This window comes from Sebastes umbrosus, chromosome 17 (genome assembly GCF_015220745.1).
Source record: "Sebastes umbrosus isolate fSebUmb1 chromosome 17, fSebUmb1.pri, whole genome shotgun sequence".
NCBI classification, from domain to species: Eukaryota; Metazoa; Chordata; class Actinopteri; order Perciformes; family Sebastidae; genus Sebastes; species Sebastes umbrosus.
In genome coordinates, this window is record NC_051285.1 from 14,814,022 (window position 1) to 14,925,724 (window position 111,703).

Here is a 111,703-nt window from a genome sequence, read left to right on the forward strand (position 1 = left end):
CACTGCAGAAGAGTTAGTTTAGCTCTGAGAATATCTAGTGAATGCACAGTGGACGTTTGTGCAGAAATAAATGCTGCAGCTCCTCCAGACCAACAGAGGTTTCCCGTGTGTTGTGAAATGACGGAGCTCCGCAGCGAGACACGTTATCGTCTCCGACTGGGTGCCGGTGTCTCCCTGCGGGCGCAGTCGGGAGACGCCGGAACCTGGTCCGGGAGGCGATGACGTGTCTCGCTGCGGAGCTCCGTCACCGACCCGCTTTTCCTGCTCAGCCTGAGGCTGAGCAGGAAAAGCCAGCAGTGATTCAAGGAGAGACGTCGGTCTGGTCAGCTTACATTACTGCCAAGCAGGTGAAATATAGAGTGATATTGTGGTTTTAGCTGACGTGTGCCGCCTCATTGTTTTGAGCGATGCTCGTTCATGTCTATTTAGAGCGAGCACAAGCGTGAGCCTGTTGTCCTCCCGGATGTTTTTAAATCCACCAGCTTCAAGGGCTTGAGGGAGGATTCCTGCTCTTAACTGTGAAACTAAAGACCTTTGACTCCTTGATAAGTTTGCTAGAACATAAGATTCAGTGCCATAATTGTGCTTGATTTGAATATATGTTCGTAATTTTGGTTTTAACAGTATATCTTTCACCCATTTTTTTTCAAATCTAGCTAGTAACTTTCTTCCAATTGTGTTCATGCTGCATGATGAATTATTACTATACATACAGTATATTGCAATTCAAGTTCTGTAGCAAATGAAGCATTATGAGATTTACTCCAAAGAAAAACCTTATTGATCGTGTATTGTGACATATTAAGCAAAACGATTCCACAGTCTTATCATGACATGTATAAGCATGATGAGAAGTATGTACACAGAGGTGTAAACAGGAATGCAGTATGTATAGAGAAGTAGTAAATATGTATATATATATATATATACACAGAGGTGTACGCATGCAAAGAGTTCCATAAATCATTAGACTAAAGGTTAAAAGGTCAGGGCGCGTCTCAGGTGGGGAGAACCATGTGAGACAGCAGTACGGAGAAATCTTAAACGTCACAAAGTTTTCCTGTGAGAAATGCAAACATCACTGTGTCTTGCCTAAGGCAATGGCTTGCTTTTATCAAGCTCTGCATCAGCTTGTTCTCAGTGAATCCTTTGTTTTAAGTCCCCACATGAGTTTACACTGTAGGTAGTAACTTATAATATCGTGGGGTCGTATGACCACACATTCAGAAAAGACAAATTCCACTAATGTGTTTATTAAAGGAATCTTTGACAACACTTTACAAAACACCAAAAGATGAGTTTTATTTTCATTAAATGTGCAATTAAAACCATCTCTTTCATATACATACTTTAAAAAAAGCATTTAAAAATGTCTTTAAATTCGGTGCTTATTATGCTTATTATTCATTACTTTATTCCCGACTGTAGTGTGTAAATATGTTGGCCGTTAGAAGTTTAAAGGGACAGCGTGTATAGGATTTGGGGACATCTAGTGGTGTGGTTGCATATTGTGACCAACTGAGTACCCCTCTGCTCCCTCCTCCCTTTCCAAGACTGCGGTAACGTGAACCGCAGAGTGCAAAACCGTGGTAACGCAGAGGCCATCCTTACCATAATAACACTACTTTAGGAGCAACGGAAGTCAGACGGCGGCTGTATATACCACGGTTTGCACTCGGCGCCTCACGTTACCGTAGTTACACAAGCTGCAACATGGCGGACTCCGTGAAGAGGACCCGCTCCCTATGTGTATTTTATTTCTCTCCTCATCCTCTATGTCTCTCTCTCACTCTGTGGTCCCAGTATTGTCACGAGACCCACTTTTTGAATCAAAGTCATGTAAACTTAAAAAAACATTCAGTGTTACCAAACCACAAGCTCTTTGATCTAGCATGCCCGGCGGGTGAGAATAGTGATCTGATAAAGACGTGAATTATGAATAGGTGAGACACAAAGTAGTATCTCAAACAAATTAAATTATAACGTGTTGTTTAGTGATGCTTGGCTTCATCTGTAGTGGAAAACTAGGAAAGAAAGTGAACATAACAAAGCATACAATCAACATGTCACTTAAATATGGCCACAACAGTGAGTGAAATACACAGTATCTTGATTTGATACCACTAACTATTGATTTTAGCATGTGTATGATCAGGTTAGGTTCACACCCATATAGGAACAAGAGCAAACAACAGTGTATTTTATGTCTCTCCTCATCCTCTATGTCTCTCTCACTCTGTGGTCCCAATATTGTCATGGTGGTTTTCATCCCTTAAAGCCAGGAATAACAGTTTACTTTATTTGAGGCATTATGTGTGTGTGTGTGTGTAGTCATCATGAGTTATTATGACTCAATTAGAAAGCAGAAAATCACTGTAAAATCACTTCAAAATAAGGGCTTATGGGCTTGTCCTTAGTTCTCCTCATACAGGCCTTCAAATGTCTCTATATGACAGTTTTTTTTTCAGTTTCAGTGCACTGTAAACAATTGCTGTTAATTTACAGCAGGATTTCAACAGTATTAACCTGTTATTGCTAAAAACAGTGCTTTACTGTTAAAACAAAAGAAAAACCTATTAAATTACGCTCATAGGTCGTTTTTTAACTGAACTATAATGCATTCTTAAAAAACACACTTTACTGCTGATCAACTTTCTAAAGTATCATCAGTTACAGTTTCATGCAGTATCTTTTTAATTCTGGGACCTGATCTGTGAGGCTTGTACATTGTACATGATGGTAAAATCAGTGAATTAGCTCTGTTCTTCACTCACATGTTGTTATGGTTTGCATTCTGTGCTTGTAGCCAACTATAGACATACATTTTGGGAAACGTGTCAAGAAGTATAGACTATATTCTTTTTCCTAACAAGTGTCTTTAATTGTATTTAGTGTGACTATTCCTATGTCTGTAACCTGCTAAATCTATTCATCTAGGCAAAAAATAATGTTTATTAAAATGTATGTACAAAATACAACCTAAATAGTGCATTAAAACAAATCAGTAAGATAATGTAAAAGAAAGAAAGAAAAACAGCTTTATATAATGTATCTTTAAACAGTAAATTAACTGTAAAAAACTGTGAAATTAATAAAAAAACAAAAAAACAGTTCAAACTGTATTTTTCATGAAGAGTACAAAGCTGTAAATTTCAGCAATAGTATAATAATGTTAATTTTACAGTTACATAAAGGCAACCCTGCTGCCAGTTCTTTAATGTTATTTTACTGGGAAATTCTTAACACTGTGGGCATTTAACTTCCATTAGGCTCACAAATAGCTTAGGCTACTAAAAATCCCATTATTGAAATGCTTCATTGAATTTTCAATAGAGTAATTCCTTTTTTTTTTTTCTCTGAAAGGAGTTTGGCTGCAGTCTTGGGATGTGTTTTGTACTTAATTGCCCTCCTCCTCCTGAAGTAAAGCTTCACCCTGAGGGTTAAGCAGCATGTGACTGGCTCAGCAGAGAGGAAGGAGGGGTACTTTGGAGAAAACTCCCAAAGAATTTAAGTCTGTGAAACTCTTGGGCCTTACCCACTTTATGTATTCGACTTGTGAAGTGAAACCTTTGCGTAATGTGGCCACTTACATTCATTAGTTTCCTGTTGTGTTTCGTACCCACCTATCAACAGTTCCCTCGTCTGTGTGCCACCCAGGAGGCCTTGCGAGCGAAGGAGTGCTGCCCGGCCTGGGAGGGCGACGGCTCGGCTTGCGGAGCCAGCTCGGGTCGGGGTTTCTGCCAGGATGTGGAGGTGTCTGACCAGCCCGACGGGCCGCAGTACCCTTTCTCCGGGTTGGACGACAGGGAGAAGTGGCCCCTTGTTTTCTACAACCGGACTTGCCAGTGCGCAGGCAACTTCATGGGGTTCAACTGCGCCGACTGTAAGTTCGGCTACTTCGGAGTGAACTGCAATGAGAGGAGAGAGTCCCTCAGGAGGAATATCTTCCACCTGTCCAGGGCCGAGAGGATCCGCTTCGTGTCCTACCTGAACTTGGCCAAGCAGACGACCAGCAGGGACTACGTGGTGGCCACCGGGACCTACCGGGAGATGGAGAACGGCTCCAACCCGATGTTCGCCGACGTGTCTTCGTATGATGTGTTTGTGTGGTTGCATTACTACGTGTCCAGGAACGCGCTGCTGCTGCTAGGCGACGGGTTGCCTGGGAACGTGTGGACGGATGTGGACTTCGCGCACTGGGCGCCCGCGTTCCTGCCGTGGCACCGCGCGTACCTGCTGCACTGGGAGCACGAGATCAGGAAGCTGAGTGGAGATATGAGCTTCAGCATCCCGTACTGGGACTGGAGGGATGCGCAGGGGTGTGACGTGTGCACGGACGAGCTGATGGGAGACCGGAGTCCACAGGATCCGAGTCTGCTCAGTCCAGGATCCGTCTTCTCTTCTTGGAGGGTATAAACACACTCAAAGCAAAACTTAAATGTGTTCATCCCTTCCCTTCACTTTTCTTTTCCTTTTTTCCTTTAGTTGAAATATTGATTCAGTTCTGAAGTGTCAATCTTTACTTTATCTGTTCAAAATGTATCTTAAAGGGAGATTTGTCAAGTATTTAATACTCTTATCAACATGGGAGTGGGCAAATATGATTGCTTTATGCAAATGTATGCATCATTTTATTTTTGGAAATACATTAACAACACAAAACATTGATAAATATTGTAAGGAAAACCCTCACAGGTACTGCATTTAGCATAATAAATATGCTCAAATCCAAACATGGCAAACTCAAAGCCAACAGCTGTCAGTGTGCTGACTTGACTATGACTTGCCCCAAACTGCATGTGATTATCATAAAGCTGGCATGTCTGTAAAGGGGAGAATTGTGGGTACCCATGGAACCCATTTTCATTCACATATCTTGAGGTCAGAGGTCAAGGGACCTCTTTGAAAATGGCCATGACAGTTTTTCCTCTCCAAAAGTTAGCGTAAGTTTGGAGCATCACTGGAGTTTCACTCTAGCTTTAAAACTGAACCTCGCTGAAACCTCCGAAAGATCGATTACGTTAATGTGTTAAAGAAATTAGTGGCGGAAAATGAATTTGCGTTTTCTTATCATGTTAACTTTGACAGCCCTAATCTTTACACATTCAGATATTTTACTTTAAAGGGGACATATCATGCTCATTTTCAGGCTCCTAACTTGCATTTTGGGTTTCTACTAGGACATGTTTTGTTGCTTTAATGTTAAAAAACACATCATTTTTTCTCATACTGTCTGTCTGAATATACCTGTATTCACCCTCTGTCTGAAACGCTCCGTTTTAGCAAGACCCCCTCCCGAAAAAGCCCACTCTGCCTTGATTAGCTTGCGAGAAAAATATGGTGCACCTTTACAAAGGTAGTTCTCAAGCCGTAATGAGCCTGCATGTGACATAGGATGGGGAGCCAAATCGGAATGGCTTGTTGAAGCCCACAAAAAAGCTGACTGGGTTGTATTATTTTTCAGCATTAAAGGTGAAATGTGTGTCAAAATACCATTTTAAATTAAATATGTCGTGCTGCAGAGATGTCCTGGCCTACACATCATATTCTACAGACTTATGTAAACATCTTTGTTTGGTACAGATCCCCACAAAAATCACACCATAATCATTGTAATGTTTTTCAATGAAAATTACAATAATGATGTAAAAATGATCATACCTTCTAATATTGCAAATCATATCGCAATTGTAACATCAGTCAAAAATAATCTCAATTAGATCTTTTTTCAAAATCGTTCAGCCATAATGCACAAGCACTGAAAAGTTAAGTTTTTCCTGATATGTCCCCTTTAAATATCATAAAATTCAGGAAAATTGAAATTAATATCAATGCTCACTCATACACCGTACGGCCTAATTTTAAATGATGAATGGATAAATTACAAAGGCATTATGCACCCTTAGCTACTCTAGTCTTTTGATCAAGAGGATTGTGATTAATTAACCTAACACAGCAAACCTAATGGAAGAGTAATTTTCAGTCGCAGTGTAACAAGAATTAATTTGCAACAACCAACTGACTTTACTTGTGGGATTTGTGCTGGTGCTTTCATGCGCTGTATTGCAATATGTTCCTGTGTGCCTCCATCAACAGATACTGTGCTCCCGAGCAGAGGACTACAATGACAGAGGTGTGTTGTGTGATGCCGGGCCAGAAGGCCCATTGCGTCGTAACCCTGGAAACCAAAATCGGAACGTGGTTCAACGCTTACCAACTTCAGCAGAGGTGGAGTTCACTCTCAGTCTGACCAACTATGACACCGGAGCCATGGACCGCGGCGCCAACATGAGCTTCAGGAACACTCTGGAAGGTCAGATAAGTGTGAACACACACACACACACACGCACATAGTCCTGCTCTACCAGTGATATCACTTGCTGGGCTGCTCCATCTTAAATTATATGCAGCTCTGCACTGCTGCTCTTCACTCTCACTGCGTTAATGCTCTGTCTGTTGTCCTTGTAATGTGCTGGGTATGTGGAGGCTACTCTGTATGTTGTTAAAGATTACTTGCACTTTAATTTGTGGCCTTTACATTTCCTCTCATTACATAAATTAAGTTTATTTGCATTGTATGAACAGATGAAGGGAGACTCACCACTTTCAATATGACTCATAATCTGACAACTCAAGTTGGTTTTAATAATGCGTCATGTTATTTACTGTAAGAAGGTACCATCGATGAGCTGAAAATTAGCATAATAGGTCCTCTTTAATATCTGGGTTGGCATTAACACATGGGTTTAGTCTGCACAATTCCAGCTATTGTATGAGACAACATGCCAAATATCTATTTTCTCTTGATAGTAGGTTGGATTTCAACGCAGAACTATCTCTTAGAGGCTTGTGGTGGTTTCCTAGGATACGTATATCAGAACTAAACATAGTCACATATATCAGACTTCCTGGAAAAGAAAGACAGTGTAGGAGAGCTTCATGGAGATTGCCATTAAGGCTGTCTTCGACCAAAGAAATTCTTAGGTGACTCATACAATTTTGTTGACTTATTGATTAGTTAATTTAATCGACAGATCTGTGAAACTGAGTTTCTCCACAAAGAATCACACAAAAGCGCCACTTTAAATCCTGTGTTTACCAGAGATCATAAGTTTCTTAGAAATAAGTCATTCAGCATGAAAAAAAGCATAAAAAACAACTAACCTACTAAAGAAATATATACAAGGCTTGTCTGTTTGAAAGGTTAAATTCCAAAATGCACTGTTCTGTTTCCATTTCGGATCTTATTTTTTCATACAGTCAGTGAAGGACTCTGGGGTCTTCTTTTAAAAAAGCCATTATTGTTTTGATTTTGTTAGGCAATAAATAGGCTACCTAATTTTACAAACAAAAGTTTTTGTTTCCCTAACCACGACAGACTGCTGCAACCTTTGTCAATGCTTATTAAATACCTCTCGCAGGATTCGGGGATCCTCAGACTGGGTTAGGAAACAGCGCTCGTATGGGCATGCATGCTGCTCTCCACGTGTTCATGAACGGATCCATGTCGTCAGTGCAGGGCTCAGCAAATGACCCCATATTCCTTCTCCACCACGCTTTTATTGACAGGTGAGACACACAGAGACACATTTTATCATTTGAGTACACTCTTGCACTTACAGTAACATTGTTTTTATTCTCTGTAAAAAGCATTTATGAGCAGTGGCTCAGGAGGCACAGACCGTCTCCATCACAGTATCCAGACTCTGATGCTCCTATAGGGCACAACAGTGAATACCACATGGTGCCCTTCCTGCCCCTCCACAGAAACAGAGACTTCTTCATCTCCAGCAAGGACCTGGGATACGAATATTCCTATCTACTAGGTGCTAGTAAGTTCTATCAAAATGGAGCTTTTCTATTTTCCACATTAATTGGCATTTGAGGAAATAAATAAACTGTTTTCCACAAGTTCATTCATATCTCAAAAGGATATCCCTTCTGTAAACAAATGATAATTTAGCCCACTCAGATTGAGTTTATGTACCATCCTTGTTTTACTTGAGTCAACTCAAACATTTTGTCTACTCTCCCATGACTACTTTCATCTTTTTTTTTCCAGACCAGAGGCTAGCAGAGTCCATGCGTCCCTACCTGGAGGAACTGCAGGATGTGTGGCCCTGGCTGCTGCTTGCAGGGCTCTGTGGAGGTATTGTGGCAGTGACCATAGCTGCTGCCGTCCTAATCGCAAAACGGCGGTACGGCGGGACGCCATGGCTGCATGTGAGCAAGTGGAAAAACGTATTTGCTCTCCCAGAAAGGCAGCCACTTCTCTTGGGCAGTGACAAGAAGGAAACCAAACAGCATAACTACCAAACAGCTATCTGAAGGCACAGCCAGGATACATTATATTGACTAATTGTAATCACTGTTAATGGCAATGTATTTAAACTGTATTAAAAGAGTAAAAGAACTGTGCATGTAGTACGTTTTGAAATGGGTTAAAGATGCAGCGTGTAGAATTTGGTGGCATCTAGTGGTGTGGTTGCATATTGCAACCAACTGAATAGCCCTCTGCTCACTCCTCCCTTTCCAAGACTGCAGTAACGTGAGCCGCCGGGTGCAAAATCGTGGTAACACTGTTCGCCTCGCTCAGAGGTCATCCTTACCATAATAACACTACTTTAGGAGCAACAGAAGTCAGACGGCGGCTGGCGCTTTCACGGTTTTGCACTCTGCGGCTCACGTTACCTCAGTTTCACAAGCATGTCAGAGAACTACGGTGGCCTTCAGGTAACGTAAAAACATGAAAGGCTCTCTGAAGAGCCAGTGTTTGGTTTGTCCGTTCTGGGCTACTGTAAAAACATGGCGGAGCTATAGATATGAAGGACTCATTCTAAGGTAACGGAAACACATGGATTCTTAGTTTCAGGTGATTACACACTAATGAAATCATAGTTATGAATATTATATTCCATTTCTGATAATGAATCCCCAGAAATGTTGCACACTGCTCCTTTAAGAGGCATGTTAAACTTCGATCATGTTCCACCCACAACTTGTAACTTCTAGCTTAATTCAGACACGATCTGTCCAACATTTAAGGTTTCTGTCATGGATATGTTCCATTATGACTTTACACATTTATTCTCCAACATGGTTTAAGCTGATTACTTTCAAAATAAGGCTCCGTAGTATGTTGCATCAGACATGTATGCTATGAAGAAAATGATCTTACATGGATCCAACTGCCATTCAGAGTATGAAACACAAACTCTTCAGATCATTTACAAAAGCCTTGGGGGACTTTCTTTTATTATCTTTGTGTGGGAGTCAACTGAGCCACATTTTAATTAACATTTAAATTGATTCCTGTTTGCGGTGTGATGTCTGCATAGATGTCAAGGTCTGAGACATCTCCACAGCTCAATATTCTAACCTTAAACTTTATGACATTTTGTAAAAGTCACTGCAATTCCCAAAGTTGTACGTGGATCAAAATGTCCACTTGAAAGGTCACACCTAAATTAATTCAAGAGGAGTGTTTCGTTTTACGAGGTCACAACACAAGATCACCCCCAGTTTTAAAAGTTCAAAACAAAAGTTTATTTTTGGTAAGAGAAATTGGTTCCTTAATCTTTTTACCGTTGCGACAATGGTGTCATTCATCCAAATCGTATTAATACATTCTAAGCCTTGAGACATGTCGTATTAGCGTAGCATTTTTACAATACAGTACTTTGCTGAAAAATACTTGGTATTCAAGTGGCATTCTCAGACATTACAGTACATTCTCATTATTAAAACTGCGCTTGGTTGCTTTGACAAGAAATGAGGAGATAAATACAGCATTGACCATTTAGAAGCAAAACTTGTACAAAATATACATTGGGTATAATTGGAGCAATTTGAACTACAAAAAAGGTGGGGTAGTCAGAGCGCATCTTAATTTCTGAGTTTAAGAGTCCCAAGGAACTGTTGCATTTCTTTTTACACAATTTATTCAGAATAAACTCCATATTATACAAGTGTCTTAGAGATTCAAATTTCCTACTCAAACTACATAGAGCAGCTTCATTGTCGCACATACATGGAATATATATATATATATATATATTTATATGAAGGCAACATACAGTCTGATGTGATAACGGTGGACAAAACAACGCAATAATTTAAACAAATTTTGAAACTAAAGGATGGAATGAATCTTTTAACCAAACATGGTGGAAATAGAGGATGGTCACAACTGTGGTCCATTACGATGACTGGATGTGAGCAGTCCACGTGAAAGGCTTTATAAGCGTGGTCACACGAGACTCCGATCATATTTGTGTGGTGTCGTTTTCAAGGGGGATTTCAGTGCAATTAAGTGTGTCATCGTCCGATTTGATTGAAAATCTGCTGAAAGTCAGTGTTCCCCCTGTTATCATTCAGTACTTGAGTGAAAAAACTGTTGTAAAAAAAGTACTTGCAGAGTCTCGAGCATTCAACCATGACCAATAAAAGGACCACAAACCCGAGAAAAACGAGCAAAATCAAGTACAACTAAGAATGAAAGGGGGGAAACACTGTAATGTTGAAGAGGCCAAAGTTCCATGACAGCAAAAGAGGCGACTCTTTAAAGAGGTAAGGAACGGCATGTGTGGCCTTGGACTAAAAATACACTCTAGGTTTGTATTTTAATTGCTCATCATTCATCTTCATCCTCGCTATCGGTCTCCTCTTCTTCCTTCTCCTTCTCCTCCTTGGGCGGGGGCGGGGGAGGAAGGTCCAGACGAGCCCACGACATGGGCTCAGACTTCTTCATGGCTATCTCGATCTTGGCGGCCAGCATGTTCATCATGCTTTTACTCACGTCTATCACCTACGAGGGGAAGAAGGGAGTGTGACAAATGCGGTCTTAGTTCTTTTGGTATGAGGTGATCACAGATGAACCGGTCTGAGTTATGAGCAATTTCAAATCATGTTTTAACCAGTGGTATATATTGAGGTGGAAATTTACAGTACAATTACTGCCATTCTGAATCCTGACTGCAAAGACCCCTAGTGTAGATCAGTAGCATATCAAATAATAAAACTTAGTATCGTTCATGAAAGTATGTTATATTGAGGTATCTGGATTGCTGTACAAAAAAGTACATGCATTAAGGCGAGATGCTACAGGCAAAAATGGTGTTTTTTCATACACTGGTCAATTTTAAGATTTTGGGCTTTTTTGCTTCATTAACATGTCTTCTTTCAGACTAGTGGATAGAAAACATCCAAAATACACATTTAAGTGTTTATTTTACTACTCTGTCTATTTGCATCTGTAGATTTCTCCTAAATTCACCAAAAGTTAGCTTTAGATAATGCCTCATTTGCATTTTTAAACATAACATTTCAGAAAACTAATGTAAGAAATCAACTGGGGATGTTTCATGGTGATATCTATTAGTTAAAATGTTTACCATATTCACCTGTAGTGTCTTCAAAATGTGTGGAATTTTACAATCCATATCTCTAAAAGGCTGTTTTCTCAAATAAAAAGTTCTCACTCTGAGCCAGAAATCTCCAGTTTATAGGCACTTACATACACCAGACTTTGCAGTTTCATTCCTATCTATATTCTGAAGGCTTTTACTGAGGGGGTTTGTTTATATATCATTCACAGCCTGATTTATACAACATTTTATTCCTAAAAACATGGCGAAAATTGATTTTTTTTATGGCTGTTGACAGTATTTTCTGATTTATGGAGTGATAAAAAGAGATATCCAAAATCCCTTCTGTAAAAACTTTTAACTCTAATATGTCAACAAAATGAGACAAGAATTTTGAACCAGGCTTTATCCAATGATCAGATTTCTGTTCTGGAAATGTATGCACATTAGCACATATCTGATAAGATAATCTCTTATTTGCATATATAAACACACATTTGCAGAAAACTCGTAATACAAAGAGTAATCGTCTTAACATCAGTAGTCAACTGGGGAAGTTTCATGGTGATATCTATTAGTTAATTCTTTTTTACCCTACTCACCCTTAAAACCAGCATATAGCAAAGGTCACAAGACTTTTTACATGAGGTTGAAAGTGATGCTGTACTTACTCCCCACAAGCTGATTTTCTGCACAAACTCCTTCTCTCCCTCAAATATAACATGGATGTCGACCTGAAGGTGAAAAGAGAAATAAACATTAGGTTGAGAAGAACACAATCAAAAGCTAAGAAGTTTAACTATGGACAGAAATTATCTGCCAGACTAATAGCATCCCCTCACCGTGGTGCTGTTTGCATCCACATAGCAGAGCTCCGGGACGGCATTCTTGGCGTAGATAGAGATGATGACCTGCGCCCCCGTCTGGTGCCAGTCAAACCGACATGGAACCACTTTCTTACCCTGTTTGGAGATTTCACATAAACGACATTTGCGTTTGATTATTTGAAAAACAAAATCAAAATCCAGCCATTCAGTCTCTACCAGTCTCCTCTGTGCTTGTGTTTACCAGACACCACTAGATGGAGTCACAGCTGAGGCTCTCTCATAAAACAATCAGTTGCTGTCAAACCTACCGCATCTTTTTTCCTCCATAGATGTGTTCCCCTGGTGCAGCCCTCTTGAGAGAGGAAGGTGTTAAAGTCGGAGGTTTTCCTCTTACAGCAGGTCCAGTATTTCATCCTGCAGATGCAGGAAAAAGACAAACACCCGCTGGAGTTTTAGCAGTCAATAACAACTTGTCAGTCAAGAGAACCAGTGAACAAGACTAACAGGAAAAATACTAGTGTTGCTCTTCACGCTTCTTTTACAGTTCCCAGAGAATATCTACTATTTCATGTCAATACAGTGAGAGTGTTTTGAGTAATACTAACCCTTCATGGAAGATAGGAAATCCAGCATGGTATAAGCACACATCCGAATCGCTTGCAGGTCCATCAAAACTCTGAAGAAAACAACAAAAGCAGGTCGTTTTTGTTGTGAAAAATACAAATAAAGTGTATTTTACACATCTATGAGAATGGCTAATATCTCGTTCTCTAATAAGGACTTTGGAAAAAGTTAAAATGTACCAATTTAGACTCCACCAAGAGCCCAACTGATTAATCAACTAAACAGCAGGCAGCCCTTGAGAGATTATCTCATGGCTTTCAATCACATCAGTTAAATTACAATTTATGTAAATCATTAAAGTCCCACTCCAAGCCTCTACAAAACCCGTCAATGCATATTTTTCCTTAAAATTTATGTTCTAATCTTTGGGTTTCTGCTCTGACAGGCCAGATTAGTTTGAGCAAAAAAAAATGTAGCATTGCATCCGTCTCAGAAATAAACATGAAGGAGGAGGAAAAAGGAACTGGATCTATTTCGCCTTACCCAGAGCGGTGAGTTCTTTTGGGGGCATTATCATGATTTGTTTATGTTGTCCTTTAATGACATCTGTCATAGATTTCTTCAAATGTGTGAAGAAGTGGAAACTTATTTGGCAAAATTCACAATTTCTTTCAGCATGAATTTAAAGCAAAATAAACTGTTGCCAAAGCCCTACAGAGGTATGGATAAAGATAGACATTTTGTACTCATTTCAACACCATGATAAATTATTCCAGAGTGTTTTCCTCAGTGTACAGTAATCACCTACTTTAGTACATCCTCCATTCTTACAGGATGTTCCAATCTTGATCTCGTCGTTATCTTCCTCTAGAAAAAAAACACACAGACAGAAAGAGAGACAAAGAATTGACTCAGACGCTTCGAGGAGCATCTAAAAAAAACAAAAAACACATCCAGTTATGATGTGTTGTCCCGTCCCTGCCAGCTTTAACTCAAACGGCAGGAGTTCCCAGAGGCCATCCATTAACTTCCCCTGTCAACATGACCTTCCTGTCAACTGTAACAAGAAGACGATGGTAATGGATGGTAGTCTGTGATAAAGAAGACAGAAAAACAACGGCAACATGGAAGAGATAAGGAGGAGAAGGAAGGTGAAGATAAAGTTCTGCTCTCACCTTTCTTCTCAGCCACGTTTTCCGTAAGCTTCAGCCTCTCCAGAGCCTGCTTCAGAGAGGTAGAGACTTTATGCTGCAATCTCACCATCGGCTCATCAGCACTGTAACGGAAAGGAATCTATTAGGCACGAAGCATTAACAAAGGGTATCTGTTTTTAATTCATTTGTTAATTGAAAACTATTTGGAAGGGTGTAGTGGTTTTCCCTTTAAGTAAGGAATACATTATCAGCACTTCAAAATGAGGTCCAAGACCGATACACCACTTGAAAGGATTTTCACTATTAAGAAGTAATCGTTTCATCAGTCGCTTGGCCATGTTCTTTTGAACTCCACTGGGAAGCATCCAGGGTAAAAGAATAGAAAACGCCTCAGACTATCCTGTGGATCCTCAGTATTCAGGCTGCTTTATCACATCTGGTACGGCACCGATCCTTTTATCCATTTGATACTAAAGCAGAATAACTGGAATGTAGTATGTGGGGATAATAAGGATGTATAGTTTTAAATTGAAAGCCCTTTGAAAAATGCGTTCTTCTTGGCTTGTTTCTTTCCTTTAAATGGGATTTGGCATAGGGGTTCACTGCACAAATAATAAGAGCTTAGGGTATTCCTATGGTATTGATTAAAATGTAAAAAACTATATAAGAGTCAAACTGTGCAACCTTGGTCTGCGTATCGCCTCCTGAGGCATTGGTGCGGAGATGATGTACTCGTTAAACTTTGGTTTTTGGTCATCCGCGTCTCCCGACGCTGTCACATCTGGTTTCACCGGCTCAGGCGGCTTCTCCTTGTTGTGGGGACCTTTCGTGCAGCCCTGTGGCGGAAAGAAAGTCACTGAGTTGGACTCACAAACAATTGAGCGTTCAGACCACGGCAAAAGGTGGCAGTCAATGCCTATGAAAACAATAGACAATGGAAACATGACCGTGGAGGATTCAAAGTATGGATTAAAAACAGAAACTAAAAACTCACAACAATGCTGAGGAAGTCGGAGAAGTCAGTGGTTCTTCTCTTGCAGCAGGACCATCCCTGGGGGGGAAGTCAGACAGACGTTAGCTTTGACCACATAACAAGACACAAGCCAACTGTGCATTTTCAGGCGTTTTTACCTTCAAAGCATCGTGGAACACTGGGACTCCTGGATGATAGGTGCAGCCATCTGTGAAAATGGAAACACAACTTTGAGTCATTTAGAATAAATATATGTGACGATATAGGAAACAGTGTTACCTACACCGGCATCGAATAACATGCAAACTTGACTGTTTATGCAGCTCCTCTGGCCTTCTTTTAATGAATTCTATTTTCATAAAAGACACAAAACTTTCAGCTTTGGAGGAACACCCTTAATTTCTCAGTGGAAAACTTCTCATTTCTTTTACAGAATGATGAGTAGAATTGTAGAGAAGTAGTTTCTGAATGAGGAAAGGCATTTTTGAGAATCAACAACTACAAATAATCTGTAGTCATTTTTCAACTGTTGGACGGGCATCAACCCTTTTCTTGGTGAAGCACTAAAACATCAGTGGTCTTGTCTGCATTTGCTCCTCCTTTCATGTGTGGTACACCGAACAAAAGATCAGCAATGTCTGATGCTGCCTTCATGTATTCTCTGTCAAAATGACTTGAGGTGCTCACAGCTGGACAGAACTCTGTATTATTTTCAGCACTATTTGATGGCTGTAGGAGTTATGTCTGTTCCTTATCATATTGTACTCAAGCAAGTGCGAAAACGTTTTAAAACTTTATTAAAATGACCTAATATGCTGACATGAATTAATGTAAATGTGTGTAGATTGTAGTAGGGGTGTAACACATCGATTCAGTGATCAATGATCTGATATCAATCGATACAAAGTGAACACATTGACACATATCATCATCTTTATGATACAGATTTATTTTGAAATTCCCATGGCACGTCTGCGTCAGACGGAGCAGATCTCCTTCCTAACGTAATACAATTGTCAAATCTTATTTTAATTGCTTTTTGTGAGTTTCTATAAATGTAACTGATTGTGTTAAATAAGCATATGATATTGCCTCATACCGATCGCAGCATCGTTGTGCAAAGAATCAATCTAATTTTGTATTGTGATGAAACTTGTGATTTATACCTCTAGATTGCAGGTTAAAATACAAAATAAAAATTAATTCAATTTATTATAAATATTTAATGTCTCTCTGAAGTCAACTCAGTAGCTGACTGGAAACTAGTAAGTAATAAAAAGTGATATAATCCTCGGTGTTTCGAACAAGAACTGATCACCAGTCCAGAAGTGACATCGATACGGAATAATTTGTGGATCAAACAGACGTAGCAAACTAAAAACACAAAGGATAAAGATAATTTAAAGCTTTAGTAGATAATGATATGTTTTTGTTACTCAGTATTAAACTTTTTTAAATTTATTTAATTTCCACTACCTCTTACATAAAACTTAAACTATTCGCATTTGCCCTTGTGAAGTGCAGCGCACAAAACACATACTGTAGATAAAGTATTAACTTGGGCATTAGGAAATTAATTGTAAATGTTTATATTGAACTTTCCTTTCAAATAGAACCAATTTCTGTGACGAAAAAAAGTTTTTCAAAACTGAAACAAAATTGAAATATGAGCAACATACAAGCAAAACAAGACAATATATGAAACTGATACAAGACCTTTAGCCATATGAATGAATATTAATGGTCTGGATTGATGATATATTTGAGATGTCATCAGAAAGTTTGAGATTAGCCTCGTATGAAAAGTAGAGCATGACTGTTTAAATGTCCTCTTTTTGGAACTGCCCTACAAGATAAATCACTGCTGAATGAATAAAAAAAAGTTGGCTGGGTGACAGCATAAATCAAGCATTTTCCACTGATCTATGTCCCTTCCATGCTGTTGCCTTAGATACATCTCTTACATACCCCCTATAGGTAATGATAATACACTCTATTGTTATGAAAAGAGGCAGCCTATTATTACTTGAAGACAGGAGAGGACATTTCTAACGAAAGGAATTAAGGGGCTCACTGAGGTTTTGTCGTGGGAGCTGAAGACAACAATGCCACCTTGAACGTTCAATTACATTTAGATCAGTGGCTTCATATAAAAATGGTTTCATGAGCAAACTTTATCTTTAAGTATGGACACACAAGATCATGAAGTGAATTACAAGGATCTTACACAACCTTGTGTAAGTGAATTTCCTAGTGGTTTTGTTGGGGTACTGCACTCCTGGAGGTACACTGGGTTTTCATTAAGAGAAGTTCATAAATTGCATATGCTATGAGGTAAATGTGAGAGGAATTAAGATTTACAAAATCTATATCTAACATAAAACAGGATGATATATGCCATAAACTGTGTGCCAAACGTGTAAACAACAACTCAGCCATTGCCTCGAACATGACAAAAAGGCAATGAGATGGGAATAATTAGTTTTGCTCATGATGATGGATGGAGTTTAAAATGTCTTTGTCTCCCGAGGCATCTTTTGTTGCATTTAATCACGGATTTGGCCACTGCTTCAATGAGGAATACGCACTGTAAACATATCATGGCTCGGCTACATTTGTCAAATGTCCTGATTTCTAAATGAGGCCCCTGGTTATTGGGGACACAGCTCTCACCTTCACATATTGTTATTTAACTGCTGGCAGCAGACAGTGTGGGTTCAAAATACACTTTGACTTTCCTCAGGCATAAGCCTGCTTGTTACTGTCCTAAGGAAAATGAATCTTATCTCATGAATATATCTTAGTCTACATCTCCCCATCTCTTATGGGGTTTAGAGATGTTAGGGATGCACCAATCCCATTTTTTCAGTCCTGATGATAGCGATACCTAAGCTTTGGGTATCGGCTGATACAGAGTACTGATCCGATACCAGTGTTTAATTAATAAATCTGTATGCCTCACTGTGTGGACGTGACTGGGATCATCATTTTATGCAACATCAGGCTAGGGTTTTACATTGCTTTGCTAACTTTGTAAAACAAAATGTAACAAATAAATACATAGATATAAATGTACTGAATTTATTTATTATTAAAATAATAAATGGTACTCCAGCAACTTTATAACAATGAACAGAAGTTACAATTCAAGTGTGAACCTTTTTAATGCAGAAACAAATTGGTCAAAACTTAATGGTGCAGTGTGTAGGATTGGGCGGCATCTAGCGGTGATGCCGCCTGAAACTTCTCTTATGTGCCAAGCGTGCATGAGAACTACGGTGGTCGACATGAAAACGTGAAAACCTCTATCTAGAGCCAGTGTTTGGTTTGTACGTTCTAGGCTACTGTAGAAACATGGCGGCCGGCTCCATAAAAAGAGGACCCCCTCCGTATGAAGATATTAAGGGCTCATTCTAAGGTAACGATAACATAATGATTCTTATTTTCAGGTGGTTATACACTAAAGAAAACATACTTATTAATATGATATTCCATTTCTGCCAATATATCCTCCTAAATGCCACACAGTTCCTTTCAACAGGAATTAAAATCCCAGTATATAATGTATGATATATAAACCATACTTGCCAACCCTCCCGGTTTTCCCTGGAGATTCATGTTCCCTGGAGACTCTACTTCTTCCGTATTTCTCCCGATTTATGGCAATTTTTCACACCTTTTTTTCCTTTTCGTTATCTCAACCTGTTACTGGCGCTGTACAGTGTGTATAAGCCCTACTGTTTCCACCCGGTCAACAATACAGCTAAACCAAATGTCTTTTCCCGGTGGAGGAGAGCTGCTTGCGACACCGCTGCAGGGTTTGAGCTGCGCTCGCCACAAATCACAGCAACACAACACCTTCATGTCATTGTTAATAACGGGTTTCAGAGTGCAATTGTCTCATTTGGAGTGGCAGTAGCTCAGTCCATAGGGACTTGGCTTGGGAACCGGAGAGTCGCCGGTTCATGTCCCTGCATGAACCAAGTACTGAGTGTGAACTGGTGGCTGGAGAGATGCCAGTTTGCCTCTTGGGCACTGCTGAGATGCCCTTGAGCAAGGCACCAACCTCCACAACTGCTCAGGGCGCCTGTCAGAGGCAGCCCCATCACTCTGACATCTCTCTCATTAACGGATGTATATAAGTCCTGTTAGTGCATGTGTGTGTGTGTGTGTGTGTGTCCTGTATATAACAGAGTGAACATTTCTTATTTCCCCTCTGGGATTAATAAAGTGCCTTTCTTCTTTCCTGCTTCATTGTGTCTGAGAGGGTCTTCAGTGAGTGATAGAAGGAGAGACAAATTTAGAGTAATAAGAGAAAGAAATACTCAAGCAGGAGCAAAAAAAATAATGATGACTATTATTTTATGCCAGAGATTCACATAAATTCATGCCAGAGGGGCAAAAAATGTTTTGGAGTGTCAAGGTTGGCAAGTATAATGTAAACGTAGAATTGAATTTAATAGACCGGCCCCATTGTCATCGATATCCGATCCAGCTATTTGAGTCAGTATCGCCCCGATATATATCGTCGCATCCCTACTCCTAGTTTTGCATATTTGTATACTCTGCCATGAATATAAGGTTTGCAATTACAAAACCTCTTTTGCCGACATTAGGAGATTAACATTTCGTTATGCATGTACATTGTAACATATAGGAGGCTGTGGTGATTATTTTAGCATCTATATCCAGTTAACTGGCAACCTAAGTTAACTGGCAACCTATCGCATAACTGGCAACCTATCGCATAACTGGCAACCTATCGCATAACTGGCAACCTATCGCATTGGTTATAGTGTCAAGTGTTATCTCTTTTGTGTTGTTATTTAATGTAGAAATGAAGGCTGCTTGACAAACCATATGAAAATATGTCAGACAGCTCTAAAAAGCTGTTGAAAAAACAATCAATTTGATGAATACACATAGAGAATAACACAGATATAACATCCTTTTAAAAGCTGAACCTGACTTTTGACCGGTTATTTAACAGCTCTTCGCTGTCTTTCTACTTGTGGTGGCATAGTTATGTTATAGTTATGGGTGTTTCTTTAACTTTAACCCGACATACTGTATACGTCCTGTCCTGGGACAATGCTTCTGCCAAGTCTCACGTCACCCTCTAACTAACTTAACGTGCTAATCACAGGAGCTAACAACATGCTAACAACACCGTGAGAAGTCAACACGTGTTATTAGCTTCCCTGGCTCATCAGCTAGAGCAGTGTTAATGAATTAAAGTTGTCACTATGTCAGTAATATGAGGTTATAGCTTCATGGGGCCCAGCAGCAGCAGGCCTGTAGAGAACCTTCCAGATCATCATCATCATCAGAGGTTATCACGTTAGCAGCGATAGTTAGCTTCAAACATTACTCACCGTCCGGGTTGTTTTCTGGATCAAATCGTTGTCCACAGCCTTTATTATAACACAACACGGACATGACGGCGGGTGGACGAAGTTGAACTGGTGGCCAGATGTGTAACTAAGCACTAAAAAAGCTCCTGTGTGTGTGAGAGAGAGAAATATCCTGCTGCTGCCACTGCTGCTGCTGCACGTTACACTTCCGGGTGTTTTCGGCAACACTCGGCAAACATCGGAGCTAGCCCAACCCGCCGCCTCCTCCTCCTCCTCCTCCATCCATCCTGTGTGTGAGCGCACCGTGGTCCCACTCAAGCGACAAACTGATGCTGACCGCTTCCCACAACTTAAAAGCGACATGTTCTTTGATACCACATTTATCTCGGATCTTAACCTCAACCAGCAAATGACACCTAACTGTCCATTTGTGTGTCAACTATTGCAGATATAAAGCCGAAGTATAGCCCAGCTGCACTCAGGGTTATCATCAGTCAGGTGCATGAAACTGGGGCAATAGCTATTTAGTTTTACGAGGATGGCTGCAGCCGAGTAGACAAACTGCCTGTCGGGATATGATGTGCACATGATTTTTTTTTCCCGAGCATCACCACCGACTTCTGTGCGATTGTTTCGTGCCTTTCTTTTTTTCCTGTCTGGACAGAGGATGGGGAAGGATTTACTTTCACTGATTCCAGCTGTTTCGTGTAAAGGTAGGACACGCTCTGATGTGTTGAGTGAAGTCTGTGTACAAGATGTTTAATTGAGATGGAGCTGCAGACTGTGGCTTCATAAAACTCGTGGATTTTGCACGGAGGCGAGCTCCATATCTGCATCAACATCATGGGAGACGAGAAATGCACCCCAAAATCTCCCGGGACAGTCTCCCCCCTGGTCATTTGATTCTGACAGCCTATTTGGTGCAGTTATGCATCTATATACTATGTCCTACATACATTATAAGCGTGAAAATGTCATATAATCAGTTTAATAATACAGCCTGTATGTTTTAGTGTGTGTTAAAGTTCATAAATGCTATGGATATGGATACACCATTTAGTAATAGCCCATGCAGTATAGGTCTATTTCAAATAATTTGCAATGAAAAGAGAAAAGAAAATGTTTTTAATTAGGTCACCTCATTTTGCATTTCCTTTACTTTTCTGGCAGTTACTAATGAGTTTAAACTTTGGCTGTGCTTTGGAGTTAACCTGATGATAACCAGTGGTGGAAAGTAAAAATACTACAGTTTAGAAATACACAAGTATAGCCTAAAATAATACAAATACAAGTAAAAGTCCTGTATTCCAAATCTTACACAAGTGAAAGAAGGTGACATAAGTATTCAGAATATACTTATAAACCAAAAGTAAATGTACAAGTATAGTGCATAATGGCCCACTGGATTATAATTAGTGATGCATTCATGTGTAAGGATCACTAATGTTGCAGCTGGTAAAGGTGGGCCTGATTTCAGCCATTTTATTTACTACCGAGTAATCCATAATAATACATCAGAATTTATTAGCTGATATATATTTGGTAAAAGTTAATGGATACAACATTTATACACTAGCTCATACAGTATAGGCCTATTTAAAATAATGAAAAGGAAAAAGAGAAAAGAAAATGTTTTTAATTAGGTCACCTCATTTTGCATTTCCTTTACTTTTCTGGCAGTTACTAATAAGTTTAAACTTTGGCTGTGCGTTGGAGTTAACTTGATGATAACCAGTGGTGGAAAAAGCACTCAGATCAAAAGTAACACAGTGTAGAAATACACAAGTAAAATAATACAAATACAAGTCCTGCATTCAAAGTCTTAGCATCAGGATATACTCATAAACCAAAAGTAAAAGTACAAGTATTGTGCAAAATGGCCCACTGGATTATAATGAGTGATTCATTCATGTGTAAGTATCACTAATGTTGCAGCTAAAGTGGGCCTAATTTCAGCTATTTTAATTACTGCCAGGTAATAGTCCAAGTAGCATAAAATGGAAATACTCCAGTAAAGTACAAGTACTTCAAAATTTTACTGAAGTACAGTACTTGAGTGAATGGTAAATGTACTTAGTTACATCCCACCACTGATGATAACTCATTGAAACCAGGCTGTTTCAGAAAGTGTTTGTGCACAATGATGTTTCTCTGACCGTGGCTATTTTTTGTCCTATACATTTTCTAATGTGTGTCTTTTAGGCACTCTAGTCTGCATTATAGTAACTGTGATTGTTCCTGATCCCTGTTATTTTACTTGGTGACATGATGTGTTTCACTGAGGCTGTAAGTGCGCTGTGCTTTGATGTGGTTTGTTTCAAGATATGTCAGTCTTTGCTTCTGAGCCTTTTGGGGTGCAATATTCAGCGTTTGAATACAAACTGTTGGAGTATGCAACATTGAATATGCTATCATATCTCTGTAGTGATAAGCAGTACCCCTGAAATGTCTTTGTAACTTTTGTCTCACAGTTCTCTGTCACATTTTTAGCATGCATTGCAGAGTGCATGTCTTCAACAACTCACCAACTGAATCAGATCTGTTTTTCTTTGCTTTCCAAATATAGGGTGACTGGGTGATGGAATAGTGATGAAGCCTAATCGGTGGGGAAATATGCTTCCTCTACCCAGCTTCTTTCTTCTTTTTTTCCATTTTATTTGCTTCTTCCTCCTCCTCTGTTTCCCCCAAACCCGTGCCCAGTTCCTGACAGAACCGAGGGCTGGACAAGGCCTGCTGCTCTTCACCCAGCCGGCCTATAATGCCTCCATCTTCGAGAACTCTGCGGCAAGAACCTATACCAGAAGTGAGGTCAAAATGGGCATCATTCTTGGCCCACCTCGGTCTTTAGACATAAAATATTCCATTGCGTCTGGAGACAGCGAGGGAATCTTCCAGGCTGAGGAGTTTGTGATGGGGGATTTTTGTTTCCTCCGTATACGCACAAACGGAGGCAGCGGTGCCACATTGAATCGAGAAGTACAGGACAATTATACACTGACAATTAAGGCATCTGCCCAGAGAGGCCTAGAGGCCTTAGCCACTGTTTATATCAAGGTATTGGATACCAATGATCTCCGACCTCTCTTCTCCCCCACCTCCTATTCATTCATTGTGTCTGAGAGTGCCCCACTGGGTGCCAGCATAGGACGCGTAACAGCCACGGATGCTGATGTGGGCTCCAACGGGGAGTTCTACTACTTCTTCAAGAACAGAATTGAACTCTTTGCTGTTCATCCGACCAGCGGGGTCATCACGCTGACAGGTCGGCCAAGGATGGACAGACAAGGCCGGTATGAACTGGAGGTGCAGGTGGTCGACAGAGGGATGAAGCTTTACGGGAACAATGGTATCAGCAGCACTGCTAGGCTGGTCCTAACTGTGGAGCGGGTTAATGAGTTTGCTCCTGTTCTCGATGCAGTCGCTGTCGTTCCATCGTGGGAGGACAAGGACCCAGTCTACGTTGTAATGACTGTGGAGGACAAAGACGAGGGGGTAGCTGGGGATATAGAGTGGGTGTCCATTATGGAGGGTGACCCCCTTGAACAATTTGTAATTGATCGATCGCCTGTCGGTAATGAGTATCGTGTGAAAACATCAGAATTGTTCGACTGGGATACATTCCCCTATGGCTGCAACTTAACCTTCCAAGCCAAAGACAGGGGCATACCGCCTAAGTTTTCTAACACTCAAGTTGTTCAGTTGTTGGTTACAAAGCCAGACCTAGTGTTGGCGAATTTCGAGAAAGATGTTTATGTAGTCACGCTGAGTGAAATAGCTCCCCCAGGCACTATTGTGGAGGTGGTGAAAATCTCCCCAGCTCCTCTGAGTGTCAATTACAGCTTCAGCGGCCCCTCAGATCTGACGTACTTTGATATAAACCCTTTGACTGGAGTTATTATGACCACAAGGCAGCTGACAAGGATATCACAGGATTTCATGGAGATGGAGGTAGTTGATATTATCAGTCAGCAGCGAGCAAGGGTCCAAATCACCATAGAGGATGCTAATGATAACTCTCCAGTGTTCAACAGGCCATTCTACGATGTTGCAATCAACGAGAGCTTACCTGTAGGCACCGTCGCTCTCGTGGTGTCCGCCGTGGATGCCGATAAAAGAGAGAATGGGTGTGTAACCCACACAATAAGTGGCCAACACTATCTTCCGTTTACAATAGACCAGGACTCTGGGGAGGTGAGGATCACAAGAGACCTAGACTTTGAGTCGTCAGATGATATCTATACTTTTGCAGTGCGGGCGTCTGATTGGGGTTCGCCCTACAGACGGGAGAGTGAAGTCAATGTCACCGTTCGTCTGATAAATATAAATGACAACCAGCCTCTTTTTGAGAGGGTTTCTTGCAGGGGGATGATAAGCCGTGATTTCCCCATCAGTCAGACTATCATCACCTTGTCAGCTGTGGACATGGACGAGCTGGGAATGGTGACGTACAAGATACTGTCTGGGAACGAGTTAGACTATTTTAACTTAAATCCAGACTCGGGGGCTTTGTCGTTGAAAAGATCATTAGGATCGGCTAATTTAAAAAATGGGATATTCAACCTGAAAATAGTTGCAACAGATGGCGAGATGTTCTCCGAGCCTACATTTGTGAATGTGTCTGTGGTGAGGGGTAGGATGCCACCCATGGGGTTCACCTGTAAGGAGACCAGGGTGGCCCAGCTATTGGCAGAAAATATGGTCTCAAAAGCATCTGCCATGGCGAGACAAAGACCAGATGAGAGATATACGGACATTTTCTCTGTGAACAAACATGCTCCACAGTTTGAGGCCTTGCCTACTAGTATTCTAGTGAGAGAAGACCTCGGTGCTGGTGCCAGCGTCTTTCAGGTGCGAGCACGAGATGGCGACACAGGCTTCAATGGCCGTGTTCTCTTTTCCATATCTGACGGTAACAAAGAAAACTGCTTCAATATCAACATGGAGAACGGGTTGATAACTGCGTTGCAGCCGCTTGACCGCGAGCGATTGGATCGTTATTTCCTTAATATCACTGTCTACGATCAGGGCGTTCCCCAAATGTGCAATTGGAGACTACTGACTGTGATCATTGAGGACGCAAATGACAACGACCCCCAGTTTTATCAGGACAGCTTCTCTGCTCTTGTTGCAGAAAACTCAGCTATTGGCGTTGAGGTTATTACCTTGACTGCATTTGACAGAGACATTGGTCAAAATGGACAGCTCTCCTACGTAATGCTGACCAGTGTCCCTCAGTTTGGTATCGACAGCGAAACTGGAAGTGTGTTTGTTTCGAGCCACTTGGACAGAGAAAGCATCCCAATGTTCACGTTGAAGATTGAAGTGAGAGACAAGGCTGAAAGAGGCACTCGAAGGTCGTCAGTGACTACTCTTAGTGTAATAGTAGAGGACGTCAATGATTGCGCCCCGGCTTTCATCCCTAGCAGCTATAGTGCTCGAGTACTGGAGGACCTCCCGCCAGGGGCCGTGATTACCTGGGTGCAGGCTCAGGACCCAGACATGGGCCCCAGCGGACAGGTCCGATACTCCTTGATTAATGACTTCAACGGCACTTTTGAGGTAGGTGATGTCACTATTTGTATCGTCTACACTGTTGCATATGCTGATCCTCTTTTTATTGACAGCTTATGATGCATGGGATTGTAATGCTTTGAACAGATCGATGCCGGGAGCGGAGTGGTGAGGATTAGGAAGGAGCTGGACTTTGAGAAACAACAGTTTTACAACCTGACATTAGTCGCCGAGGACAGAGGAGTGCCCGTCCTCATCAGTCAGACATTTGTGGAGGTGGAGGTTTGTATCAGAACAAATGCTAAATCAAAATCTGTTTCATCAATTAAGTGTTGACATTTATGGTTTTGTTGGATCATTACAAGCTTCAAATTGTTGATATGACTTGCCAGTATCTACAGGTTTTCTTTAATGCTCCCCCCATTTCTAGGCTCAGGAAGAAAATACCTATATAAGAATTTAGATCGTGGTACACTAAAGCTCCCCAGACCAACCCACAACAATGAAATAAAATTAGAGTTTAAAGATAAGTTGCAGGATGCCCCGCAATTCAATCCAGTTCAATTGAAGAGACCATATAGGGTACACTAACAAAGTCAGGGTTTGACATTAACCATGGCCCAATGGCCTGTGGCCACAACAGTTACTCTGTGGCCACCAAATATCCTGTCTTTTATCAGGTCTCTCTTGAGATTGAGACTCCATGTCTCAATGAGAATACCTGTTTAAATAAAGGTTGAATAAAATAAAAAAAAATCCCCATACTGTGAGCTTTCGCCAATGCCGACTAGCAACCTATTTGTTGGGGCTACTTAAGTATGTGTTTACTAAGCCTACTCTACTAACAACAGCTAACAAAATCCTTACAGAAGAACCAAACACACAGAAGGCGGACTATGAAAAAACGAAACGGCAACAAAAATATAGGAGGGAATGGAAGCAGGAGTTTAAGTTTTCTGTTATGGTCTTTTCATTTAGTAAAGTGTCACAGTTAAGGAAGGCTGTGTGAAGCTGAGTTAAATTGCCTTTTCTGTATTGTTTTTATATACGTTTACATTTGGGCCACCAAATGTGCACTTTGGCCACCAAATTTAGGGGCTTGGTGGCTCGTTGGGGCAGTGCTTAAAAATATTAGCGTCTCTTCCTGAAAGTAAACAATTTATTTACCAAAAATTACTTATTAGGAAATCATGAATAGGGGTTAGCCGTAATGTAATTGAAGGCAATATTGGTGTATTGATCTAGTGCTATATTGTACATGCATACTGTATGATACAACACATATCTTCACTCAATTTGTCAGTCAATATTAAAGTGAACCATTCAATTTTTTTCAGGTGGTGGATGTCAATGAGAATCTGTATGCACCCTACTTCTCCGACTTTGCTGTGAGAGGCTCAGTGAAGGAGAACTCTCGTGCGGGCACAAGCGTCCTGACAGTCAGCGCTAAGGATGATGACAAGGGGCGAGATGGTGCGTTGAGGTACTCTGTCAGAGGAGGCAGCGGACTGGGCACTTTCACCATTGACGAAGACACAGGTGCGACACAAGATCAATTCTGAAGCCCATTTATGTAAAGTGGAAATCCAATAACTTACAGGGCCATGCGTGGAATATCAACACCCTAATGTGTTGCTAATCATAGCGTATTATGGGGGAATCTTACTATTTCTGTGCCATTGCTGATGAATATGTCATTGTGGTTTGCATTGCAAGTGAGACAGCATCACCACTTGATGCTGTGCATGTGTGTATATGAGGGAGAGAGGTGAGGAGAGTGTGAGGTACAGTCAAAGTCAGGGTGTTGATGGGGCCTCACGTGGGAGCTGTGCACTGGGAGATCATTACTGTAATGAGGGCAGCATGGCAGCTACACTGGCTGCTGGGCCTCAGGCCGCTCTGTACAACTGATCCAGCGCTGTGTGGATAACATTGATCAAGGCTGTCCTGCGCGGCACCACCATCCTTTTCCAAGAGCACTGAAATCACTGTGACTTATTAAAGGAGGTCTGACCCTAAAAAAAGGAAGGCATGCAGTTGTCTCTGAACTTTCCCGCAGTGTCAAACCGCAGCTGAAATCATGTTGATCCAAACAAGAGGCTGTGACTCACTCACCCAGGGATAAAATGAATCAAATATCCAGTATGAAAATAGGACAGTTCATATTAGTTCACATTGGCGCATGTACAGAATGAGAGGCCAACTCTCCCTCTCTCTCTCTCTCTCTCTCTCTCTTTTTCTTTTTTTCTCTCTCTTTCTCTCTCAATTCAATTCAAACAAGCTTTATTGGCATGGATGTTCAAGTTACATTATTGCCAAAGTTAAATGACACATTATTGAATGATTATGTTTTACATAAGAAAACCAAATAGATAATCACAAGATAACAAATGCACTTTAAACACACACTCTTTCATAGATGTAATCAATCAGAAACATTTACAGAGCTTGTAGCACCTCTTAATGTAACAGTCAGCATATTTTGCAGTTAATGTTGCACATTGATTTTTCTCCCCACATAAATATGTCAGTTTGAGGATCAGGGAGATGGATAAAGTCAGGATGTGTGTTTTTCTTATTTTCTCTCTCTCTCTTTCTTAGTCGACTAACACTCATACGATTTTGTCGACTAATCGATTAGTTGATGTAACCGACAGATCTGTAAAACTATGTGTCTCCACAAAGAATTACACAAAAGCAGCACTTTAAATCTGGTGTTTACCAGAGGTGTGCTCATAAGTTTCTTGGAAATAAGTCATTCAGCATGAAAAAAGCATTCAAAAACGACTAAACAACGAAAGAAATCTTAGTCGACTAAGATCAAACCGACCGATTAGTCGACTAATCAACTAAGAGGGGGCAGCCCTAGACATTAAAGCTTCAGTAGTCAGAATGTTTTTGGCATCATTGGGCAAAAAATTCCCAATAACCTTTTCAGCATATTGTAATGCTGTCGGGCCACAAACTTTCTTATTTTACAGCTAAACGGCACACTACAAGATGTTTCTGAAAACATTTTACGCGAGAAATAGGCATTACAGTAACAGAATATTGATCATATTTGATCAGCGCTGCCTAGTTTAACTGTTTCATTTGAGTTTGCGAGTGATTGACAGCTGCTCAGAGATGGCAGGCTCCAGCTCGGCTCTGATTGGTTGTTTTCCTCCGGTCTGTGAAATCTTGCAGATGCCATTAGGAGCACCGGAGGACACCAGAGGAACATGATTTTTGTCAGATTACCTGTCTTATGCACTACTTCAATCATATTTGATCCACCTCTACCTAGTTCTGCTTTAAAGAATGCAACTTAAATGTCACCCTTGACACTGAACATTATTAGAAGAACTTCGTTTGAAAATGGAAAGGGTAGTTTTTAGGATATATTTTATTAAAGTCATCTTAGAAAGTCCAATGGATATTGCTAACATATGTGCGGACCTTGCAGGGTACCTCAATGAAGTTAAATTTCACCAAATTCAAAAGGTGCTCATGCAACATGAGGACATGAACAGCCGGATACAATTTTGGCATTTGCTACATTTCCATCCGAGAAATAGGACTCATGGATGCATATTTGATATTTCCATGGGAACCAAAGTAGGCGTAAGTGAGAACTCCTGCTTTCCCATCAAGGCTTATTGTTGCCGTCTCTGTCTCTATCCATGGTGCTGAAGCTTTGAACCTATCTGTAATCTTTCTCTCCATCTCTCTCCGTGGTGTTGAAACATTCAAATGCTAAGCTCCGAAATCAGTCCCTCATTCACTCATTCTCCAGGGTACTCCGTAGTGAGTAGTGCCTCATCATAGTTACCCCTGACGCCAAGTCTTACCACTGACAGGTCCTGTATTGCGTATGAGCATGCAACTTGTGGGAATTTCGAAGGCTTAAAGTGGAAGTCACTATTTTACTGTTTAAAAGAAACTAGTCTCTAGTATGACACCGCTCTGCCTGCAGTCTCTACTTTAATGTAGCAATGTAATTGAATCAACTCTTCATAATACTTCATAAGTTATTTAAAATTTTCCCCCACTCATACCCACTAATTTAAATACCACATATCTAATCCAGTTTCACTCCTTTGTATTAGTTAGTTACTAGAGAATATGTTTTAAAATTTATGAACTGCGTTTCCGGTAATACATTTTTGTTGCATTTGATACCACTCATATTTTCATTTTGCTTTGTAAAACCTATTTTCTTACAGTCAACATTACTAGTCTTAATATTTGAAAAAATAATTTTGTTTGCATGAATACATGTTTAATAAAACCTAAAACCTTAAATTCTACCAATTAATAGCAGCAGAATAATAAGACATAGTCACAGTAGAAACAGGTGATAATATGTTCTTATTAACCAATGCTTTCTAACTCATAGGTGGGGAATTGAGACTACCTAGTGAAAAACTATGTAGATCCCCAAAAATTAAGTAAAAAAACTATGTACATTGGACTAGTTAAAGGAACAGTATGTAACATATCAGGGGATCTATTATCAGAAATGGAATATAGTATTCATAACTATGTTTTCATTAGCGTATAATCACCTGAAACTAAGAACCGTTATGTTTTCATTAGCTTAGAATGAGTCCTTCATATCTACATAGGGAGCAGGTCCTCTTCACGGAGTCCACCATGTTGCTCCGCCATGTTTCTACAGTAGCCCAGAACGGACAAACCCATCACTGGCTCTGGAGAGAGCTTTTTGCATTTTTAATTTACCTGAAGGCCACCTTAGTTCTCCGATATGCTTGTGAAACTGCGGTAACATGAGCTGCTGAGTGCAAAACAGCCGCTGTCTGACTTCCATTTCCCCTAAAGTAGTGTTATTATGGTAAGGATGGCCTCTGAGCGAGGTGAACGCTGTTACCACGGTTTTGCGCTCGGCAGCTCACTTTACCGAAGTCTTGGAAAGGGAGGAGTGAGCGGAGGGGCACTCAGTTGGTTGCAATTTGCAACCACACCACTAGATGTCGCCAAAACCTCCTTTAATATTTTTTAAATTACGACTTGTGAAAAGTGTAAAATTAGTATCTAAACCCAAATTTGTCACTAGTAGTTATATAATTACAACAATATCATATAGTACAGCAACTTTTAAAATCAATTTTCACCAGTAATTGCTGGCTAAAAAGAAATAAGTGGTTAATTATAGCCAGTAGAGTTTATTTTTGGCTCTTATTTTTAGGGAACAAATGACAGCAATCCTCTTTTGGCCTCTTCCTTCACCTCTTGTCACACTGGTCCCTACTGTACATGACTTGCACTGGAGGTCTGTATTGAACTTTAACTAGGCTAATTAGTATTGACTGTATTGGAGAGAGAAACAGATGGACACATGGAGAGAATGTCCCTCACTCTCTATCTCTCACTATGTATACATAATTACGTATGTATAGTGTACACACTGTACTCATAGACTAGTATTACAGTACACAGATCCCTACAGTGTTCTGTCATAGTACTTGGAGCTGTTATTTACTTTAGTATTAAAACCCCAGTGAGGCGCATCACAGCCAGTGAGAAAGTTTGAGTGCAGATTTTCCAGGGGAAATCAGAGTGCTTGTTAGAGCAGAAAGTGGAGGGAGAAGGGGAGTGGAAGTGAAGCGAAGAGAGGAAGGAAGAGGATGCAGGGGGAGTCTGGAGTACATAAAAAGTGTCAGGAAAAAAATACTGCTTTCTTCCTCCCAGGCCTTTTTATATATTTATTTTTCTCTTTCTGGAAGTTTGTTTTTTAAGTTGCAGCTTTTGTTATTTTCTTCCCCTCTAATATCAAAAGTCTCTGACCCTTTTTGGTATCAGATGAGAAGAGACAGTAAGCGCATGCCAAGCCTTCCGTCATCAAGTGTTTCATTTTTATCGCGTAGAAGTCAGCGTTGTCAGGCGCGGACAGAGTGGCACCACTCTGTCCTCCCACCACGCATTTAGCTGCCATGTTGAGTGGCTCAGCTCTGACTGCTTGTCAATCTGCGGCTCTTAGCGCTAAAACTGAGTGAAGAGACAGACAGTGAGAGTAAGTGAAAGGGACAGAGAGAATTAGATATTGTGTGATAAATCCATTTTGTTGAGCCTGTGTGACGTTTTGCATCCCCTCCCTCCTATAGTAAATTGGCTCTACGATGCATCTTGTGCAGCCCGTAACACCCCCATTGTCTGTCTTATTTTATTTGACCGTTTATGATTTTCCCACGTTTGATATTTAGATGCTTAAGATGACTCACTCCTATATGGGTGGAAAGCTATCTATCAGAAAAAAGAAGTAGGATCTTCTCTGGCTTAAATACTTAGCACTCCTGTACTTTGAACAAAAAAATTGGTATTCTTGTCATTGGATAGGGGGAAAGCAAGCTTTGCGATTTCTCATTGGGCAGCTGTCAGAAGCCACCGCTCCTCTATTAGTGTGTTTGCAAGTGCCAGGATTTGTCACAGTCAGGATGAAGCAGTCCTTTAGTTACGGGCAAACACACTTTTAAAAAGTAATCTATCTTGCATTTGTTAAAAATTAACAGGCGGTACTTTTTGACGTCTTCTTTTCTGCCACACACAGAGCTATTTAGTTGTGCCTCAGAGAAATACACACAGTATTTTCTCATCAATCTTGGCATTGATTATTTGATAGTGGCATTAATTAGATTGTGGGAGTCAAAAGTTGAATAAACATAACAAATGGATGTAAACCCCAGAATACTGTGAACTTCTAGATTAGAAAACATGCCACGACCCCTCAATGTTTTTTTTCACTCTTTGAAGTGTGTTACTTGGTAAAAATGGAAGCTGTCAAGTCAGATTTATATTGAAATCACTGAATAGCGCCTGTCGGTCTAAAAGTTCAAAGAGCTTTTGAAACAGCCAGCTCTGTTTTGCTTGCCCCTTCTCTCCGTCGAGTTATCTGACAGAGATGAGATATGGTTTGAAAAGGACATGGTCAAGGACGACAGAGCAAGGATGTGTTTCAGCAAACACTTTTACTATGCGTTGTGCATGCTTCGGGGGCTGCTGCTTAGTCATAATCCGACATATATACACACACTTTCTGGTAAGAAGGTAACACCTTCGCCATGCGGCTGAGGAGGCTGCAACAAACGCAAAAAAAGGCCACACAGTCACACGTCTAGTCGCTGATTTGTATGCTTGTGTGACTGTAACCTGGGCATGTAGAGTTGGTGGATGAGTGGAAGGCCAAGTCAGGGGACAGCAGACATCTACTGTGGGAGAATAGTAATGTCAGATTTTAATAATCTATTCAGACAGGATCACTGACATGGAACTTGTGCTCAAGTTCTCTGGCTAGAGGATTTTTTCTGAACAACATATCTTTTATGATTGTGGTTCTCAACCTTTTTTCATGTCAAGGACCCCTAAATTGATAGACATTAGGTCACGGACCCCCATTTGATAAGAGTTCGCTTCAGGGACTTCCATCTGAAAAGATTTTTGTTATGATTAAGACCAAAGTTCTATAGTTGTCAACTACAGTTGATCACTTTCTTCTCCCTTCTAGGCTCACTTCTATAGAGTGCTGCAGAAATTAGCTCACATTTTAGCAATTCCTGTTCCCTCATCTGAAAGTCAATGTTCTTTAGAATGGGTTTTTAGTTAGATGCCTGAAATAAGGTCTTTGGTTAAGACAAGCTTAAAGTAGCAGTCAGCAGTATATTTTTGGCATCATTGGGCAAAAAGTCCATAATAACCTTTCAGCATATTGTAATTCAAGTGTTCTGAGAGAAAACCAGACTTCTGCACCTCATCATGGCTCTGTTTTCAGGCTTTATAAAATCTAGCCTCTGACGGGAGACTTTGACCAATCACAGATCATTTCATTGAGAGAGAGAGCGTTCCTATTGGTTGTGCTCTTCTCTGGTCATGGCACCAGAACTTGGCGTTCCTTCACCAGATTTCACAATGGCGGTGGCGTCACAAACTTTCTCATTTTACAGCTAAACAGTACACTCGAAGATGATTCTGAAAACATTTGAGGCGAGAAATAGGCATTAACGTTACATAACATTGATTCATATTTGATCAGCGCTGCCTAGTTTGACCGTTTGGTCAGAGTTCACGAGTGATTGACAGCCGGCTCTCATGGACGGCAGATGGACAGCAGACATCAGATCAGCTCTGACTGCTTGTTTTCCTCCAGTCTGTGAAATCTTGCAGATGCCGTTAGGAGCACCGGAGGACACAGAGGCACATGGTTTTTTTCAGGTTACCTATTTCATGTACTACTGTCACGATATAGCGACCGTTTTATAGAAATAACTTTTTTTAATCATATTTGCTCCAATCTCGCCTACTTCAGCTTTAAGAGAATTTAACATATTGTTCTACGATATAAAATATGTCAGTAAATATCCCATTCAAGAATTTTTAGAAGCCTTTATGTGTCTTAAAAAAGGCGGTTGCTAACAAGTGTCTAAATGAGACTTCTACACGTCATCACGCCGACTTGTTCGCCTTTACAGCGACGTTGTTTATACTTGCGCTCATGCAACCGTGGTGTAGTTCGTTTATAGCCTAATGTGTGCTTCAAAATTCATTCACACTTCAAAAATCAAGAAAGTGGTGTTGATTTGTGCAGATTATTTTACGGAATAAAACGTGTAAGTATCATAAACGTTTTTTTGCCACAGAGCTTATTTTCTGCAATAATCCAAAACCCAATGGAAAAATCTTAATAGCTTTTTGTCGAGGGAACCTTAGCCTACAAAAATACGTCATCCCTGCGCCACTGTATATGGGTCGCCAAATAAATTTGCAGAACTTCTTCCCTCTTTTATTTAACATATGCCACATGAGGCAGCCTGAAATTTTGTATTGTTCTGATAACTGTAGCCTATTTATAACATTGAGACTAATATGAAAGACTAGCGTACATTGTGTTTGTTTAACTGATGAGAGGAAACAAATTAGAGCCATTTAACTTCAGGCCTAAATGCATTTATTTGGTCACATTTATACATGCATAAAAAAATCTTTTTTAACAATATTTTTATATAAGAAAAAGACGATTATTCACAGATATTTAACATAGAGCATTTTCACTTTCTCCCACTCCCCCAACCCCCACTGTCTAGACAAAATAACGTATAACATATCTAAACAGGGAATGATTGTTCAAAATTGAGTATTAAGAAATAAATAAATACTGTAAATAACAAAAAAATAAAATAAATAATAATAAAAATAATAAATAAAAAAGCCAGCAAACACAAAATTAATAAAATAAAACATACATACAGATGAATTAATTTAACATTTCACACAGGAAAAGATACCTACAGTATACATTCTTCTTCTTGCATAAAACAATCTTGTGATTTATCAAACGTATATCTCTTCAAAATGGCTGGTTTACCTCTTCAAGATAATATAAGGTCATGTGGAAATGGCAGTAAAAATGGTCAGGAACGTTTACGCACAAATTTGCTCTTCTCACGATTTACAGATAAGGCCTGTTGTGAATTGGGTCATTTTTAAAAAGTAGGTCCCCGGAAAAAAAAGATTGGGAAACACTGGTTTAGAGGATACATTTTTAACTGGATGTTCAAGGTTAGGCACTGAATCAAGCAAGAGTGCCACTGAGCGTGGTTATCTCAAGGGTGTGGAGTCTGGGCTGGACCGTCTTCACTCTCTCTGCCTCCCTGGAGTCATAGACCTTCATGATTTATATTGGTAAAATTCAAGGAATCCCCGATTTGGTCTTCTCTTTGCACTACTCGGCTTTTGATAGAAATGTGTTGTCTATCTAGCTCTCACTTGTCAAGTGGACCAGGGTAAAAACACTCTAACTACCCTTATACTAACACACTGTAAGTCTTTGCATGCAACAGCATAAACTCACTAACATCCAGCCTTCAATGATAATAGTGAAGTAGCAGCGTTGAGGTATAGGTAAGCATAAAAGTGCCAAAGTAAACACACACTCTGTCACATGTCCAGCCTCAGCTCTGCCTCGCATCTTGTCGGGGTTAATTGCTTGTGAACTGAAGCACAGACTCTGCAAGCGCTGACAAACGCATGCTGCACGTCTTCCTGAGTTTCTTTAAGTTAGTCAAATTAATAGACTCATGCTGGTTTATGAAAGTTTGTGTGCACCGAGCAGAAACGTGTGCTATTTTTTCGAGTGTTTACATGGAAAATCCTGCATGACTGATTTTACAAAAGCGCCCGTGTGTCATCTATTGTGAACGCTCTCTTTGTCCCTCAAGAGGTCACCAAGCTGTCAGCCGCTCGTCTTCCTTAAGGCCACTAAACACACGCCAGTCAATGTGCGTGAGTGTCTGGATGTCTGCGTGTGTTTGTCTGTATTGGTGTAGGGCAGTTCAGGGTACGTTTAGCACTAAGCAAATTGCAGCTGGGAGCAGTTTGGTCAGCTGTGATTAGCTTTAGAGAAGCTGAAACATTGAAGGTGACTACAGCGGCGCCGCTAATGCCTGTGAATGTCACTGAAGCCGGGACACAAAGTTTGCTCTAAATTTGTGTCTTTGTCTCCGGAAAAAGTTGGTACTCAAAGACTTTCCCCCGTGAGATATTTTAGGGATGTATTCTGCGGATGACACCCACACTGTCCCTTCACACACACACGTACACACACCTAATAGATATGCATTCTCAAGCCAGCTGCAAGAACTGCATTAATCTTTTTCTCTGCTTCAACAGGGGTGATTTACACTGCTGGTATCCTGGACTGTGAGACCAAAGACTCCTACTGGCTCACAGTCTATGCAACAGACAGAGGGGTTACACCGCTGTCAGCGTCTATTGAAGTCTTCATTCAGGTACCCACACTCTGCTGCCAATATTCACATTGTGCTATGAATGCATAAGAGGCTTTATACAGAGGAAATGACCTTTGTTTTTTTTTTCACTGAGAGATAAGCATAAAGATGAAGTGCCCAAACTAGAACTTCAGCATCAGTGGAACCTTAATTGATCCCAGAAATACAACAACTTCATGCTTTAGATATTTAGATATTTTTTTAACTCTGTAAATTACAGGCAGGATATTTGTCCCAAATTAAAATAATAATTTACCTTTGTACACCAAGTCACACCTGTTCATACAGCAGCTTCTCATCCATCACACTCATAATGCAAAGCACATACCAAATTTAACCCCTAACCAAGTTGTGGCAGCAATTTTTGGGTTGATACCATTTGTTTCACAGATTTGGTATTAAATTTAAAACATTTTTACGACTCCAGAATTGATAAAAAATGATCCAAAATTTATACAGCATGCAAAAAACTGCATGGACAAAGCGTTTCAGACAGAGGGTGAAAAGAGGTGCTGCAGCACAGCCGGTATGAGAAAAGTAAAGCATTTTTTTTTAATATTAAAGAATGTAAACATGTTCTAATAGAAACCCAAAATACAAGTATGCACCTGAAAATGAGCATAATAGGTCTTCTTAAATGTCACCCTTTTTTTTACATCATATCCAGCCACCCAAATGATTCCGTTTTATGTCCTCTTGGCTTTGACTCTATGCCAGGGGTCTGCAACCTGCGGCTCCGGAGCCACATGCGGCTCTTCAGCCCCTCTCCAGTGGCTCCCTGTGGATTTTTAAAAAAGGAAATTAATATTTGTTTTTTGTTTACATTTTCATTTTTATTTATCATTGTTGTAGGTCTATGGTACGACAGTACAACGGAGTATTAGGGCCACATTGAGGAAAAAAAAATAAATCTGAGATTTCAAGAATAAAGTCATAATATTACGAGAATAAAGTCATAGGTTTACGAGAATAAAGTCGTAATATTATGAGAATAAAGTCATAATATTATAAAGTAGTAATTTTACGTGTTATTTTCTTTTTTTTCTCCTAATATTATGACTTTATTCTGGAAATCTCAGATGTTTTTTCCCTCAATGTGGCCCTAATACACCGTAGTACATTTGCTCTTTGGCCCTCACTCCATTAGATTTATACACTATGTACTTAAACTATAAACTGTGTTACCTTCATCGCAATGCTCAAATGTTTTGCAGCTCCAGACAGATTTCTTTTTTTTTTTTTTGCCTAAAATGGCTCTTTTGATAGTAAAGGTTGCTGACCCCTGCTCTACACCATATTTGGTTATACGTCCGGCAGTCCTGATGTTATGCAATTTTCAAACATATACCTTCTGACAACGTTCTACCCCAAAATCATGACATTATATGAAAGAGTGCTGCGAACAAATTAGCTCCTTTGTCTGTCTTTGTCGTTGGTAAAGTCTTACAACCTGCAAACATGTAACTGCAGGCTGGTTTTGATGCTTTTACTGCAAATTCTGGTGGAGTTTGGTCTCCAGAGTAACAAAAATGAAGCTAAACAAACAATCAGTGTGCTTGCCTCTTAAAATGCTAATGGTGCTCAGTGCAGTGGATAACTATAGCAATGCTCAGTCTGTGAGCAAGAGATACCCACCGGAGGGAAGTCTCTGCTTCAGCTTCTATTTCATTTGGCACTACTGTAAGTAATCCACTGTCTAAACACTCAAATGCACACAACTGCTCCAACACTGCTCACCCTTTGGGGAGGAGATCAGCGGTGTATAAAAAAACAAACTGTGTTTTTTTTGGCTTCTGGATATTCAGGTGCGGCGGTGTGATCGGGCGCTTCGCTCGCGGCCTCTTCATCACAGACAAAACTAGGGAGATTAATCAGGCACAGGTGCTCCTCATTCAGCGGCTGAACCATCTTGGCTCTCGGTGCCTCGCAGCAAACACTCAATCAACGCTCTGTTTGCCATAAATATTCTAGATCTATGCCGTAAGAAGGGGAAATTAATTTGCAGTGCATTTAAAGGGTGACATCCATGACATTTTCTGGTAAATGAATTTCCATTTTGTGATTGATAACGGATCAAGTCCAGACCAAGTCCATGCTGCATTTCACGAGCTGTTGATTAGCAAAGATACCAAATGCAATATTACCATACAGGCGGATTTACTGTAGAGGGTTATGTTTTATTAACACATCTTTGGCCAGTTCAGATCCAACTCAGATAAAGAAGACAGTTAAAGTAGAAACAATCTCCACTTTCTCTCTCTTTCTCTCTTTGTCTTCTTTATCCTCTCCCCTCTTTGTCTCTCAGGTAGAAGATGTGAACGATAACGCTCCCCTCACCTCAGATCCTATCTACCATCCTGTTGTCATGGAGAACTCTCCAAAGGATGTGCCAGTAATCCGCATCCAGGCACAGGACCCTGACCTCACCGCCACTCCCAGTCGTCTGAGTTACCGCATCACCGCTGGCAACCCGCAGAATTTCTTCTCCATCAACCCCAAAACAGGTGATTTTTAAATAATTAAAATATCTTAGTGACATAATTGACAGCATAATGTGGTAGACTTTATATGGCACAATTAGTGATATATCCTTAAAAATAACAAATAATTACACCCATCTTTTGTGTTTGTATGTTTACGTGCCTCTGAAATGACTGAAATTACTTCTTTCATCATGCACCTCCTACTCACAAGTTCATCCGATAAAAGGCTTTGGTTCCCACACAACAAATTAAAAAGACTTTTGTGCCCACACAGTCAAAACATCTAGGACACTGATGAGCCGCCCGCCCAGACAATCTCCACTACGCTCTTTACTGAATATTGCTTCCAGAAGCTCTTTGCAATGTACTCGAGGAAATTAGTGTATCTCGTTTTTTTTTTTATTAAGCCAGTGTGTGGGTGAATATCTTCTAGTCATAAAGGAGTTTATAGTCAAAGCAATTTCCTTTCCTATTTGTTCTCTGAAGGAGTGCCAAATCGTATATTTCTATGCATTGTGTGATCTACTGTTTAGCAACTTGAATAAAAACAGGCTTTTCTCAGGAAGATGTAAAAAGTCTAAAGGGAAAGGCCAACGTTGGCAAAAGGTTTCAGGAGTATTATCTTGGGTTTGGAGTTTCTTTTTTTTTTTAAACATACTGCCAACCACAATAATGGGTTCACCATGAGCCCTCTATCATGGGATCTTAAAGAGTCTGAGCTTGTGAGATGATACTCAGACAGCCCATGGTTATAGAATACTCTTTTGAGGCTGTGGGAAAATACTGCATGAGAAATTAAAGTCTGTGTAAAAAGCTAAATGTTGCACCCTGTCCCTGTTCTGACCACTTTTACTTTAATGTGCACATGCAAACATACCCGTCTGTTTCTGTGAATGTTGCCTAATTGGGTGGTAAAACCTGCCTTCTGATTTGCATAATATTCAATAAGTAGATCTATTTTTATCTCGTTGGAGTGGGCTGTAAAGATGGGATCAGAAATTGTGAGTGTATTTTTAAGTACTCCCCCAATTTAGCATCACACTGCTATAACATTGTCAGACTCAAGATGGAGAGTTTAAAGGTCCCATATTGTAAAAGTGAGATTTTTATGTCTTTTTTATTCTAAAGCAGGTTTAAGTGCGATGTAAATACTGCATATAAATACTCAATCCATGGAGAAATACATAGAGCCCGGAACTCAGAAACTGAGCCTTTGAAACAAGCTGTCAGGATTTCGGTACATTTGTGATGTCACAAATCTACAATATTTATACCATTTCACAGTTTTAAACGTAAACTTTCTACTTGCATCCCAGTTTATCGGTCTCGTCTAGAAGGCAACCCGCAAATTGATAAATCTGATCGGAGATCTGCAAAAACTCTCGCTGCCCGACGACCTATCCCAACCTTAACTATTCAAGATCAATGCCTAACCATAACCATCTTGCGAAAGGTTCCTAACTCGCTGGTTACCTTCTAGACACGACCCAGTTTATTTCCGGTTGCAGTGTATATGAATGACATCAGCTGACAGGAAGTAAACATGGACCCAAGCTGTTGCCTAGCGACGCAATTCCACTGAAATGCACTAAAACTGAGTGTTTCTGACAGAGGGTAAACACAGGCATATTAAGGCAGACAGTATGTGGAAAATAAAGTTGTTTTTTTTAACATTACAGCATGTAAACATGTTCTAGTAGAAACATAAAATACAAATATGAACCTGAAAATGAGTATAATATGGGACCACATGTACAGTAATACTCCCCAAAACCTATAAGCACACTTTGATGTGTAAAATAGGCGCAATTACAGTACCCTTTAAATTTCAGACACAACATTGGAACTTTGCGTTTTAATTTTACACACAGTTTCCTGATTTTAATTAGCACTCAGATATTCACAAAAATGAATAGAATGTTTGTGTAACCTTACTGTTGAGATACTATGTGCACATATTTTATTTGTACATTCTCAAAATGTCGAATCTTTTCTACACATCTGGGAATTTTATGTGCTTGCAACCTTTTTTTTTTGACATTCACACACTTGAACTCCTCATACGTTTGAACAGGCTCACAAAAGATGATTTACAACTGCAGCCTGTGAACTGAATATCAAAACATTATGCCTGAACATCATTTCAAAACTCAGGATCTTTTAGACCCTGTGTGTAAAAGACAGGAACCCCGTCGGGGCCTGTATTGATCCCATATTTCTCACAGTATTTGTGCACTATAAAAAGAATATTTTTTAAGTAATTCAGATGTATTAACATATCTATACAGAGTAACAACATTGTTAGAGCAAATATATTCGGACATGTTTCAGGCTTGGCTGGCAAGTTTGAAGTCTTGGCAGGTCCCTACGCATTCTCAGTACAAGCTTTGCTTGTAGCCGCCATTAAAGAATTATTGAAGAGGTGAAATGTTTTATTCAAATCTCAAGATAAAAATCTGAAATTGTGAAGTCTTTGCTGTCTCTGACCTAGATTAAGTTACGTGTGTTTCAGTAAACAGCAAAAGGCACATTTCAGCTGTTACAGGGACCTGTATTCTGATTCAAAGAAATGATGTGGCCTATACGAAACTTGTCAGTTTTCAAAAGTTATAGTAGGAGGAATTCCCTCATGGTGTGCTGTTGCATGTTTGCTCTGTTTTCAAATCAAAGTGGGTATTTCCATTTAACTTCCTCTATTCCTTAATGAACATGCTAGGGCTGTCAATTGATTAAAATATTTAATCGCGAATAATCGCATGATTGTCCATAGTTAATTGTGATTAATTTCAAATTAATTGCACATTTTTTATCTGTTCAAAATGTACCTTAAAGTGGCAGTAGGCAGTATACTCTTGGCATCATTGGGCAAAACTTCCATAATAACCTTTAAGCATATTGTAATTCAAGTATTCTGAGAGATAACTAGACTTCTGCACCTCATCATGGCTCTGTTTTCAGGCTATAAAAAATCTAGCGCGTGACGGGAGACTTTGACCAATCACAGGTCATTGAGAGGGCGTTTCTATTGGCTGTGCTCCGGTCATGTGACGGGAACTTGGCGTTCCTTCAACAGATTTCGCAATGGCAGAGGTCAAGGGACCCCTCTGAAAATTGCCATGCCAGTTTTTCCTCGCCAAAATTTAGCGCAAATTTGGAGCGTTATTTAACCTCCTTCACGACAAACTAGTATGCCATGGTTGGTACTAATGGACTCCTTAGGTTTTCAAATTTTATATGATGCCAGTGTCTTCACTCTAGCTTTAAAACTGAGCCCACTACAACCTAAAAATCGCAATTTGAATTAATGCGTTAAAGAAATTAGTGACGTTAAATTAATTTGCATTAATTTGCTATTATCGTGTTAACGTTGACAGCCCTAATCTTTACATATTCAGATATTTTACTTTAAAGGGGACATATCATGCTCATTTTCAGGTTCATACTTGTATTTTGGGTTTCTACTAGGACATGTTTTGTTGCTTTAATGTTCAAAAAACACATAATTTTTCTCATACTGTCAGTCTGAATATATCTGTATTCACCCTCTGTTTGAAACGCTCCGTTTTAGCAAGACCCCCTCCAGAAAAAGCCCACTCTGCTCTGAAAGTTTGGAGCGTTATTTAGCCTCCTTTACGACAAGCTAGTATGACATGGTTGGTACCAATGGTTTAAACTGAGCCCGCAACAGCCTAAAAATGGAAAGTTTCGTTAATGCGTTAAAAAAATTTGTAGCGTTAAAACCAATTTGTGTTAACACGTTATTATCATTATAACTTTAACAGCCCTAGAATATGCTTTATGCATTACAGCATCAAGGATATACAGTTTAACATTGGCAGTATGTAGGGGAGCAGTCATGAACAGAGTGAAAAGGCTAATATTGATCCCAATAGAGACCTACTGGTCCTCACACACTCATCAATATGCAAACTGTAGCTAACACACAGACACACGTTGCTCTTGACCCTTTCGAATCCTTGAGAATAAAATATGATTCAGGTCATTATATCTCTGAATCGTGTTAATGAGTTACTGTCCCTGTGCTGATGCATCCATCAGATGTGACCGTCATTAATACGGTTGATTTGTTTTCCAGCAGATTACATGTACTGTTCACACGTCCGACTGATGTGTGTTATTTATGGAGGAAGAGCTTGTGCGGCGAAGGAATCTACTGATTAATTGGTTACAGCAGTATGTTAGAGAAGGCAGTTCCTCATACAGTATGAAAGTCACACGAGAGAGTGCGTCCACATGTGTTCATGTCTCTGTGTGAACCACAACAGCTGTATAAAGATAACGTGCGTGCCACGGGGGAGAGTTTTTAGCCATCTGAGCCCTGTCTGTATGCCACAGTATTTTGTTATCTGCTACTCATTAATTTCGTACGAGAGGATCTCGTATTGATGACTCTCTTGTTCACCCAGTGATAAATGGACTCTCACTGCAATACTGAGCAATTGGTTTTTAATGTTTCATGCAGTCTTTTCTCTCACTTCTGGTTGGCTTCCACCAGCTTATCGAAGCCCAATAAATAACTTATGACTATTGTGAATGGGGTTTTATGTGTTTGTGTGTGGATATACCATTCTGCAGTTTTAGAAATCATTAATTTGAATACATCATTACCATAATTTTCACAATAATGTGACTGACAGTTCCGGTCTATTAGTTTGGTAATGAGACAGGCATGAGCGAGAGCTGCATTCAATATGAATCACTGTTTACCCAGTCAAAAAGTTTCCATGTACCGGAGTGATTTCATTGGATAGATGAATAAACAAAGCTGATTGATTTGCTTCCATGAAGTAGCTGTCAGCTGCACTACTGTATGACCTGACGCTGCTACTGCAACAACCCCCTTCAAGTTTCAAATTGTTTTTCCAAACTAGTTTTGGGGTGTTTCAAAGTAATACATTTTTCAAGTTCACTCTGAATGTGTCAAACTGATGGGTTTGAGGTACCGCAGCAATTCCCAAAATGTATTGAAGCCGAACTTTGAATGAGTGCAAAGTGTGTAAATGTGCTGTGACAGCTTCCAGTGCTGTCTGTTTGTCTCTGGGTGTGTGAGTGAAGCCCGCCTCCTTTGGGGAGTGAAGACAGAACAGATACGTGTTGACACAGGGTGTTAGAAGAAGGAAGGAAGGCTTCTTTTAAAAGCATGCATGTTTGCAGAGAGCTGTCATGGTGGCCGCGTGACCTTTTCACTATTGGATTGTATTGTTTTTTGCTGCACTAGGATATTATTAACAAATCAATTGTACACGTTTGAACCAATATTCATGAACAACAATGAACAAAGCTGAATTTTGAAATCTCAACTTTAATGATGCTCTAGTTTAGAAAACGTATGACAGCTATTCCCCTTTCTTGGTGAAGAAGTAGGCTATAAAGTGACGTCACTGACAGTATTTTTTAGGGAACAGATCCTTATTTGCTACTGAGAGTATTTTATAGGAAGGAGGAGTTTAAAGATTTGTAACAGGCCACTGGACCGTTACATAAATTTTGTGTGAAAGTGTGGGTGGGGATTTTTTAAATTATCTTTACTTGCATCCAATTAAAACGGAGGGTAGTCCTGCTGCACGCTGTAGATCATCGATTTTTATCAGCGTTGGTCCTCGCTGTGCGTTCTGCTGAACAAGCCCCCCTCTCCCCCTCTCCAGTCTCTCTCTCCTACAGCTTGTGACCGCTGCTCTAGATTTACTCCTAATTTGCTTAATTGAAGTTAGCCTGCATAGCAAGCTCAAGGTGACACTGTGGTATATATGCAAACACCAGAGTGTGTGTGTGTGCGCGCCATGGTTTTAGTCCATCCATTGACTGCACAGATATTTTAAGCATCCAAAAATAATCCCACTTCACTGCAACGCTTCATTACACCGAGACAAACACGTTATAGCCATTCAAGCCCATTCAATGTTAAAATCCACACATTTCAGTATATATACGTATGTGTGTGGTTATTTGTGCATGTGCATGTGTGTGTCTGGATGTGTTTATTTGCACGTGCATGCAGCTGCTCTGTCATCCTTCTGCACATACTGGGAATGGAAATAACAACAGACAGATGGGTTCTTTTTCTAAAACAGAAATATCAGGGGTTTTTTTTTCTGTGTATATGTGTGTTAGGATAAAATTAGGGCTGTTAATCGATTACGATATTTAATTGCGATTAATCGCGTGATTCTCCATCGTTAATCTTGATTAATCACAAATTAATCGCACATTTTTTATCTGTTCAAAATGTACCTTAAAGGGAAATATGTCAAGTATTAAATACTCTTTATCAACATGGGAGTTGGCAAATATGCTTTCTTTATGCAAATGTATGTATATATTTATTATTAGAAATCAATTAACAACACAAAACAATGACAAATATTGTTCAGAAACCCTCACAGGTACTGCATTTAGTATACAAATTATGCTCAAATCATAACATGGCAAACTCAAGCCCAACAGGCAACAACAGCTGTCACTATGTCAGTGTGCTGATTTGACTATGACTTGCCCCAAACTGCATGTGATTATCACAAAGTGGGCATGTCTGTAAAGGAGAGACTCGTGGGTACCCATAGAACCCATTTTCATTCACATATCTTGAGGTCAGAAGTCAAGGGACCCCTTTGAAAATGGCCATGCCAGTTTTTCCTCACCAAGATTTAGCGTAAATTTGGAGCGTTATTTAGCCTGCTTTGCGACAAGTTAGTATTACATGGTTGGTACCAATGGATTCCTTAAGTTTTTCTAGTTTCATATGATGCCAGTATTTGCGTTATAACACGTTATTATCGTGTTAACTTTGACAGCCCTAGATAAAATAGATCCAGGTTGTGACAAATGTGTCCATTTCACTGTGTTTGGATGCTCTCATTAGATTGAATAGAAATCAAGGATTGTCATCAACAATATTTATTTATTCTGGAAATCAAAAGTCGGTTTACGATATTGTAAAACTGTCATATAATGGGACTGAAAATGCCTGCATTTTTAATGTGTGTGTAAAAAGTATAATGACAGTGAGCTTGAAAATAAATGACAAAATAAGAAAAGAATGCAATAAAAAGGAGAACAAAAGACGTCAGAGGAAGAATAGAGCTGTTGCTGTCTGTGATCTGCAGTGCAGCCTGCTAGCGTTTGTCAAACCGTCTAACCGTCATCGGAATAATCCGGTTCGATCAAAGCTATTATTAGTAGCCTCGCTCCTTTGCCTCTGTCCTGGTGGCATGCGGGACAACCGAATGACCCTCGGCTACAGAGTATACAGTGACATATGAACTTGTACCAAGTGCTGTCGTCGTCTCTGCCAGGGCTGCAGGCTATATAGTTTTTATGCATGTATGTATACATGCGCGTTCATTTTTAAGTGGAAGACTTCCTAATTGGAGATGAATCTTTTTGACGACACCTCCTACTGTATCTTTATCATCCATCTGTGTTTGTGTAATCTAAAGTTGCTCTTTTACGATTTCCAGGGCTGATCACGACAACGGCGAGGAAACTGGACAGAGAACAACAGGCAGAGCACTTCCTAGAGGTAACCTGAACATTGGTTTATAGTATTATTATTTATCTGGCCCCGCCACCTGCCACAGCCCGCTATTAGCAGAGACCGGGTGGAGGACAACCCTGGCAGGCCCTCAAGGCTCCATAAACTGTGATGAATGGCTGTAGTTTTGGGCCCCGGGTTTAGGAATTTCTTTATGTAATCATTCATCATTGGTTATCTTCTCTACTCAGGACGGGGGATAGGGAGGAGAGGAGAGGAGTCGGCCTGCCCGGCGTTTGATAAGCGCAGACACTGGGCATACAGATAGCTCCGTGATTACCATTTCTGTTGCTCCTGCTGCTCTGCATGCAGATGAACCTGATAATCACAGATTCTCGACTTCAGAGCAAACTTCCACTTCCCCAGACTTCTCTTACAACTTATTAAATGCTGCTGAATCTACAAGCACTTTACCCCTCTGCGAAATGGAATGAAATAACCCACAGTTGACCCACTGTGTTGCAGCTCGGTGTTTTGTTTTTGTATTGCCAATTGACTTGTCTAGACTCTTTGTGTTCAGCTATAGTGTGTAATAAGAGCCCAGCGTATGACAAACAGCAAAAGTTGTAGAAGGACACTCGCATCTAACAGCATCATATACTTGAACATGAACAACCTAAAAAGGAGTTTGAAATTGGGGGCAGAGAAGTCTTTGTTGTTACATATCGTCCTGTCCTGAGGTTTCAATAGGGATGCCAGTCCATGCATGCCACCCACCGCTCCGCCTGCCAGTCTGCGCTGCCTCTTTGTAATTAATAGTCTAGTGAGTCAGTCACGCTGGCAGCAATGGTGTTCACCCTCATCGGATCCAATTGATCAGTGATCAGACCTCTGCCTCTGCCTCCAGGGGGGATCAATAAGACAAAGAGCTCAGCCACACAGTGGGAGATTTAAGATGTTAATAAATGTATGCAAATCTCGCACAATGTTCAAAAGACTGATGCATCTCTATGACTACCCGATATTGCACACTTCCTCAGGTGACAGTCATAGACGGCCCCGTTACCATCCGGCAGTCTACCGTGTGGGTCATGGTCCACATCGAGGACGAGAACGACAACCCGCCCACCTTCCCGGAGGTCACCTACCGCATCAGCTTGACCGAGCGAGACCGCAACAAACGTGGCGAGCAGGTGTACCGCGTCTTTGCTTACGACCGTGACCTCGGAGCCAACGGCAACATCACCTACAGCATCGTCGACGGCAACGAGGACGAGAAGTTCAGCATTGACCCCAGGACTGCCATGGTATCATCAAAGAAGATGGTGACTGCGGGAAGCTATGATATCCTCACTGTGAGTTTCATATTTTAGTTTTTTAGAATTGATTTTTATTAGGGCTGTCAATCGATTCAAATATTTCATTGCGATTAATTGCATGATTGTCCAAAATGTTAATCATGATTAATCACAAATGAATCACACTTTTTTTTATCTGTTCAAAATGTACCTTAGGGAGGGAGATTTGTAAATGATTTAATACTCTTATCAACATGAGAGTGGGCAAATATGCTTGCTTTATGCAAATTGATGCATATATTTATTTTTGTAAATCAGTTAACAACACTAAACAATGACAAATATTGTCCAGAAACCCTCACAGGTACTGCATTTAGCATAATAAATATGCTCAAATCACAACATGGCAAACTCAAGCCCAACAGGCAGCAACAGCTGTCAGTGTGTCAGTGTGCTGACTTGACTATGACTTGCCCCAAACTGCATGTGATTATCATAAAGTGGGCATGTCTGTAAAGGGCAGACTCGTGGGTACCCATAGAACCCATTTTCATTCACATATCTTAAGGTCAGAGGTCAAGGGACCCCAGTTTTTCCTTGCCACAATTTAGCATAGGTTTGGAGCGTTATTTAGCCTCCCCTCCAACAAACTAGTATGACATGGTTGGTAACAATGGATCCCTCAGGTTTTGTAGTTTCATATGACACCAGTATCTTCACTCTACCTACCCATGTTGTTGTTAATGCATTAAAGAAATTAGTGGGTTTAAATAAAATTTGTGTTGACGCATTATTATTGCGTTAACTTTGACAGCCCTACTTTTTATTTAAGTGCTGTTCGGTTTAAACTGGGCCAATGGCAGATTGTCTTACTAGGGACAAGACTGTGGCCCAATCCCAATGTCCCCCCTAAGGCCTTAAGCTCTGACCCTGCTGTCGTCACCTGGTAAATGGTTGAGTGTGAGAGGCTGCAAGGGCTTGAAATGGTATACATAGAAATGGGACAGCACTTTGTGGTGACATATCACGTTACCTTGATGATGTCAATTGTGGGGTTTTATTTAACATTTTTTCCTGCCTATTTGGACGTCTTCCAGGCTCTTTCCTTACGAGACTAGAGGTAACCATCCTCTGTATGTACCATCTTAAATCCTTAATATTAATGTTTCTGTGCAAATTGAAATATGCCAGGCTGAACTACCATGTGCTGTCGTCTTCGTTTACCTTTTTTTTTTGTACCCCTCCAGGCTTCCCCTGGTAACCATGGTAACCCTGTGTTTAACGTCACAGCGCTATGAATTGTGGGTAATTCCCTCAGGCAAAGTCTGCAGAAATGCGGACTTACGGAAAGTGTTCATAAAGGGCTCAAATTGTCTGCGAGAGAGCCCTAAAGGACTTGATGATTTGACAGTGGGACAGCCCTAAACTGTCTCAAAGTCTATGAGTCTGCGAGTGTGGACTTTGGGATTGGGTCCATAACCTCTTTCAGGCACAATGCTTCTCTCTTTCCACTTCCTGAGTGCTGCTTTTCCAATTCCTATGACTAAATTCATTCGCCATTTGGGTTTCCATTAGTTTATACAGCTCTGCTTTCATGCAGTTTCAAAGTTGGCAGGAGCAAACGCAGTCACATTGTTCATTTTTCATCAGGCACAATCCCAGGTATTTGAGCTTGTTGTTTGGTATTTTCATGGCCAATGAACTCAAAAGTGTCAAGGTGGGTGGAGTGGCACAGCTGCAGTTGTGTTTATGCACATGAGGTGGAACAGAGCATTTATGATGCTCCTCAAACACAAGCACAAATTGCATTTTTTTGTGGCTTTATGTGACATAGACAACAAACAAGACACCAACTTTTTCAAACATGTTTCTTTATTTGCAAGATAACTCTTTCCTCTAAGCAATTACTAATTTAAATAATGTATTTGGCTCACACGCTTCGGTCTTAAATGAGCACCACTTATAACGGCATATTTTACAATTACCTCTCATATAGGCTCCTCCGAAGAGTGCGTTGATTTATTGTGGTTAATGCTTTTTCCTATTTAATGTGTGGAAGGCAGAGCAGGCTATTTGAAGTCAGGCAGGGACAGCCATCCCATTAAACTGTAATTGCTGGAATCAATTTTGAGGTTAGAAAAAATATTATTTATGGATGGGAGGTTGCTGCTGAGGTGTAGGTGTAAGTAAATGTAGGTGCTGTGTCTGAAGATGAGCATCGCGCTCATCCGTATAGTTTTGACATTCACGGTGTTTGCTCGTCCTGAATACATACATACTAACACAATACCAGATCCAGTGAAGTGGGAAATCCAACTTACAGTAAATTCACTCCTTTTTCGCTTGTGAAATCTTCTGTTTTCCAGGCTGGTTTATCGTTGTTTCAGCATTAAATGTTTCCCAAATGCATGATTAATTTGCTCCTGCAGGTGTCAGCTGGTTTCTCAGTGTTGTTCCCTTCTCTTAGATAAAAGCGGAGGACAGCGGTGATCCCCCATTATGGTCTACTGTCAGACTCCACGTAGAGTGGATTCGCAAACCTGTCCCCTCGCCGGTACCTCTGCTATTCACCCAGAGGTACTACAACTTCTCTATCTCGGAGACAGCTGCCGTAGCTCAGCCAGTGGGAGTCGTCGCCGTCAGCCACTCGAGCACACCTGTCTGGTTCAATATCATCGGTAAGAAAACTTTATGTGTGATACTAAAGAGAATAATCCATATTCCGAATTTTCTTGTGCTGTCAAGATTTATATAAATGCATGTGTTCAGGGTTTATCCCCAGGTCACACTATCAAAAATGAACTAAATGATTCAAATTGATTTTAATTGATTTATTAAAAAGGGAAATTTGGTTTTATTCCAGAAGCTATCAGATTTGTGAGCACTAGTTAACCTCGAATTGCCCCTTGAGGGATGAATAAAGTATTTTTAATTGAACTGATATATCATCAGCATGGTGGAGTACCATGATAATCCTTTTGAGAGATGTTATGTGGCTTTTTACATTATTTTTTAAAATAATTTTTAATACAAACAATGGCCGTGACCGCAATGATACAACATAAACAAACAGACAGAGCAAAGAAATACAAAAAAAACAGGACAAATGCAAAACAAAAGACGGGATATAATAAAGTTCCACGGATCATCAAATCCATCAAGCGTATCATCATCTCGGAGAATTAGAGCAGCCTGTTCCATTGATAGCAAGTTCATAAAGTCATTGGGCCAGTTCTCCATGCTAAAACAATTTGGTTTACGTTGTTTCCAGTTCATTAAATTAATCCCCCTGGCTGCTAGGAAGGCCGGGGCTATAATACTGTATACAATTTTGGTTTTCCAATGGCCATTTTCACACCTAGTTATGTGGCTTTTTGTGTCAGACTTGTACTGGATGAGCCAGAACCAACACACTGGAAGCGATGCATTTCACACCATGCAATCATAAACGTTTGCAAATGTTACATTTCTTGATTCTAACCGCAGGCTTCCTCACAGACCTCCATAACTTAGCTTTGCACACATTACAGTTGATCTCTATTACCTCTCGCTGCCGGAGAGGTCCTGCTGACAGTTTTTATGAAAGTTACCTGTGGTGGATATTTCTCACGATCCAGATTAGCTTGTTAAATTCAACACATTGTGGAGTTGAGATTAATTGCACACAGGCAAAAGTGAATTGTCGATATAAAACAATTCACTTCTTTATAGTTTGTTTTTGCCAAAAGCACGCTGGCAAACAAAGGACAATAAAAGAATGACTTCTGCTGCTGCTCTGGCTCTGTGGGAAACAATGAATCTTCTCAGGAGCATACTGGTTGTATACCTGTCTGCCCATTTAAAACTGGGGAGCTCTGTCTCTACCTTTGATTCAAATCTAGGAAAGGATAATCAGTGAATCGCTTATTATTGATTGCTACTCAACACTGATTAAAAGTAGAGACCTTGTTTAATATGAAAATGAGTTGATGATTAGTTGATTATTCAGTCACAAGTCATTCAGGCATCAAAGATACAGAAAATGTAGTGTTTTATTCCTATTCCACTCTCACTGCTGATATCATTGGAGTAATCGTATATCATTAATATTTAACTTTTTTTTTTTTTTCAAAAAGTGAAAGCTTGGTGATTATATTTCCTCTCAAACTTCAAGAACTGGACTCGAATATCATCCCTGATTGAATCACATCTCCCAGGTCGACTTTGCAGAGTGCTGTATATACTGTAGATGATGCAGACCTTTGATCACAAGAATATCCTCCTTGACTCCCTAAATATTCATAATCTCTTTTTTCTCTCTCTCTCCGTCAAGGCGGACGGCTCGCCAGAGAAACCTTCTACATTCCTCAGAACGCATGTGGGAGAAACTGCTCACTTGACACAGGTCTGGGCAAAACTAATCTTGTCATACGACTTCCTCAAATGCCCCACACGTCTTCAAATTCAGGAAATCTATGACCTTGTTTAACCAAAGACAGTATCGATTGATCTGAGTTTGAAAAACACTCCACACAAATAGCACTAGTTTCTTATCTCTGCCCAGGCAGGAGAGGTTCATATCATTAGTTCTGCCACTATGCTGCTACTTTGGGAAGGAAATTGGAAAGGGGTGTGACGCAGTCGGCCTCTAATACTAACATGCTATTTAGTACGCTAAAACAGTATGTGAGATTTTTTAGTATGTCCGAAACCTTAGAATGAAACCAATAGTACACTACAGGGTCGTGTCTAGAAGGTAAGACACAAATTGCGAAACTCTCGCGAGATGGTTAAGGTTAGGCACTGACCTCGAATAGTAAGGTTAGGATAGGTTGTCGGGCAGCAAGTCTTGTGAGAGTTTTTGCAAGTTTTTGCATGTTTTTGCATGTTTTTGCATGTGTTGCGCAATTTGCGGGTTACCTTCTAGACATGATCACACTACGGCAGCATAAATATCCCACAATGCAAAGCGGTAGTGATGACAACGTTCATAACGGACGTTGACCGACAGCTCTGTAACGTCAATAACGTTTCAATTTAATTATAAGTATAGCCTAACATTTCACTTTGCTAGACCTTTGGTAACATGAGATTGGCAGGAGTTACCATGGTAACACGTCTCCAACCGGCAAGGAGGCTATCAGGAAGTGACGACGTAAATTACAGTTCAGTGCATTCGAAAACACACATACTATTGTTTATTTACACAAAAGTATGTATGATAGTACGCATATTGGATATACATTGTATGTGATTTTGGACGCAGCCATATTGAAATAATACCAGAATATGTTGTGATGTTAAGGCCTTTAATTAACCACTTTAGTTTCAGTACGAGTCCGCCTGATGATCTTTCTGCAGTTACAGACAAACCCAACCTATTTTGTTACAATAGGGGGGAAGCAAGTGTGGTACTCTACGTCACTGATGTTATTGCAATAATTGTCTCACTTCTACGATCCATTTCAGTTTGTATGTATTGTGTGGGTTGACGTTCGTAGCATTACAGCCGCTGTCCGATGTCTGACCTCTGTTACTCTTAAAGTAGTGCTATTATGGTAAGAATGGCCTCTGAGCGAAGCGAACGGCGTTACCACGGATTTGCACTCGGCGGCTCATGAGTGGAGGAGTAAACGGAGGGGTACTCGGTTGGTTGCAATCTGCAACCACAGCACTAGATGCCGCCAAATCCTACACACTTTACCTTTAAACAAATATACTCAAAATAATTGAGTATTTGTCTAGGGTTTGCTCCAATATTAAGTCTATTAACTTGACCGTGTTTGCATTTGGGTCAATAATTAACCCTTTAAATCTTGTCTAAAACAACATTTTCTCAACCACACCACTAGATGTTGCCAAATCCTACACAGGGTACTTAAAAATAAGACAAAAACTATAGGTGAGTAATTAAAATAATGTGCCAAATTAAAACATTTATGTCCACACATGTTTTAGAACTATGTCATAATTTATTGACTACTACACAATTCTCTCTGCAGACTGTATATATAACTACCCGTTCAGACTTTGTATCGCTGTCTGTTTGTAAAAGATGCTACCAAAAATGTAAAACTAACTCTGAAGAGCCCCTAGAGGTGCCTCTAACACACAGGAAAGAAACACTATCCTTTTTGTTATTCAGACACTACAGACTGTGATTTCTGTTTTTCTTAATGCTGTGAGATCGTAGTGTAATATTGACCAACCTCACAAAAAAAAAGAATCGAATCCCTGTGGTTTGCTACGACTCAACACGCATCGGTGCCTCTGTGAAAAATGCCCAATCAGTATTCATATACTGAGGAGAGCTCGAGCTCCCAGATATCTCAGGAGAGAAGCTGGATTGAGACGAAGGATGGTGCTGAATACCTAACGCGTATCAATCCGCTCCCTTGCTCTAATCAAACATTAAGCCTCTAAACTGTACACTCACCGCCTGTGGAAAAAGACCCGGCTGCAGGTTTTTGATCCCTGAGATGGGTTGTGTTTTGGAGTGATAAGACAGATGTTTGTGTGGCTGTTAACAGCTCTTCCAGTTGCCAAGTGGGTTCGCTGCTACGTTGCATTGCATTTCAGTTCATTTTATTTCACGGACCCTCCAGCTCCAGACGCAGGCACCTGGCCAAAACAATTACACAGTAATAACTTAGAGCACCTGAGTTTAGCACGCAGCGTGAATACTAAACGACTGAATCTCTCTCTGTGTGTGTGTGTGTGTGTGTGTGTTTGATTCCAGGGAGCTTTGACATGCAGTTTGACCTTCAAGTGGGAGTGGGAACTCTAGTCGTGGCCAAGCCCCTGGATGCAGAGGTGCAATCTGTGTACAACATGACTATACAGGTGACAGATGGGACCAACTTTGCCACGGCACAGGTGCGCACACTTTGTGATTTGTTATGCGCTGCCTCTTACACGCTCGAGATCCACATCGAATTAAATTATTGTCATCTCTTCCTGGGGGAGCTGTTTACTCTCAGCTTTCGTCCTTCCTACGCTTGCACTCCCCTTTTTTCCTGAAATTATCTCTTGCCGACTGTGAAATGTGCTTTTTGTTGCTCTGTCTTTGACATTTCCTGTGCTCCCGCTGTCTTTGGCTGGCCTTCTAGGTCTGCCTTGTAAGGGAAATCCTTGATATCACTGGATTAATGGGATTAGCCTGTGCAACTAAAGGTCAAGTGTTTGTATGCATACAGAAAATGCAGCACAATTACATCCCTCGGCCCAGCTAGAAAATAAATACCACAGCTGTTGCTTTGACTATAGAGATTTAGTGTAAATACTGCTGGTATCTCCACCTTGCACATGAAAAAAAACACCCTACGATTGTGTCAAATATTATCAGATACCAGAGCTCACCCTACACCAGCGCTCTTATCTTTAAGAATAATATACAGTGCACACTCTCTACCTCCCTCAATGACTTTTCAAACTCTGTCTCTTTGCCTCTCAGGTGTTCATCCGAATACAAGACAGCAACGACAACCCTCCGGTCTTCTCACAGCCAGCCTACGATGTCAGCGTCTCAGAGGACGCACCCCTTGACATGGAGCTGCTGCGGGTCAGAGCGTCCGACATGGACGAGCGTGCCCGTTTGAGCTTCTCCATCTACGGAAGCGTGGACCCAGTCAGCATGAGGCTGTTCAGGGTCAATCCTGGTACGGGGGTCGTCTACACTGCGGACAGACTGGACTACGAGGCCAGAACGCAACACATACTCACTATTATGGTGAGAAAGGAGACGTGGAATACATTTCTGTGTGTGTTTAGTCGGCTGTTGCCATAAGCCTGTGTGTGTGTACTTGTGCTCTCTCCCAAATGATTCCCCTCTTGGCAACTGCGCCCACATTTTGGCTGATTTCTGTCATTTATCGCCTCCCACAACGCTATCCATATTCATCTCTCATTTCACTGCAGGTCAAGGATCAGGAGTTTCCATTTAACCGTGACCTGGCTCGCATCCTTGTGGCGGTGGAAGACTCCAACGATAACATCCCCTACTTCACCAGCACCGTATATGACGCCGTGGCCTATGAGTCATCGCCCGTAGGCACTTCTGTGCTACAAGTGACGGCCTTGGACAAAGACAACGGGATTAACGGGAAACTCACTTATACTATGGAAGCAGGTGTGATTCTATTTTAGTTTTTATGTCTGTATTTTGGAACAGTGTTTCCAACTGTGACTGGGTTTTTAAATGTTGTGTCAGAGGAGAACAAATTGAGAGTTTTTCGTATTTACTAGCAATGATAACCTTTTCTGCTACTTTCAGGGAACACCGGTGGCGTGTTTGGCATCGCTAATGCCACAGGCCTTATCTTCATTGCCAGGGAGCTGGACCTCACCTCTGTGGGCTTTTACACCCTCACTGTGCGTGTCACCGACAGTGGATTTCCTCCGTTAATGGCCACAGCTTCGGCTCGCATCTCCTTGATACTCTCCGACTTCTCCCAACCCAAATTCTCTCAGAATGAGTATCAGGCTGAGGTAACTGGGAAAGGATGGGGGGATGGGGGAGAGAGGTGTGAGAAGGGAGATATAGATGGAATAAAGAAAGGCTGGGAGGGATGGATGGTAAATCTCTAGAGAGATAGTAGGTAAATGTCATCGATGAAATTGTGCACATAAACTCGCCAAAGCGCCTGAAATGTTAGAACCGATGTCTTTGTATTTACAGATAATGGAGAACAGCACTATTGGGACACACGTGACCACAGTTGGCGCCCTCAGCCGCTCAGCACTCATATATGACATCACCAGGGGCAACGAGGAGCACTGCTTCTTCATAAACCATCACACTGGTGTGATCAGCACACGCAAACTGCTTGACTTTGAGGTTTGTATATACACCGTCTGCCAAAGCTCGGTGTTTGTTTTAGAAGGAATGCACATTTAAGTTGGCACTTTTACTCGATGCACTCCTTTGTTTTGGCAGCAAACAACGTCCTACTTCCTGGTGGTGCATGCCCTGAGCATGGCCGGAGTGGAGGCCAGCACCACTGTCATCGTCCAGGTGGGGGATGTCAATGATAGCCCGCCGGTCTTCCAACAAATCAGGTATCAGTGGTTTTCAAAAGAGAGGAGCTTTTGCACTCCTCTGCTGTTTGCTGAGCCGTGTTGTGTCCTGACAACATGTAATTTTCTGGAGTGCTTTAAGTATAGCTTTCCTCTTATACAGCTGCGTCCTCTTTTTTTTCATCTTAACAGGTATGTGGGCGCAATCAGCGAGGCCGCTCCAGTCAACAGCGTTGTTGTGGGAGATGACGGTAACCCTCTGGTCATCCAGGCGATCGATATGGACCGCAATCACAACGCCCTGTTGGTGTTCCAGATCGTAGACGAGACCGCTCGCATGTTTTTCAGCGTGGACTCCGGGACTGGATCGATTCGGTAGGCGACACGTGGAAAAACCATGTCTGATTCACCTGCTTACATACTTTCTGATCTTCTCCTTAATTGAATGGTTCTTAAATTGTAGAACGATCGCCAGTCTGGACTACGAGACCTTCCCCGAGTTCCTCTTCCGGGTTCATGTCAGAGACAGCGGTCAGCCTCCTCGGAGTGCTGACAGCCCAGCAGAGGTGGTTATAAAGGTAAGTAAATGACATATGAATCAGCGTTCACTGCCTCGCAAACCATTCTTGACTCACTTTGATTTGACATTATTTCCACTCTGCATATGCCGTCTTAGGTGATCAACATCAACGACTCACCTCCAAAGTTGTCGCAGGACACTTACGAGGCGGTGCTCCTCCTGCCGACATACGTGGGAGTCGAGGTCCTCAGAGTTGAGGCTTTTGACCCCGATATGACCTCTGACCTCATCCTGAACCCTGATAAATCCATCACCCCTCAGCTAGTTTACTCTCTGGTGGACAGCAATGCGGAGTACTTCTCTGTGGAGCGCTACACCGGAGTTGTGACCATCATCAATCAGAACCTCAGTAAAGACCGCTACCGCTTTAATGTGAAGGTAAGTGATTGGCTACATGTGTTCAGTGGACGTGACATATAATTTGTATGTATCCTGTCACTAGCTTAGATAAACAGCATGCAGCTGGCTTTGATTGGTTTACATAATAATCATTTCCACAAGGAGCGCAGGGTCAGCTGCAGAACTGTGCACACAGCCCATAGTTACTCAGTGTCTTGATGTAAAATACTTGTTAGGTTGTTTTGTTATTTTTTGCTGGGAAAGAAAAAGGCAATGCATGCAAAGTGTTATTGAATACACATTAAACCCCCAGCTTTACATCCTCTGCACTATTGTGAGTCAGCTGTCAAATAAACGCAAAGACTCAGTGCTGAGAGCCCAACAAAGCACTCCCACCATTCTGTATTTGTTTGTTTAAAGGTATGCGATGGGCGTTTCTCCAGCGTCGCCTCGGTCACAGTGCTCGTCCGAGAAGCTACAGACAGCGGCCTCCTCTTCACCTTCCCGGTCTACTCCGCCTCCATCCCAGAGAACGTACCCAACATCACTTTAGTGACCGTTGTCAACACGGTCGGCCACCACCTTAACGAACCGCTGAAGTACACTCTGCTGAACCCCAGCGGGCGCTTCACCATCCGGCCGACCTGCGGGGCGGTGCTCACCACCGGCGTGCCTTTTGACCGAGAGGAGAAGGAGAGTTACGAGCTGGTGGTGGAGGTCAGCAGAGAGGATGAGATCCTGAGGGTGGCCAGGGTGACTGTTCAAGTTCAGGTGGGTGTTTCTTTCTTTTACTTTCTTTACACTGACCCAAAGACTGTATATAAGAAATCGTAAGACGTAGTTTGTGGACTTCCTTTTTGAAGCCTCGAGTATGGCAATTTGGCCTTCGCCATCTTCGTTTTTTGTCGTCGTCATCTTAGTTCTTAGCAACCAGAAATGACAAGAAAGCTGAGTACAACGGAACGCTGAATGAGACATTTTTAGGCGACCAAAAAGGTTAGAATTAACTTTAATGAAATGAAAACACACTGTGAAAGGGTTAAAGTTATATGACGAAAACACAGACAACTGTGTGGTAGCGACCTGTCAGTCACAAGGAAGCCACGTCCTAAAGCACACCCTGCTTTATGGTCTATTTGACTCTAAATGGGACCATAATTTACTAAATCAACATCATGCTGTATTGAAGAAGACTTGAAACTAGCGATTGAGACCATAAACTCATGTTTACAATGTTTACTGAGGTAATAAATCAAGTGAGAAGTAGGTTCATTTTCTCAAAGACTTCTATGCAATCAGACTTCTTTTTGCAACCAGAGGAGTCGCCCCCTGCTGGCTATTAGAAGGAATGCAAGTTTAAGGCACTTCCGCATTGGCTTCACTTCTCAGAGCCAGAGGTTACCTACTTATTTCTGAAAATAACCGTTACTTTCTAGGTGGAGGACGTGAACGACAACGCTCCAGAGTTTGTGAACCTGCCCTACTACGCTGCAGTGCAGGTGGAAGCAGAGCCTGGATCAGCTATTTTCAGTGTCTCAGCCATCGATCAAGACTACGGTCTGAATGGAGAAGTGACTTTCAGCCTTAAGGAGCAACACAGAAACTTTCAGGTGATTTCTTACTTTTAAATGTTGGTTTAAATGGGCTATATATTTGGAAATCCGTGGGTTTATGCTCCTTATGTTACAGTATTTATATACTCTATGCAGGTGAACCCTATGACAGGAGAGCTGACCTTAAAGAGGTCCTTTGAAGCCGATTTATCCAACGCAGAGTACAAGGTGGTCCTCGTGGCCACTGACGGCGGCTTCCCCCCTCTGTCCACTGAGGTGGAGCTGCCTGTTACCGTAGTAAACAAAGCCATGCCGGTGTTTGACAAGCCCTTCTACGGCGTCACTGCCAGAGAGGATGTGGCCGTCTCCACCTCCGTCTTGTGCATCAACGCCACCAGCCCCGAAGGCCAGAGTGTCATCTTCACCATCGCGGAGGGAGACCCTTCCCTCCAGTTTGACATTGGCTTCGACACAGGAATCATCAGCGTGATTTACCCGTTAGACTACGAGACCACGCAGTACTACCGGTTAACGGTGAAGGCTACAGACACGCTGACGGGGGCGAAGTCTGAGGTCGATGTGGACATCGTCGTGCTGGATGTGAATGATAACCCGCCACTGTTTCAGAACAACTCGTACTTCGCTGTGCTCACTGAGAACTCCATGGTCGGAACGACCGCGTTACAGGTGTGTTCTGTTTGTTGAGTGAGTCCAGTGTGTACTCTCACTGAATAACTGTTTACACTTAAGACCCACTTCAGCAGTGTTGCAGATGAATATTAGATACCAAATCATTTATTTATGAGGAGTGTGATATTTCCCTAGAAATTTCCCAGCGGAAGCGCTTGACCTTTAGCGTATAATAGACCAGCGCTGTTGTTGCACTGAGGAACATGTTTGAGCAAGATGATTCTGAGACACCAAATTATTGAATTCATTGGTTTCTGTGACAATTTCGTTTCGTTTCGAGTCCTCAAATGGCCTTATTTGACTATATTAGTGAATTTAACAAGAATCAGGAAGGCAATCTTGACCAATATTGGATTAAATAAATGTTTATCATGCCTTCAAACACACTTGGGCTGGCTCAGTGGTATTGCAATATTGTTCACTACATAGGTCATTCATTGTGAATGCATGTTGTGGGCTTCTGGATTATCATCACTCAGTAGCTCTGATTATGTCTTTGCCTTGAAACGCTGATACGTTTTAAACTTAACACTCAGAATATGCAATTTTTAATACCTACATGAGCTTTTTTGTTTGTGTGAGGAAAAATTATTTATGAATTTATTTTTTAGTTTGTCACTGCAATTCAGTGTACTGCAAACAGTTGATCAAACCAACTTGCATCCTCTACCTCAACATGAATATCACCCTATTTAAATCATTTTCGCTCACTCAATTATGTTTTTGTAATTGATAACCTGACAGCGGTTGAGCTTAAAGTAGGGCTGGATGGTATGGCCAAAATCCTCTATACCGATAGAGGTAATTTTGTTTCTCGATAACGATATATATCACAATATATCATGTTTTCTGGTAATTTAATAAATAAATAGTCAAATAACCACATGGTAAAAGCTATTTTTGTGTGAATTAAGTACTTGACAAATGAAAAGTATTTTCTCATTTAATTAAGAACTTGAACATAAGCAAAATGAACATAACAGTTTCAAGTGAAATTATAAAAAAAAATATATATTTCCAGCTATATACACTGACTATGTTTAAATGCGTGCACACAAATACAGATTTATTAGATTAAGACAATAGTTTGATTTAACTGTGTTTGATCAGATTTTTGGAGAAATTTGAGTCAGTATACGTGCTTGTTACTAACAATTTAGACGAGGTAATTGTGTATCACAAAATCTTAATATGTGATTATATTAGTATACCTTTCCATTGAATGACGATAAATTATCATATTGAATTATCACCTAGCCCTAGTGTACAGTATAATTGTCTGCTTTTATTTTTAACGTATTGTGCTTCAACAAAATGATCATGCTGGATGCTCGGCAGTGTTTTGTTGTGGTTTTAAATGCAGTATCTCAGTGAAACCCTGAACTTTATTCACTTCATTTGGACTCAGTGTGGGTAGCTACAAGTATGCCAGGGTAAACAAATCAGACCATATTTTGAATAATGCATGAGGCACTGCAAAGTTTAATGTTACTCTCCCTGTAGGTGTTTACCCAGGACCAAGATTCAGAGAAGAACGCTGTGGTGAGTTACCAGATCCTATCTGACATCTACAACAGCACCGACTACTTCCACATTGACAGCAACAGTGGGTTGGTATTCACGGCACGCCTGCTTGACTACGAGCTCATCCAACGCTACAACTTCATTGTCAGAGCGACGGACAGCGGAGACCCTGCCCTCAGCAGTGATGTCAGTGTCACTGTGACTGTTTCCGACACCAACGACAACCCACCTAATTTCAGCCAAGCGCTGTACGAGGCCTTAGTCAGCGAGCTGGCGCCCCGAGGGCACTTTGTGACTTGTGTTCAGGCGTCGGATGCTGACATCTGTGATGCTCACAGGCTGAGGTAAAAGATGTTTTTTGAAAGTCGTGGGTTTGGTGTTTCCTCTGTAAAGTGATGATGAGAACTTTTGCCCCAGTTCATTATGTTTAGAAAAGCGTATTCCTTATAGGCAATCTTGTGTTTGTGTTTCACTCCATCTTTTATTTGTCTATTTCTCAAGCTTTACTTTGTGTTTCCAGCAGCTTCGGAGCAAAATGTTTTTTTTATTTGCTTTCAGGTACAGTATTCTCTCCGGGAATGAGAAAATGACTTTTATGATGGAGCCAGATACAGGGGTGCTCAGTCTGTCTAACAAGAGGAGACAAGGCATGAAACTCTCGTATCAACTCAACGTGTCTGTGTCAGATGGAGTCTTCACCAACACCGCTCAGGTGAGACAACTCACAATTTAGTCCTATCAACTGATTTGCTCTTTTTGTAAACCTTTGCGGCGTTTATACGCAGCAAGCCCACTGACCTTTTCTAGCAACCCATCGCTTCAAATTTATCACAAACACTCCCAGCTGTCCTGTACGGCTGTTTACCGCCGGCTGCCGAGCGGCTCTGCAGTCGGAGGTTAATGTGTGTTCACGTCATATCAGATTTACTGGGAGGATGAGCTGCCAACTGGAAAACATGTTCACATCTGTCTCGTAATTACAAGTAGGCTCTGATATCCCACATCTCTGGCAGTCAACATCATATGTTGTAGTAATAACATGTCACTCCAGTCTTTCTCTGACATGATGTGAACACAGCGTACGAGTGTTTACAGCTGCATCAATCACCATTTGGTCACAAGCGTGATGCTCTTACTGCTGGTGCCATGTTGGATGTGATCATGTTTGACAAATCAGCCACTGATGATTATTGAGATGGCATCAACAAGATGTCAGCATGACATGAGGATGATGAGGATTATGATGATGGTGGTGATCCCCAGGTTATTGTACGTGTGCTGGGAGCCAACCTGTACAGCCCGGTGTTCAGCCAGAGGTTCTACCTGGCTGAAGTCCAAGAAAATGCCCCCGCAGGGACAAAGGTCATTCAAGTAAGTTTGCCATCTTGCTACTCACTCAGTAATGTTTCCATCAGGGCTTTTAAAGGACCAGTGTGTAACATTTAGGGGGATCTATTGGTAGAAATCAAATATAATATTAATAAGTATGTTTTCTTTAGTGTATAATCAGCTGAAATTAAGAATCGTTGTGTTTTTTGTTATCTTAAAATGAGCCGTTTATATCTAGGCTACATAGGGAGCGGGTCCTCTTCATGGAGCCGGCCACCATATTTCTATAGTAGCACAGAAAGGACAAACCATTGTGTTAACTTTTCATGCTTGGGCCGAAGTTTATAACGTTACTCGCTCCGGAGTTGACCCTGTCACTCCACTCAGCCGCCAGGAAACAAGACACAGGAAACCTCTGTTGGTCTTGAGGAGCTGTAGCATTTATTTCTGCACAAAACTGCAACTTCCACTGTACATTCACTTGATATCCTCAAAGCTAAATGTAGCACACAGCTCCTAACACTAGAATTATACTGGACCAGAATCAGAAGATACCAGAATCGAACAGGAGGCAGAAAAAGTTATTTGCAATATCAAATGACCACGATTTGCACTCAGCGGCTCACTTTACCACAGTCTTGGAAAGGAAGGAGTGAGCGGAGGAGTACTCAGTTAGTTGCAATCCACAACCACACCACTAGATGCCACCAAATCCTACACATTGTCCCTTTAAACAGAGCTATTTTTCTGTCAGACTGCCTTGGCAGTGATAGTGTTAAAGCTGAAAAGAGATAACAACTGATGTTGCCTTCAAGTGCTGCTCAAGTCCCATAAGTCAGGTATGGTAGAGAAGGTGATAATAATTCAGGACCTGACTTCAGGCCTTTAGTATCTCGAGCCCCATATGCACACACATTCGCCACTGCTCTTTCTCTTGCTTCACCACTCACTTCCCACGTACACACACAATCTACACCCTGGCTCTGCTATTCTACAAATGACCTATGGCCATTTGCATTTTGACGTTGGCCACCGTAGTTCTTCTTCTACATGCTTGGCACGCGGGAGAGGTTGCAATCTGCAACCTCACGGCTTGATTACGCCAGATGTTACACACTGTACCTTTTAAAAGGAAACATCCTACATGGATGATGTTGTATAACCTTGCAATGACCAATCGGACGTTATTTTCTGAATCTCTGTATGGATCTCCAGGTTCGTGCAACAGACGAGGACTCCGGGCTGTTTGGCCAGATCACCTACTCCTTCATCAATGATCTGGGGAAAACTCAATTCAGTATTGATGCAGATGGACTCATATCCACTGTTCAGAAACTTGACCGAGAAAATCCTCTCAACAAGGACATGGTGCTGACCATCATGGCCTTGGATGGTGGAGGTATTATTTTTTACACTGACCAGACTGTGAAACAGATTCCCTGACAAAAACTATCTTCAAATCAGCCAATATAAGACTCCAAAAATACACAGAAGTCTAACATTAAAGCTTCAGTAGGCAACAAGTTTTTTGGCATCATTGGGCAAAAATTCCTTTAAAAAATCTAGCCCGTGATGGGAGACTTTGGCCAATCACAATAATAACTTTTTAATCATATTTGCTCCATTTCTACCCACTGCTGCTTTAATGCATGAGTGGTCACTGTTCTTGCACTGTAGGTGTCACCTGTGAGATGAGAAGTTTTGCATAATAAGATCCCACACTGAGAATGTATGAATATTTCAGCTTATTCACATTACAGATGCATTGCAATTTATCATCCAGGGTGACTTTCAGTGAATGAAACAGCATAATAAGGCAGATTATGTCCGTGTTAAAATGACGTACATTTGATAAATCCATGCATTAACGTTCTGTTGTTTTTCCAGGCCGTGCATCGTTTTGCACAGTTCGAGTGGTTCTCACTGATGAGAATGACAACGCCCCTCGATTCAGAGCCGTGGAGTACCGCATGAGCATTAAAGCAAATGTCGCCAAAGGTTCCCTGGTCACACAGATCCAAGCCACCGACGCTGATGCTGGGTCTAATGGGAGGATCACCTACTCTCTTTACAGCGAGGCACGACTCTCACTGGTTGACGTGTTGGAGGTCAGTGCTCTTTAACTTTATACTTTATGTTGCTGTACTCTATAATATAAAACACATTTGCCCTACATAGCTGTTTGCTTAGTTTTAATAGAGCTGCACACATCTTTCCCTCAAGGAAAAGACCCAGTCTAACCAGATCCAAACCTCAGCAAATGTATTTAATGAAAGTAAACCATGTTAAAACTCATAATTTATGCCATAACCCTGATTTTCAATTAAGAGATGTTAATCTCGACTGACATCAGCTCCCCTCTCCATTTGGATTAACAGCCATCTGTTACTGTAATTATACACTTTTACTCAACAAATCAAAATTATGTTATATTAAGATTGATGCCTCGGCCAATTTTGGCTGTTCCGAAGGGAAACGCAATCAAGAGCCACGAGTAAATAAACAGCTATGAGTGTAAATGAAAGAAACAGCTGCAGTGTAAAAGGCTAATATATTATGTTAGAATATAAAGAAAGTAGTAGCAGCATATAAATATTAATAGATACCAAGTGGCAGCTTGAATAACATTGTTTACCATGCTCTGACTTGTGGAAATAAAAAGACAAATAAAACTGATTAAATAAAATTCGACCCAGTTCGAGTATTAAGAGCACATAAGAGGTCAAAACAGTAAGAATGTGTCAGCTCAAACAGCTCTATTATTAGGATTATTGTCTCTAAAGTAGATTTAAATGACATTGTGATTCTGCCGGTGCCCAGGTGGAGTCAGACAGCGGTTGGATGATGACTAAAAGCACCGTGGATCACCTCCAGGGGACTGTGCTGTCCTTCTTCGTCAAAGCCACCGACTGCGGCTCTCCGGCCAAACACTCGCTGGTGTCCGCCTTTATCCACGTTGTCCCACCAGACGCATTCGTCCCCTCCTTCAGCCAGCCTCAGTACTCTTTCACCATCCCAGAGGACACGGCAGTAGGGACGGCCCTGGGGTCTGTGTACATGACTCCTGGACAGACGGGGTTCTTCACCGTGGTCGGAGGAGAGACGCTCGACAGCAACCAGGGAGGGACCTTCCTGGTGGAGAGGGAGACGGGTCTGATTCGTGTCATCAAGCCGCTGGACTATGAACTCATCAGCATCTTCCGCTTTAAGGTTGCGGGGACAACGAGAAGAGACCTCATCGAGACCGTCTCCACTGTAGACCTGGAGGTTAAGGTCGGTCATACAGTTAAACATAGAGCCTGTTAACCTTTTGTTTCCTATTAATTCATTTGAATTGAATTTGATCTTTATTTAAGCCTTTGAGTGCAATAAAATGTAATTTAAGTGTTACCAAGTACTCAAACAGATACAAATCTGTGTCAGAGCTGCAACGATTAGTCGACTAATCAATCGAAAATGCAGAAAATGCTGTTTTCAGCCTCTCAAATATTGAGATTTCCTGCTTTTCCCTGTTTTATATCATATTAAACTGAATATCTTTGGGTTTAGGACAAAACAAAACATTTAAAGACATCTCCCTTGATTTCGGATGTACTGGGATGGACATTTTTCACTATTTTCTCACATTTTCTAGACCAAACGATTAATGGATTAATCTAGGAAATAATCCTTGGATTAATCAATTAATGAAAATAATCCTTAGTTGCAGCCCTAATAGGATTACAGATGTTTTAACACTGATAAGGGCAAATCTCAAAGTATTTTGCATGTAATTTCAACAAATAGATGCATTTCTGTTGACAGCTGTTGTTGCAAATGATTCAAAATTGGTAAAAGTACAATTTGGAAATACAAAAATCTATGTAATTTAAGACAATTTAAATGACATTCATTCAACAAATTCAGAGAATGATTTAAATTCCCTGTTGCACTATATTTTCAGTATAATTTAGACTTTGTTGGGCTGATTCAGTGAAGGTTTGTCATTTTGCAGGTCCTCGATGTGAATGACAACAAGCCAATGTTTGAGACTAACACCTATGTAGCCACAGTGATGGAGGGGATGCCTGTAGGGACAAGAGTGGTCCAAGTGCGCGCACTTGATCCAGACTGGGGCTCTAATGGACAGGTCAGTGACAGCTAACTTCAACTGACACTTGAGTATTTTGTTCTTTTGGGGTTATTGCTCTTCAGCTCAGTTTGTTGTAGATGCTTTGAAAAACTATTATATGTATCTTTTTTTCAAATTGCAGGTCACCTACAGCCTCGGACCTATGCTCAGCTACAACTCGGACTTGACAAAAGACGCTCGCTCCTTCAGCGGCCCCATCACTATGGGTTCTGTCTTCGCCATTGACAGTAAAACAGGCTGGATCACCACAGTGAGTCAGATGGACCACGAGGCCTGCTCCAGCTACAGCTTCGAAGCAGTGGCCTCTGACCTGGGGGAGCTACGGTCTCTGTCATCCACCACCGTGGTCACCATCACCGTGTCAGACGTCAACGACAACCCGCCGCGGTTCGAGAGGGAGCTGTACCGCGGTGCAGTAAAGGAGAGTGATCCCCTTGGCGAGGTGGTAGCCGTTCTAAAAACCAAAGACCGTGATGGCACCGATCAAAACCGTCTCGTCAACTTTTACATAACTGGTGAGCAAATTTAGAAAAATACCAACATATTCATGACCTCATGCAGCGAGATGAGGTGGTGTTGCATAAAAAATATTCATTGGCCTAATGTGGCTGCTATTATTAAAGGTCAAACTTTAAATTAATTTCAACTCAAATGTCAAAAACAACCAACCTTTTCATTTTTTTGCTTTTGATTTTAATATTACAAGGTATGCATGATACAACAAAACATTTCAAGCAAGGCAGAGAAACCCTCAGGTTTGTATTTCTCAATATAGTGAAAGAAAAATGCTTCGTAACAAAGTAGTTTACATTATATATTTTTCCAATAGAGCCTTCTGCTTTAAATGATTCTGGCAAAGTGTGTGAAGTACATTAGTTGGATTTCCAACAAGTCGTCTTTCACACACTCACACTTGACTTTGTGTGGTCACTCCTCTTTTATGGGAGTAATAAAAAATTGTGAGCGCTCTCCAGCAAAACTGTCACCTTGACGCTGAGCTTTACTATTCAGTCTGATAATAAATAAGGATGATATATTTTGGCCTCGTGTTCTAGCATTTAAAAATACTGATTGGCCTAATGGAAGTGTTATATTAAAGATCTATTTTTGAAACTTTCAAAGGCCATTGCTGCGACGCCACCAGCCTGGTTTACGCTATGATGATAGATGTTTGTCGATCATGTTAAAGGGTACCTGCACCATTTGTGTGTGTGTGGAAGGGTGGGAAGCTGCTTATTCATCTTCCGAATGAATGAGACTTCCAGTTTGTTCACATGACCGTTTCAATGCATCTTCACCTGCGTCTTTGTCTGTGAGGTGTCAGCGTTTTAATCTTCATCTGTGTCATCTCCAGGGGGAAACCCACGTGGCGTGTTTGGCCTGGCTGTCGTGCAGGGAGACTGGAAGGTCTACGTGAGCGGTCTGCTGGATCGGGAGCAGCAGGACTGGTATCTGCTCAACATCACAGCCAGTGATGGCCTGTATGTCGCTCGCACTGCAGTGGAAGTTACCGTCATGGACGCCAACGACAACAGTCCCATCTGCAACCAGGTCAGGGATACAGACGAATGGAGATGAGTAAAATGAACAACATGCAAAAGCAAATAAACACAGAGAAGACTGAGGAATGTAGGACGGTGAATTTTGTTTTAGATTCATGGCTGTTTGTGTCCAGGCTGACCACATTACAATTAGGGTTTTGTCTAAAAATAGAAAGAAAACATCCCTTTTTGAATAAATCATATGATAATACAGTCAATATGTAGTAAATGTTAGTGTTATTGTGGCTACAGACTAATTGCTTCTTTGCTAAATGGTTAAAAAGTAAATAATTTATCAATGAGGGAGTTTTAGGACAAATATATTTAAAGTGAATGGATTTTTGCTTTTTATCATATCAAGCTGAGGGAAACATACAGTAACTGCACTCCCTCATTTGACTTTGTGCTGTTGAATAATGTTAAAATTTGCATAAAGTTAGTATGTATGACTTCAGCCAAAATCTGGGGCTGTAGCAGAACAGGATTTGTTCAGTTAAAATATTGATTTTGTTCTACAGTGTACCAAAGTACAAACTCAATGTGAACTAATTCAAACAAATTGTCCTTCTACTATATTTCAGGGAATGTACTGTAACTTTAGTATAAACTGGCTTTTATAGTGCATATCATGATAATGTTTGAAATACCCACAGTTAAAAGCTGATTACATGAATCAGTGATAAAAAACTTCAGCTCAGTGTGCTAATTCCTACCTTGCAAATTTAAGACTCATCCTAAACTGAGTGTTAATGCCGTGCCAAAAGCTGATCTATGAGAGCAAAATCACTGTGAAAAGGGAAGATAATTGGGCTGTGGAGTCTTCTGGGAATATCCCTTTTTCATTTAACAGTATTTTTGCAATTCCTCAATTTCACATAATTAGTTGGGAAACTTTCTTTCTCCCTCTAAACTCTTACAAGTTCTCTTTGAAATCAATCCTCCCCTGTCTTCCTGTTCTCCTCTTATATTCTGTCTGTTCTGAGACAAGTCAGGCCTGTGTAACTACAAAGTGGTTACTCTGCCATGATACAGTAGCAGCATCAAATATATCAGAAGACATTAAGAGTCAGACACTATACTGTAATGCACTATAACATTGTTCTCATGTTTTTTTTTAATTATTAAGTGCTAGTAGTAGTGGTAGTAGTAGTAGTACCTGGGCCATTCCACTGTGCATTTTCTGTCCCCAGGATCTGTATAATACATTATATTATCAGGCAAAGTGTCCTGCATTTTTTCCTAATTGCAGTTTGAGGATACATCATGTATCTAGAACACTGAAAAAATAAGATATTAGCCTGTCCCATAGACTTTATATAAAGATGGACGACATGACAGCTCCCCAAAAGTGAAGCCAAAACATCACGATTGCCCCCTGGTGGCTGGCTGCAGTATAGGTCATTAGTCCCGCCCCCACCATGTTACCTGATGGGACATGAGCCAAACTAAAAAGTCAATTTAAACGTCAAATACATTTTTCCCAAAGATGGTTTCTGTCATTTTAGGTAGTTCTTATCATGCTGATCTATGTTCAAGTGTTCATTTTTCTGATAAGTTTTGGTTTAATTCGTTATTTGATGCTATCCACCTTATTCTCAGGGCTGTTACTGTAGAAATGATGATGTCCGTAACTTCCGGTGAGGTAGCGGAAGTAGCAGTAAGCTAGTTACTCCCATAGGCTAACCATAGGGGCTAACCACCAACTTCTTTTGAAAAGTAATTCACCTTCATTTTACAAAATCCTGCTTTATTTTTAACAGATATTTAACTAACGTTAAATTGACATTTTCTAAAATGTCATTTCGGAGCTGTGGTACGGTGTTCCGTATACACTTTACGCCCGTCAGCGCCACGCCAGGCAGCACTCCTCTGTTGTTAAGAGCCATATAAGTTTGTGTGCTCATTCTCCGGCGGAATATCCCAATATAATCCCCCTGCAGAACAAGAGTTTTTGAGAAAAGTGGGGAAAAGTAACGCCTCCGCCTGTGTAGGAAGATCATTAAGCTTAACGGTGTTCCGTACAGAGCGCATAACATGATTTCAACGGCTATTAATTAAAATTTTAAATGTCAAAATATTCAATTGATGTAATAAACATTAACTTTATTTATGTTTTAAGCAGTCAGTGCGCACCATTGATGTTAAAAATGCCCATTTTATTCAACAATGGGTAATATATTTAACAACTTGTGATAGCATAATAATCATTTCATACAGACTACAGTACTGTGAGAAGCATAAATTAAGTTGAAATGTACATTTTCGCTGCTCTAGTCATCTCCCTCTCTAGCTGCATTCGGGTCTGGAGCCCTCTGGGCGCTGTTGGCACACTCACCTCACAAACTGACTGAAATCTTACAGGAACAAATGGTGGAGGTCTCTTGCTCGGTTGGGAATGAAATAGGGGAACTGAGGATGACAAGCATATTATAAATGTTATGCACGATCTGGAAGTATTTATTCAGCGATTGGGGGAAACATGTCATCTGTACGGAACATCGGTGGAAGAACTGATCTGCCTCAGAGCTTTTCAGATTGTTCATCTCTTCACCGTCTGAAGAAACGGAGTCAATAACATAGCTAAATATGCTAGTGTAGGTTATCTGAAGCCACTTTTTCAGGTCGTCCTCCCATCCCTCCATAATAGAAGGCAGAGCTATGATCACATTATCCCGTTTGAGCTGTAATAGGTGATGTTCACTCATGTTTTACTAGATTTATTAATACAATCGCTCTAGGTGAGAGGATTAGGAAGTTAGAGGACATAATTCACGCAAGGCATCATGGGGGCTAGGAATAAAGTGGATAAAAAAAGGTGAGACATCATGATTGGCAACTGTGAGTCTCTCTCACTGACAAAGTGCAGCCGTGCTTGGCTCGCGATTGATTCGGGCGGGTGACCTTGACTCTTGCTCCAAATCACGTAAAAATCTCCAAATGGTAGCTCCCGTATCCGGGATATTTTGGCTTCACTTCTGCACAGTGGGAGGAAGTGGAGGCACGTCATCCATCTATATATACATAAAAAGGCCTGTCTCCACTCTGAACACTACACTTCACCATGAAATATGATTGATGATTAGAATCCTTCAGAAATCTTGTTTTTTTTTTTATTATTGTGTGACCAATTTAGGCACATAAATACATTTTCTCTTTGGAAATTCACAATATGTTAGTTAACATATTGTGAATTTAGGTATTCACTCAGTCCTGTTACCCTAACACATTCCCCCCTCTAAAAGAAGACCAAAAGCAAGTTCTCTCACTCTATTTTCTGTATTTTTGATCATATTGTAAGTATGACTGAGAATGTCAAACTCAACATTCAAACCTATTCTACATTTCATGTATTTGCCAATGCTGTGCTAAAAAACTCAGTCCTGTTACTTTATGAACCATTTTCTATTTTGAAAAACATTATAAAAAATAGATAAAATAGCCTGAGATTGACCATTACACACTTTGAATATTGCTCTAGTTATTACTAGAGCACAAGAGAAGCAATAGTATTCTACTTGAATCAGTGGTAGCCTAGTTGTAGTAGTCAATCGTAGTAGTGCTAGTAGCAGTTATGGCAGTAAAAGTACATGTACTACTGCTACTTATGCTACTAGCCATAGTGTTAGACATAGTTGATGCAATACAGGAAATATTAGTGATAATAGTGGTAATATAGCAGTAGTTAGTAGTTGAAAGTGTAGCTTTAGTATTGGTAGTAGCCATAGAACCGTATTCAGCAATTTCAGTAATAATAATAATTGTTTGATGACCATTATTTGAATAGTTTTAGGGATGCAACTCGCGCGTATTGATTATTTTTTCTTCAACAATTAATCAGCTATTTGCAGTTATTTTTTTGCTTGAATAATCATCAATCATCATAATAGTTGCAGATTAATTTTCTGTTGATCGACTAATAATCAACTAATCATTTCAGCTCTAAAGATGATTAAATCCTTCACAGGATAACTCTGAAGTGCAGAGCAAAAGGCAGTAGGGTAGGATATATGGATACACTGCAGTAGTTTTCCCATTGGGCTGGTCTGAGCTTGGTGAAATAGTGAGGTCACAAAGTTCATTTCTCTGGCAGGAGTAAAGGCAGGGTTAGAAAAAGACATTAAATCCTGTTGCGCTCGTTCTATCAGCAGGAATAATGGATGCAACAGCGCCCAACAATTTAATGTGCTTTTTGATGTGTGGGACAGATGTTTTGTTTTGTTTCCCAGACAATGTGGTTTCACTTTGTGCTTGGATATCTGTGTGTTGTTGTGCCAGGCGGTGTATAGTGCCTCTTTCCCTGAGGACATTCCCACTAATAAGGGCATTCTGACGGTGGGCGCAACAGATGCTGACTCAGGCTCCAGCGCCGAGATCCAATATTCCCTGTTTGGCATCGGAGTCGAAGATTTCTACATGGATGCAAACACTGGTACATTCAATTATTATATGATCAAAACAACATATACATCACAGATTAATTGCCTTTCTACAGCTTTATACGCCTCTCTATTTGTGTCCCAAGGCGAGCTGCGTACTGCCACGGTCATGGACAGAGAAATGACGCCCACCTACAAACTCATCGCCCAGGCAACTGACGGAGGAGGGCTGTTCTGCCGCTCTGACATTTCTCTCAAAGTGTTGGATGTGAATGACAATGCCCCCTCTTTCTCCTCTACTCATTACCGGGCCAGTGTGTATGAGAATGCCGCCCCCAAGGCTTTGCTCACCCGCCTGCAAGCCAGCGACCCTGATGAAGGTAAACTAATGTGATGTTATATGCTGGATGTCTGACATGTCAAGCAAGGAAGATAATGAGCAGAGAAAGTTTCCTACTTACACTGGATGCAAGTTTAAGTCACGGGTGACTTGAGGTTGCTATGGTGTCATAGGAGTGCCATAAATAAGAAGAGAATAAAAAAAAGAAATACACAAAAAAGAAAATAATAAGAAAATAATGTGGAAATATAAAGACAAATACAAAATAAAAGAATAATTATAAACATTTTCATTTATTTTCACATTTGTCATTTTATTTATCTATTTTTAAAAATATACATTTATTTATTTTTTTGCATATAAATGACTATTTATTTTTATTTAAAATAGAGTATACTGTATGTGTGCTGGAATTGACTACTCAGCTTGGGCAGGAAAGCCCGCCCAAAGCCAGTTGATTGACAGCTTAGCCCTTCAATCAATAGCAAAAGCAATAGGGAAAAGAATAAGGAAAAGTAAAGGGATACAAATAAATAAATAAATGTCATTATATAAAAATAGATACATTAAAAAAATTAAAATATACAGAAAAAAATTATATTTTATTTGCAAAAAATAAATATATATTCTTAAAAATATATTAATAAATAAATAAATATATACAAAATTAAAATAAATAAATGAAAATGCATATAATCAATCTTTTATATTTTGTTATTTGTCTTTATATTTCCACATGTATTTATTCTTTTATTCATTCCTCTTTATATTTTTTTCATTCATTTTCTTATTCTTTTACAGATGTATTCTTTTTTATGGCACTCCTATGATGCCCTAGTTTCCTACAGATGTTCATTATCACACACAATTTGTACATTTATCTAAAATCACCCTGTAATAAAAAATGACATTACTAATTAGTCTCGGTTGTGCATGAATTTGTCTTCTATTCTCTCCAGGTTTTAACCGTACAGTAGTATACTCTCTGGTGGATTCAGTCAACGGATTATTTTCCATTGACCCGATATCTGGAATGGTCATTCTGGAGAAATCTCTGGACAGAGAGAGCCGAGACTCCTATCGTGTCCGAGTCCAGGCCACTGACCAAGTTGGGCAACAGGGGGCGCTGTCCTCACAGGTTGGTGCTTCCAGTGACACATTCAATCTCAGTTGTATATATCTATATTCTTTTGCCATGCTATCCAGTCCCATATCCAAACCTAAACTGCAGGGAGTATTATTCTAAAAGATATTCACGATCCCCCCCAAAAATGGCACGCTGGAAAAAAAAAAGTGCTTGTGAACATTATTTAAATTCAAAACATTTATATTTTTGGTTATATAATCATTGTTTTCTGAGTAATTAAATCAGATACAGAGTAATTAACACAGCTGCTGAGTAATTCACACCAATTATTTCTAAAAACACTATATAATTTCGTAATTAAACCGTTTTACCACAACAATGCAATTAGAATTAGCATTATGGAGTCATCCATCTGAAGATGTGCAATCTGTATTTCTGTCCATACACATGAATAAGAAAAGCCAATGAATAAAAACATGTTGTTTACTGAGGAGAATCAGATAAAGAACCTGGTAGATTTAATCAAGATAAAGCGTCATCATATTGTGCAGTGTGCGGGAGGGGAAAGACGGGGAAGGTGACAGTTACAGACACAAAGGCAGCGCAGAAAGGAGGTGAAACAGGGTTGGCTCACTCACATTCACTAGGTTTCTCTTATCTTAGGTCATTTATGAGACAAAGCCATAATTGAATATTAACCCCAGGCAAACTTGAGGTCAGGTGTGGCCGTTTCGGACGAGTATTTCTAGCAGCAGGTATCTTTACCACTGCTAATAAAAGTAGCAGTAACAGCAGTGGTAGTAATAGTAGTGATTCCAGGAGTTGTAGCACTATTTATATTATTAATATTAATATTATTTTAATATTAATATTTATTTATATAGCACTTTTCAAAACAAATGTTACAAAGTGCTTCACAAACAAATGTAAAAACAACAAGAATATCACAGAATATATCAATAATAATAGAATAGTAAAATAGTAAAATGGTTAAACAAGATCATTAAACAAATATATATACATAAATGTGTATAAATATATACATGCATACACTCAAACGGATATATGCTATATACCCATACACACATTCTATCTACACTTGCTTCGCCAAAAATATGCACATAAACACATATACATACAGATATGTAACACTGGGACATTATAAAAATGCCATCCTAAAAAAAAAAAAATGCAATCTTTAAAAGTGCATACAGATGTAGATGATCATGTCTCTACAGGAAGTGCATTCCAGAGTTTGAGCGCTAAAGCCTGATCCACTCTAGTCACAAAATCTTACCTGGGAACAGCAAGAAGTAGCTGACCAGATGATTTCAGATCACGTTCAGGCTCATTTGTAGTCAGCACATTAATATAATAGCAGTAAAGTAGAAATACTGTGACATCCTACTTGCAGTAAGTGGAACTAGGATCCAGTGTGTCTCCTCTATGACTCAGTACCATATGCTGCTTGTCTATGCCAGGAAAGACTAGTGGGACAAATATGATGAAGGTCTGATGAAAAGACCGATGCAGATGGAAAGCAGCTGGTCCTGTCACTTTTCCATCTATCCATTTTTTATACCATCATATTTCTAACCTTGAATAGAGTTAACCATCTACAGTAAACTAATGCTAATTAAACAGTTTTTAACCTTACACCTAATCATAGCTATTTCTGACCTAATGCCGTTCTACATGTTTTTGCACATGCAGGTTCTGGAGAAATATGATCAGCATCAATTATAAGATGCGTCTCTGATTTACAACAACCACAACACATAATAGCCATTGGTCTGCTGAACTTCATCAAATGAACATTGTACTGGAGATTCACTCATCATAAGATGTCATCTGTTGTTTCCGCACTTTATGACCCATTGCTTCTGCACTTTACATTAGAACTGGTGGGAAGTTCTTTTTAATGAGATCTTGTCTGTTTTGTATTGTTAGGTTTTGTTTTCATGTGGGCTGCTTGGCTTATTGAGGCTGCAAACCTAATTTCCCCTAATGGGACAATAACACTGAACACACACAACATAAATCAAAAGACACACACCGAAAAATTTCACAAAACCAGACAAAAACGCCAAATCAAAAACAACACAAACAGCCTCATAAACAAACCTATCCCATATATCAATGGGTGAACAACATATATGAATAATGAATAAAGGGTTAGGGTTATTAAATCACATTCTCATATACAAATGAAAGCAATATTATGTAGAAACATTGAAAACTTCCTCTTGAAGTACTAGAAACTAATGATTAAATTCCTCCCATCCCTTAGCTGCAATAAACTTCTCCAGTCGTTCAAGATGTTTTTAGTTTTGTTATTTCTGTTTGCAATATATCCTTCCAAAATAAAATGTTTAAGAAGCGTTCTAAATATATTGATATTTAAGGAATACACTACATTATAAAGTAATAATAAAACGTTGTTGCTGTAACATCACAGCTTCATTTTAACAAAACAAAACCGACAGTATCAGAAAAGGTGAACCGTTGACTCAGATTCAAGAGAGCAAAAACAGCATTTATCTTACTCAGTAATGTTACAAACCTTTAACATTTATTTATCGGCCAAGAAACTCTCTTTGGGGCTTTGCTGGACACAGAGTTCAATTGATTTTTGCCTCAGTCCCCTATCTTGTTAGTAGCCTTTAGTGTCTTTGCTCCCATTAATGTCCATGTCCTTGGTGTTGAAACTGAACTCTGTGGGCCGCAGGAGCATCGCAGACAAATTGAGTTGGTGTTTCCTCCCGCAGGTGGATTTGACCATCTTGGTGCTGGATGTGAATGACAACGCTCCAGTCTTCCAGAGGAGGGACTACGCCGTTACCGTCCCCGAGGATGTAGCCGTGGGAACCGAGGTGCTGCGAGTGTTGGCGACGAGCGTCGACATCGGACAGAATGCTGAGATCACCTATAACATCCGGTCGGGCAACGAGTTGAGAAAGTTCGCCATAGACAGAACCCTGGGTGAGCAGAGGTCTTTGAATGTGCTTGTTACTTTCAGGCCAGAAAAATATAATTTTTTTTATTTAATATTATCATTATTTGTATGTGTATGTTTTAGGCTCTATTTCTGTGGCTGATGACTTGGACTTTGAGGTGTGTAAGGACTACTACCTCACCGTCGAGGCCTGGGACAGCGGTGACCCTCCTCTCAGCATAGCTACCATGGTAACCATCGAACTCATGGATGTCAACGACAACGCTCCAGCCTTCAGTCAGGACATCTACAACGTTCTTGTCAGCGAGGATGCGTCGGTCGGGCAGACAATTACAAGGGTAACCTTTTATTTCACCTTTATATTGTTCTATTTAAACTTTTTGTCATTAACCTTTGTTTCACTCCTTGTTTGTGTGTGTTTTCTAGGTATCGGCGGAGGACTTGGACAGCCAGGTGAATGGGCGAATCACCTACTCCATCCTGAAAGGTGACCGTGGCAACCACTTCTGGATTGACCCCGTAACGGGGCTGCTCAAAGTCAATAAGCGGCTCGACAGAGAACTCGTAAGGATGCGTCTTTAAGTACAATATCTCATAAACAATCAATAGTAATTTTCTGGTTCATGAGCAGAGAAAATACCAAGTCCGCTCAAGGTCAACACCCAATGAAGGCTCATATTATGCAAGCGTAACGGTGCATGTCATATTGCCTGATACATACAGATGCTATGGCACTCTCATCCCCCTTCCTGCTCCAACCAGGTTTCCAGGTACTCTTTGTCAGTGCAGGCGTTTGACAGTGGCTCTCCCGCCATGTCTTCCACCGTCACCCTCAACATCGACATATCCGACGTCAACGATAACCCTCCTGTGTTCACTCCTCCCAACTCCACCGCCGTCCTACAGGTAACAGTCTCTTTGTGTGTGTTTGCTCATGTGTTTTTGTGCTATAGGTTCCATCTCAACTCCTCTCTCTCCATAATACTTCCAGCTAAACCAAGCTTCCGGCACCACTCTTCTGAAGCTGTCACTCAGCGATAAAGACTCCCCTAGAAACGGCCATCCCTTTGAGTTTCGCATCAGGTCAGGAAATGAGAGAAACTTCTTCTCCCTGGACCAGACGGGAACTCTGAGGACCAACCGTGTGTTTGGCCCTGAAGCCCCCAGAGAGTTCACTCTTGAAATCCAGGTTAGCAATGGGTGTTTTTTTTTTATTCAACCACTATTTATGCAGGAAAAGTTGACTGATAAATACACTGTGTTAGCATGGGTACACACAGTCAGCATTAGGAGCTGCCCATTACTCTCACAGGCTCTCACTGTGAGCTGCTAAGTCAGGCTATTAGAGTCTTGGGTTTTAAAGTATATGTACTAATTTCCATGATGGAGAAGCTATTAGCACCACTAATATGGTGACACTGAAGGGGGGTCTGTGCTTTAATATTGACAACATATTTTTCAGTTCCAGCTACATGGCTACCCATATTTTTTGTTTTTAATTGTTTGTGCCAAAAGAGAGAGTGTCTGAGTGTAAACACAACCTTATTATATGACCTTCTTCTATGTATTTATATTTTATTTAACCTTAACTTAACTAGGAGGTTAAAGTCTCAGTTTGGAGGGAGACCTGGCCAAGATAGAACGTCATTACAATGCTAGAAAAATTACCAAATAAAGCACTTCAAAAACAGACAACAGCAATTAAAACTAGAACATGTTACAAACAGACAAGGGACAACAAATCCATAATACAAAAAACAGTTTAGGAATAGCAATTGTGCTCCTCAGAGCGTATAACCGTCTTTACACATCTTCCCCAGTAAGAAATTGTACCCAAATGCAACCAGCAGTAACTAGTAGGGCTTTCAATGGATTCAAATATTTAATTGCGATTAATCGCATGATGGTCCATAGTTAATCACATAAATTGCAAATTAATCGCACATTTTTTATCTTTTTAAAATGTACCTTAAAGGGTGATTTATCAAGTATTTAATATTCTTATCAACATGGGAGTGGGCAAACATGCTTGCTTTATGTAAATGTATATATATATTTATTATTCAAAATCAATTAACAACACAAAACAATGACAAATATTGTCCAGAAACCCTCACAGATACTGAATTTAGCATAAAAGAATATGCTCAAGTCATAACATGGCAAACTGCAGCAGCTGTCAGTGTGTCAGTGTGTCAGTGTGCTGACTTGACTATGACTTGCCCCAAACTGCATGTGATTATCATAAAGTGGGCATGTCTGTAAAGGGGAGACTCGCGGGTACCCATAGAACCCATTTTCATTCACATATCTTGAGGTCAGAGGTCAACGGAACCCTTTGAAAATGCCCATGACCATTTTTCCTCGCCAAAAGTTTGGAGCGTCATTTAACCTCCTTAGCGACAAGCTATTATGACATGGTTGGTACCAATGGATTCCTTAGGTTTCTTTAGTTTCATTAATACCAGTATCTTCACTCTAGCTTTAAGAGCCCGCTACAACCTAAAAATTGCAAGTTGCGTTAATGCATTAAAGAAATTAATGGCGTTAAAACAAATTTGCGGAATTTTAACTCACTATTATTGCGTTATCTTTGACAGCCCTAGTAATTAGTTTAAAGCAGAATGTTAATTTCTGTATGTTTTGATCTGAGTTATTGAATATCTGACTGTAACTTTGTTTTGGTCTCTTAGGCCAGTGACTCTGGTAAGCCACGTTTGACCTCTTCCTCCTGGATATTTATGAGAGTCATCGGGAACAGTCAGTATAAGCCCGCCGTCTCCCCCCTGGAAATCTTCATCGTCATGGCAACAGACACCTTCCAGGGCGGCCCGATTGGTCAGATCTATGCAACCGACCGCGACCCCAACGACGTACTGTCATTTACCCAGAAGCCTCAGCCCAAGACCATGTTTACGATAAACAGACAGGATGGCAGCGTTGTGGCTCTGCCGGGCCTGGAACCTGGCAGGTACAACACCACACAAACACACAACTCACACAAGCCAAAAAAACTTTTTTTGTCAAAAACAACACATTTCCATATCCTCCCTCAGATACCAGATGAACGCCACGGTGAGCGACGGACGTTTCGCCGTGATAGCTGATGTGTCAGTCCAGGTGGAGCAGTTGACAGACTTGCTGCTGCGTAACGCCCTGACGTTACGTTTCAGTTCCCTGTCCCCGGAGGACCTGCTCGGTCGCTACCTGAGCCAGATCAAACTAATGTTACGGGGACTAGCTGGCTGGAAATGGTCACCGGGGCAACAGGATCCCCTCCACATACTCAGTTTGCAGTCGGTGATGGGGACGTCTGACATGGACTTGCTTCTGGCCATGGAGATGCCGGAGACGTCGGGCAGTGGACACATGGGTGGGATCTACTCCCAGCAAGAGCTGGCTGCGAAGCTGGGGGAAGCAGCAGCGCGGGGTCAGATTCGAGGCGTCCTGGCCGGGGCGGTGGCGGTGAGCAGCGCTTGTTCTGGGGAGCTGGAGTGTGGGGACAGGGTGTGTGAACAGATGCTGGTGATGGAGGGTGACTCGCTTGTCACGTACAGCACAGAGAGGGTCAGTCTGGTGTCACCAAGGTTCAGCCGTACAGAGGCCTGCATCTGCCCCGGTGAGTACTGCAATTTAGACCAGCTCACATTGATAGTGTCCTGTATATCTGTCACAGTACTGGTCAAAAAACAGAGGCAGACGATAGACAGACGATATTCTGACATCCTGATAGATATATTTTTCTAATATATCCAAACAGGAGGGACATGCCCCACTCCCTTGGAGCTTTGTGAAGGCCAGTCCTGTCCTGCAGACATGCAGTGTGTCCGTTCTGGTCCTACAGCGCCATCTGTCTGCCAGTGTCAGCCTGACAGACTAGACGAGTGTGCAGGTATGATTTGATCCTTTCTTGTGTTTGAAGTTTTTGACTGTCCGATCTGGGTAGACGAGTAGATTGTCACGTCGCAAGGATAAGATTATGTAAATTGAAGCCTTTGTTCTCTATATTCTAAATCCTGTATCTCTTATGTTTTTGTTAAGGCCAAACCTCTCTGAGTTTCTCTGGAAACAGTTACATCAAGTACAGAGTGACAGAGAGCGGCCAGAGTGGAGAGATGAGGCTCGGCTTGAGGATCAGGACACTTCAGAGAAGAGGAGTCATTATGTTCACACGTGTTAACCCCTGCACCATGCTCAAGGTAAACACATCCTTATGCCACTCTATTGTTTCCCAATGTCAGATGTGCTCAGTAAAGGATGGCGCTGTATTTTAGTGGTTGCATCATTTTATATCTTCCCTTTCCTTCCACAGATTGAAGGCGGTAGACTCTGGTTCCAGTTGGACTGTGACAACACCCTTGGCATTATGGGTATCTCTGGTAGACCAATAAACGATGGCCTCTGGCATGCCGTTGCCTTGGAGCTGACTAGGAACTACACCCTCCTGTCACTGGATGACAGCTACGTGGAGCGCCGGCGAGCAGCCCGAGCCCCTGTTCGCCTTTGGCCTCTGGCCCCAGATTCATCCTTTTTCTTCGGGGCCCAAGTGAGGCCGCCGGGCGGTCAGGGCGAGAGGCCAAGCCCCGGGCCAGGGAGAGGTGGGCCAGGACTCGGGGACCGCGGGGCGCCAAGAGCCCAGGACGGCTTCCAGGGATGCCTGGGCTCGCTGATGCTGAACGGCAACGAGCTGCCACTGCAGAATAAGAGGAGCCGTTACGCTGAGATAGCGGGGCTGAGCGAGGTCAAGCTGGGCTGCGTGCTTTATCCAGATCCGTGCGTCAGTCAGCCCTGTCTCAACGGGGCCATCTGCAGCAGCCTGCCCTCTGGAGGTCTGTGTGGATGACACTGTGAATGCGTGTGGGCATTAGTTAGTCATCTTGTTGTATAAATAAAGGATATATGGATCACTCAGTTTTTATAGCTTATGTGTCAAATTCAGCATTGATGGTTTGTTTGTGCGGTAGTGACCATCAACTTTGTATTTAAATATTCAGTCAGTTACTCACAAATTTAAATGATCAGAACAGAATCTAATATTACATGTTAATATTTATGATTATTCACATTATTTTGACACAATTTGAATCTCTCTCCTATACAGGCCTGATGTGCAGTTGCAGCGCTGGCTTCACTGGGGGGCGCTGTGAAGTTGAATTGACGTCCTGCATGCCAAGCCCCTGCCAGAACGGTGGGGACTGTAAGCCTTTAGGCAGTGCATTCCGCTGTGGCTGTCCTCGAGGACTCGGGGGACTTATGTAAGATAACATAGCCTGCAATCACACGCCTTAATTACTGATGGTAAAAAAACAGTGTTGATGAGTTGTAATGCCCTCTTTACACAGTATGTCCTCTATGACAGAAAGGTTGATTTAAACACATTAATATCTACATTTCTCCTGCTCATATACATCCAGACATGAAAGAGTGTGTGTGACACGCACACACTCATTAGCCAACATTAGCACCCCAGCACCCACTGTGTTGTTTTAACTGTTATTGTGTGAGATAAATTAGTGTTTCTAATGTAATTTAGTGTAATTTTGGGTGAAAAGCCTATAATCATTCTCTAACTGCTTTCTTAATTACAGCTCAGTAATTGCCTTTGAAATAACCTCCCCGCTCCTGTGGTTGTTCAACGGAGCCGCCACCAGAGAGCAGTTTTCCCTCAATGGAGAAAATGCTTCTGCTTTTTTTATGATTTGGACAAAGATGTAAAAAAGGCTTTTGATGAAGTTGAATTAGATTAAATTTAGCTGAATAATGAGGAAGATACAAATTAAGTTGTTTTCTTCAGGCAGCAGATTGCTCAAATCATTATCAGTTAATGATAAACAGATTGAAATAATAAAGCAAATACTATATTCTGCCACAAGCAAACAGCTGTTGAGTCTAATTGGCTATGAAATCGTTTTTTTTTCCTACAGATTGATAAATAGTAATAGCACACTGAAACATTTGCATCTAAATAACAATATATTCAATTGGAAAATTCCCTTAAAAGGTGAAAATGTCCCTTTAAAAGCTAAATCATAGGATCAGAAATCAAAAAATCTTTCTGAATTCATGAAGTGTTTTAGTATTCATGAGCAGATATGAGTGGCCAATATATTCAGACCTTGTTAAGTAAACTCTATATGCTTAATGACTTCCTACACTTTTATCATTTAAAGCAAAGCTTTGGATAGTTACACAAGAACGCTTCTCGCAATACTCAGAAATGCTTTTTCTTCTTACATCAGACCAACTCTTGTACAGGGTTTTGAAAATCTCATCAAATAAAAAAGTAATTGAAAAGAAAAACACATGTTTTGAAAATCTCCGTCAGAGCTGGGCTCCATGTTCGAAATTACAAGATGAGCATCTATGTGTGTGGAGTAAAAATTACGTCTTTATGAGTAAGAGTATGTGTGTTTTTGTTGCATTCAGACACATTTCTTTAAATCCCAACCATAAATGAAGATAATAGCGAATCTGTGAAGATAAAGCCTTGATCTAACCAAAGAGAGGCCCTCTGAAAAGATGATCTCCAAAGTATTTATTTTCTTTCTCTCTCCTTTTTAACTCGCTGTCACGCTTTCATCTTTGATTCCTCTCTTTCACTTTGATACAAATCATCCGCACCACTCCCCATGCATAGCAATTTATTTGTCTATCTTGCCTCTGCAGATGTGATGAGGATGTCAATGAGTGTGACCAGGACGAGTGTGGAAACGGAGCCGAGTGCGTCAACACGTTCGGGTCCTTCTACTGTAACTGTTCAGAGGGGTATGAGGGGCCATTCTGTGACGATGAGACACCTGATCCAGGGGATGACACGCAGGTATAGTGAGCAGAGATTATGTAGGAGGAAATCTTACAGACTATAATCCAAAAGTACTGCACATTCAGCTCGCTTCTTATTGGACTTGGCATACTCAGAATTTTAGTGTGCAGCCAGCGGATTCCCAGAAGGTTTGTTCACCAGCTCGGTGGCTTTGTCCCTCCGCAGAAGATGAATGAAAGTGTGGTAATGGGGAAATCACAGTTTCCATTTGAAGTTGTCACGCTCTTGACTTTGTACCTTATATTAAGAGTGTAAGCCCAATTAATGTTACACATTGTGAGAAGGTGCTTTCATTATTCCCTAGAAGACTGCAATTAGCAGAGGAGTAAAAACCTATTAGGCTGCTTTCCCAACCAATTGATACGTTAGCTTTGTTTTTTTTGTTTTTAAGGATATAAAAAGAGGTCTATTGCTGGAAAAAAAAAGGCTTTTTTTCTCCTGGAGCGTACTCATCATGTATCCTATTAAAACACAAATCTGTGGAATTAATCATTCCCTCCATAGTACGACAAGGCCAGAAATGTGATGCTTGTGTGAGTAGATAGTAAATTGTATTTTTTCCAATACCACGATACAAAATCTTAAAGTGTAACTTCACCCCCACGTCTGAGCACACTGCATAAATTAGAAAAATGATAGAAAAGCTGTGATTATAATGCTACACAGTGGTTAGGGAAACAGTGAAAATGATAGACGCTGTGCGGAGTGGCGAGGAGGGGGGTCTGATTAGATTAGAGGGCACTAACGTTATTTTTTTAATATAAATTTCATGATGTATATTAGTCCCAAATGGTCGACTCTATCTCAAGTGGCTTTGCAAGATTAGGGCTGATTTAAAACAGTAGATGGCGTGTTGAGCCATTTTCAACCATATACTAACCATATACTCAAACTGAAACCAAAACATCTTGATCGCCCCCTGGTGGCTGGCTACAGTATAGCTCATAAATCCCGCCCCCTCCCTGTTAGCAGATGGGACATGAGCCAAACTAAAAATTCAAAGTACACGTCACATCAATTTTTCCCAAATATGGTTTCTGTAATTTTACGGAGTTCTTATCACGCTGATGTATGTTCAAGTGTTAATTTTTCTGATAAGTTTGGTTTTAATTAATTATTTGATGCTATAAAAAGCGGGCGAGACGTCATGATTGACAGCTGTGAGTCTCTCTCGCTGACAAGCTGCGGCTGTGCTCAATTGGTTCGGGCGGGTGACCTCGATACCGCGGCTCCACCGTCCGATCACTACTGCGCAGACTCTGGCTCCAAATTACGTCAAAATCTCAAGATAGCAGCTCCCGTATCCGGGATGTTTTGGCATCACTTCTGTACAGTGGGAGGAAGTAGAGACGTCTCGTCTATCTTTATATACAGTTTACAACCATGAAATGCCTGCATGAAATTTGGTAAGAAATGTCAATATTAACACCAGCATTGTTGTGTTTCATCACAGTTCAGTCATATAATTTAGTTTTTTAGCTTAAATAACTTGTTTAAGTGTGCAGTTACAATTTATGTTTACACCAAAAAAAAATGTCAGTAGGGTTTTTGGTTATAAAACCTTTGTAACGCTGGTGGTGTGATGTGTTCATTTACATCAATCTCCTTCCTAAGAATACTTGGGGGTTAGAAGGTCAGCTGCATTGTATCTGTACAACTTCAGTTGTCATTATGGCTGCCCTATGATCATTTTAAAAGAATTGGCACCAACTTCACAGACTGGGACAAAAAAGCCAGAGTTTTATTTTTATGTGATTGTTCTTTATCTGAATGGAAGTGAATTCACCAGACAGTGATACTTTCCAGACATGTTTTTTTATGATCTTCCCCTTTGTGTTGCCCAGGCGGAGCCCCTGTCCTACGTCGGACCAGGAGAGATAATTGGCATTGGCGTCCTTGCCTTTGTCATCATTCTCCTCCTCATACTCTTCGTAGCCTTCAGGAAGAAAATCAAATTCAGGAAAGACTCTGACCCAGGCCCTGGGACTCAGGCTGTGATGGGTGTGTCAGCTATTTCCACAGAAACCAGCTACATGCTGCACAAGACCGGCATGGGAGTGGAAGGGATCGAGTTTAAAGCCGTGCGTGTGTCAGGATCACCGGCGGCCACGAGTACGTATGGCGAGGTGGGAGGCAGTATTGGGGGCCCTCCCCAGGTCATGGTACGCCCGACCGCCCACTCCCCTCTACCAGGAGGACTCAGCAACCAGGGCATGAGGAGTGGAGACGGGGACAAGACCACGTCCAGTGAGGGCAGTCAGGTATGCAAAAGCATTCTTTGTGACTGGGAGACTTTGTCGTGGCAGTTTTAGTCAAAATCACAGGAAAATAATTTTATTGAGAATTAAAAATTATATCCATGTTTTCATACTATATACTAAATCAAATCAAATGACCCATGCAATATCAACTTTATATCATAATATCAATATGAATATCAGCATATCTTCCAGCTCCTAGTTTTGATGATGTTGTGCTTGTGTAATTGTGTTGTATTCTTTTTATTGTTTGAAAGAGACTCAGAACATTAGTATCTCTATTACTCTTATTCTTACAAACAGCCTTGGGACAAATAATCATCACTATCCTCAGAGTTGAACTATGAAAAAAGTGCTTCCATGGCAGGAAGTGAGAGAGATGAGAGTTTTGGCAAAACAGAAACTATAGGATAATGAAATTTTAGTTCTACTGAAAAAAAAAGTATTTTTGTTTAAAGCAAGGTGTCTCCAATAAGTAGCTTGCCCATTTCTGAGTGGCTCTCTAAAGGTTCAGACAATATGTACATAAATTTGATAACACAAAGTCACTTTGTAAACCTGTTTTCCAAACTGATAAAGAAGGCCGATGCATTATCATAGGCTTCCTTTAGTGACGCACATCCTAACGCAACACAAATAGTCCTTCGCATTGAGTTTACACATTGTAATAGAGGTGGTGACTGTGGTGGCTGAATCGTTATTAAAAAAGATCATAAGAGTAAGAGAGAAATCATGTCTGCTTTTGGTGACGTTCAACTTGGTGCTATTAATAGCTCTCGGCCACTTTCATTTTGTCAAATTAGCTCTCAGAGGAAAAAAAGGCTGGAAACCCCTGGTTACAAGCAACCATGTGGATAGTTTGAAAATTCATAACATTGGTGCCTCCCAGTGGTGGCATTAAAAAAAAAAGGACACAACCTGGGTTGAAAGCAATGAATAAACTGCACCATTTTTCACTGGTTCTGTCTCGTTCTTCTACAAATAAAAACGTATGCCATAAAAGCAGTTTGAAAAATGCTTTAAAATACATCTTAAGATGCTTTTTAGAATAAAAAGTTAAAGGATAAGGCTGGTGATATTCTATATTTTTGTTATTTTCAACTAGGAATGCACCGACACCGATACTAATATCGGATATTGGTCCGATACTGACTCAAATAGGTGGATCGGGTATCGGTGACAATGGGTCGATCTGGTATTGGATACCATTATTTTAATAAATAACAATTCAGTACATTTATATCCATGTATTAATTTTTTACATTTTGTTTTACAAAGCTAGGAAAGCAATGTTTAAGTCAAGCCTGATGTTGCCTTACACGTAAAAGAATGATCCCTGTCACCTCCACACAGTGAGGCATACAGCTTACTGATTAAACGCTGGTATCGGATTGGTCCTCGGTATCGGCTGATACCCAAAGCCCAGGTATCACTATCAGGAATGAAAAAGTCGGATCATTGCATCCCTATTTTCAACAAGTCCCATCAAAAGACCAAAACCAACATACATTAGTCTCTAACTTCCCGACCCTGTCTTAAAAACCAATTCATTCCAACTGAAGACGTAAATCTTTAAAAATGGCTCACGACTTTCATTTTTAAAATGTGGCTAAATAATTTCCCAAAACAGCTGGGCAGCAGACATTACTCAAACAGGAATAAATAGTGCATTTGTTTGGGAGTACTTTGAGCCTTGTACTATAGCGAGAATTTACGGGAGCAGAACGGTGTGCGTAGGATTCAAAATGTTACTAGACTTGTAATTTTTGTGCATTGCTGTTTTCTTCTGTGTCTCCAGTTGAGCAGCTTCCTCTCAGACATATCTAACGTGCGAGGTGTGGCCAACAGGAGGGGCGTCGCTGTGTGCAGCGTGGCACCCAATCTCCCCTCTGCGTCGGCCTGCCGCTCTGAGCACAGTCCGGCCCACAAAGTGTCCTGGGAGGGAGAGGAAACAAGGGAGGAAGGGCTGGAGAGAGCGAGAGATGAGAGAGAGGAGGAATGGGGGCAGAGAGCTTTTGAGTTGGAGAGAACACAGAGAGATAACAGTCCACAGGGTAAGACTGCACTCGCATGCACACACACGCACACAGTTTCTGACCTCTGATCAAAAAAGGCACAGAGTACACAGGCCACAAACTCATTGTGTTCATCATCTCCACTGAGGGAGCTTATTTCACAGCGATGTATGCCTTTTGATCACGCACACATCAAAGAAAATGGCACAGATAAACAAGAGTGGTTAAGAAGTAATATATTTTATTTTGCTATCATTTACTGTTTACTTCCTGGGGAGCTGTAAATGATAATACATTTCTGCTGCACTGCTGAAATTGGCAATCGCGTCGTCTCGTATCAAGATAACTCTCCTGTGCACTTCTGTTTGAATGGTCAGGGTAATCAGCCAGAACTGATGTCCTATGTTCTTGTCCTACTTTTGCTCCCAAAAAAAGTTAAGCCATAATCAAAGTAGTTGGAACACTGCCACTCAAAGAAACTTTTTCTGCCAAGTTTCCCAACATTTTCTTTCATCCAAGTGTGCCTTTTGTCAACTGAGGGGACGACAAACTGAGAAGAAGTTGTCAGATAATTCCAGTCTGATGTTTAGCCGTCAACAACAAGAGCACAGTTCACAGTCTGTTCTCCGTCAGTGAAAAAAAAACCATCTCTGTGTTAAGGTAGACGTCACACATTTCGATTCTCTCTGCCCAACCTGTTGTCTGAATAATAAAGCCTGCGATGGGAACTTCCTGCCTGTTAATTATTGATTCCTTCCTGTGGGAATGACAAATAGGTTCTATTATTTTTTCCTCTGCTCCCCCGTTGAGCGTACGCACATTAAAAGGAAAGCGTGTGCCCCCGGGGGTCACGGCAACATCCCAGTCCGTTAATTAAAATGTGATACAGTGAACTAATATTCCCATTATTAGCTTAATGGCTCCGGTGTCAACTGCCAGTTTGATTAAACAACTGGAAACAGTTTGGTTATTTATTCACACCACAGCCACCAAAAACAGGTATAATAATTAATATAATTAATATTTCAATAGATGGGCACAAGTCAATACGTGAGGAAACATATTGGTCGTTTTTTTCTTGTCACTACCTGCTGCTCATGAATAAATAAAACAGCATGAATAATAAAATAACTGGAAGGACAAATCAGGTCCCATATTGCTCAGTTCTTGGTAATGGGATGTCTCAGAATAAGCATATTGATCGTCATGATGTTTTGCAAATAAATGTAGTTTTATAAAAAGGTTCATGATTGAATGACTTGGACAACTAAGGCCTCACAGAAACACCAGTTCCTCTAATAATGCAGACAGAGTAAGCCCCCCTAGTGAAGGCTTTCCCGTTCAGCTATTACTGTACCAATTACAGGGCAAATTACAAGCAATTTGTGAGGCTGTTTTGGTTGCTGAAAAGAGTTAAAATTAGACTTGTGTTTGGCTTAGCATTAGTGGTAATACCTATTTCCAATTAATGATAATGTCTGAATGGAAAGAAAATCCCCAAAATAATGGAAAAGTGAGTCTGTAGCTCTCACAATAGGAAAACAAGTGTAGGGGATTTTAAAAGTTTGTCGCCAGGATGAGAGCATGGTTTGGCTGAGTGTTAGCGGTAGGATTAGAGCAAGGGTCGGGTCCGTGACCTCAGGCATGGCTGCTAAAGGTTGGCACATTGTATGGCAGGGTAGTCACTGGCACAATAGCGAATGAGTGTCTGTGAGGAGAGGAAATAAATGGAAAAGAAAGAAAAAAAATAAATGTTTACTTTAAAAGAAAAAAACTTGATTATGTCGAGAAGTGTCCCGTCACCTGCATTAGACCAGCGGTTGAGGCGCTGCCTGCCTTATTTAGTTTGATTGATGGTACTGCCGTGCTGCTCACATTCCCACCGGAGCGTTTGACTTTTTCCTTACCTGTTGGAGCGTGACCACCTAGCTCGGGCTCAGAAAGCTAAAAGTTGATGTCTAGACATCCCGGCCCTCATGGACAGAGTTTTGGTTATATTATGATGGGCCAAGAAGCCTCGACTGCTTGCTCACAGAGCGTCCAGTGAAAGCAGACAAGGACGTTTTTAGAAGACGAGACAGAAAAGGGTGACAAAGACCTGCAGTATAACAAACTGTTTATTGCTTTGCCAAACAGGAAAAGCTGTTTACTATTAGTATATATAATCAACGGCAGTTCAAGATCATGCATGTGTAACAGGTGTGATCTTGCGTTGTGTTATAAAGACACCACAGGTCAGGATTCCCAGTTGAGTTGGTTTATTCTGATAATAGACAAACATGGTGCGGTCACTGGACTGTTCTGGAACAGTAATGATATTACTAGAAATATTAAAACACTCATGTTACCACACAACACACAGCTTGGCAGTTGGCTAACATAACTAGCAATATAACCTATATGCGGTTGTTCGTACAACAGATATAATGAATTTGCAAATCTACAATCACACAAAAGTCTTTGTCCATGTCTCAACTCCTCTAGGTACATACAGTGGAAGCATTATTAACCATGTTACACATGGTCACCTGTTACATATCTGCACAGGATTTATTTATTTACATTTTTAGATGTGATACCTGAGTTTTGGTACTGATAAAGGTTTTTAGTAGTTTAAGGACTTTTTTTCCATTTAACAACATATGCCAAATGTCTTATTGCATCAGTATTTGCTGTTGTCTTTATATAAGCAGCTGTACACAAACTTATATATATAATCATAATAACCAAAGTTATGATTGAGATGAAGACTAAGAATCCTGAGCACTCAATGCCAATCAAGGTCGGTACTTTAATTGCATTGAGATTCAGCAGAGGACGCTGCAGTGAAACGTCTGCAAACTGTTTTCTCTTTCTGTTCTTTCCCATTTGTTCCACCTACCAACATAAAGCCTCTTTAGTTTCGCCAAAACTTACTTTTAATCACATCAGCAAAGCTGTCAGCTCTTATTTCCAAAGCAGTTTTATATTCCAAATAGATTTGTTTTTAAAGCCCACACCAGTGATTTCCGCTCTGTTGGTCTTCAGTATCGCTTTCCCAATTTGAACACTGATGTGAAACCAGGCGCTTCATTGCTGCTAAATCAGAGCACCTGCGGTAGAACTGCGTACCTGTCTCCTGGTTTAACAGACAGTCTTCACAGCAACATGCCTTTATCTGAAGCCATTGTGACACACAAGTACCTGCTCTGCCCCTCCGGCAGTTGTTTGAAAAACAATCACTCAGAGGCAATTCTGACCCCCAAATAACAGCTCGGCAAAGGAAATCTGTGTCAGGAGTCACGCTGACTTGTAAGCATCCATTTATTCGAAATGTTGCCTTCAAAGTCACGCGGGTTGAGGCTAACTGGAGACCCTGAGGCTGGCAGCTTTCTCCAAATGAAATTTAATCTTGACTTGTTCGCACAGACAAAATGTCAGGTTTGTGACTGTGACTCCAGCTTTGATTACTGCAGTGAGAACAGGCCAGACCATGTGATGAGTTGTGCTTTGGGCTGCTTTTGTCCAATGTACATGCTGTTTAGGGGAGTTTGTGTTTCACATCTGCTGTACCGAACTGCACTAGAACAAGTCACTCTGTGGTCCTTACTCTCCATGACACCTACAGCTGTTTGAAAATGCTCCACTTTGAGAACAGACCTGAATTCATTTTAGTATACTGCAACTTAAGGATTGGTGTTGATATTTCAAGCCTATATTAAAGAGGACCTGTTATGCGTTTGTGCTTTTTCCTTTTTCCTTTAGTGTGTTATATAGTTTTTCTGCATGTGAAAGGTCTGCAAAGTTACAAAGCCCAAAGTCCACGTCAAAGGGAGTTACTCTCCATCACAGAAACACTGCTCCTGAACTGCCTGAAACATCTTACATGGTGATGTCATCAAGAAACACATTTGCATAATACCTGCCTAGCCAGCACATTCTCATTCCCAGGGCAGATACAGGCGCTCTGTCACGGCATTAGACACCCTTTAGCGTCGGTATGAAACGCACAGGGCTTTCCATTAACTACAATGTAAAACTATCCACGTCAATATTAAACGCTAAGGGAAAGTGCGGCGGGATTTTGGTGATGAAGCTTTAAGAGTGAAAAGAGACATACCGGTCGGGTGGAAAGGTCCAACAAACAAGTCTTTCATCCAGGAGACCGCTGTTCTTGTCCCGTGCGTCATGTTACAATCAGCTGTTCGTTCGTGTCCTGTGTTCACAACGTTCAGTGTCATTCTCACTGTACAGACGTAGTAGTTTTAAGCCCAACCATGTTGTTTTTTCCTAAACCAAACTAAAGTGGTTTTGTTGCCTAAACGTAAGCAAGTGTTTTTGTTTACTTCACAACATTAAACATGTGTTTACTGCGACGGAAAAGTGGGATGAGAAAGCAGTTAGAGCGGAGCTGGAGCAGAGTCCGAAGAGTTTAGTTCGGTTGACCAATCACAACAGAGTGGGCCAGACTGGGCTTTTTGGGCGGGGGCTCAAACTGAGCGTTTCAGAGAGAGGATGAAAAGAGGTGCTGCAGCACAGCAGGTACGAGAAAAATAAAGTGTTTTATGAACATTAAAGCATGTAAACATGTTCTCGTAGAAACCCAAAACACAATAATGCACCTGAAAATTAGCATTATAGGTCCTCTTTAATACAATACTCACATGCCCATATGCACACTGATAGAGGTTTTGGTTGCTGTAATCATTTCTCCTGGCTGTGAAGACGTCCCTTCAGTGTAAGAGATGGGAAAACCCACAGTTCTCACTTCATGCAAAAATGCGTTCCAAATCAAGTGCCTACCCACTTGACTTGGCTAGCTCAGACTGCAGAGTGGAGTCATGCCAGGAAGGGATCTCTTCACGGCCAGGATGGGCAGAAGGAATGAATAACTCTTTAAATGCACATATAGGCATGTCAGTGGTGAATTTAGATGAAAATGTTGAATTTATATCCTTCATTTTCTTTTCATTTTGAGTGGGCTTGTTGGTTATTAAGAAAATGCTTCCAAAAGGGGTTTTAGAAATGAATATGCGCCTGTGTTTTTTGTGTGTTTGTATGTTAGAGCTGGTGGACGAGGGGGCGTGTCTCTCAGACTCCACCTCTGAGGAACACTCGCTCAGTTCCTACACCTCGGAGTCCTTCGATGACAACGGTAAGACTCTAATGCTAAAACACACTTTTGCACTTTTTTTACTAGTTCATACTGTACGGCCTCTAAACGTTATTCAAAAGAAGCGAAGTAGACATTGTTTCACATTTAGGAGTCACATGGGCTGGGAACCACTGCTGTAGATAAAAATCACCTGAATGCAAAAATAATCCACTTTGCACTTTCAGTCTAGTGCATTACCTGTATTTACATATTGAAAAGCAAGCTGAAAATAGACCCGTGGAAATGTTTCATGAAAAGTACCTTAATATGCAACCAAATCCATAATACAAAAGGTTAATGTACATGTCTACTGTGGAAGAAAAAAATCTCTTTAAACCCTTTTCTTCTATACTATAGTGTGTCTTTTTCCGAGATAACTCACTATTGATCTTTCCTTGAAGTAAGGAAGTCAAACACCCTAATGATGTTTTTCATGAGGAACCCATGTAGCTGCTTTGTTTCCGGTCTAATTACTGTAGCTGCAAAGTCCTCATGTCTCTCCCGCTCACTTATTACACACATGCATAGAAACGTGTTGGGAAGACAAACATGTCTGTTCTCAACAACTGTGCACATAAACATTCTCCATCTCACCCAGCACATGAAACCTTACCCTATAAGTGCCCTGACTTTGTTCCTGTTCTTCTTCTCTTTCTGTACTCTGCCCAGCCTCCATAGTGACAGTCATACGTCTAGTCAATGATGCTGTTGATAATATTGAAAGTGAAGGTACGAAAGAACGTCTTCTGTTAACTCCTCTGTCTCTTGTTGTGTCTGTCTTCTGATGCCATGAAGTGTTTGTTCAGCAGTGTAGCTCTTAGATATAATGTACTGAATGCAGCCAAGCCTCTACTGTTCAATCCTCCTTTTTATGTTCAGAATAAAAACATCCTGCTTAGATTTCCAATATTTTTGTCAGTTTCTTTCTCTCTGTGTTTCAATTTCTCCCCTTTGGTTTCCGCGTTGTTTGTCTCAGTCTTTTCTCTGACTCAGATGCTTTCTCTCTCCCTTTGTAGTGTCAAACATGGACAAAGAACAGCGGCGGAGCAGCCCTGGTGAGTGAGATGCAAAGCAACTGGAAAACATCTTATTAACTTTCCATTCCCTTGGCTTTATTTTTCAAGCTGTGATCCCCAAACCCAGCCTTTTGTGTCCTTTACATTATTTACTCTCAATACTTTTATCGTTCCCCATACAGCACAGATTACCATTTCTGTTTATGCACATTTTTTTTTTGCTACTCAGACTTTGAATGTAAGTGCAGAGACCCAGTTTCTTCACACTCGGGTGTGTTTAGTAACCAAATATTAAATGGATCCTTATCAAGGATGTCTGTTTATGTTTTATGTTAGAAAAAAAATATAACATTCATGAATATCATATCAATATTGGGACATTAATAGTTCAAAATCAGGAACTCAATTATTCGGATTAAAAAAAGCTTGAGGAAAATGTGTACTAGCTGGCTACACCTCCTCTTTCAATATGTCAGATATTCAACATTTAATTTTATTATGCCCGTTTCAGCTCCAGATTGTAGCTACATGTTGTGATTGATTATCAATTACTAATTAGTCTTCCACTCAAGTGTTTCTGCTTTTATAGCCGACAAAAGCTGATAAAGATCTATATCATGAATCTTTTGAATTATTTATGTCTTGTGAATTTGATCTTGAGGATTCAGATTCTGCAGCACATGTTCAATATAAAACACAGCTTTCTATGAGCATGTAAAAACCTTAGGCATGATCCAGTTTAGGGCTGCCCCCTCTTAGTCGATTAATCGGTTGTTTTGTCCTTAAGCTGGGAACACACCAACCCGACATCAGAGAACTAGCGGCGACGAAGGCCGTCTGTTGCGTCGCCTCACGTCGCTTTTATTCTGGCCGACAAGTTGCACCTGAACACACCGCAAAGACTACAGCCGCTGGCCGGTTAGCATGGATGTTCTGTGCCTGTGTGAGACGACATAACTCTCCTCACCAGCAGGCGGCGGTAGTCTGCATTTGTCATTCAAAAAGGGAAACCGCAAGACAGAGGACTGCGGATATACAAGCCGTTGTTATGATACGTACATAAAACCAAGCAGCGTTTGTCGACCATTTTCACGCTACTCTCACTCATCACTTAGCTTCATTCCAGATGGCCACGTCGTTGTGAAAATATCCGTGTATTGGAATGATCAGATGAGATGAAAAATGAGAAGAGTCTTCTGTGTTTCTCCTCTTGACTTTACTCATTGGCTTGCTGCTTTCCTCACTTCCGTTTCACTTCTCGTGCACTGATTCGCTTAAGCTGAACAGCCAATCAGAGTGATTTCTCTCACCGACGGGCGGCGGCGCCGATTCAACATGCTGAATCGGCTGAACAACCTCCAACACGGGTAAACTAGACGACGGTGCGGGACACACCAAAAAAACGGCCCCAAACTGTCTGGCTTGGTGTGTCAGGGCCTTTAGTCAACTAAGATTTCTTTAGTTAATTAGTCGTTTTTTATGCTTTTTCATGCTGAATGACTTATTTCCAAGAAACGTATGAGCACATCTCTGGTAAACACAAGATTTAAAGTGATACTTTGGTGTGATTCAGTTTTACAGATCTGTTGATTAAATCAACTAATCGATTAGTCGACAAAAGAGTGTTGGTCGACTAAAAATTTCTTTGGTTGAGCACAGCCCTGGTCCAGCTGCACCTATCCTATAAGATGCTCTAGCCAGTTGCTTGTGCTACAGCATTAAAAACCAACACTAACTGGCTCGTAGTTACTAAGTCTGTTTGTTCTCAGTTGCATGTAATTTACTGGGTCCACAAAGCATTGCATTACTCACCCAGAGCAAGACTGTGTTTACGCCTCTGTCTCTGCCAGCCGACTGAAGCACAAGAAGCTTTAATTCAGACGGAGAGAATAAAATGTTGAATGGAATTGTTGTCCAGTAGGTTGTTCCAAATAACCCTTTGGGTTCAGTGTAACACATGTAAAAACATCAATTTCTTACTTTAGGTATGTGCTCATATGTTTTTGCTCATGCCAAACATAGCATACTGCAGAAACAACGGCATAAAAAAAGACAAAAATACAGATTTAATGAGAGAAAAAACAGTATTCATGTCGGCTGTTCTCCATTTGACATATCATTAATCCGGCTTGCGTGGGATAACATTTTTGCGTGTGCATGTGTATATATTACGAGTGTATCCGTCTGTTTGCATGTGTACATGTTACGAGTGTATCCGTCTGTTTGCATGTATCTGCAATGTGCTAAATGGCTCTCTGCCAGCCTTCCTCTCCCGTTATCCAGTTGTGTTTTTCTCCCGTGTCATAATTCGCCGTGTCTTTCTGCATTCAGCTGGTTCTATGAGAAGAGCATTTCATCATCAAAGGCTTCCTGTCCCATGAGATATTTGTTTTGTCTTCCACCTCACTGACAGCAAATCGCCACCTGCAGAGCAAAGAGGAGATTTGTGTATAGTACATTGTGGATTGTAGGAACATATTATATATTTATATATAGAATTTATTTGGTATTAATTATTATTATTTTATTCCCTTTAACTTTACATTTTTCAACCAGAGATATTTCAGCAGCATGGCATGCAGTAAGGAGAACTTCCACATGTTTTGCGGTGTGTTGGCACGGCAGTCTATTAAATATCTCTGTCCACACGTGTCATGCATTATATACCAGCAGCTGGCACTGCTTATGAAGTGTACTCTCCGTCCCACACAGAGGATGACCCCCCTGGCTCCTCTCTCTTCATCAATATGATATTCTTTCACTCGCAGCTCATTAACCTAACCATGAATTATGCAACCTGCATGCTGTAGTTTGTAGTCAGTAGTGGATTAGCGGGGAGTTCTGTGTCAGTCCGTTTAACAGCCTGAACTCAGCTGTAGGAGGAATAAAAAAGGAGTTTTGTCATTTTACTTGCACGTTAATAAATTCTAAATGAGAAGTGGAGCAATTACACAACGTAAACACACAGTCCCACAGAACACGTAGTAAACCCCATAGTGACACAGTGAGAAACAAAAGCCGTTCACGAGCGTCCCGCTGCATCAGAAGGCACAAACAAACACGCACGTACGTACTCTCAAACACGCAGCACACACACGCACATGTCCACGAATAACAAGCAATACATTTCTATGAAAATAAAGAGTGCTCAAGGGAGTAGATAATAAGCAGAGGAAAAGGAAAAGAGGAGAAACACAACAAGCCAGAGGCACAGGCTATTCATTAATGGTAGGAACATTGGCTGACAGTTTTTTTCTTTTAAAGGCAGAATGAGTAGGATTTTGACGTTTGTGGTTTGTAAACACAACATTGAAAGTACACGCCCCCACGCCAGCAGGTGAAAGCCAACCCTAAATTCACTCTCATTTTGGAACAAGCTTTGTCCGCTTGGCGTTTCACCCAGTGGGCTACCTACAGGTCTGAAAAGTGAATGAAGGAGGAATAAGGAAGTGCCTTAAACTTACATTCTTTCTAACAGCCAGCAGGGGGCGACTCCTCTGGTTGCAAAAAGAAGTCTGATTGTATAGAAGTCTATGAGAAAATGACCCTACTTCTCACTTGATTTATTACCTCAGTAAACATTGCAAACATGAGTTTATGGTCTCAATCGCTAGTTTCAAGTCTTATTCAATACAGCATGATGTTCATTTAGCAAGCTTTGGTCCCATTTAGAGTCAAATAAAGTGCGTTTTCAGGTCGTGAAAGTTAATTGTAACATTTTGGTTGCCTAAAAAATGGCGTATTCATTCAGCTTCAGTTGTACTTAGCTCCACCCTCTTGTGTCTGGTTGCAAAAAAACGAAATGGCGACGGCCAAATGCCGAACTTGAGGCTTCAAAACAGCAGTCCACAAACCAACGGATGACGTCATGGTGACTACGTCTTTCTTATATACAGTCTATGATTTTGTCTCGCTATATTTGTGTTTTTTTTAGTGCTGTGTCCGCCATTTTCGTAGCTTCCTTTTGGATGTGTACTTACGATCTGGCACCTGGTTGCTACGTTTTTATAGAAGCTGACGCCCATAAATGTAAATACAGGCAGAGGGCAGGGCATCTGCAGATATGAACAGCGCCAAACACTTCTAGCAAGTCACAAGTGATAATTTAGAGGGATTATTTTTGTATATACTTTGTTTTTGTTTAGGAAAATCCTACTCATTCTACCTTTAAGTAAAGGAGAGGCAGTAAAGTCCTGACCTGACCTTGTTTTTTTAGTTAGCCGTTGCGGCTTTAGAAGGGGCAGCGATGGAATCTGCAGCAGTGATTTAAGTAATTGTTAACATCCTCAGATCAGTCCCTCCAGTAACTGAAAGCATATTCTCTGCTGCCACCTCTCTTACCTCCTGCAGATAAGATTGCGATGATACTGTTGTTTTAGAAGTGAAGTGATTTATTGATGTGGCACCTTTCGCCGGCTGATCCTATTAGGTAGATAATCTCATTCCTTGGGCACCTTGGGTGCATTGCAGAAAGGCTGTAACACACACATTTTAAAAAAGGACTACATCCTTCCAGTGATTTGGCAGCACTAGTTTGTCCAGGGAATAAAGCCTCGGGCTCCTAACACAGTATGTTAACTAAAATTCTTTTCTTAACTCTCTTAAGTAGGTCGTCTCTCGACTTGTTGTTCCGTTAAAAACATACCATCTCTCACTGAAACTATATCCAAACTGTTTATTCTTTCTGTATTTTGTCCTTTTTCTTTTCAGCATACCGCTGGGAGTCTTCCAGTCAGACTTCAAGCTGGCTGTCACCGTCACGCCTGCGTCCACCAAAGGTGGGATCCCACTACGACCTCAGTGACACCCAGCAAAACATCAGACGAGGAGGCAGCACGCGGTCCCTCCAGCTGGACTACAAAGTGATGGGGCACAACAGCGCTGACAGGGGCCGAGAGCGGGGACGGGAGACCGGCAGGAGGACCTTCCAGTGGGAGAGGAATCAATCGGGCGAGTGGGAGAGGAAACGCATCCTGGAAAGAGAAGAAAAGAGAAGGCGCGACGGGGAAGGAAAGGACACAGTGAGCTGGGACACGGGGCCGCGCCAGGACCGCAGAGACCAGCACGGCCATGACAGCTGCGAAGACAGCTCCTCGCCTGTTTACGAGGACTACCGAGAGTCCAGCCACGACCCAGAGCAGAGTGAAGACACGGAGAGCCTTTATGACACTCTACCCCCAACCCGACGAGCCTACGAAGGATACCCGCTGAGCCCTCCTGGCATCAACCTGCACCCAGCTCAACTCCTGCCCCCACTCAGGGCGTGGGACTTACAGACAGGGGAGTGGAGGGGATCACAGGAGGATCGAGGAGGGCTCGGCTCCAGCGGTCTGGCAGGTTCTGGGGACGAGCTAGAGAGACTACTGAACCTGGTGTCCCTCAGAGCCAGGAGAGCCACACGAATAAACAGAGCCTCCACCCAATCTGACCCCACGCCAGACTGGGATGGATTTAAATGAGCACACAAGACTGTTTCAAAAAAACAATAGATTTAATATTCCTTTATAAACAAAAGAGAGGCTTTGACCCTCTCTGATTATACTTGACATTTATATTACTACACCGTTGGTCCACCACGTTAAAAATAATTAAAAAGGGGAATATTACCATATATACTTTTATTATCCCGCATTATTATCCTGCTGTAAGCAAACACTAATCCACCACCAATCCCCCGGCTCATTTATAAGCTGGAGGAATATATGTGTTTTCCAGACGCCTTCACCTGTGCTGCATGAGAGTTAGCCCAGATTGGCTGTGAATCAATGCTATTACATTTATTATTTATAGAACCACTGGAGCACAGCATTTATCAGCATCAGAATATGAAAGGAACCGGCCTGTCTCTGTTTTTTAGACGATACCAACGTATGTACACACATGTTACTACATACTTTGTTCTGTTTTATCTACACACACACACGTGGATGCAATCATTTTGTTAACTCAGCCATGCAATACTTAATGCATTCCTTATTTTATTGGCATATGCTCGGGGTTGTTTTGAAGAGAACTATTCGCCCACATCCCAGACGTAGCCTCGGAGATGTTATTAAGATTACCAGACGTTTAATACCAGGAGATCTTTATTTAATCATTTCATTATCCTATGATTATTTATTTAATAATTACACTATTCATGTTTGATTTGGTTGCTTAGGAGTCTCTTTGTGAACACAAGCATCACGGGTATCTGGCTTATATAGCTATGATTAAATACAGCACTTTAGGTAATGCCACATATTTTTTTTGTTCGAAACTCAACAATAGTTTTGACCTCTCATTTTAACTCACAGTACCTGCTCCGCAGTTATGAAAGACAGATTCACTTATGCACACGGATTTTCATGTACATTATGTACATTGTATATATATTACCAAAGCGGAACTTTTAGCAGCAGATAGATTTAAAGCCCGCTTTACACCCGGTGTTAACGTTTAATATGAATTTTCAGAAGTTACGTGCTGAAAGGTTTAGAGAATTATGTGGAGATGCATCCGTGAAGTACAGAATCACTCACCCAAGACATGTACACATGGTTGCCTCACTGATAACACAGTGTTCCCAATTCACAACAAAAGGGAATGTATTAAACTCCGTGTTAAACAATTTTGAAATGCAGGCAGAACAAACAGGTGGTAGGTAACTAGGAGTATTTACGGATTAACATATTCACAACGGCAGTTCAGGATAGTCGTGGGTTGTGAATGAGCCAGACTAAATGTCTGCTGTCAGAAACAGCTGCACTAACCTGCCCTTCATCTCACACTTCAGATGTACCTTCTGGTAAACATGACTCCTTGTGTTTGATTTGAAATGGGATTTTTTTTTTTTTTTTGACAGAACACTCTCCTCGTGGTGGAGAGAAAACCATCTTACTCAATGATGTAAAACATATACAGACAAAAAACTAAATTGTTTTGGACTCTTGAAGGACGGAGCAGATACTAGCAGGTGTAAATGCAAATCATCCACATCAGACAGTATGTATTGTACATGTATCTTAATGAAGATGTAACACTGTGAAGAAAGATCAAATTTAAGGGCACACTGTTAGAGGATTCAAATGGAATCTAACAGAAAATACCATTAAAAGTATACTATGTTTTGAATTGCTTTTGTTGTGCAACGTCTGCTTGCCAGTGAAAGTAAATGGATTTGTTACTGCAAGAATGTAGTTCTTCAGAAGAACTGTAGAGGATGTTATACTGAAAGGTACTATACGTAACAGGGCTGACCTGAATGCTTGGAAGCTTTGACCGTTGACCGCCATGGTCAGGGGTCAGCAACCTGCGGCTCCAGAGCCACATTTAGCCCCTCTCCAGTGGCTCAGTGTGGATTTTTAAAAATGGAAATGAATTACTGTTTTTTGTTTACATTTTCATTTTTATTTATCATTATTGTAGGTCGAGTATTAGGGCCATAAGTCATAATATTACGAGAATAAATTTGTAATATTATGAAAATAAAGTCAGAAGTATACAAGAAAAAAAGTCGTAGTATTATGAGAATAAAGTAAAAATATTAAAATGTAGTAATTTTACGTGTTATTTTCTTTTTTCTCGTAAAGTTATGACTTTATTCTCGTAATGTTACGACTTTTGTTCTCGTTAAGTTACGACTTTATTCTCGTAATATTACAGCTTTTTTTCTCGTAAAGTTATGACTTTATTCTCGTAATATTACGACTTTTGTTCTTGTTAAGTTATGACTTTATTCTTGTAATATTACGACTTTTGTTCTCGTAAAGTTATGACTTTATTCTCGTAATATTACGACTTTTTTTTCTCTTAAAGTTCTAACTTCATCACAATGCTCAAATGTTTTGTGGCTCCAGATAGTTTTTTTTTTTGTTTTTTTTGCCTAAAATTGTTCTTTTGATAGTAAAGGTTGCTGACCCCTGGCCATGGTATTCGACCTCCCAATCATTATGCTTTTTTTTAGTTTGTATATACAAGTATGTAATAATAATGTATAAATCCCAAAATAGCCCATGATATAAGGAATAATACCACAACATTATTCATTATTCGTAATTATTCTCAGACGGATATCGCTGTTTGTTGTGTGTGTGTACAGTTGTCCAGTACAGTAGTACTGAAACAGGGGAGATGGAGACAGACAGATGAAACATGTCACGCCGTGCTGCTCTGCGAAGCTACCTCACCAAAAGCCACAAAAAATGGTATTCGGGACAGCTCTAATGCATATAACAACCAACACCAATAGACCAATGGACAGGTCTTAACATGGTCATGATCAGGCTTAGTGTCACCCAATGTATTTATGTCCCATCCATCCATCCATCCATCCTTTCAGCCTCTTCACCCATTCCTATCCAGCTCTACTCTGTAAGTGCTGAAGCGTGTCCCAGCACGCATCGGGCAACAGACATAGAAACATCCCGGACAGGTCAGAATAACACAACAACATTCACACCTGTGGGCACTTTACAGTTTCCAGTTCACCTGGCATGCATGTCTGTGGACTGTGGAAGAAGCACCGGAGGGAAACCCACAGGAATAGACTGTGAGAACGTGCCAACTCGACACAGAACAAGCAGCTTCCAAAGGCTGAAATTTAAAACCTAGAACCTCAATGCTTCAATGTGAATCAACACTACTAACAAGTGAGAAAGCTTTGCTGTCATGTTTTACCTCTTTATTGGTTGATTCATGTCGCAAAGTACCTTTCAAGTCTGCTGGATTTTCAGTTATTTGAAGATGCTCCAATCAAGCAGATTCAGACTTAAAGCTGCAGTGGGTAGAAATGGAGCAAATATGATTTAAAAAAAATAAGTTATTTTTATAAAACAGTCACTATATCCTGACAGCAGTGCATGAGACAGGTAATCTGAAAAGAATCATGTTCCTCTGTGTCCTCTGGTGCTCCTAATGGCATCTGCAAGGTTTCACAGACTGGATGAAAACAACTAATCAGAGCTGGAGCCTTGCCGTCTCTGAGCAGCTGCCAATCACTTGCAAACTCCGATAAAACGGTCAAACTAGGCAGCGCTGATCAAATATGAATCAATATTCTGTTACTTTAATGCCTATTTCTCGTCTCGAATGTTTTCAGAAACATCTTGCAGTGTACTGTTTAGCTGTAAAATGAGAAAGTTTGTGACCCGGCAGCCATGTTGAGATCAGTTGAGAAAATACCAAGCACCGCCCACCAGCCAGAGCACAGCCAATAGGAATGCTCAACAGGAACGCTCTCCGTCTGAATTGACCTGTGATTGGCCAAAGTCTCCCGTCACTGGCTAGATTTTTTAAAGCCAGAAAACAGAGCCATGAGGAAGTGCAAAAGTCCAGTTTTTGCTCAGAACACTTGAATAACAATATGCTGAAAGGTTATTATGGATGCCCAATGATGCCAAAAACATTCTGCCTACTGCAGGTTTAATTGGAAAGAAATCTGTCTTAAGGGTGAATAATGTACCTGGTGTGCTGTAGCAGGTGAGCTATAGCTCAACGCAGACTACATGAGATAAATAATCCCCATAAAATATTAAATCCCATTAAGTCAGTCTTGTCACGCCTCTTATATGTTTTTTTCTTTCCCTCCCGACTGGAATCTGGCAGATTTAGCAGAGCTTAAAGTGATCAGTGTCCCGGGAAGACACGAAGGCATGAGAATGTCAAGTTCAAAAAACTATATGATGAGTCAAAGAATACATTTTATTTGGAAATCATTGGAGATTTGAATAAGGTGTTATGATCATGACTGATTGCCTTTGCTGTATATGCTGTCAACAGTTGAGCCGATCTTCTCTTTTGTTTCCCTATGGAGCTGATTTTTTTTGCTGACTTGAATAGATGTATCTGTTTTATTGCGTGGCACTCTGTGTTCCTCTGTGAGTGTACGTTCATACTGACCCAGTGCTATGGTCAAATTACTGTATGCAGACTGTGCATCTATAAAAGCACCTGTCTGTGATATAATACTTTTGCTATCTGTGCAGAAATGTGTTATGAGTTTTGCACATCAGCCAGAAGCCATACATGAAAAATGAAAAACCACATCCCACAGCCTCAGTGTGTTATTTGTTTAATAGAACATGCACCTCACATGCACATAATCCAAACTTTTTTAATTACTGAATGTTACAAGGTATGCTACCGGCGTATAAGGTGACATTTCCTTTAATCGCTTTATCTACATCCTCAAAAGGTCATTAATTCCTTATTGGTGACGAAAGGTTGAAGGTAGGCGATGGTCAGAACACTCTGCACTCCCTCTGTGTGTGTGGGACTAACAAGGAAACGCACCGATGGACCTTTGTGGGTTATGATTATTCCGCCCCTGTGGAGTTGACACACAAACTTTGTCCTTGTTATCATCCAACCCTCCTCGTATAAACAGCACCAGGCTGACTGTCTGCCAGAAAACATTCCCATGGCAACCAGATATTCCCCTCATCATGGTTGTGTTTCATTTTCCCTGTCACATACAACACTTTTTGGCCAATTAAGGGGCGAGGAGGTGTATGTACAGTGTATGTGTGTGTGTGTGTGTGTGTGTGTGCTATACGCGTGTCAATGTGCTTGCTGTAGTACAGATGTTTGCCTCTGCACGCTGCTCAACATACCTGCTTCTAAAATACTGTATGTTTCTTTGATGCAGTGGGGGGAGAGCAGAGTTGTTTGTTACAAGAATAAGCCCTCTCCCACTCCTAAACATCTTATATGTAGGTATTGTGTATGCATGCACTGAGCTATGTCCTTAAAATGCTTCATAAACATTTCAAGAATCATTCGTCATTACATCCTTTAAAATGAGTATCGGCAAAGAGAGCCAGCAGCTGCAGCAGCAATGGCTGTATTTTCATGGCAGCAATCATTTTGTCAGAGTAAAGTGTTGCATTTTTTTGAACAGTGAATATCAGTTTTGAGTGAAACACTTCATATATCTTTTAGTGCATGCCAGTTTGTGTCAGTGCAATAGATGGAAATAGCTCATAGTCAAAAATGTTGGCTGGCTTGTTCCAGTTCTTTTCTCTCTCCCTGCAGGAACCGTGAACCACAAAAGACTGAAACAAGGCAGGTACACGGAAGAACCTGAGGGAGATGAATCCTCAGCCCAGGAAAAAAAAAAAAAAAAAAAAAAAAAAAAAAAAAAAAGCATGCATTTATTTTGTGTAAAATGCACATGTCACTGCATGCCGACTTTATAGCCTAAAATAATCAGCTTGTTCTGCTTCTCTATGTGATCACAACACATGTGATTCCTCTATTACATCTGCCTGTCACAACAAGACAATACAGAAAATGAGATTGTATCAATTAGCCTGAAATGCTGAAGATGTCTAACAGCTGGAAGCCTCTAAAAAAAGCTTTCTCTGAATCGACGAATCCATGAATCCACCCCATTCATTCATGTTTTGTTTTGTGGTGAACCTGCCTTCATTTTAGAGCGAAGGAGAAAAGCAGAGTCATTACCCACAAGACATGCATCCTCACGGGCTAAACCTTACATAACATTAGGAGCAGCACCACAGGTAGAAATAGTGCTGCTGTCTGGTCAGAGAGGGATGGAGAAAAAGAAAACTACAAGCAACTTATTCATCCTAGCTTATTATTAAATTATTCTGACAATGATTATTCAACATGTGCCAATAATTTACATACTCTCTCACGACCGTTCTGCTTGTTTAACATATTCCGAGCGCGCTGGCTGTCCTGGTGACAGACGCAGGGTCAAACCAAAGGCAAATACGAGGGTGTGTGAGGGACAAGAGAAACAGACAGAAAGAGAGAGCGAGAGCGAGAGAGCAATAAACAAAAGTGACTGTTGTGTTTATTCATCATGCATCAGAGGAAACTGATGAGGACCTGCCAGTCCCTTTAGCTCTGCTGGCTTTTCATTGAACCATCTGGCATTTACACCACAGAGTCAGCTAAGCCACTTAAAACCTCTTTCTACCCCCACACACACCCCCAGTTTTGTCTTCTTCTTCTTCTCTGCTTTTTTTTTCTCACAATGACGTTCCTCCAGATCTGGCCGGACACAGCAAGGGATGACAAGGGGATGGACAGAAGGATGAATGGACGTTACATAAAAAAGAAGGATGGGAATGAAGGATAGATCATGTAAGAAAAAGGGCGTGAGATGAGCAGAGAAGAGGAAAAAAGTATAGGAGATTACCAGTCCCCCAGTTTCTGCTTATTGAAGGGGGTAGCTGTGTGGGTTATTATAAATCCACGCTGTTCTCAGTAACACCATGGATTACACACCCAGCCAGACCTAATCTGTGTGCCTAACATCTGCTTCTGATGACACACACACACACATGCATGCACACACATGCACGCACAACACTCACATGACCATAATGGCCACAAAGGCAGTCAGTGTCTCAAGCAATTTCATCACATGTATTATTCACAAATACTTTAATCTTGTGAGTATAATGAGACACAACATGCCTACGCTGCTGAAACAAGGCAACAGGGTGGGGGGGGGGATGGGAAGAGGCCACGGCCATGATATGAATTCACATGAGAAAGCTTCCCTCAGCCGTGTGTGACTGAGTAGAGGAACCAGCCCTATTCCATCACCCCCCCAATACCCCCTGCGGTGGTAACAGATTTATTGCCGCCGCCAAGGAGGTTATGTTTTCCGTTCAGTTTGTTTGTTTGTCGGCAGGATTACGGAAAAACTATCCGTTTTTCCCAAAAAAAAAATTGGTGGAAGGGTGTACAGTAGCATGAGCCAAGGAAGAACCCATTAAATATTTGGAGCGGATTGGCTTTGGCGGAGGTCTGCTCTCTCTCTCTCTCTCCGAGTGCCCTTCTAGTTACTAAAGCAATCCTCTGGCATATGCCTGCAAAGCGTCTGTGTGTGAGACAGAAGTTAACTGCTCTGCAGCGTGCTTCATGTCCTTTATTGGATTTTCTAGTGTGGTGAAAATGCATAAAATGTCATTGGATTATGCCACACAACTCAACTGCTGTTGGACATTATCACATTTACATGACATTAAGAAGACTAATTGTCTCACATTTTCTTTGGATGGAAAGATCCCCCACCCCCATGGCCACTTTCTGCACAAAGAGCACAGAAAAGGCTGAATCAGGGATGTGTTTATTTTACCCTCCATATCTTGAGCTCTGATATGCTGATTTGACAGGGGCCGTCACTGTTACGCTGTCTGACTTTATTACAACACTCCCCAGTTTGTTCTGATCTTGTGAAGAAATGCTGCCTTCGACAGAGGTGAGGGAAGAATGATGGATCAAAAATGCTGCCGAGATATTTGGCTGCATCATGGGGCCTCAGAGCTCAGCTTGTTATCTGCTTTAGCTCTGAGGAATCGGTACGCTGTCACCCCTCGAGATTGCTGAGATCTGATTTCGGTAAGAAGTGAGGTCTGCTCTGTATTGTGCTTTGATCATCACAGGTTTTTTTCTTATGCTCGCCAGCAGAATAAGCATCTAGATTTGCTGAAGTTGCAACAAATGCAAGATTTTTATAAAAGGTCCTTGTTGAACTGTGCAAGCGTGAAACGCCTGTGGTAGTAACCTTTACAGTCCATCTGATGACTCGAATGTAAGAACAATCATAAACGCACGAGAGTTGCATTTTAGGTGTGACAAACGCAGCTAAAAGGCAACTGGAGAGCACAAAACCTCCTCCAAAAATAGTTCTTGCTCTTACATCGTAAGACAGCATGACTAACACTTTAACATTTTAAATTCAAATTATTTCTTGACACTGCAGACGTACTGCTGGATTAAAAGCTTCCACTGCTGCACTCTAAAGTCTCTGCCGGTTTCCCCATTGTTGCTATGAAATGATAATGTCAGAAATTCCAAATTATACCAACATCTCTTTAAACATTTCTTGGTTTATTATAGCATTTTTGAGATTTCGCAGCAATTTTATGAGCAGACAGACCAATACACAATGATACCCAATAATTATTCAAAACAATCATTCAACACAGCAAAACCAACGAGTTATGTTTCAAATTATGATACCACTTTCTAATCATGTGCTCTTTATAAAGGGTTTATCCATTTCAAACAGTTACAAATATTGAGTGATAATCATCAAGAAGGCACTCCGTTTGCCATCTGCCAAAGTTGGTGGGTCATCTGCAAATATAACTGTTGTGATGCTATTAAAAAGGAATATTTTGACAATTGATCAAATCAGCAGTTATAAATAGCAACACGTGGTATCAAAATTGCTTTTATGTCATTGGTAATTTCAATTACAATGGCTTCCAGTAGTCTACAGACATCCTCGCAGATGTACTTTGGCACAGCTTGAGCTAAATGCAAACGTCTCTCATTGAGATTCATCCTCTGAGAACCATGAATGTCTGTGCAAAATTGCATCACAAGCATCCAATAGTTGTTGAGATATTTCAGTCTGACTCTGGACAAAAGTGTTTCACATCACATCAACAGTACCATCCATTGAACCACTAGCATGGCTAAATATTATAGGTTACATCCTGAAAGTTGTTACAGAAAACACACTCTAAGTGCAACATTAGCAAATAGCACAATTTTCTTCATCTTATCTAATAAATTATTTATAACAAAGATTGACCTACTTGGTCAGACTTTCCTCTCACATCCACAAACCTTTAATAAACATATTCTAATAATTTTTGCCCGACAGTATTAAAGGTGCCGTATGTAGGTCAGTGAGGTTGCAGATTGCAACCAACTGAAACTTCTCCCGTGTGCCAAGCATGTAGGAGAACTATGGTGACTGACACTAAAACGTGACTGGCTCAATCTAGAGCCAGTGTTTGGTTTGTCCGTTCTGGGCTACTGTAGAAACATGGCGGCTGGCTCCGTGAAGAGAAGACCAACGATTCTTATTTTCAGGTGATTATACACAAAAAAAAAACACTTATTAATATACCATTACTGCCAATATATCCCCCTAAATGTTCAACGTATCAACCATACAATGGTTCGTATATCTTACGAAAAATTATGTCTCATTTTTCATTAATTTTCCTACGAATGTCGAGCGACACGTGTCAATTTCTGCTCGTTACATGTATACAGTCCTTTCAAAATAAGTTTCCGTCTTCACAGGAAACAACTTCCTTAGGTTCAGGCAACAAAACGACTTAGTTAGGTTTAGGAAAAGATCGTGGTTTGGGTTAAAATAACTCCGGAAGAGGCGTTACTTAAAGCTGAAGTAGGCGAGATTAGGAGCAAATATGATTAAAAAAAGTTATTTTTATAAAACAGTCGCTATATCGTGACAGTAGTACATGAAACAGGTAACCTGAAAAAAATCATGTTCCTCTGTGTACTACGGTGCTCCTAACGACATCTGCAAGATTTCACTTACCGGAGAAAAACAAGCAGTAAGAGCTGATCTGATGTCTGCTGTCCAGCTGCCGTCTATGAGAGCCGGCTGTCAATCACTCGCGAACTCCGACCAAATGGTCAAACTAGGCCGCGCTGAAATATGAATCAATGTTATGTTTTGTAAATGCTTATTTCTCGCCTCAAATGTTTTCAGAATCATCTTGTGGTGCACGGTTTAGCTGTAAAATGAGAAAGTTTGTGACCCTGCTGCCATTGTGAAATCTGGTGAAGGAACGCCAAGTTCCGGTCACATGACCGGAGCACAGCCAATAGGAATGCTCTCTCAATGAAATGACCTGTAATTGGTCAAAGTCTCCCATCACGGGCTAGATTTTCTTAAGCCTGAAAACAGAGCCATGATGAGGTGCAGAAGTCTAGTTATCTCTCAGAACACTTGAATTACAATATGCTGAAAGGTTATTATGGAATTTTTGCCCAATGATGCCAAAAATATACTGCCTACTGCCACTTTAAGCACGTAAGTTACAAATAAATCAGCGTTGACTTTTGGTTTCACACAGGACATGAACGGCGGTCTCCTGGGAATTTTTTGACCCATCCAGCCAACCGGTGAATTCATGTGAATTACACATGTTTGAGAACAGCCTGAAATGTTACACGGTGTTCCTTTAACACATGCTGTATCCATACTGAATGCTGGTTATGTAATAAGTGGTGGTGCAAAGGTGTTGCTTGTATGCATGACTTCAATACAAATATGGTTACACTTGTTACATTATTTCCAACATGGCAACATGGAAAAACCTTCAGTATAATATTAGCAGGCTAATTCGGTCATTTCAATAGAATTCTCCGTGCGGAACAATGACTCTGAGGGTTAGAGTCAATATAATAAAATCATCATGTTGTCCTGTAGAGTACAGCTCAATGAACATGGCCATATATGGGGCAGGTACTGGTTCCTGTAGAGGACGGTGTCACTGTGGCCAGTTTGTCCGAACATCATTCATCCACTCCCCCATTCCTGCTTTTATACCCACAACACTACGCTTCACTGCCATGAGTGAGTGCTTAAGATTATTGAAGGTTCTTTCAGAGCGGGCGAACACAGTAATCACATTGGTTATAGATTCAGAAGTCTTTGAAGCATGTCCACCGTACTCACAGCACAGCATTATCAGGTCTTTGCAGTTTTCATTTAGCAGATTTATGTTTTGTACACCATGCCATAGGTTTGCTTGATGTGCGATATAACATTCAGCCCGATGCCCCTGCTATTGACTGTGTCTGTATTGAAAGTGTATATATGCTTGTGTGTGCCAGTCTGGCTGACCTCACAGCCAGAGCTGTCTGTCGCCTGGTCATCACATCACCCTGCTTTGAGGCTGACACCGGGCCGCTCTAATCTGTGCCTGCTGCTGTGCTTGAGGGCATCCGCTGCAGCCCAGTAGTGAGGAGTTAAACAAGTCAATGGCGCTGGCCTCAATGTGTCACCACCGGCACTGACAGTATCGATGACATATGAATCTACTGGATCAGATGGAGAGTTCGACTGCACTGTTGCCACCAGTTAAGGTTGAATGGGATTAGACTGCCACCTCCACTTACTCTGGCTGCACTGTGCACAAAGTGAAACACAGTCCAGAGATCAAAAATGGCACCCTGGTGGATGCATGCTCCCTCTGTTAAATGATATTGGTTCAATCAATAGCGTATTGTATTTGCAGTAGAGAGACGTCCATATAGGCCATCTCCAGATGATTATTTTCATCTTGTGTATTATTTTTTTAATTTAAAAGGTTAAACATTAAAGCTAGGGTTGGTAATTTTAAGAAACCAGCAAGAGTTGCTAAATCTAGTGAGAAAGTTGCCATGTCTGCAACACTGACAGTCCGTCCCTTCGTTCAAAG

At 40.9% G+C, this 111,703-nt stretch overlaps 3 protein-coding genes across 3 annotated transcripts; 2 read left to right on the top strand and 1 right to left on the bottom strand.

Annotated features, from left to right (window-relative positions):
• Window positions 1-3,189: 3,189 nt before the first annotated feature.
• LOC119475171 (tyrosinase-like) lies at window positions 3,190-8,418 on the top strand. The gene is made up of 5 exons (XM_037747629.1): window positions 3,190-4,410; window positions 6,097-6,313; window positions 7,422-7,569; window positions 7,651-7,832; window positions 8,063-8,418. Exons 1-5 carry the CDS (start codon window positions 3,577-3,579, stop codon window positions 8,326-8,328), a joined length of 1,647 nt encoding a protein of 548 aa, XP_037603557.1. The 5' UTR covers window positions 3,190-3,576; the 3' UTR covers window positions 8,329-8,418.
• Window positions 8,419-9,225: 807 nt separating this feature from the next.
• chordc1b (cysteine and histidine-rich domain (CHORD) containing 1b) lies at window positions 9,226-20,458 on the bottom strand. Its single transcript, XM_037748662.1, has 11 exons — window positions 20,260-20,458; window positions 15,043-15,092; window positions 14,906-14,962; window positions 14,596-14,747; window positions 13,933-14,033; window positions 13,566-13,624; window positions 12,799-12,869; window positions 12,502-12,607; window positions 12,209-12,328; window positions 12,038-12,100; window positions 9,226-10,807 (listed from the first exon to the last, which is right to left on the bottom strand). The coding sequence occupies exons 1-11, from the start codon at window positions 20,321-20,323 to the stop codon at window positions 10,634-10,636; spliced, it is 1,017 nt and encodes a 338-aa protein (XP_037604590.1). The 5' UTR covers window positions 20,324-20,458; the 3' UTR covers window positions 9,226-10,633.
• Window positions 20,459-20,606: 148 nt separating this feature from the next.
• On the top strand, window positions 20,607-101,721 carry LOC119475711 (protocadherin Fat 3). Its single transcript, XM_037748661.1, has 52 exons — window positions 20,607-20,951; window positions 22,805-25,797; window positions 25,897-26,031; window positions 27,087-27,288; window positions 36,409-36,527; window positions 38,833-39,031; window positions 46,489-46,550; window positions 47,543-47,857; window positions 50,268-50,478; window positions 52,113-52,184; window positions 54,519-54,655; window positions 55,233-55,508; window positions 55,697-55,907; window positions 56,052-56,266; window positions 56,457-56,615; window positions 56,715-56,836; window positions 56,987-57,169; window positions 57,258-57,372; window positions 57,471-57,752; window positions 58,134-58,484; window positions 59,150-59,323; window positions 59,423-59,953; window positions 61,460-61,824; window positions 62,039-62,192; window positions 62,744-62,851; window positions 64,025-64,208; window positions 64,697-64,917; window positions 65,630-66,082; window positions 66,804-66,938; window positions 67,063-67,456; window positions 68,296-68,492; window positions 72,758-72,911; window positions 73,005-73,238; window positions 74,158-74,336; window positions 77,054-77,267; window positions 77,365-77,579; window positions 77,668-77,805; window positions 78,004-78,147; window positions 78,233-78,430; window positions 79,935-80,212; window positions 80,298-80,860; window positions 81,002-81,133; window positions 81,283-81,440; window positions 81,554-82,070; window positions 82,343-82,496; window positions 83,908-84,061; window positions 85,909-86,325; window positions 88,121-88,376; window positions 93,382-93,471; window positions 94,141-94,200; window positions 94,488-94,526; window positions 99,198-101,721. Exons 2-52 carry the CDS (start codon window positions 22,828-22,830, stop codon window positions 99,944-99,946), a joined length of 14,295 nt encoding a protein of 4,764 aa, XP_037604589.1. The 5' UTR covers window positions 20,607-20,951; window positions 22,805-22,827; the 3' UTR covers window positions 99,947-101,721.
• The last annotated feature ends 9,982 nt before the right edge of the window (window positions 101,722-111,703 follow it).

Coding starts and splice junctions, on each gene's coding strand:
- LOC119475171 (XM_037747629.1), top strand. CDS start 3,577: ATGTGGCCACTTACATTCATTAGTTTCCTGTTGTGTTTCGTACCCACC. Junction 4,411..6,096: donor CCGTCTTCTCTTCTTGGAGG/GTATAAACACAC, acceptor CTCCATCAACAG/ATACTGTGCTCCCGAGCAGA. Junction 7,570..7,650: donor CACCACGCTTTTATTGACAG/GTGAGACACACA, acceptor CTCTGTAAAAAG/CATTTATGAGCAGTGGCTCA.
- chordc1b (XM_037748662.1), bottom strand. CDS start 20,323: ATGTCCGTGTTGTGTTATAATAAAGGCTGTGGACAACGATTTGATCCA. Junction 13,625..13,932: donor AAACGTGGCTGAGAAGAAAG/GTGAGAGCAGAA, acceptor TTTTTTTTCTAG/AGGAAGATAACGACGAGATC. Junction 12,329..12,501: donor TATGGAGGAAAAAAGATGCG/GTAGGTTTGACA, acceptor ATCTCCAAACAG/GGTAAGAAAGTGGTTCCATG.
- LOC119475711 (XM_037748661.1), top strand. CDS start 22,828: ATGAAGCCTAATCGGTGGGGAAATATGCTTCCTCTACCCAGCTTCTTT. Junction 66,083..66,803: donor CTGTAGACCTGGAGGTTAAG/GTCGGTCATACA, acceptor GTCATTTTGCAG/GTCCTCGATGTGAATGACAA. Junction 81,134..81,282: donor CAGACTAGACGAGTGTGCAG/GTATGATTTGAT, acceptor GTTTTTGTTAAG/GCCAAACCTCTCTGAGTTTC.